Source organism: Neoarius graeffei, chromosome 19 (genome assembly GCF_027579695.1).
Source record: "Neoarius graeffei isolate fNeoGra1 chromosome 19, fNeoGra1.pri, whole genome shotgun sequence".
NCBI lineage: Eukaryota > Metazoa > Chordata > Actinopteri > Siluriformes > Ariidae > Neoarius > Neoarius graeffei.
Window position 1 is genome coordinate 12,093,554 of NC_083587.1, and position 144,179 is coordinate 12,237,732.

At 43.6% G+C, this 144,179-nt stretch overlaps 1 pseudogene; it reads left to right on the forward strand.

The window, feature by feature from the left end:
• Positions 1–10,652: 10,652 nt before the first annotated feature.
• LOC132867694 (zinc finger protein ZFP2-like) lies at positions 10,653–109,694 on the forward strand (annotated as a pseudogene).
• The last annotated feature ends 34,485 nt before the right edge of the window (positions 109,695–144,179 follow it).

The following is a 144,179-nucleotide window of genomic DNA, read 5'->3' on the forward strand; positions in this document are numbered from 1 at the left end:
TGAGCTTGCAGAACTTTTTCAGTCTCCTGATCTGTTTAGTGAGGCTGCTAATGTGGTTCACTCTAAACATTTGTTTACAGAGTACTGTAAATCAAATCTGGACCTGACTGAATCTGTGCAGTATATTCTGAGAGATTCTCTTGGGTCAAAAGTTGGAACATGTTCATATGTCCCCATAATTGACGTTTTGAAAAAATACTGTAGTCATAATTATATTTGGGAACATATACAGTTTCAAAATAACCAGTTGGTGAATAAGGATGTCTTAACTGACTATAGAGATGGTTTACTATTTAAGGAGCACCCATTTTTCAAAATTCATTCCGATGCCCTACGCTTACACTTTTATCAGGATGAATTTGAGGTCGTTAATCCTCTGGGTGCTAAACGTGGTAAACACAAACTTTCTGCTGTATATTACACCATTGGCAACCTTCATGGAAAATATCGCTCCCATGTCAAACATATACATCTTGCCATGTTATTTAAAGATTCTTTACGGAAAAGCGTTGATTTGGAGACCATTTTTAAACCACTTCTTAGGGATTTAACAACACTGTCGTCAGAAGGATTTACCATTCTTGTAAATGGTCAGGAGCACTTGATGCATGCTGCAGTAGCCACTGTATCAGGAGACAACTTATCAGCACACATGGTTGGTGGTTTCCGTATGACTTTTAACTCTGGGCGCATCTGCAGGTATTGCATGGCCACGTCATCAAGTAAAAATGATTATTTTAGTGAAAAGGACTTTACTCTTCGAACTTCAGATGTTCACAAGTACCATCTTGAGTCTATTAAGGAAAACCCAAGTAACTGTGCACTGTATGGGGTGCAAAGAAGTTGTCCGTTTGACTCCCTAGATTACTTTGACGTCACAACTTGTTTACCACCTGACATCATGCACGATGTGCTAGAGGGTGTTATACCATTAGTATTACGTCTTGTCATTTGCCAGGCACATCAAGCAAAACACGTTACCATACATGAGTTTAATGATGCCCTGAAACACATGTCAATAGGCCAAAATGATCGTTCGAACAGACGAGTAGCAGTTTCAGAAAGGATCCTTGGTCATTCTGCAATTACTGGATCAGCGTCACAAAAATGGTGCCTATTTAGACTTTTGCCATTCATCATTAGGGACCGAATTCCAACCGATTCCAGATATTGGCATATATACCTTCTACTACGTCAAATAACTGATATTGTAATGTCATTCACTGTCAACAGAGAAGACCTTTTGGTCCTTGATTTGCTTGTTCAGCAGTTTTTATCAGGATTAAGAGAGGAATTTGGAGATGTTTTGACACCAAAATGCCATTACCTGGTACACTATGCTAGACTAATGTCATTGTATGGGCCACTACGGTCCTTGTGGTGCATGAGATTCGAAAGCAATGTTGTTTTGGGAGATGTCTTATGCCTTTTTGCAAAATTGGAAGAGGAACTTGATCTTTCAGAACGACAACTACCCTAAGCACCCATCTAAATCAATAAAAGAATGGCTTCACCAGAATAGGATTGAGTGGGGTTTTGGAATGGCCCAGACAGAGTTCAGACCTAAATCCCATCAAACACCTGTCGGGTGATCTGAGGAGGACTGTGCACAGGAGATGCACTTGCAATCTGTCAGATTTGGAATGCTTTTGCAAAGAGGAGTGGACAATAGAAAAAAATAAGCTTGTTGAGACATGTGGGACCATCAGTTGTGATAGACAGCTGACATCACTGTTAGACAACAGCTAGAATTGATATTTTTTGTTAAGCACATAATTCTATATGTGTTCATACATAGTTTTGATGCCCTCCATGGGAATCTACAATGTATTGTAAATAGCCGTGAAAATAAAATGAATGCATTTATTTAGAAGGTGTGATCAAACTTTGGGCCTGTACTGAAAGTGCTTCAACTTGTCTGAAGTTTTTTCATTAATATTTTTGTTTGATGCTGAAGCTTTTTACACACATCTCATCTCATCTCATTATCTCTAGCCGCTTTATCCTGTTCTACAGGGTCGCAGGCAAGCTGGAGCCTATCCCAGCTGACTACGGGCGAAAGGCGGGGTACACCCTGGACAAGTCGCCAGGTCATCACAGGGCTGACACATAGACACAGACAACCATTCACACTCACATTCACACCTACGCTCAATTTAGAGTCACCAGTTAACCTAACCTGCATGTCTTTGGACTGTGGGGGAAACCGGAGCACCCGGAGGAAACCCACGCGGACACGGGGAGAACATGCAAACTCCACACAGAAAGGCCCTCGCCGGCCACGGGGCTCGAACCCAGAGCTTCTTGCTGTGAGGCGACAGTGCTAACCACTACACCACTGTGCCGCCTTACACACATGTAATTATTGTTTTTATTTTTTGGAAGAAAATGAAATTTGTTGTACAATTTCTATGAATATTAATGTGCAGTGTAAATGTCAAAGTTTTATTGTTTTTACATTTGAAAAAAAATAAACAAGATTTTTTAATTAAAAAATGTGTTAAGTTTGTATGTGCTGGCTTTTAAACATATTTATGTACATTGCTATGGGCAGATCATGTACCTTAAAGGTACAAATTAACTTGTCTCTGTGGTGGTACCATTGTGGTACAGATTTGTACCATTGTTAAAGGTACAGCATTTGTACCATCCACTAAAGGTACAAACTTGATCTTGAAGGTACAGATGAGGCACTTAAAGGTACAAAGCATGAAGGTACAAATATGTACCCCTTTTGAAAGGTACAGCTCTGTACCCTCTAAAGGTACTGCCACAGAGACAAGAGTTTGTACCTTTTAAGGTACGGATCTGTACCTTTTTTTCTGAGAGTATATATGCATATATGCATCCGTTTATGCAGATTCCGAACGGTTTTAGTTTGTCATAAGAATCGACATGCCAAATGAAATTGGGTCCTTTGGAAAAGTACTGTCTGCGCTGAAGTCTACGACGACGGCGTAGCGCAACACTCTCTGGGTCCAGTAATTGAAGGATAATCCGTACATCCTCTGTTTTTGCCTGAATGCCATGTTCCAGGCACTTTGCGTGCATCCAGCGGTACCCGTGGAGGCGACCTGGGCTATTTAGTTGGCTGATGATGAAATCTATAGTCGTTCCTAGGTCAGAAAAACTACGACGGCGAAGCCCATTCTCTCTCAGAACTCTCTTGAGGTGTCTCAGACTTATAATAAAGCCATGTTGGGATGCAAGTGCATCCAGGATTTCTGTGTATCTGAGTCCAATATTAAAATATAATAAAATAGCGTCTCGTATTTCCGGAGCTACCATGGTGAGCTACAGCCTGTGTGTACGTGTGTAGGCAACGAGATCAACGAAAACAAGGATATTGTGGGAATATTTTAATAAGTCGAGGGAACGACATAGGATATCATTCCCACGCCTTGGATATAAACCGAGGGAACGCGTTTTAAGACGTTCCCTCACTTTTTAATAACCCGTGCGCACGCCTTTATAACTCGAGTGCACGTATTAATATCTCGTCTTAATGAAAGCGAGGGAACGATTTGTAACCCGTCCCCTCACTTTTAACTACCCGAGCGCACGCCTTAACGCAAAGCGTGCGCACGGGTTATAACTCGTGCGCGCGCATTAATATCTTGTCCACACGCCTTATAAGTCGTTCCCACGCTTTGTTATTTTTTTATTCACCATGTCCCCTCTACGGCTCCGTAAAGCAACTAGACAAACAGATAAATAAAATACACAAAAATAGAACAAACAAAATGACGATAGAATAAATTAAATGAACGTCCGTGCAAAGTAGTTTTCCCACAATATTATCATTAATATCACTCAACAACATTATAAACTATATACAAAACAATTTGAACTATTAGGCAAACAGATAAAACTTGAATAAATAAAAGGCAAATGAATGCTTGCTTGCACGCGCACACACACCATTATGAATGATGTTTTTATATTTCATTTTCACCTGTTGCCAGGTGCGTTTGGCACTGCTGTTGCCTCTGAAATGTTCACAGGACATACACCAACTTAGTCAAAGGGACTGAACAGTCAGTCATCCTAATTCATGTGACTCTGTGCACATATCAGCTTAAGTAGGCTACTCCATGAATTTACCATACCAAATTTTATTCAGGATTTTTCGGACATTAAACAATGACTGGGGCCACATCGAAGGACCATTTTCTGTGACTTGTGATTGATCATGAAGCTTTCTCTCATCCTATACTTCTGTTCTGGAACATGTAGAGGGGAGAATGTACTTGCGCATTTACCCGATCGGCAATTCGTTGCCAACATGCTTGCCGCTCCTTATTGGCAGCCGCTGTGTTAGATTTTGCTCTTAATGTTGTTTTGAACTCCTCGTAGCTTTGCATTATGACAGCGCATTCTTCCTCCGTGAAGTACGGCGACCGTGCCATTGTGAACAGTGGTGATTTGCGCTGATAACCTCCCCTTTAACGTGAACGCGCATTAACCCTGATTAGGTTAAACCAGGTTCAACAAATCAACTTCATAACTGGCGTCGTAGTACCGTTTAACCCCAAACAAGATAACCAGGTTTTGTCAACCCCGGTTTAGCGGGGGAACCCTGGGTTACTTCTGGGTAGGTTAACCTCCGTTCGTAGTACAGGGCCCTGGTATGGGAATGCATCTTTGTTGTGTCACTCGATTTGCAAGTCACATGACCCTGAGTGAAATCCATAGGCTCTTGCTTTCATGAGTCCTTTTGCTGCCAGGTGTTGTGATGGGACAAGAAGTCTGATGACAGAGCAGAATATTCCAGGATTGACTCCTGGATTACTGAACTTAGCTCTCTCTTACCCCATCTAAGGTCCTGGGCCCGGTTGTATGTTAACTCCAACAAAGCACAAAGACTGAACTCTGAATCTGACCACAGCAGCCGCTGTTGAGCGTTAAAGCTATTCTTACCATAACAGCATTAACCACCACACCAACATGCTGCCTTAGAAATATACCTCCAGGCAGGGCCGTAACCAGGATTTTTCAAATACCGAGGTCAAACATTGCGATACATCTTATTTGCCCCCAAAAAATGTCCTAATATGGTGACTTTTCATACATTTTGGAAACGAGTCAAAATCACCCAACAAGATGAACATGTAGGTGAACATGTTTATTTTAACAATTTCAAAACTGCACGATCACAAAAGTCTTTTGTGTGTGTGTGTGTGTGCGTGAGTGAGTGAGTGAGTGAGTGAGAGAGTGAGTGAGTGAGTGAGTGAGTGAGAGTTTGAGTGAGTGATGGAGTGAGAGTGTGAGTGAGTGAGTGAGTGAGTGAGTGACAACGCAATCTAGCCGAGCCTGAATGGACTTCAATTGCTTTTTAAAAAATATATGCCCTTTTCAATAGCAAAATACTAGACGGTTATTGGACAAAACCGACTAAAACGCTACATTCGGAGACTGAGGCTACATCCACACGACAACGGCAACGAGATGTTATTTAAAAATATATCGCGTCCAAATGGGCAACGATCAGTAAAATATCAGGTCCATATGGCAACGCAACGCTTGCTGAAAACGATGCAATACACATGCCACACCTCTAGGGGCGCTGTAAGACGGTCCCTTCGGAGACACCAGAACAACCCATACGAAAAAGAACAGTAAAGAACTTATAAGAGTTTACCACTGTCTTAGTAGTAAATCCTTATAAGGATTTATAAATAAATATGCCATGTATGATTTACTCCTGAAAGTGGCCCATTTTGCATTTTCCTCATACAAATTTTTAATGAAAATCTAGTATGTATGAAGTGAACATTGTGCATGGTTTTTACAGATAATGTGTATGATGAATTACACCGTCTTTGTATGCTTCACGTAATGTTTGTAGTTTTAAATTATATTTTACAGTTTAAAATGTATATGCCTTTTATATCCATATAAAAGGCATATACATTTTAAACTGTAAAATATAATTTAAAACTACAAACATTACGTGAAGCATACAAAGACGGTGTAATTCATCATACATACCTTTTATATCCATATAAAAGGCATATACATTTTAAACTGTAAAATATAATTTAAAACTACAAACATTACGTGAAGCATACAAAGACGGTGTAATTCATCATACACATTATCTGTAAAAACCATGCACAATGTTCACTTCATACATACTAGATTTTCATAAAAAAAATTGTATGAGGAAAATGCAAAATGGGCCACTTTCAAATCAAATCAAATCAAGTTTATTTGTACAGCGCTTTTAACAATAAACATTGTCGCAAAGCAGCTTTACAGAATTTGAACGACTTAAAACATGAGCTAATTTTATCCCTAATCTATCCCCAATGAGCAAGCCTGTGGCGACGGTGGCAAGGAAAAACTCCCTCAGACGACATGAGGAAGAAACCTCGAGAGGAACCAGACTCAAAAGGGAACCCATCCTCATTTGGGCAACAACAGACAGCCTGACTATAATATTAACAGTTTTAACAGGTATAACCCTCAACTGTCCTCATGGGGCCGTCCTTCACAGGAGTGGGGCGATAAAACTCCGACCAGACACAGGGCACCAGGATGGATCAAGCAGGTCCGAGGGGCAGAAGAGGCCAGCATCTCAATCCCAGGATCAACATGTAACTCAGAGGGACAGATTGGGGGGGGGGGGGGGGAGAGAGAAAGAAAACATGTTGTTAGGTATGCCCTAAAAATGACAAGTATTAAATCTGTGTGGTAGGCTCGCAGAGACGAGAGTCTTTACATCAGGCATGACACACAATGGCATGTTAATATGGTAAAAAAAATATATCATGACCTGCTCTGGCTGGATGCTTGATTGGGTGATGGGAGCACACTCCTCAGCAATGATGAGATGCAGATGGGACCCTTAGGCCTGGCCAAGACAATTCAGTTACATTTCACCGGGTCTGGGACATGCGACAGAATGTCTGACGGCCGATTCCCTGCAGGCTACGATAGCCAGTCGAGGTCCCCACCGTCTCCACCAAAAGATTTCCTGTTGACTCCATGTAACTCAGAGGGACAGATTTGGAGTGGGGGGGGAGAGAAAGAAAACACAGGTGGTTAGGTATGCCCAATGTCACCTGAATAAGTAGGAACAGTATACATATTGCACCGAGTACAAGCAGGGACTCCGGCAACTAACTATGACAGCATAACTAAAAGGAGAGAGCCAGAAGGTAACACAGGCATGAGGGAGCCCCGGGACATAAAGCAGCCAGCCACTGCACCGTCAACAAACTCGAGTGAGCAAGCGAGTGGGGACTGACAGCATCCATACATCCCAGTTTACCAAAACACTCTATGTCTGAGGACCCTCCAGATCTACTCCTTTACCTCAAACACCATTAACAAAAGGCTTGACTAAACAGATATGTTTTTAGCCTAGACTTAAATGCTGAGACTGTGTCTGATTCCCGAACATTACTTGGAAGGCTGTTCCATAACAGTGGGGCTTTGTAAGAAAAGGCTCTGCCCCCTGATGTAGCCTTCACTATACGAGGTACCAGCAGATAGCCTGCACCTTTTGATCTAAGTAGGCGTGGCGGGTCATAGAGGAGCAGAAGTTCACTCAGGTACTGTGGTGCGAGACCATTCAGTGCTTTAAAGGTCAATAGTAGTATTTTATAATCAATACGAAATTTGATTGGGAGCCAATGCAGTGTGGATAAGACAGGCGTGATGTGGTCATATTTTCTAGTTCTAGTAAGGACTCTTGCTGCGGCATTTTGAACTAACTGGAGCTTGTTTATGCACTTATTGGAACATCCAGACAGTAAGGCATTACAATAATCCAACCTGGAGGTAACGAAAGCATGGACTAGTTTTTCTGCACTTTCAAGAGTAAATCATACATGGCATATATATTTATTTATAAATCCTTATAAGGATTTATCCTTATATTTATAAGGATTTACTACTAAGACAGTGGTAAACTCTTATAAGTTCTTTACTGTTCTTTTTCGTATGGGAATAGAAGAAGTAAGGACGCATGCGCATAAACTATTATGCGTGAGACTTCATATTAGCCACAAAGTCAGGAAAATCTGTTCGGAAAATTACATTATAATGACCAAATACAATGGAAAGTATTTTTCCAGTCTCACCTGTGAAAGGTAATCCCATGTGATCTCGTTTGGACGGTAAACCTGTTGGTACAGTTAAACGCAGCTAATCTTTATTCTCCGCTTTGACCTTTCCAATATGGCGGCGAGGATGACGTATGCGGAAGGCGGTGTCTTTAATGGTCCGGAATAAATTGAATACTACACGTTGATGGATTAATTTGTTGTTTCTCACCTGTGAAAGGTAATCCCATGTGATCTCGTTTGGACGGTAAACCTGTTGGTACAGATAAACGCAACTAATCTTTATTCTCCGCTTTGACCTTTCCAATATGGCGGCGAGGATGACGTACGCGGAAGGCGGCGTCTTTAATGGTCCGGAATAAATTGAATGATACATGTTGATGGATTAATTTGCTTTTTTGAGGAATGTATTCTAGGACTTAAACCATCATCTGAAGAGGTGAGATCGCTCTTTTTTCCCCCTAGTTTTGCTGGTGGGATTGACTCTGCCCTAAGGGCTATTCTCTCTCTCTCTCACTTTGCACCATTACACAATAAATATTCACAGTGAAAATATTTTGTAAGCGCGTTTCATGAACCAAGTTATAGGATTTGTTGACAACTCGCATCGCATCGCAATGAGATCATTGGCACTACTGGTGTTAAGAATCAGACCATTTCATAAATGAATATTTTGCTGTAGAGCTGCAGTGTTTGTACAATTGCATGTTTTTGTTTCACTATTACTGTCACTATTCTGCTTCTTGCATTACTACTGTGAACTAACACTGAACATAATAATAATAATATCCAAGCTCGTGTTTCACTCTCACTAGTGCTCTGTAAGGCTTTTTCCTGGTGATATTCGTTACACTTCTATCTGGCGTGAAGCACTCACAGTCATGTGGTTGTGACGTCATCGTAAACAAATCCGTTTTACTCATCCAGACGACTTCACAACGGCAACGTTGCCAGATCTTTCCACTCTGGAACCCGTTCTCAAAAAGATTGCGTTTTGGGCACCCAAAACGCTGGTGCCGTGTGGACGCCAGGTCTAAACGATAAGCAATTGTATCGGAGTCACCTGAATCCGTTGCCGTGTGGACAGGGCCTAAGCCTCACTGGAGATGGGAGTCAATAAGAGGGGCGGGACAAGACTTCCCGAGAGGAGGCTCATCTCCAGCTGGTGATTGGAGGAGGAGCTGTGAACGCGGCTGGGCTCTTCATGATTGACAGAAAGCAGTCAGAGGTGGTACATCATGCTGTAAATAAAATGTGAACATAAGTTTGCTACCTGTTTTCATTTCTGTTCGAAAATACAACCAATGATCAAAACAATAGTGTCTTGTGTTCACGTTAGCCTATAGTCTGGTAAGTTAGCAAAATAGCTCAAGTCTCGTCAGCACCCAATAACTTCATAAACAACAGGTCACGACTGTCCAGCCTTTTCTGATCTGAAACGCACCAAATCAAATCGAGAGAGAGAATAAAAGAGTTTGTGCCGCCTGGAAAACAAAAATCCTACCTAGCTAAGTGGCTTTGACTGTTGTTGCTTGAAATGCTAATTAAAATTGCACTGTTAATGATCATAAGCATTCCGGCACATAACTGTCAGTGACTGGCAAAATTAACTCACCTTCTTCCCTCTTTCTTTTTCTCTCACTTGTTCATCTTATGTCAATTTTCAGATTCCACGACTAATTGACAAACTGACTGGCTGCGGAGTCGGATCTTGATGAGAACACTTCTCAGCTCTTGTGTATCCCGTGGTGCTTAGCTGACTATCGCGAGGCTGCCTGATATGAAATGTTTCCAATGTCGGATATTTCAGCTTCGTTTAAAAATGATTATGTGGACTATTTTTAGACAAACAAATGGTGCAAGCTGAATTTAGAATTTTCCACCGATCAAAGTCAGAACGATTTTCATCATATATTAATTTCACATTTCTGAGTGAAAAAAAAAATACCGTGGGAAAAAAATGCCGAGGACATGACCTCGGTGTCCTCAATGGTAGTTACGGCCCTGCCTCCAGGGTATACTTTTATACATATACATACAGCATCCCTAATATATGTTTAAATATCACCTTGGACAGACACTGTTTGTAGACATCAACAAGATTTTGACAGAAAGCTGCTTGGGCATTGGTGCAATAGAAAAGCATTCACCCTATTATCTGGAAATTGTGAGTTCAAATACTGATATTGTCAAAAGTCAGGAAGGGAGGGGTGTCAAGCAACAAGTGTCTGTGAGCTCATATGTAGGGGAGTGTTATGCTACATGAGCAGCAGTTCAAATAGATGCTGGCTTTAGAGGAAGCCTTAGAGGAGTCTTTATTATTCTGCCCACTTTGTGCTTTGCACCAGTTCCACTGGAAGCAAACCAGCCACAGAGAATTTTAGCTTCTAGCAGAAAAAAAACAGCACAGAAAACCAAATGGGTCCAGGCATGTAATATTACACTTTTTAAAATTACATTTTAATTATTGTTAGAAGTGTATAAGGGTTGGGTTGGGATAGGCGTCCTCCACCCTGAAACTCCAGTCCAGGTGGTGGCGGTAACGCGTCCAGTAGCTGCTTCTCCAACCGCTAGAAAACACTGGAGAAGGAAAAAAAAAAAACCGTTGCTCGCCTGAATAGCTTTAGCCCCTCGATTTATAAAAATAAAAGCACGTTATTGTGTTTGGCTCTGAAGATTTAAAACCCTGAGGTAAGTTAAACTGAAGGTGTGTGGTCGAATTCCAATACATCTCCACTTTACTGTTTTAGTGAACTCCGTTCAGTCTGAAATAATGCCGTGTGCACTCTCGGTAGTGCACTCCTTATCCACTCAGGAGAGATCTGTAGTTTGGCTAACCTGTTTAGTTGTGTATTGAAAGTATTTAAATAATCTTCACTTAAAGTTAATTTCCATCACTATTATTATTATTTGCTAATTGCGACTTCCTTGCAATTCCAACTTTTATTTCTCGACTTAATTTCTTACAGACTTTTTTCCCCCTCGTTTTTATTTTTTTTTTTTTTATATAAGCCAATCAGGCAGCATCATCCCCTCTGCAGGATGTTAAGCCGGAAACTTTACACATTGAAAATGGATGAAATCATAGCGGACTATTTTAGGCATGTTTTCCCAAACCTGGAGATCTCGTTACTGGAAGAATCGTATGGTGTTGAGCTCTATTGGCCCTTTTCCACTACCCTTTTTCAGCTCACTTCAGCCCGACACGGCTCGCGTTTCGACTACCAAAAACCAGCACGGCTCAGCTCGCTTCAGCCCTGCTTAGCCCCTAAAACTCGCACTGTTTTGGGGTAGGGCTGAAGCGAGCCGAGTGAGGTTGGGGGCGTGAGCAGACACTCCCCTGTGCACTGATTGGTGAGGAGGAGTGTCCTTACACGCCCCGCGAGCGCGCTGGGATCTGTAAACACCGCAAACCCGGAAGAAGGAGAATTACGAGAATTTCTGAAGCCTTATGCGCCTCGCCTCATCTATACGCTCTTGCCAGTATCTGTCCGCGTTGTCGGTGACAACAAGCCACAGCACCAAGACCAGCAACACTAACGACTCCATGTTTATTGTTTACTATCCGGGTCATGAGACTACCGCTTAAAAGCTCACTGATGTCACTGTTTGCGCTGCTTAACGACATCACCTGACGTCCACCCACTTTCGCTAACTCCACCCAATGTGTCCACCCACTTCCAGCCAGCACGGTTCAGCGTGGTTGTAGTCGAAATGCAACTCCAACAGCCCCGCTCAGCTCGACTCAGCACGGCACGGCTCAGCCCGACTCAGCCGCGTTTGTAGTGGAAAAGCGGCATAAGCCTCTGATCCCTGAAGAGAGAGGGAGAACTGTGTCTAATGCCGCTTTTCCACTACCAACGCGGCTGAGTTGGGCTGAGCCGTGCCGTGCTGAGTCGAGCTGAGCGGGGCTGTTGGAGTTGCATTTCGACTACAACCGCGCTGAACCGTGCTGGCTGGAAGTGGGTGGACACATTGGGTGGAGTTAGCGAAAGTGGGTGGACGTCACGTGATGTCGTTAGGCGGCGCAAACAGTGATATCAGTGAGCTTTTAAGCGGTAGTCTCACGACCCGGATAGTAAACAATAAACATGGAGGACATGGAGTCGTTAGTGTTGCTGGTCTTGGTGCTGTGGCTTGTCACCGACAACAGATACTGGCAAGAGCGTATCGATGAGGCGAGGTGCATAAGGCTTCAGAAATTCTCGTAATTCGTAATTCTTCTTCTTCCGGGTTTATGGTGTTTACAGATCACAGCGTGCTCGTGGGGCGTGTGAGGACACTCCTCCTCACCAACCAGTGCACAGGGGAGTGTCTGCTCACGCCCCTAGCCCCACTCGGCTCGGTTTGGCTCACTTCAGCCCCACTCCAAAACCGTGCAAGTTTTGGGTGCTGAGCAGGGCTGAAGCAAGCTGAGTCGTGCTGTTCTGAGGTAGTCGAAACGTGAGCCGTGTCGGGCTGAAGTGAGCTGAAAAAGGGTAGTGGAAAAGGGCCATACCAGTTAGCTCTGGCAGCAATGAAACCTGTTACTTTAATGGCCCTTTTCCACTACCCTTTTTCAGCTCACTTCAGCCCGACACGGCTCACGTTTCGACTACCTCAGAACAGCACGACTCAGCTCGCTTCAGCCCTGCTCAGCCCCCAAAACTCGCACGGTTTTGGAGTGGGGCTGAAGCGAGCCAAACCGAGCCGAGTGGGGCTAGGGGCGTGAGGAGACACTCCCCTGTGCACTGATTGGTGAGGAGGAGTGTCCTCATATGCCCACACACGCCCCGCGAGCACGCTGGGATCTGTAAACCCGGAAGAAGAATAATTACGAATTACGAGACTTTCTGAAGCCTTATGCGCCACGCTTCATCTATACGCTCTTGCCAGTATCTGTTGGCGTTGTCGGTGACAACAAGCCACAGCACCAAGACCAGCAACACTAACGACTCCATGTCCTCCATGTTTATTGTTTACTATCCGGGTCGTGAGACTACCGCTTAAAAGATCACTGATGTCACTGTTTGCGCCGCTTAACGACATCACGTGACATCCACCCACTTTCGCTAACTCCACCCAATGTGTCCACCCACTTCCAGCCAGCACGGTTCAGTGCGGTTGTAGTCTAAATGCAACTCCAACAGCCCCACTCAGCTCGACTCAGCCCAACTCAGCCGTGTTGGTAGTGGAAAAGCGGCAAAACTCAAAGCTAAAGGCCCAACTCACAAAGCTCTGCGTCCTGTTTTTGCTCTGGTTTTATTCTTAAAGTTGTGACCAGAAGTGATTTGTATCTCCACTGCCTTGATACTTCTATCAGGATGTTGGTGTGCTCGCTGCTATTCTTCATCCGCCATGCTGTCTTCTGTTCACAAAAAAAGTTACGCCTCAAAGAAGTGTAGGTTGTTCACTGAGGGTCATCCTAATCGTGTCATAACTGATCATGATTTAGCTGAGTTCATGTGGAGAAAGAAAGATTGGAAAGCATTGTTATTACCTCTATCAAGGAGGTTGTGTTTTTGGTGCAGGTTTTTTGTCCAATAAATTGACTTGATTTGTAGAATGCTTTCAACAATAGCCATTGTTGCAAACAGGTTTGACAGAAAAATACAGATTTTAAATATATTACTTAATAAATGTATCCTTGATGAGCAAGTCTGAGGTGACAGTGGCAAGGAAAAACTCCTTGAGATGACCTCGAAAGGGAAACCATCTTTATTTGGATGATGACCGATTGCATTATTATAAATAACTCCCTTCTTTAAGTGTGTCCGATATGGTCAAAAAATGCAATTGTATAACCAGGAAACTCATTAGAGTTTTAACATGAAGTTTATTTTGTTGATGTTATCAACTGTTCATTGATGGAGACTTGAGTGCAAAACGGGTCATGATAACTGCAGTCCTAAATTATATATTTAGATTGTCCATATGGGGCCATCTTCCACAGGAGAGAAGTAACGAGAACCTCAGCTAGAAGTTAGCCTGGGAAATCCCATGCTGCTTTGCACAATCGTTCCGATCTGAAAAGACAGCATGGAAACTATGGTCTAAAGCAGGGGTCTTCAATCCTATCCGCAAAGGGCCGGTGTAGCTGCAGGGTTTCATTACAGCCAAATTGGAGGCTCACTTGATTGTTGACTGGAGACGAGGGTGAAATGATTAAACAAGTGAAATCAGGTGTAGCTCCTGCTTGGTTGGAATGAAAGCCTGCAGCCACACTGGCCCTTTGTGGATAGGATTGAAGACCCCTGGTCTAAAGGCTCGCCTGAGTTAGGGAGGCAGTCAGAGAGTGGGGAGGGGTGGAAAGACGGTGACGCGTACTACTCGACAAACGGAAGCTTGTAGTTTATTTGGGACTGTTTACAGATCACATTTAACATGGCGGCGAGCAATACTAACCAAACCAGCTTTCTCTTATATTTGTCTTGCACAAACGGCAGTAATCGTTCGGTGCCATTGTTTTCCTATTTTTGTTTTGCCTTCTCTTTCTCTTTCCTTCTCTTCTTCGCCTCTTCGTCTTCTTCGTCGCTCTAACCACGTCACCGGGTACAACTGCCATGATGGGCCATGGGCTACGTATACGCCAAATGATAGACATTCGCAATAGAGATGTCCCGATCCAGGTTTTTGCACTTCCGATCCGATACCGATACTGGCCGATACGATACCGGCCTATCCGAGCATGTATTAAAGTTCAAAGTTATTTACCTTCCTTACCTAGTTGTCAGACTCATGTTGAAAAGGGTTTTAGTACTCTTGAGAACAGCTAGCCAGCTGAATTAGGTGAGTTTGAATAATACACAATGGTTGATAACAAGAAACTGACCTGTTTATTCAGGGATAAACACAAAATAGACAGCATTATAAATAAAAAAACAGAAATGGCATCAGTGGTCAGTAAAAAGTGCAAATAAGACTGTAAACTGTATCAAAAAAGCAAAGCACATAAACAACCTTATCTGTATCTATAATATAGTCTATTAACTCAGCATCAGTACTCTTCTCTTGAACAAGTGTAAACCAAGGCTTTAAAAATCAGTGCAAATAATACTGTAAACTATTTAAAAACAAAAATGCCTTCTACTCCCCAATCTCCTCCACACTTTGTTGCTCCATTTTCATCTACACACTCCCTTCAACTGTTTGCCCTGACTGCAGTCCGAGCATGCTGGGGACTTAAGCATTTCAAGATGCTCAGGTGTCAGCCTGCTCCTGTGTTCATCAATGATGAGTGAGACTGTGCTAAAAAGCCTCTCACTCTCAACGCTGGTGCAAGGAGCACTGAGGAACTTGGCTGCTGTTGCTGCCAGGGTGGGTAGTCGAGCCTGATTGTCTCTCCAGTAGTGAAAAGGATTGCTTTTGCGCCCAAGTGGAGGCTCACTGAGGTAGCTCTCCAACTGAAACAGTGCCCCTGGGGTGATCTGCTGCTCCTCAGACGGACCTGCTGTGCAGCTCTCCTCCAGTATCTCGTCAAAGAAGCTGCCCAGGCTGCTGGTTGAGCTTCCAGCCTCCATTCCTGTTGTTTGTCTTGCTGTCTCAGCCTCAGCCACACCTTCTCCAGAGGGCATGGTTTTCAGTTCTTGGTCCATTTTCATCACCTCTACCTTTAGTGCTTCCTTTGCCTGATCCAGGTTGGTAGCATTGGTGAAGAACCTTAACATTTGGATAAAATGTAATAAAGATGTATCTATTATTTTATATTGTTTCAGCCAGTCTCCACATATTACTGTTCAATGACAACAAGTAACACACAAAATAGATCACAAATGATCAGCAAATGATCAACAGTGACCTTAATTTCCTCACCCATCAGATAACTGAAGAAAATTAAGAATAATAACAATAATAATAAATAATGATAAATATAATAATAATAATTACATTATATCTATTATATCTTATATCTAAAAAACAAAAGGCTACTGAAATACTGACAAAGAAATAAATGCCAGCTGTAGAGTAAAATATTTTTAATATTGTACTAAAGCTTATAGCATGCTCAAATAATTATAAAACACTTACTTGTCTTTATAGCGTGGATCTAGCATTGTTGCCACAGCATAGAGGGGTTCCTTTTCCACAAGGTAAAAACGTGTGTGAACCGCATCAAGTAATGTGGCCTTCATGGTTTGAATACCTCGGTGTTCTTCGCTCTCATTCTCCAGAAAGCGTGTCAGCACGTGGACAGATGGGATAACATCGGCTGCTGTGGCGGAAGCTGCACTGACCTCGGCTGTCAGCTCTTGGAAGGGTTTAAGGACTGTCGCCGTTTTCTCTAGCAGCGACCATTGGTTTCCATTTAACGTGGCTGGCAGATTGCTGTTACTATCCGATGCATAGGACTGCAGTGCCCGCTTACAATGCACCAGGCTGTCGATAATCATTTTCGTACTGCTCCATCTGGTCTTTACATCCTGTTGTAAACGCTTCGGTTCAATATTCAACTCGTCCTCAACATCTTCGAGTTCAGCGCAGGCCTTGGGGGAGTGTTTGAAGTGGGTCACTATTTTTCTCCCGTTGGCAATGGCATCGCTTACAGCTCGCTGTGCCAATAGACCTTGTTGGACAACGAGCTGTAAGGTGTGCGCAAAACATCCCAGGCTGGGCACCCCAAGCTGATCCATTGCCCTTTTCATATTGGCCGCGTTATCTCTTAGAATTATGTGGACCCTATTTTTGTCAATCTTCCAAGCTCGTAGCATATGTTCCATGGCATCTGTGATGGCATTCGCTGTGTGTGAGCCTCTAAACTCACGTGCATGTAAAACGGCGCTCTTTGGGGTGAAGTCCGGCCCAATCCAGTGTGCAGTTAAACTTAGTAGAGATAAAGGGCGGTGATCACAGCTCCATATGTCCGTTGTGAAACTAAGAGCATTTGTACTCTCTACTTGTTCGAGATAACATTGCCAAACATCTTTGTGAATCTGGGGGATAGTCTTCTCAAGGATGTAATGACGGCTGGGCATGTTGTACCGTGGTTCCAGGTGTTGGATGGTGCGTCTAAATCCCACTTTACTCACGAGTGATAATGGCTCGTCATCCAGAATGATTTCCTCGGCAATGACCCTTGTTATCCCCTGGGCTTTGGCACTGTTCAGTGCCAGTTTGTCACGCTGAGCAAAAGTTTCTGCTAGTGTTAGTTGTGTAGGACCTTTCTTTTTGTCTGCAGTTTTTTTTAAGATACTCTTTGTGTTCTTTATGGTGGTATTTTGCTAAATGCTTTATTAAGTTGGTTGTATTAAAACTTCTTACAGCTTTACCACCACGCCTGACTTTATTGTGGCATATGTTGCACTCCACCTCTTCGTCTTTGTCGTCCTTTAGGGTAAAATGATCCCACACAGCTGACATCTTTACCGTTAAACTACTGCTAAATTTACATCGCCGTGATAATGTAGAAGATGCCACTGAGGTAAATTGTAAGACGCTAATGCTGGTGCTGAAGGTGTGCTGGAAAATGCGGACCGGATTTTGGGGAAACCAGAGCAAAAAACTGGAATGGATTATCTAAATCGGTGCGCTGGAAAACCCGGAGCGGACTTTTTTTTAAAAATGGATCGGGAGTCTGGATCGGAATTTTTCCGCGCCTGCCGATCCGATCCCGATGCGCATTTTTTGCTGATATCGGCGGCCAATCCGATCCTAATATCGGATCGGGACAACCCTAATTCGCAACGTCCAATAAACGGCCGTTGACAATCGTAAACCACACCTCCCCTACGAGAAATTCAATAGGCGGATTCCAGACCATATTTCACTTGGGCCATTATTAAAAAAATTTCTGTTTCCGGTCCACCTGCCGGGTGAGTGCCGTTTGTGCGGGTGAAATTTTTTTTTTTAACGCCGGTTTTTCGACATATTTTTTTCGGGTTCGTAAATCTAAAATCGAACCTGACATTTCCGCATTCCCATGGCTTTCCACTAAGGGTCATACTAGCCAGCCATGACAAATAAGTAGCCGGGGGGGAGTAAACACAAAATAAACTCCTGTGCACGCAGTTCCCAGGGTTAAATGTATTTTCCACAGGCCATTTATTTATTCACTTTACTCAAATACAAAGTAAAATGGCAGTAAATCTTCTTTCTTTTCTTGCGTATTGCATCATGAGGCGTTCCTGGCTTGTAAATCTCTTATTTTCGGTGCATTACACATTCACGCAGCTGAGTGCGCGTGCACACCGCATGTCGGAGCGCGGATGAGTTACTCTCCCTTGATCAACGGTTCAGTTTGACATTATTGTCAGTCCGTTAGATAAACATTTAATTTTATTAAAATAGAAAATTTAATATTTAGAGCCTGTGGGCTACAAAAATAGTCATTAAAGTAGCCGACTGGACTTAATTGTGTGGCCGGCAGCCGGCGCTTGTGGAAAGCCCTGTCGAATCAGCTCTGCGCATGCGCCGTGCAGCACAAAAAAATGGCAGCCACCATGAAGGAAGGAGATCCGGAGCTTTCAAACATTTGCTGAAGTGTGAAATCGCAAAATGGTATTCTAGCGAACAACAAAATAGTAAAGATTCAGAAAAACAAATCATTCAGTGATCATTTTAATAGTGTAATTTCATCCGAACTAGGCCTAACGGTCGATTTAGAACTACAAAAAGTCCGTGTGTCGGACATTTTAAGTACCTTTGTAAAAGTTTTGCAAATGTTGCAGTCAGCATTTAAAATGCTAACTTAAAGTTTTTGTACAAGTTTCAGTTGATTAAACTGTCATATTGTATTAAATGTGTCTGCTTTTGTAATAAAAAAAAAGTACTGAAAGAAAAAGCAAACACAGCATTGCGATTTCTTATCCATCCATATAGAATAAAAATAAATAAATAAATCCCTCCCTCCCGACTGAAATTTTTTTTGCCCACCCTGTGGACAGGAAACGGATTTTTTTTTTTAAAGGATGGCCTTGTGATATGGTCTGGTGTTAACCAGACTAGCTAGAAGTAGGGCATCTGGATGGATCAGGCACTGTACATATGGGCCATCCTTTCAGGTGCAAAGTGATGAGAACTCCAGCTAGACGTAAGGCATCAGGATGGACCAGGCAGGTCCAAAGAGCAGGAGAGGTCCGCATCAGTGGTATCTCAGAAGTGACATGTAACTCGACAGAGAGAACAGATTGTTAGGTTTGCCCATTGTCACCTAATTGTTAAGAAAACGGTGTATATTGTATTCCGAGTGCAAGCAGGAAGTCTGGCAAGACCAACTATAACTGCAAAGCTAAAAGGGAGAGCCAGAAAGTAACACGGACATGAGGGAGCCCTGGGACATAAAGCAGCAGCCACTACACTGTCAACAAACCTGAATGAATGTGCGAGAGTGGTGGTGATGGGGGGAGACAGCATCCATACATCTCAGTTTACCAAAACAGACCTGCCCGGACCTGCTCGTGGTTTGGGTGGGCATAGACGAGTTCATTTGAGGGGGTTAATGGCAGTACAGACTAGGGCTGCACAATTAATCATAATAAAATCACGATCTCGATTCACACCTCTATGCAATCTCATTTCTAAATGTCAATGATTCTTCTGCAGTTTATTATATCAGCTGCATCAAAACAAGTGCTCCTGCTTTTCCAGAGGGAATCTCAAGCGCCCCCTAATTCTGCATCATCTTTGCTTTCTCCCTCAACCAATGACAATGCAGCTTTTCACCATGTGGTGCAGTGTAGCAGAAAGGTGGTAGTAGAGGAGCAGAGCGAATGAGTGTGAGAGAGAAGCAGAGAAAAGTTTATGGTAAGAGGAAATTTAAAAAAAAAAACTGAAATGAATCCAGAAGAAAACCCAGCTGATAATGGTGCGAACCAAGTGAACAATCCCACTGTGCTCATACCAAAAAAAGGTTCCATTCAGTGGTGTGGAAATATTTTGGATTTAGGCAAGACGATGATAGTCAATCTCAAATACGTTGTAAGCAGTGTTTTGAAATATCAATTTTTTTTCAAAGGGGGAGTACACCCCCTTTGAAAAGTAACATTTTAAACAATATCTCAATGAACACAAACACTTTCCAAAATGTTGACAAGAAAAAGTTTAATATAACATCTGTTTAACTTATTAACCTTACTTTCACATTATAATATAACTTAGATTGCACATTTTTTCAGTTTTACTCAAATTAGGGTGGTGCAAAAATGAGTACACCCCACAACAAAAACTACTACATCTAGTACTTTATATGGCCTCCATGATATTTAATGACGGCACCAAGTCTTCTGCATGGATTGAACAATTTGGCGACATTTTGCAACATCAATCTTTGAAAAACCATTCTTCAACAATGACCTCTTTTCATGACTGGATGCTGGATGGTGCTCAACTTCTCTCTTCAGAATTCCCCAAAGAAAATAAAATAATTTCTTTACACCACAAAGCTGAAGGCTATGAGAAGATCAGCAAAGCTTTACTTATCAGTCAGAATACTGTAGCAAAAGTGGTACAAAAATTTAAGAAAGATGGAACTGCTACCATCTCACATAGACATCCAGGTTGTCCACGGAAGTTAACACCTCGACAGGAGCGTCTTCTGATGAGAAGGTTTGAAGAAAATCGGCATGCAAGTTCACTGCAGTTATCTAAAGAAGTACAAAGCCAAACTGGGGTAACTATTTCCCATGACACAATATGGCGTACACTGCAGAGGAATGGCATACATGGATGCCGTCCATAAAAGAAGCTCTCCTAAAGCCCAGGGACAAAAAATCCTGCCTAGAGTTTGCCAGGGCCCATGCTGACAAATATGAAGACTACTGGGACTCTATACTCTGGAGTGATGAGACCAAGATAAATGTTTTTGGAACTGATGGCTTCAAAACTGTATGGTGTCGCAAAGGTGAGGAATACAAAGAAAAATGCATGGTGCCTACACTGAAACATGGTGGTGACAGTGTCCTTATGTGGGGCTGCATGAGTGCTGCTGGTGTCATTGATGGCATCATGAATTCACAGATGTATTGCTCTATACTGAAAGAGAAGATGCTACCATCACTCCGTGCCCTTGGTCGTCTTGCACTTTTCCAACATGACTAAACACACATCTAAGGCCACTGTTGGATTTCTGAAGAAGAACAGGATGAAAGTGATTTAGTGGCCAAGTATGTCTCCTGATCTGAACCCAATTGAACACCTATGGGGAATTCTGAAGAGACAAGTTGAGCATCACTCTCCATCCCGCATCCAGTCACTAAAAGAAGTCATTGTTAAAGAATGGAAAAAGATTGATGTTGCAAAATGTCGCCAGCTTGTTCATTCCATGCCTAGAAGACTTGGTGCGGTCATTAAAAATCATTGAGGCCATACAAAGTACTAGATGTAATAGTTTTTGTTGTGGGGTGTACTCATTTTTGCACCACCCTAATTTGAGTAAAACTGAAAAAATGTGTAATCTAAGTTTATATTATTAACTGTGGGCGGCACGGTGGTGTAGTGGTTACCATGGTTGCCTCACAGCAAGAAGGTTCTGGGTTCGAACCCAGTGGCCGGCAAGGGCCTTTCTGTGTGGAGTTTGCATTAGGGCTGTGCGATGTCCCCTTAATTGGCATCGACGATGTTTACAGTGCAAACATCGTGATGGACGATGATATCGTGGGCGGGGGGGATTTTAATACCACATTATTAAATATATTATTATTATTATTATTATTATTATTATTATTAAAAGTATTAGATACTCATCCGAGGCTTTGGCACGTAAAGGAAAAAAAAAGCGCTAGGTGATGTGGAATATTTGGCCTTGACAACGGATATGTGGTCCAGCTGCAACATGATGCCCTATATGTCAGCTACCGTACATTATGTGGACCGAGAGTGGGCAATGCAGTCCAAATGCCTGCAGACGAGTTTCATGCCAGAGACACATTCAGCGGACAATTTAGAAGACGCATTGCGCGAGACACTTGCCGAATGGAAAATAGAGGAGAAAAAGATCGCCTGCATAACAACGGGGCGAATATTGTCACAGCCATCAGGCAATTGAAATGGCCGTGGTTAAGTTGTTTTGGGCACAGTTTGAACCTGGCCATAACCAACTCGCTTGCGCAACAGAGGGCCAGTACAGACCGAGCGTTTGGAGTTTGCCGAGCAGTCAACACTGCGTTTGCGCACAGCTGGCTTCGGAGAAATGAGCTGCGCAAAGCGCAGGTGGAAATGAACCTCCCCGAGCACTCACTGATCACGGTAAGATATTAATCTGCTCTAACAATGAAAGACTAGTATTCAAATTATGAGAAGAAACTACACTTAAGCTATTACTCATTGTTTATTTACACCATATCAATTGAAGATGCGTTTCGGCCTTTAGTGCGCACTTGAACGCGCTAATTTTTCCAATTTATTAGTGTTTGAATTATTGCACCAGCTTTTAAAATCATGATTTAATATTGTTTTTTTTTAACTGTCTTTACATTTATCAGAATCACCTTCATTCTTCCATTTGGTTTGACATTATGGCTTAGAGTGGACCATTTTGTGTCTGAAAGTAGGCCTATTTACCAGATTAAAAAGTTATTTGACTTCTGCCGAAGTCTGCGCTTCACTGCCGTTTGATAAGGTGCAATATTTCCCGACTGAAGTCGTTAATAGTGGCTATTTGTTTGAACAACATGACAAATTTTACATTAAAAGTATAGTGTAGGCTAAAAAATGAAGTCGAAATTTATTATTAGTAGCATACTGTATTTGTGTAACCACGTTATGTTCACTAGCACGTCCTTGCACCATAGCCTACGTGAACAAGCGGTAATAGGATATTACTTTATAATGATTTATATAATTATGTATTTATATATATGTTATATAATATATTTATATATTAAACAAAACTAACTAACTAAACTAACAAAAAACTAACTTTTTAGGTTAAATAGGCCCAGATGATACCGTATATGCATGTTTATGACAGGAGGGGGCATGGTATCACGATGGTGGCTCTCCATCGTGATGGATGACCACCATCGTCGATGGACGATGGCATCGTCTATCGGCACAGCCCTAGTTTGCATGTTCTCCCAGTGTCTGCGTGGGTTTCCTCCAGGTGCTCTGGTTTCCCCCACACTCCAAAGACATGCAGTTAGGTTTATGGGACGGCCTTGGGCTGAGGTGCCCTTGAGCCAACTGCTCCCTGGGTGCTGTTAGCATGGCTGCCCACTGCTCTGGGTATGGGTGTGTGCTCATTGCTCACGTGCATGTGTGTGTTCACTGCTTCAGATGGGTTAAATGCAGAGAGGAAATTTTACAAGTGTGTGATGAATAAAGTTGTGCTTTCTTACTTTCACGTCATAAGTTAAACAGATGTTATATTAAACTTTGTCTTGTCAACATTTTGGAAATTGTTTGTGTTCATTGAGATATTGTTTAAAATGTTACTTTTCAAAGGGGGTGTACTCATTTACGCTGAGCACTGTATGCACATACATTATGGCTTGGAAACCACTACAGCTTGCGCCAATTACAGTGGCCCCCTTGTACTGCATGTCTTTGAACTGTGGGGAAAACCGGAGCACCCGGAGGAAACTCGCGCAGACACGGGGACAACATACACAGAGATTCAGATTGTTGGCGCGCCCGCATCTAAGACGCACTATTTCGAATAATGAACGCATTGTCTAGAGGGGCAGGGGCCAATATGGACACGAGCATTTTATACCCTATTTGGAACGTTTCGTGGCGTATCACAGACCCTCCAGGATTTAGTGATGTTGCAGCTTCAGCGCAAATTCAACCAATCCCCGCGAATTCAGGGCGGTGTTGCAATTATATCCAATCACCGCAACTTTCCCGCAAATTTGACCAATCGTTGGCGTCGTCTTGAGATGACGTCGACAAACTACCTTCCGCCTTACTTCCACTGTTGCCAGATTGGGCGTTGTCCCGCCCAGTTGGGGGATTTCAAGTGCATTTTGGCGGGTTTTGAACATATTTTGGGCTGGAAAACGTCAGCAGTATCTGGCAACACTGCTTCCTTCCGTGTTTCCGTTCAAGAGAAGCAGCATGTGCGAGTCAGTGTTTATATAGGCTTAAATTCTGTTACTGAAAGTGTGTTATGTTTACAGTGAAGGACTGTATGCACTTTACATTTTTTTTTTTTTTACTTAATACAAGAAATTAATGGATGCCAACATTTTTGCCAAAATGGTATTTTATTTTCCATTGTTTAGGCAGCTTCAGCATCATACTGTGAGATTCTGTTCAAAATTTTTTTTTTCTTCTATGAAGCCTGAGCCATTTATTTTATTAGTTTATAATTATTGTTTAATTTAGTCTTCAGGAGAGACTGCCTGCACACAGTACTAGTATTAATATATATATATATTTTTTTTTAATGAAAGCTGAGGCATTTATATTATATTTTAAGGTAACTTCATGTTGTGCTGTGAGGTTCTATGCACTTTAACTTTTGAACCAACAGGTGCATTTGGAGAAGTAAAGCCTATTTTTCTGCATTTTTGTAGTCCTGGTAATCTTTTATACTGGTAAAGTTGTTTATAGGACCATTTCTCAGTGTCTGTTTTTTTTAATCAATAGTTTTTCAGTAATAATTTAATATTTAACATATCACTCAATTTTAATCACAAAAAGAGAAAATCGCAACAATTTCTCGCAACTTTCACTTCCTCCCGCAATGTAATCGCAACAAAAACCTAAAAAACACCGCAACTTTCATCGCAATTTTTTGGAAAACCCCCGCAACATCAGACATTTTAGCCCGCAACAATCACAAAAAAGGCCCGTGAAATCCTGGGGGGACTGCTATTACTTGACTTCATGGTCTCAATATTGAAAATCTTGCACAGATATGCAACTTCCAACATAATTATCTGGATATTCAACAGATTTCAGCATCGGATGAATTTGTTTTGACCGCCGCCATTTTGAATATATGTCGGACCCGTTCGTGTATTTATGCCGCCCCGTTTGTAGCGTCCCAAGCGAGTAAAACCTGATCCAAGTCTTTCGCTAGGTGGCGTCTTACGGTCTATGTACGAATATTCGAAAGAGACAAGAAAACATGGATAAGAAAAAAAGAAAAATACATCTATTTTGTCATTCTTTGGCAGAGAGTACATTCACCTGAAAAAACTGATACCCCTGATACCCAAGATAATTAGTCATACTAGATTTACAACAACAACTACTGCAACATCAACCACTACTACTACTACTGCCACTACCACTGGTGACTACTACTACTATTACTACTACTACGACTACTACTATAGACCTACACCAAACTGAAAACAAGTTAATAAAATAAATTATAATTTACAAGGAGGAGATAATATAGATGTAATGTATAGTGGCCTGTGGTTGAATTCCAAAATATTGCCACTGATTAAACAATATCTCAATATATTTGGTTGAAGCACTGATTTTTGTCATCTGCATAGGAAGGCATTTGGATTGTCCTGGGGGCCCATCTTCACCAGCTGGACGGGCACGCTGGCTGCAGGGACGATAGCTGGAGCACCCGCAGACTGTTTCCAGCTCCGTATCACCTACGGGTCCTTGCCTAGGCTTTGAGCAGAGCCTGGAAGCACCAGCCCTGATCGACTGTCAGCGCAACGAGGGCGTGCTGCTGGTGCTGGAGGTTTTTGGTGAGCATTTGGAAGAGCTCTTTAAAGAAAAAGAAGAAGCCTTTATTTGTCACATGCACACTCAAGCACAGTGAAATTCATCCTCTGCATTTAACCCATCTGAAGCAGTGAACATGCCCACGCGCACACACACCCAGAGCAGTGGGCAGCCATACTACAGCGCCCAGGGATCAGTTTGTCAGGAGTGGCGAGCTGAGGTGAAGTGAGGACCCAAGAGCAGACTCAGAAAATAGGCAGTGTAAAGAGAACTTCTTTAATGAAGTAGATGGCAGAAAGGCAAAAGGTACAGTAGGGCTCAGGCAAAAATCGGTAATCAGAAAACAGGCCAGGAGGTTAAAAACACAGAGGAGCAGGTAGACACGATCAGGGACAAAAAACAGGACAGAAAAATCTTCACAAAAACTGATGAACACACGGACAAGGGAAATCCAGGTAGAGGTTGCAAAAGGCACAATTCAAAATAACAGGCAGGCAAAAAACAGGGACCAAAAAATGGACAGAAAAACTTGACAAAAAACAAGGAGAAATTCAGGCAGGGGGACTCAAGAGACCCAATACCAATGAGTTGTAGTGAGGTGAGGAAAGTCTACTAGAGACAGTCTGGCAAATGGAGTAGCTCTAAACAGTTCTTAAAAAGCCCTGGCTGATGGGAGAGGAGTGGTAGCAGGTGTGGGAGTGCCGCTTCAGGAAATGGCCTTCAGCAAGGCAGGACTGAATTTCTGTCCTGGAGCCGGCATGGAAGTCCCACAATCTAAGGCATGGGTGGACTGGGCCGGACTGTGACACAGTTAGGGGTTAGGTAGCTTGCTCAAGGGCACTTCAGCCCAAGGCTGCCCCATGTTAACCGAATTGCATGTCTGGTTTGGATCCCATGGTGATGTACATTCCTCAGTCCTGGGTTTCGGCACCAGAGTAACAACTTTTTAACTTTGGTAAAAACAGAGGAATGGGAAGCAGAGTTCAGAACAGGTTAGTTATTTTATTTTCATGCACTTTTCAGTGACAAACACACAGGCAATGGTGTCACAACTCTCTCATTCCTGACTGTCTGAAAGACACACCCAGAGACAGGTTAATAGACAGCCAGTAATTTGACACAGGTGCACCTCATCACGTTACCTGCTGGTTCAACCTGCCTCCTCACCTTTCACAGCCGACGCTCAATCACAATTGATAATTGCAGCATCCCAACAATTATGGAAAGCGTATATTTCATTGAAAATGGTACAAAGACAGCATATCAAATGTTGATATTGAGATTTTATTTATTTATAAAAATATCTGCTCATTTTGAGTTTGATGTCAGCATCACATATGTAAAAAAAAATTAACATCTTACAATATTGTTTGAAAGTCTAGAATAAGATTTTATTTTACAAAAAATAACATTTTCAGATATTGTTTTAACAATAAAAAGCTGTAAAAAATGATGGCATGCAAATAGCGGTGTTCTCGGGGTTGTTGAGACATGGAGAGCTGGGAATACCATCTTGCCAACAGTTCAGGTAGGAGTCCTTTGAGAGTAAATGCTTTTGGCTTTCGCAACATTCTGTTGTGTGGTTGGTGTTTTTTTTTTTTTTTTTTTCTTTTTTCCCTAAACTGTTCTTCCGTGTCAGGACTCTTTGGGGGGGGGGGAAAGAAGGTTTATTCCAACATGTAGCTAACGTTAGGCCACAAATCTGCACCATCACTCCAATCATTTCGAAGAATTTTGTATGGATCATAACCACTAATAAACTCTAATTTCTCCGTATATCTATCCTTTGCTTCTTTCTGACGAAGATTATCTAAGTAATACAGTAGTACAGCTTTTTTTTTTTTTTAGCTGTAGTTTTCTCAGGCAATAGACACCGGACATGTTCGCTTGGCTTCAGTATGTGAACAGTATGTAAGCAAAGTTTGCTTGTCCCCCAGGCATAGCCTAGCTACAGTTGCTAAGGTAAATGTGATGTCAGTGCAAGGGTGCTTGCCCGTGCACTGAAGTGTCATGGTACCAGTGCAACAGCAAACTGCTTGAGGGCGTTTGTTGTGGTTGGGGATTTCCCTGGGGTATTTCTGGTCTGCCGGAGTGCATCATGGCAGCAAACCAGTCCAAAACACTGATTTCCCTTCAACATATGGCCCAAACATCACAAGGTAGAAATCTGACGTGATTTTTTAGCAAGTGTTGGAGTAAAAAAATAGCGTGTTGGCAAATTTAGAGTGTGTGGGCATGAAATTAAAGCGCATCAGCCCTGAAACACAAAAGTGCTCTGGGAAGAACACTGCCACTGTGTTGCGTCATGTCTACTTTTAACAACACTCTCTGTAAACATTTGGGAAGATCTGATTGTTCTCATGAAGAGCAACTTAGCTAGTTATAAATGAGTCTGGTTTCTCGTGGTACAGCTGTTGGAGCAACTGCTTCGTTGATGCTCTGTTTTTATTTTATTTTAACTTGCATTTGTGGATGCAGTAATGCAGTGTTTTCACAGACGATGTTTTTTTCTGAAGTGTTCCTGAGCTCATACAGTGATTTACACAACAGACACATTTCTGCTTTTAATACAGTGTCGCCTGAAGATTACAGACATCCAATGTCAGTTTTCAGCCTTGTCTCTTGCATACAGAGATCTCCAGATTCTCTGAATCTTTTAATGATATTATGTACCATAGATGATGTGATCCCCAAATTCTTTGCAGTTTTACATTGAGGAACGTTATTCTTAAATTGTTGCACTGTTTGACCAGTCTTTCACAGAGCGGTGAACCCTGCCCCATCTTTACTTCTGAGAGACTCCGCCTCTCTGGGATGCTCTCTTAATACCCAATCATGTTACTGACCTGTTGCCAATTAACCAAATTGTTTTATTTATTTTTAAAAAATCTCCTTCTCACCCCCGGCGGGGGTGGGGGGTGGTGGTATCCATGTCATCCTCAAGCTCGGGTCCTCTACCAGAGGCCTGGGAGTTTGAGGGTTCTGCGCAGTATCTTCGATGTTCCTAGTACTGCGCTCTTCTGGACTGAGGCTTCAGATGTTGTTCCTGGGATTTGCTGGAGCCACTCTCCCAGTTTGGGGGTTACTGCCCCAAGTGCCCCCACTACCACGGGGACCACGCAACCCTTGACCTTCCACATCCGTTCCAGCTGCTCTTTCAACCCTTGATACTTCTCAAGTTTCTCATGTTCCTTCTTCCTGATGTTGGCGTCAGCTGGGATCGCCACATCTATCACCACCACCCTCTTCTGCTCTTTGTCCACCACCACTATGTCTGGTTGGTTAGCCAGGATCTCTTTGTCAGTCTGGAAGCTGAAGTCCCACAGAACCTTGGCCCTGTTGTTCTCAGCCACCTTCTGTGGTATGGCCCATTGGGACTTGGGTACTTCTATTCCATACTGGTTGCAGATGTTCCTGTATACTATCCCAGCCACTTGGTTGTGCCTCTCCATGTACACTGATCCAGCTAGCATCTTACACCCTGCTACTATGTGCTGGACTGTTTCAGGGGCTTCTTTGCACAGTCTGCATCTTGGGTCTGATCTACTCTGGTAGATCCTGGCCTCTATGGCTCTTGTGCTTATGGCCTGTTCTTGTGCTGCCATGATTAGTGCCTCTGTGCTGTCTGTCAGTCCTGCATTATCCAGCCACTGGTAGGATTTCTTGATATCAGCCACTTCCTCTATCTGACAGTGGTACATGCCATGTAGGGGTTTGTCCCTCCAGGTTGTCTGTTCCTCCTCCTCCTCTGCGCTCTCATCAGGGTTCTGCTGCCTGAGACATTCACTTAGCAGTTCATCCTTTGGGGCCATCTTTCTGATGTATTCTCGGATTTTCGATGTTTCATCCTGGACCATGGTCTTGACGCTCACTAGCCCTCGGCCTCCCTCTTTCCGCTTAGTGTATAGTCTCAGGGTGCTGGACTTGGGGTGGAACCCTCCATGCATGGTGAGGAGCTTTCTAGTCTTGATATCTGTGGCTTCTATCTTCTCCTTTGGCCAGTTTATGATACCAGCGGGGTATCTGATGACTGGTAGTGCATACATGTTGATGGCTCGGACCTTGTTCTTACCATTCAGCTGACTTTTCAGGACCTGCCTTACTCTCTGGAGGTATTTGGCTGTGGTTGACTTCCTTGTGGCCTCTTCGTGGTTTCCATTAGCCTGTGGGATGCCAAGGTACTTGTAGCTGTCTTGGATATCACCTATGTTGCCCTCTGGTAGGTCAATCCCCTCAGTCAGGATCATCTTGCCTCTCTTTGAGACCATCCGGCCACACTTGTCCAATCCGAATGACATCCCTATGTCATCGCTGTAGATCCGGGTGGTGTAGATCAGCGAGTCTATTTCTCGCTCGTTCCTGGCATACAGCTTGATGTCATCCATGTAGAGCAGGTGGCTGATTGTTGCCCCACTACGGAATCGGTACCCGTAGCCGCTCTTCGTGATGATCCGACTGAGGGGGTTCAGGCCTATGCAGAACAGCAGTGGTGATAGCGCATCTCCTTGGTATATGCCGCACTTTGATGTTGACTTGGGCAATGGGTTTTGAGTTGGCCAATTGAGTTCTGGATGAAGGTCCTTAGGTTCCTGTTGATCTTATACAGTTCCAGACATTCCAGTATCCATGTGTGTGGCATTGAGTCGTAGGCTTTCTTGTAGTCAATCCAGGCAGTGCACAGGTTGGTCTGTCTCTTCTTACAGTCTCGGGCGACTGTTCTATCGACCAGTAGCTGGTGCTTGGCTCCTCTGGTGTTACTGCCAGTCCCTTTCTGTGCCTCGCTCATGTATTGAGCCACATGCTTACTCATTTTTGCCACAATGATGCCTGACAGGGCCTTCCATGTTGTGCAGAGACAGGTAATTGGCTGGTAGTTGGATGGGATGGGTCCCTTCTGGGGGTCCTTCATGATTAGGACTGTCCTGCCTTGGGTTAGCCATTCTGGGTGGGTCTCATCCCTCAGCAGCTGGTTCATCTGTGCTGCTAGGCGTTCATGGAGTGCAGTTAGCTTCTTCAGCCAGTACGTATGGATCATATCGGGGCCTGGTGCTGTCCAGCTCTTCATCTTTGACACTCTTTCTTGGACGTCTGCCATTGAGATGGTTACTGGTTCTTGTTCTGGGAGGTTGCTGTGGTCAGCTCATCTACTATCACAACTAGAGATTAATGAAAAAAAAATTATATTTATATATATAATTTTTAAAAAATTTTTTTTTTTAAGCATTACACAACTTTTTCATTCTTTTGTTGCCCCGTCCCAACGTTTCTGAAATGTGTTGCTGACATCAAATTCAAAACCAACATATATTTTTCAAAAAACAGTTTCTCTGTTTCAACATTTGATATGTTGTCTTTGTACTATTTTCAATGAAATACAGGGTTTCCATGATTTGCAAATCTTCACATTGTTTGTTTTTATTTATGTTTTACACAGCATCACAAGTTTTTTTTTTTTTTTTTTTTTTTTTTTGGAACTGGGGTTTTAATTAGCTGAATTGACTAGGTAGACTTTTTTTGGCTACATATGTTAGTATAAAGAACTTCAAACATATTCAAAAGTTGGTTAAGTTTTTGTATGATGTCTGGATTATCATTATAAATAACTGTGATGCCTTGTCTACCAGTTAGATGAGGCTAATGCATATAGCTGAGGATGAAGCATATACAGTTAGGTCCATATATATTTGGACACTGACACAAATTTTGTTTTTTTACCTGTTTACTGAAACATATTCAAGTTATAGTTATATAATGGACATGGACATAAAGTCCAGACTTTCAGCTTTCATTTGAGGGTATCCACATTAAAATTGGATGAAGGGTTTAGGAGTTTCAGCTCCTTAACCTGTGCCACCCCATTTTTAAAGGGACCAAAAGTAATTGGACAATTGACTCAAAGGCTATTTCATGGGCAGGTGTGGGCAATTCCTTCGTTATGTCATTCTCAGTTAAGCAGATAAAAGGCCTGGTGTTGATTTGAGGTGTGGTGCTTGCATTTGGAAGATTTTGCTGTGAAGAAAACATGCGGTCAAAGGAGCTCTCCATGCAGGTGAAACAAGCCATCCTTAAGCTGCAAAAACAGAAAAAAACCATCTGAGAAATTGCTACAATATTAGGAGTGGCAAAATCTACAGTTTGGTACATCCTGAGAAAGAAAGAAAGCACTGGTGAACTCATCAATGCAAAAAGACCTGGACGCCCACAGAAGACAACAGTGGTGGATGATCGCAGAATAATTTCCATGGTGAAGAGAAACCCCTTCACAACAGCCCACCAAGTGAACAACACTCTCCAGGAGGTAGGCGTATCAATATCCAAATCTACCATAAAGAGAAGACTGCATGAAAGTAAATACAGAGGGTTCACTGCACGGTGCAAGCCACTCATAAGCCTCAAGAATAAAAAGGCTAGATTGGACTTTGCTAAAAAACATCTAAAAAAGCCAGCACAGTTCTGGAAGAACTTTTTTTGGACAGATGAAACCAAGATCAACCTCTACCAGAAAGATAGCAAGAAAAAAGTATGGTGAAGGCGTGGTACAGCTCATGATTCAAAGCATACCACATCATCTGTAAAACACGGCGGAGGCAGTGTGATGGCTTGGGCATGCATGGCTGCCAGTGGCACTGGGTCACTAGTGTTTATTGATGATGTGACACAGGATTTACAATTATTTAATTTGTCCAATTACTTTTGAGCCCCTGAAATGAAGGGATTGTGTTTAAAAAATACTTTAGTTCCTCACATTTTTATTCAATCATTTTGTTCAACCCACTGAATTAAAGCTGAAAGTCTGAACTTCAACTGCATCTGAATTGTTTTGTTCAAAATTCATTGTGGTAATGTACAGAACCAAAATTAGAAAAATGTTGTCTCTGTCCAAATATTTATGGACCTAACTGTAGCTTCATTTAAATGCGACATACTCGTTTGGTTTGATCCACATTTCCGTTTAACATAGTACATTAAACTCCTGATCCGTAATAATTCCATGAACAATAAGTCTCATGCAGCAGTACTACACTGATAATAGTGTTATAGTTAAATTATTACTTGTATGGTGGTAATTAAGGACAATTAAGTACATTGTTCTCCATGGGCCCTTTTAAAGTGGCGCACCGCCACGTTATAATTCTGGCCCGCCACCCTTCCCATGGCCAAAAAAAAAAACCTAACTTCATCATTATACACCAAATAAATCATAAAGTATTCGCTTTATTATAATTTTGTAACTATTTAACACGCAGAAGACCATTAATCTTTACCCCTTAAAGCAGTTGCTACAGCCACCCTTGTGTATGTATATACTGTTCACCCTGAGAACATATTTACAAGAAAAAAAAGTCTAAAGACAAGGTTTTAGACAAGTCATCATATGTCGTCATTATGGGATATACATGGGGTTGTCATATGTCGTCATTTAGGGATATACACGGGGTCGTCATATGTCGTCATTAAGGGGTAAAGAGTTAAACAAATGCATGCGGGGCTACCTGAAGTGGCCACGTGATTGCAGTAGAAAAACATCCAGCCGACTGCATACAGATATACGATGGCATTCTACAGTTCATACATGAAAATCCCTCAACTTTCGGCGAAATTCGCCGTTTTGAAACCAAAATTGGTGACTTACGTGAATCGTGTAGATCCGATGAGAAAAAAATTGGGGGGGGGGTTGATATTGACCCAAAGGGCAAGGAGGTCGCTTCGCACCCATAGACAGTTCGTGCCGGTTTGCGCCTCCTCCTCCTCCTGCTTTGATATTGATGCCATAGCGACGAGTACATCTCGCTGCGAAGGGCAAGCAGCATCATTTCGCGCCTCTTCTCTTGCTGACCAGAGCGTGCACACATCAGAGTGCAGACCAGACCACCGGAAGCTGGATTGAGTAATCGGACTGAATTTCCTACTTTTTTCAAACTTTTCTGATTGCTATCAAAACAAGCAAAACTTCCGGCTTGATTACGTCAGCATTCGAAAGAGGGCGCGCGCGTCTTTTGACAATCCCTGTGTCCGAAATTGCTCGCTACTTACTATATAGGGCACTGTATAGTGGAGACGCCATCAGGGATTAAAGTATTCCGGCCCCCTGCCGGATTTCCAGTGTGCAGCGCTTGACTGCGGGCAAAAAAATATATATATATATATATATATATATATATATATATATATATATATATATATATATATATATATATATATGAATGAGTGATTCCACGCTTATGGGTACTGAAATGGGGACATGAACTTATTTTTAAAAATTCACCTAAAACCATTTCTTTTTTTTACCATCAGGTCACAAAACATGTAATCTTTAATGAATGATATGTTAAAAGATAACTTTAATTTTCTGAGATGTAATAAAAACATATTTATATGCCAAAGTCAGAACGTAACAGAAGTGTTGTGGACATGTATATTCTCAATTTTAACAATGTAGAATTACTTTTTGAAACATAGGAAGGTGATGTTTTAGCAAATATTTAGCAAATAAACATGTGTAGTAGAATAAACATACACATTCTTTCAATAAGATTAACATGGTATATAGCTAGATTGTAATTAATTTGTAACAGACGCGAGATGGACAATCGTAACAGAAGTAATGTAACAGACATCATTTTGGAACTCATAGGCTTGACTTTGGCATATATCTTTTAACATATCATTCATTAAAGATTACATGTTTTGTGATCTGATGGTAAAAAAAGAAATGGTTTTAGGTGAATAAGTTCATGTCCCCATTTCAGTACCCATAAGCGTGGAATCACTCATATATATTATTATTATTATTATTATTATTATTATGAGGAAAAAAACGTTCGATAACCCCATGGCTTTCGAGTGTGTTTGTTCTCTGCCAATGATAGGAAAGAAGCGCAACTCTCCAGTTCTGAAACTAACAGTATTAGCCAATCAGAAGTAAAACGGGGCGGGTCTTAACACAACGTGCCTCAAGCAACTTCAGAGTATAGAGGGTGGCATTTCACGGAGTGGGGACGATGCAGTATATGAAGCCAGGGGAAAATACCCTTGCCATAGATAAAGGTCTGAAGAATAAATGGCGCTGGGCATGGCTGGAGGAGATTGGACGAGATGGCAAGCCATTTAGCAGTTGGTGTAGGAAGTTGAGGGAGCCAGGCGCTTGCTTCTGCATGCTGTGCTCCAAGAAGCTCATATATGCATCCAGCGGCAAAAAGGTTCTTCCTAGGCACGAGTCAGACCCTGCTCACAGAGCAGCTGTTCGCGCTGTCCCACACACGACGCGCTTACCAGGAGCAACAACAACATCTGATGTACCGGCATCCATAACTGACCGTGTGTGTGACTTGAAAATATGGGTGTGCGCATTTCTCGCAGAACACGACCTCTCCTTCACGCTCGCGCAACCCCTGGTCGATCTGTATAAAAAAAAAAAAATAGCGGAAGACAAAATTGCATTAAGTAAAATGTCCATTTCAAATCAGCTCGCCAGCTATTTTAACACTCATGGGGATAACACCTGAGTTCAAACGGCAAATTTCCACCAAACTAAAAAACAGCATGTTCTCCCTGAACGTCGATGAAGCCACCAATAACAACATGGACAAAGTCCTCAATGTCCTTGTTCGTTTTTTTGATGATGAGGAAAATGCCGTTAAAACGCAACACCTCGCCAGTCGAAAAATGAACATAGCCAATGCTGCAGCACTTGCCCAGGAATTAAAGGATGTGCTGCAGTCCTATGGTTTAGGGCTGCAGCAGGTGACCAGTATTTTACTGGACAATTGTGCATTAAAATGTAATGTACCCTAAATTAAATGGTTACAAAGATTTTATTTTTTCAATGCTAGACTGAATTTCACATACCCTTGTAACAGTTCAGCTTGTAATTGTAGGTCAATTTGTAACCTGTTAAGGACAAAGCTTAGCAGCAAAACTTGATATCAAAAGAAATCCTAGATGCTACTTGTAGCATATTTTGGTGAGGTGCACTTTTGCCATCTACTGGCCGTTTTTGGTATTGCATTTCCAAAAGTCAAACTTAAGGCCCTTTTCCGCTACCCTTTTTCAGCTCACTTCAGCCCGACATGGCTCGCGTTTCGACTACCAAAAACCAGCACGACTCCGCTCGCTTCAGCCCTGCTTAGCCCCTAAAACTCGCACCGTTTTGGAGTGGGGCTGAAGTGAGCCAAGCCGTGCCGAGTGAGGCTGGGGGCGTGAGCAGACACTCCCCTGTGCACTGATTGGTGAGGAGGAGTGTCCTCACATGCCCACACACGCCCCGCGAGCGCGCTGGGATCTGTAAACACCGCAAACCCGGAAGAAGAATAATTACGAATTACGAGAATTTCTGAAGCCTTATGTGCCTCGCCTCATCTATACGCTCTTGCCAGTATCTGTCCGCGTTGTCGGTGACAACAAGCCACAGCACCAAGACCAGCAACACTAAGGACTCCATGTCCTCCATATTTATTGTTTACTATCCGGGTCGTGAGACTACCGCTTAAAAGATCACTGATGTCACTGTTTGCGCTGCTTAACGACATCACCTGACGTCCACCCACTTTCGCTAACTCCACCCAGTGTGTCCACCCACTTCCAGCCAGCACGGTTCAGCGCGGTTGTAGTCGAAATGCAACTCCAACAGCCCCGCTCAGCCCGACTCAGCACGGCACGGCTCAGCCCGACTCAGCCGCGTTTGTAGTGGAAAAGCGGCATCAGTCTACAATCATTCATGCAATCTTTTTGACCCTGTGAATGTGTTCATGTCGCATATTACGACCCCTGCAAAAACATAATATATATATATATATATATATATATATATATATACATACATACAGTGGTGCTTGAAAGTTTGTGAACCCTTTAGAATTTTCTATATTTCTGCATAAATATGACATAAAACATCATCAGATTTTCACACAAGTCCTAAAAGTAGATAAAGAGAACCCAGTTAAACAAATGAGACAAAAATATTATACTTGGTCATTTATTTACTGAGGAAAATGATCCAATATTACATATCTGTGAGTGGCAAAAGTATGTGAACCTTTGCTTTCAGTATCTGATGTGATCCCCCGTGCAGCAATAACTGCAACTAAACGTTTCCGGTAACTGTTGATCAGTCCTGCACACCGGCTTGGAGGAATTTTAGCCCATTCTTCTGTACACAACAGCTTCAACTCTGGGATGTTGGTGGGTTTCCTCACATGAACTGCTCGCTTCAGGTCCTTCCACAACATTTTGATTGGATTAAGGTCAGGACTTTGACTTGGCCATTCCAAAACATAAACTTTATTCTTCTTTAACCATTCTTTGGTAGAACGACTTGTGTGCTTAGGGTCGTTGTCTTGCTGCATGACCCACCTTCTCTTGAGATTCAGTTCATGGACAGATGTCCTGACATTTTCCTTTAGACTTCGCTGGTATCATTCAGAATTCATTGTTCCATCAATGATGGCAAGCCGTTCTGGCCCAGATGCAGCAAAACAGGCCCAAACCATGACACTACCACCACCATGTTTCACAGATAGGATAAGGTTATTATGCTGGAATGCAGTGTTTTCCTTCCTCCAAACATAATGCTTCTCATTTAAACCAAAATTTCCATGTTGGTCTCATATGTCCACAAAACATCTTTCCAATAGCCTTCTGACTTGTCCACATGACCTTTAGCAAACTGCAGACGAGCAGCAATGTTCTTTTTGGAGAGCAGTGGCTTTCTCCTTGCAACCCTGCCATGCACACCATTGTTGTTCAGTGTTCTTCTGATGGTGGACTCATGAACATTAGCATTAGCCAATGGGAGAAAGGCCTTCAGTTGCTTAGAAGTTACCCTGGGGTCCTTTGTGACCTCACTGACTATTACATGCCTTGCTCTTGGAGTGATCTTTGCTGGTCGACCACTCCTGGGGAGGGTAACAATGGTCTTGAATTTCCTCCATTTGTACACAATCTGTCTGACTGTGGATTGGTGGAGTCCAAACTCTTTAGAGCTGGTTTTGTAAGCTTTTCCAGCCTAATGAGCATCAACAATAATTTTTCTGAGGTCCTCAGAAATCTCCTTTGTTCGTGCCATGATGCACTTCCACAAACATGTGTTGTGAAGATCAGACTTTGATAGATCCCTGTTCTTTAAATAAAACAGGGTGCCCACTCACACCTGATTGTCATCCCATTGATTGAAAACATCTGACTCTAATTTCACCTTCAAATTAACGGCTAATCCTAGAGGTTCACATACTTTTGCCACTCACAGATATGTAATATTGGATCATTTTCCTCAATAAATAAATGAACAAGTATAATATTTTTGTCTCATTTGTTTAACTGGGTTCTCTTTATCTACTTTTAGGACTCGTGTAAAAATCTGATGGTGTTTTAGGTCATATTTATGCAGAAATATAGAAAATTCTAAAGGGTTCACAAACTTTCAAGCACCACTGTATATGTGTGTGTGTGTGTGTGTATATATATATATATATATATATATATATATATATATATATATATATATATATATATATATATATATATATATCAGCTGCTGAGGACAGCAGTGGTGATAGCGCATCTCCTTGGTATATGTATATGCCGCACTTGATGTTGACTTGGGCAATGGGTTTTGAGTTGGCCTCTAGGGTTGTCTTTCACATTTCCATTGAGTTCTGGATGAAGGTCCTTAGGTTCCTGTTGATCTTATACAGTTCCAGACATTCCAGTATCCATGTGTGTGGCATTGAGTAGGCTTTCTTGTAGTCAATCCAGGTAGTGCACAGATTGGTCTCGGGCGACCAGTCTCGGGCGACTGTTCTATCGACCAGTAGCTGGTGCTTGGCCCTCTGGTGTTACTGCCAATTCCTTTCTGTGCCTTGCTCATGTACTGAGCCACATGCTTACTCATTTTTGCCGCAATGATGCCTGACAGGGCCTTCCATGTTGTGCAGAGACAGGTAGTTGGCCGGTAGTTGGATGGGATGGGTCCCTTCTGGGGGTCCTTCATGATTAGGACTGTCCTGCCTTGGGTGGGTCCCATGCCTCAGCAGCTGGTTCATCTGTGCTGCTAGGCGTTCATGGAGTGCAGTTAGCTTCTTCAGCCAGTACGTATGGATCATATCAGGGCCTGGTGCTGTCCAGCTCTTCATCTTTGACACTCTTTCTTGGACGTCTGCCATTGAGATGGTTACTGGTTCTTGTTCTGGGAGGTTGCTGTGGTCAGCTCTTAGGTCCACTAACCATTGGGCATCGGTGTTGTGTGATGCCTTTCTTTCCCATATGTCTTTCCAGTATTTTTCCACCTCAGCTCTTGGTGGGTCTGACCGGTTGTTGTTCCCCTGCCACTGAGAGTACACCTTGGCTGGTTCAGTGGAAAACAGCTTGTTTATTCTCCTGGCCTCTCCCTCCTTGGTGTATCTCTTCAACCGGGTGGCCAGAGCTGTTAGTCGCTGTTTGGCAGTTTCGAGTGCCTCTGGTATGGAGAGTGAATTGTACTTCCTGGGTGCCCCTTTATTCACCATGTTCCCTTTCTGTAGTTCAGCTAGCTGGCTAACTTCTCTCCGTGCTGCCTTTATCTTGGCCTCTAATCGTCTCTTCCATGGTGGATACTGTTTGTCCCGAGCCCACCTTGTGTCCAAGCATCTCCATGATTACTGTTGCTGTACTATGTATCAGCTTGTTGGTCTCAGTGATTGGTTCTTGTGGAGATTGTCTTCAGAGCAGCATTCACATCTACTAGTAGATCTTCTGAAGGTATTTGGCAACTCAGCTTCGGTATTCGTCGGGGGCTCCAGGTTTCCAGTTGGGTCACGATCTTCCTTCTCAGGTCAGCAGCTCTTGTGTTGTTTATAATAGCTGTTTATTTGTTAGCCTTGATTGTGGGTTTCGAAGTATCCAATGGTCCCACATTCGCTGCATGTATCCCCTCTCTCTGGGATTGCTTGTATAGTAGCATTCCAGCAAATCCGTATTTTCTGTCCTCGTCCATCGATGTCTTGTTCCAGTAGCCCATTTCTCATCAGTTTGCCCTGGTTCCCTAGCAACTGACGCAGACCTTGTTGACCCAGGCGACGTCTGAGCCGGTATGACTCTATCAGTTATATCTTCACTCATTCCTGAGGTAGGCTGATATATCATGAGGGGTCTTGCCTAAGGACTAGAGCTGGGAATCGATTCAAATTTCAAGAATCGATCCGATTCCGATTCTGAAGATTAAGAATCGATTCTTTTTTATTTTTTTTGGATTAAGAATCGATTCTTTTCAATTCTTTAAAATTCTATCCGATCCGATTCAGGTTAGTGTTCTTTAAAAAAAAATCTTTAATTTCATGACTATGTCGCAGTGGCGTGCAGCCAGGTTTTTTTTTTTTTCAGGGAAGCCAGAAATAAAGAACTATCTATTTTCTATTTTTGTTAACTACTTTTAACTTTTAAAACATTCAGGGGATGAACGAATGCATTGTGACTTCAAACAATATTGTTGCCAACCTACATACTCAGAATGGATGAGGAACGCAAAAATTTTAACAGCAAATCATAAGTATTTGTATTTACTGATGGCTGTAAGACTGGTTAAAATGGTAAGGGTCAATCCACCTCCAGCTGGGACACCAACCAATGCATTATTTGACAATAAGAATTCACCCAAAAGCTGTTGCAACCAAATGCATTATTTTTATTAATCAATATAAAAAAGACCTCTCAATCAATGTAACATGAAACATAAGAAACTGTAAATAAGAACATAAATAATCTGTAAATACAAAAGAACATAACATAAATAAGAACATAAGAGCCTGTAAACAAAGTATAACACTTTCACTTGACTGAATCTGATCTTTCACACGTTCCTTTACAGACTGATACATGTTGGGTATTACGTCTTCGGACAATCGTTTGCGACTCACCATAGCATAATGTGGTTCCACGACATTCATAAGCTGCCTGAAGCCCTCATTTTCAACAACGGAGTACGGCCGCATGTCTTTACAGACAAATTCCGCAATCGCCATGGTTATGCTATGAGATCGTGCTGAATTGGCTGGCAGTGCTAAACTTTCTTTCAGCTTCATTTGCTGTCCTGTTTGTCCTGTGGACGGCTTGATCCCCGGGTGATGTCGTTGCAAGTGCTTGTTCAAGTTCGTCGTATTTCCAAAATACTTCACTTCGATTTGACACAACTTGCAAACGGCATTGGTTTTGTCGAGCGCATCTGTGTCTTTTTCTTTTCGGAACCCGAAATATCTCCAGACTGGAGCCTTGAGAGACGGTGGTGTTTTCAGAAAGTTTTCGCTAACTCTATCACTACTCTCCGACGCCATGTTTGTTTGAGGTCATACACTGCGGGGTCACACACCGAGTGCGCCTGCGAGAATTCGATGACGTGACGGGGGTCACTGGGGGAAATGTTCGTGGTGGAAAAAATGTACTAAAAATTAAAATAAAAAAATCGATCTTTGAACGTACGAATCGATCCTAAGTAATTAATATGCGAATCGATCCAGAATCGGAAAATCGATTTTTTGAACACAGGCCTACTAAGGACCCTTACTGGATGATGATTCGAACCCCGATCTCCCGCGTCATAGTCAGTGAGCATTACCACTGTACTATCCAGCTGATAGCTGATATATTGGACAAGTGTGGCCGGATGGTCTCAAAGAGAGGCAAGATGGTCCGGACTGAGGGGATTGACCTACCAGAGGGCAACATAGGTGATATCCAAGACAGCTTCAAGTACCTTGGCATCCCACAGGCTAATGGAAACCATGAAGAGGCCACAAGGAAGTCAACCACAGCCAAATACCTCCAGAGAGTAAGGCAGGTCCTGAAAAGTCAGCTGAATGGTAAGAACAAGGTCCGAGCCATCAACATGTATGCACTACCAGTCATCAGATACCCCGCTGGTATCATAAACTAGCCAAAGGAGGAGATAGAAGCCACAGATATCAAGACTAGAAAGCTCCTCACCATGCATGGAGGGTTCCACCCCAAGTCCAGCACCCTGAGACTATACACTAAGCGGAAAGAGGGAGGCCGAGGGCTAGTGAGCATCAAGACCACGGTCCAGGATGAAACATCGAAAATCCGAGAATACATCAGAAAGATGGCCCCAAAGGATGAACTGCTAAGTGAATGTCTCAGTCAGCAGAACCCTGATGAGAGTGCAGAGGAGGAGGAGGAACAGACAACCTGGAGGGACAAACCCCTACATGGCATGTACCACCGTCAGATAGAGGAAGTGGCTGATATCAAGAAATCCTACCAGTGGCTGGATAATGCAGGACTGACAGACAGCACAGAGGCACTAATCATGGCAGCACAAGAACAGGCCATAAGCACAAGAGCCATAGAGGCCAGGATCTACCAGAGTAGATCAGACCCAAGATGCAGACTGTGCAAAGAAGCCCCTGAAACAGTCCAGCACATAGTAGCAGGGTGTAAGATGCTAGCTGGATCAGCGTACATGGAGAGGCACAACCAAGTGGCTGGGATAGTATACAGGAACATCTGCAACCAGTATGGAATAGAAGTACCCAAGTCCCAATGGGCCATACCACAGAAGGTGGCTGAGAACAACAGGGCCAAGGTTCTGTGGGACTTCAGCTTCCAGACTGACAAAGAGATCCTGGCTAACCAACCAGACATAGTGGTGGTGGACAAAGAGCAGAAGAGGGTGGTGGTGATAGATGTGGCGATCCCAGCTGACGCCAACATCAGGAAGAAGGAACATGAGAAACTTGAGAAGTATCAAGGGTTGAAAGAGCAGCTGGAATGGATGTGGAAGGTCAAGGGCTGCGTGGTCCCCGTGGTAGTGGGGGCACTTGGGGCAGTAACCCCCAAACTGGGAGAGTGGCTCCAGCAAATCCCAGGAACAACATCTGAAGCCTCAGTCCAGAAGAGCGCAGTCCTAGGAACATCGAAGATACTGCGCAGAACCCTCAAACTCCCAGGCCTCTGGTAGAGGACCCGAGCTTGAGGATGACATGGATACCACCCCCCCGCCGGGGGTGAGAAGGAGATTATATTATTATATATATGCCTATCTTGTGTGCCAACTCTTCCAACCGACCGGCCATATGGTGAATAGAGTCGCTTGCATGAGTCTAAAAAGTTCAGGCTCAGGATTTTTTTTTTTTTTGCTTTAATCCCTGCGCCACTTTGTAGTGCTGTCCGTGCTGAAAGAAATCAAATTAAAAGTCTCAAATTTGATTTAATAAAAGAGAGCAGCAAAGAAGAAAGTATTCAGCCTTGATTTAAAAAGAACTGAAAGCTGCAGGTACTTCCATATCTCGGCAGGCTGAGTGGTATGCTGGGGCACCTCTTGCCAGCAGACCAGGATATCCAGAGGGAACTTGTGCGGTTCAGTGTGACCTGACCATCCCCAGCTTCAAGGAGGGAGAGAGCATCGTGGAGTGGTGGGGTCATGTCTTCGACAAACCAGACAAGTATCCCTCCCTGGGTGCACTGGTTAAGTGTTGCCTCTCCATCTTTCATGGACCTAGAGTCGAGTCCTCATTTAGTCTGATGAATGATGTAATTGATCAAAGGAGTGGCAACATGAATGTGGAAACATTTAATGCAATACAGACGGTCAAGTACACGCTGATGTCCAGGGGGAAGACAGCTATGCAGCTCTTTAGAAGGGAGGACGTGAAGTTTGGGGAAGTGGACAGAACATTGTGCAAGAACATTAACTCTGCAGCAGCCACATACAAACACCAGCAGAGGGTGAACAAGGAGGAAATACAGCAGCAGCAGAGCAAGTATGGCTCTCAAGCAACTTGCAGTGCTCAGCAGGCCAAGAAACAGACTGCTGAAGGAGAGAAGTGGGCAAGGCTGAAACGTGGCAACTCGACGAAAGCGGGCCATGGAGACACTGGTGGTCCAGGCAAATAAAAGGAAAAAATGATCACTATTCCTTGTGTGTTCTCCACTTTCTTCGTTCTATTATTCACATTTTTTCCAGGGCATAATTTCACTATAACTACATGTATTTGAACTTGTATTTGTACTGTATGTCCTTGTGCAAATGTCAGTACAGTATACTTAGTAAGGAGGCTATAATATTTATTCTGGGGGAGGACCCCCCCAAACAAAATAAAACAACACCAGAGGCCATGTCACCACTCGCGCACCCTTCTCACCTTTTTCACCCCTGACCCGTTTTCATGCCTGTACAGTTAAAACGATTGAAATTCACACTAGTGCTGGGCGATATGGAAAAAAACATATATCACGATATGGATTACTTTATATCACGATAACGATATCGTTATCGTGATATAAAGTAATCCATATCGTGATATATGTTTTTTTCCATATCGCCCAGCACTAGTGTGAATTTCAATCGTTTTAACTGTAGAATGCCATCGTTATGGTATATCACGATATACCACAATTAAGTATGTTTTCAGTTCTTCTCTTTATTTTGAACCTTCACAAATGAGAAATGTGTATTTACATTGCTGCATGTAAATGTATCAAATGAAAACGGGTACACTACAGTAGTACACAGTGAGGTACAGTAGCCTTCACTTTTTTTCAAAATAATAGTTATACAGTACAGTGAGGTACAGTAGCCTTCACATTTTTTTCCCCAAAATCAGTTATACACTACAGTACAGTGAGGTACAGTAGCCTTCACATAGTTATTTAAACTTAACTGTCAAAATAAACTCACTTTTTTTTAAAGTGCACAAGCTTCAAGTTTCTGAGACGAAAAAAAAACATTTTTGCACAAAAGTTCAGCTATAAAAAAAAGATTATTTTTCACCTCCTGAAATCTTTAACCTTGTAGTGCAAAGTTTGAAAACCAATATAAAGTGTAAACATCAGGGTTGACCAGAACTCTGTTTAAAGCATTAACCATGAATAAAAGTGCAAACATAAAGGATACTTTGTAGAGGTAGACATGGACATATTTCTGTCAGAATTTATAGGTTGAGTGCAAGGAAGACAAGTTGGTCAACTGTGTTTGGCTTAAGACATGACCTCTTACATGTGATGTTCCCACTCGCACTGAACCCCCTTTCAGATGAAGAATTAGTGGCGGGAATGCAGAGATACTTTTTGGCAAGCCTGGCCACCAATGGGAAGTTCAGCTCATGCTGCTTCCACCATTCTAGTGGGTCTGTCTCTGAGTCAGGCCCAGGTGCCTGGAGATACATGGAGACCTCCAGTTCAATGGATGCCCTGTTGGGTTGGGAGTGGGTGCTGGCTTGAACTGCCTTCTTAAAGTAACTACCTAAACTTTGCTTTTTCTTTGTGGAATGGGGATGCTCCGGATCATCTTGAGCAGCTTGGGGTGAACTGGAGGCTGCTGCTGTTTGTTCACTTTCTGGTGCCGTGGCTCCCTCCACCATGCCCACCAGCTCTGCTACAGCTCTTGTCTTGATGAACTCCACCCTCTTTTCCTTCATGTAGGCCGTCTTAAATCGTGGACAAGTGTCACCATATCGAGGTTATCAGTAGTAGGGTCATCATACTTTTCATTGAGGTACTTGAGAACACCCTCTTTGACAGCTTGTGTGAGCTCTGTGTCCCCATCCTTCCGGCTAAGGATTTCGTTGAATAGGTGCAGTACTGTCTTCAGAAAAGACACGCTGACATACTTGTCCCCCGACAAAGCGTCAGTGAACTTGAACAGTGGACCCAGTGCTTTGTTCAAGGACTCCAGCAATGCCATGTCTTGCCAGCTTGGCACCAGATGTCTTGCCTAAGTCAAATAACAAAAAGATGGGATACTTTAATGAGGTGAATCTAGGCTGCAAACATAATCAGAATCCACAATGAAAAGAATCAATGTGCAATGTCCAGTGGCCATGTCTCATCTTCTTGTCTGCAAGGAGGACGTGAGAAAGGGCTTTCTCCTGCTCTACGAACCTCGCTATCATCTGCTGGCACGAGCCCCATCTTGTGGGGGTTTCAGTGATGAGCTGATGCTGAGGCAAGCCCAGCGCTGCTTGTGCCTTGGCCAAGTCACGTTTTCTTTTCCATGAGTTGGAGAAGGCACTCACCACCTTTTTACAGACTCCCACTGCTCTTTCCACAGCCTGCTTTGTAGATGCTGGTGTGAGATCTTTTAGAGCATTCTCTGTTGAAATAAAACGAAAAATGTGATGTAATAACATTTGACAGCAATTTTATTTTTTATCGTCATGCATCACTTAAATGATTTATGGATTGATTTAATAATTAGATAGTGTGGGCAGTATGTATTACAATTCATTGTGTACCATGACAGGCAAAATAATAAATAAAATGGAAAGAATAACTTGTTCAATAATGTTTTGCACATGGCCTGATCAAACAACACAGGATAACCAAACTAATTTCAATTCACTAATATTTTTGTTGCTACTATAATATGCCCATTGCAATATTACACTAAGCCATATTTAGATTGTTTTACACTTACCAATGGCTAGCTGTAGACGGTGACCAAAGCATTGTAATCGTTCCCACTCATTCAGTTCCATTACAGAGATGTTTGTGGCGTTATCTGTGGTGACAGACAAGATGGCATTCTTGCAATCCCCATGACTCCAGGGCATCTCTCAGACCTAAATAGCTGAATACGTAATTATGGGTCATTCAGAATTACTACAGTAGACAGAAGACAATATAATAAAACACCAATATGCTAATTGTTTTACTAAAGAGATACCTATAAATAATTATGGACCCGTTGCAGGCACGTGACTATTATCACGTGACGAGACAACGTGGGTTGTTGTTGTTGGAACCCATAGACGTGCAATAGACCTCTATGGAGGGAAAACTAATAGGAATTTCGAAATAACACACTTGTATGTTACATATATATATTTATACATACATAGTGTATTCTTATTTTAAGCACATTAGTAAAAAGATAATTAGCAACAGAATAAATATGTAGCAATGTCATATTGTTAGGACTAGGACTGTTTTGGCCTCTAGAGGCCGCTGTTATTTCCTTTTCATGTCGTGTTTATTTTGGCCTCTAGAGGCCGCCACTGTTCCTGTGTTTTGTGTTTGTGTTAATTGCCTAATTATCTTCACCTGTGTCCTTAATTAGTTTGTCTATTTATACCCCTGAGTTCAGTCCTCTTGTCACGGAGTCTTTGTGCTGTTATGTTTATCTCCAGTTTCCTTTGTACTGTGTTTTTTGATCTTCTTAGCTTTTGTATTTTTGCACTTTGCTTTTCTTTTGGATTATACTCTTTGGGTTTTTTTTGTCTTTTGTTTTGCCTTGTATATAGTGTATATAGTTTAAATAAACCTTTTGATTCTTTTTCTACTTCCGCCTCACGCCTCTGCATTTGAGTCATCCCCCTGGTGGCCTAGTGGGGGTTTGCTGGATTATCACACCAACGAACCAGGTTCGAATCCCAGCAAAACCCTAACAGAAAGACTCCGTCATGACCGACTCAGCAGAGGCTGCTTCAACTGTCTACCCGGCCAACCTTCAGGGAATTATGGCAGCTTTGACACGCTTCGGAGCGACCATGGACGCTCATGGACGTACGCTCACCAGCCAACGTGAGGCCCTCGCTCGCCACGAGGAACTGCTTCAGCAAATTGGGAAAACCCTGGCACAGCTGACATCTCTGCCTGCATCTCCTGCTCCTGATCCAGTTCCTGCTCCTGATCCAGCTCCCACTCCTGCTCCAGTGCCTCCTGCAATGCTGCCTTCTTCACCTCGCGAACCCAGCCTTCCTACACCACAGAGGTATGACGGCAAGCACAGTGAGTGCCGAGAGTTCCTTACCCAGTGTCAACTCACCTTTGAGCTTCAGCCTACCACCTACACTACGGATCGCCGCAAGATTGCCTTTGTGATCACCTTATTAGCTGGTAAGGCGCGAGCCTGGGCTACTGCTATCTGGCAAAGACAGGGACCTGAGTGCTTTGATTTCCAGCTGTTTTCTGAAGAGATGCTTCGGGTCTTCGATCAGGCAGACATCAGTACCGACGCAGCCCGAAAGCTCATGTCCATCCGGCAAGGAGGAAGCGTCGCAGATTACGCCATCTCGTTCCGAACACTCGCAGCAGTAAGTGGATGGAACGAGACTGCCCTGGTGTCAGCCTTCCACCATGGTCTGTCTGACCCCATCAAGGACGGTCTGGCCTCTATTGGATGCCCAAGTGACCTCGAAACCCTCATCTCACATGCTATTCGTCTGGACAACAGGATGAGAGAACGCCACCAAGCCTTGAGCCCCCCCAGCCTCCCTACCTCTACCTGGAGACCATCTACCTCCTTCAGTGACTGTCCAGAACCCATGCAAGTGGGTCGTACTCGCCTCTCCGCATCTGAGAGGGAGCGCAGAAGGAGGGACAAGTGCTGCATCTACTGTGGCAAGCCTGGTCACTTCCGAGCATCATGTCCCGAACTCTTGGGAAAAGGACCGCCCCGTCCAGCCGAGGGAGGGTTGTGACGGGGCCTACCCTCTCTCCCGGACTCCCTGGCCAAGGAATCTACATCCCGGTCTCCATCTCCTGGGGTGAGTCTGTCCACTCTTGTCAAGCTTTGATAGACTCAGGGGCGGCTGGGAACTTTATGGATATTCACTTCGCCCAAAGCATCAATATTCCGACTGCACCTCTTGAAGTCCCACTGTCTGTGTCTGCCCTCGATGGCCAAGCGTTAGGTGATGGAAGAGTCACCCAAGTTACTTCTCCAGTTTTCCTCCAGTCTCAAGGTCACAAGGAAGAAATATCCCTGCACCTGATTCCTTCACCTGAGTTCCCAGTTATTCTAGGCCTTCCTTGGCTTACTCGCCACAACCCTCGCATAGACTGGGTAACAAGCCAGGTTGTGGAATGGGGCCCTGCATGCCATGCCTCTTGTCTGCTCTCTAGCTCTCCTGTGTCTCCTGCCGAGCCCCCTGATCTCACCGAGTTATCTCAAGTTCCCACAGAGTACTGGGATCTCAAGGAGGTATTCAGCAAGAGCAGGGCCGCCGTTCTTCCTCTGCACCGGGCCTACGACTGTGCCATCGACTTGCTCCCTGGGACTACCCCTCCTCGTGGCAGACTGTTTTCACTCTCTCAGCCAGAACGCAAGGCCATGGAGGAATACCTCAAAGATGCCCTGGTCTCTGGGTTTATTCGACCCTCCACTTCACCTGCTGGAGCCGGCTTCTTCTTTGTCGGCAAGAAGGATGGGGGGCTCCGACCATGTATTGATTACAGGGGCCTGAATAAGATCACTGTGCGCAACCGATATCCCCTTCCGCTGATGTCCACAGCTTTCGACCTGCTCCAAGGCGCCACCGTCTTCACCAAGTTGGACCTACGGAACGCATACCACCTCATCCGTATCCGACAGGGAGACGAGTGGAAGACTGCCTTTAACACCCCGTCTGGGCACTACGAATACCAGGTGATGCCCTTCGGACTCACCAACGCACCAGCTGTTTTTCAGGCCCTAATCAACGACGTCTTAAGGGACATGATTAATCTATACGTTTTTGTCTACCTCGACGACATCCTTATCTTTTCCAAGACCGTGCAGGAGCACCGCCACCATGTCCGCCAGGTTCTCCAGAGGCTGCTACAGAACAATCTGTTCGCCAAGGCCCAGAAATGCGAATTTCATGTTCCCGAGGTCTCCTTTCTGGGATTTATTGTACGGACAGGCCAACTCCAAATGGACCCTGCCAAGACCCTGGCCGTCCGGGATTGGCCTACTCCCAAGTCCGTTAAGGAGGTTCAGCGGTTCTTAGGATTCGCTAACTTCTACCGCAAGTTCATCAGGAACTTCAGTTCTGTGGCAGCACCCATGTCAGACCTCACCAAAGGGACAGGTGGATCTTATGGCTGGTCTCCTCAGGCAGAAAAGGCGTTCAAAGACCTCAAGGACCGCTTCTGCACGGCACCCATTCTGGTTCTCCCGGACACCTCCCAACCATTCATCGTGGAGGTGGACGCCTCGGACAGTGGTGTCGGCGCGGTGCTCTCTCAACGTTCGGAAGGAAAGCTGCACCCCTGCGCTTACTTCTCCCACCGTCTGAGTCCTGCTGAGTCCCGGTACGATGTGGGGGATCGAGAACTGCTAGCGGTCAAACTGGCCCTTGAGGAGTGGAGGCACTGGCTGGAGGGAGCACAACATCCATTCCTGGTTTGGACTGACCACAAGAACCTGGAGTACCTCCAGCAAGCCAAGAGACTGAACCCTCGACAGGCTAGGTGGGCCCTGTTTTTCAGTCGGTTTGACTTCACCCTCTCATACCGCCCCGGCTCCAAGAACACCAAACCTGACGCACTGTCCAGACTGTTCTCTGCCACTAACAGGGAGAATGAAGTCGGGCCTATTATCCCTGTGTCCCGGATTGTGGCCCCTGTCCGCTGGGGTATTGAGGAGGCTGTCCGACGAGCCCAACGCCAGGACCCCGGTCCTGGGACGGGGCCACCAGGCCTCTTGTACGTCCCACATCAAGCCCGGGCCAAGGTTCTCCAGTGGGGTCACTCTTCCCCTCTCACCGCCCACCCGGGAGCTCGGAGGACCCTGGACTTCCTGAAAAGACGCTTCTGGTGGCCTAACATGGAGAAGGAAGTAAGGTCATTTGTCCTGTCCTGTGAGGTTTGCACCAGAACCAAGAACCCACGACAGCGTCCCCAGGGTCTCCTGCATCCTCTGACCATTCCCCGGCGTCCCTGGTCCCACGTGGCAGTCGACTTTATCACGGGTCTCCCTGAGTCACAAGGTAACACGGTCATTTTGGTCTTAGTTGACAGATTCTCCAAGGCCTGCCGCTTCATACCACTGTGCAAACTCCCCTCTGCTCTTGAAACTGCGAAACTTTTGTTTAATCATGTCTTCCGAGTCTTTGGTCTTCCACAGGACATCGTCTCAGACCGAGGGCCCCAGTTCTCCTCCCGAGTGTGGCACGGGTTCTGCAAGGTCATCGGAGCCACTGCCAGCCTCTCCTCTGGGTTTCACCCACAGTCCAATGGTCAGACGGAGAGGCTCAACCAGGACCTGGAAACCACCCTGCGAGGCCTGGCTATGGATAACCCGACATCGTGGAGCACCTGGCTGCCATGGGCGGAGTACGCCCACAACACCCTGCAGTCATCGGCCACCAAGCTGTCGCCATTCCAGTGCCAATTCGGGTTCCAGCCACCTCTGTTCCCGGACCAGGAGGAGGACGCGGGGGTGCCCTCGGTCAACCAATATGTGAGACGGTGTCGCAAGACCTGGAGCAAGGTCAGGAAGACCCTCATACAGACCTCCAGAACCAACCAGACTCAGGCCAACCGCCATAGAAGACCTGCACACGCTTTCCGCCCTGGGCAGCGTGTTTGGCTGTCCACTAAGGACCTTCCACTGCGGGTGGAGAACCGCAAGCTTGCTCCTCGCTACATTGGCCCCTTCAAGGTGGTGCGCAGGGTGAACCCTGTCTCCTACCGGCTCCAGTTGCCCCGGACTCTGAGGATCAACCCCACTTTCCATGTTTCCCTGTTACGGCCCGTACTGACGTCTACGTATGCCCCTGCCCCTAGGAACCCCCCACCCCCCCGCATCTTCCAGGGGCAGACTGTGTTCACTGTGAATCGCCTGCTTGACTCCCGCCGGGTCCGCGGCGGGTTGCAATATCTGGTGGACTGGGAGGGCTATGGTCCTGAGGAGCGCTGCTGGGTTCCTGCTCGGGATGTCCTTGATAAAGAACTATGTCGGGACTTCCATTCGGCCCATCCGGATCGCCCTGGGAACGTCAGGAGACGCTCCTAGAGGGGGGGGTCCTGTTAGGACTAGGACTGTTTTGGCCTCTAGAGGCTGCTGTTATTTCCTTTTCATGTCGTGTTTATTTTGGCCTCTAGAGGCCGCCACTGTTCCTGTGTTTTGTGTTTGTGTTAATTGCCTAATTATCTTCACCTGTGTCCTTAATTAGTTTGTCTATTTATACCCCTGAGTTCAGTCCTCTTGTCACGGAGTCTTTGTGCTGTTATGTTTATCTCCAGTTTCCTTTGTACTGTGTTTTTTGATCTTCTTAGCTTTTGTATTTTTGCACTTTGCTTTTCTTTTGGATTATACTCTTTGGGTTTTTTTTGTCTTTTGTTTTGCCTTGTATATAGTGTATATAGTTTAAATAAACCTTTTGATTCTTTTTCTACTTCCACCTCACGCCTCTGCATTTGAGTCATCCCCCTGGTGGCCTAGTGGGGGTTTGCTGGATTATCACACCAACGAACCAGGTTCGAATCCCAGCAAAACCCTAACACATATTTATTCTGGGGTTAACATGACTCCTGTGTGATCGTCTGGGAAGTACGCAGTCTGTAAACAGCGAGCGCAGAGGGTCCAGTCTCTCCTGATGAAATGTATGGTTATGCTCATGAAGGGCTGCATAGCTCTGCTCGTCCACAGGTCCATAGTCAAGGTATAATGCACCACACTGCAAACCTCTTTCTCCACTTCAGCCCGGCATGCGTCATATAAGCGAGGCAACTCGACTTTACCGACTTTACAACTCGACTTTACCAATCAAATTTCGTATTGATTATAAAATACTACTATTGACCTTTAAAGCACTAAATGGTCTCGCACCACAGTACCTGAGTGAACTTCTGCTCCTCTATGACCCGCCACGCCTACTTAGATCAAAAGGTGCAGGCTATCTGCTGGTACCTCGTATAGTGAAGGCTACATCAGGGGGCAGAGCCTTTTCTTACAAAGCCCCACAGTTATGGAACAGCCTTCCAAGTAATGTTCGGGAATCAGACACAGTCTCAGCATTTAAGTCTAGGCTGAAAACACATCTGTTTAGTCAAGCCTTTTGTTAATGGTGTTTATGAGGTAAAGGAGTAGATCTGGAGGGTCCTCAGACATAGTGTTTTGGTAAACTGGGATGTATGGATGCTGTCAGTCCCCACTCGCTTGCTCACTCGAGTTTGTTGACGGTATAGTGGCTGGCTGCTTTATGTCCCGGGGCTCCCTCATGCCTGTTACCTTCTGGCTCTCTCCTTTTAGTTATGCTGTCATAGTTAGTTGCCGGAGTCCCTGCTTGTACTCGGTGCAATATGTATACTGCTCCTATTTATTCAGGTGACATTGGGCATACCTAACAACCTGTGTTTTCTTTCCCTCCCCCCCACCCCAAATCTGTCCCTCTGAGTTACATGGAGTCAACAGGAAATCTTTTGGTGGAGAGGGTGGAGACCTCGACTGGCTATCGTAGCCTGCAGGGAATCGGCTGTCAGACATTCTGTCGCATGTCCCAGACCCGGTGAAATGTAACTGAATTGTCTTGGCCAGCCCTAAGGGTCCCATCTGCATCTCATCATTACTGAGGAGTGTGCTCCCATCACCCAATCAAGCATCCAGCCAGAGCAGGTCATGATATTTTTTACCATATTAACATGCCATTGTTGTGTGTTATGCCTGATGTAAAGACACTCGTCTCTGCGAGCCTACCACACAGATTTAATACTTGTCATTTTTAGGGCATACCTAACAACCTGTGTTTTCTTTCTCTCTCTCTTCCCCCCCCCCCCAATCTGTCCCTCTGAGTTACATGTTGATCCTGGGATTGAGATGCTGGCCTCTTCTGCCCCTCGGACCTGCTTGATCCATCCTGGTGCCCTGTGTCTGGTCGGAGTTTTATCGCACCGCTCCTGTGAAGGACGGCCCCATGAGGACAGTTGAGGGTTATACCTGTTAAAACTGTTAATATTATAGTCAGGCTGTCTGTTGTTGCCCAAATGAGGATGGGTTCCCTTTTGAGTCTGGTTCCTCTCGAGGTTTCTTCCTCATGTCGTCTGAGGGAGTTTTTCCTTGCCACCGTCGCCACAGGCTTGCTCATTGGGGATAGATTAGGGATAAAATTAGCTCATGTTTTAAGTCGTTCAAATTCTGTAAAGCTGCTTTGCGACAATGTTTATTGTTAAAAGCGCTATACAAATAAACTTGATTTGATTTACTGAAGTGCTTACGACTGGGCATAACGTACCTTGGATCAAGTACTTTGACGAGGTCTCGAAAGCTGTCCTTCTCAACTACATACACTGGAGCCATGCCTTTACAAATGTAATGCAAGATGGCACCTGTGATTTGTTTGTGGCGCTGAGATGTCTTTTCATATGGCGTGCATTGGGTGAGAGACTGCTTTATCTTCGGCTGGCTGTATTTCTTTTCGGAACTTGCCACCGCTGTTTCACCCCTTTGTTTAGATCGGATTTGTTGGATTCTTATGTATTCTTGTTCGTGGACCTTCTTTAACTGATAGAAGAGGTTGGATGTGTTCGCATCTGGCGCGGGGATAGTTTTGTTGCAAAGTTTACATATGACCTCTTTTTGCTCCGTGTCGGTGGTCTTGAATCCAAATTGCAGCCAAATCACAGAGGTGCCCCCTCTTTTCGGCACAAGTGGTTCTTGTAACTGTGCAGCTGTCTCGGTCTGTAAATCATCTTCCTGTTGCGCTTCCATCGTCCATTCTTCAGCTAGAGAAATTCCAAAACGAAAAGGGCTCTGCTTCAGCAATCATGTCGCAAACGTATGTCGCAAACCCGCGTGAGACTCAAAGAACATAAAGCAGCGTCGTGTCGCAAAACCACGTTTCTTTACTAAGAATCTTTTTATTCTTTATTTTCAGTTATATAAACTTAGAGCATGCATAGTGACAACACTAAATTATATTAAATTATATTAAATTAGATATTTGCTGTAATAATGGATAAAATTAGTTTATCACGATAGAAACGTTAGAAGAGAAAGGGCACGATAGACACTTTTCTATCGTCCCCACGATATGTATTGTCATATCGCCCAGCCCTAATTCACACGAGTATTTGGCAGCAGAGAACTTGCAGTAGCTGGAAGAGGTAAATTTGCTCTTTATTGAATCAATAATTTCAGACTAACGTGACCAAATATTGTTCAATTTCATGGACAGGAACAATTTATGAAAAACAATAATGTTATCATTAAATTTCAAAGTGACAAAAATATCCAGTCAAATTTCTCATGAAATTGTGTATGCAAATTTAATTACTTCCGATTAATTGAAAAAGCAAAACACAGTTTTGAGCAAAGGCATGTCCATGAAATTTTTTTATGGAGATTATCGCTGTCGTATGTATTTGCATGGAAGTTCATTTATTTTTCACACAGAAAAAAAAATTTAATTTTAGAAAATATTTACGTGTAAACATATGCTATGTCATACTCGTTTCGCTCAATACAATACGGATTCTGCATTTTGTAATTACCACAGCTTTTGGATTGCAGCATGTGTAGGAGGTTCACTGTTCATTGCAAGAATAAAATGTTTATTACATTAAAATAATGTAATTTTAGAACATGATTTGGCATAGGATCAATAAATAATTATCAACTGCTCCAGAAATAATCAAGAATGTATGTTTATATTTGAAACTGACAGCATATTTACAGCTTTTCAGCGATATTGTGATGCGTGAAAATTTGCTCCTTATTTTTAGCGTTAAGGTGCTCGAGGTTAGACAGTACACATCAAAAAAAAATCTCTCTGTCAACCTCTAGCTGGCTGGAGCATTGTTGTGTAAACTGTAAAAAAAAAAAAAAAAGTGGATTTCAATCAAGTGAGATCTGAAAATGGATTTGCACCAATGGCTGGTGAAAAAGGGGGAGAAAAGGGTTAATGAAGAGGCTGCATCAAATCCACCTAAACAGAAGGCAGTCAGTACTTGTGATGGAAGCCCATCAGGAGACAGGCGCATCAGTCTCAACTGAAATGTCACTGTTATGAGTCTCACATTGACAATAAAGATATGTACAGTAAGAGTGTTCTGTTTTGTTTTGTAAAATGATTTTAACAATGATTTAGCATTTCCTATACATTTATTGGCCAGCTTCACTGTCAAAAGAGCCCCAAGTCCATCAGCTTTGCCTCCCTGGCCCTGCACCGGGGCTCCACCACCCCTGCCACCAACTTTTATTTTTGAAAAGTGGAGAACCCTGAAATAACTACATAAGATCAAAAGAAAACATTACTATAAGATTGTTTTAATATATGTGGTCATATATGAACAATAAGGATCAAAGTACAGGTCATTTTCAGCAAACACATAATAAGCATATTTAATTTGACAACTTTTAAATCATGGACTGTCTCTGAGTTAGTGTACTTGTGGGTCTGAAATGTAACTGAATAAGTCAACATTTTTCCACACTGTGAGCATTGATATGGCTTGTCTCCTGTGTGAATGCGCTGGTATATTTGGAGATGGCTCTGCATCGTAAAATTCTTCCCACAGTGTGAGCAGTAATATATGGCTTCTCTCCTTTTTGAACACGCTAGTGTATTTGGAGACTGCTCTGATGAGAGATACTTTTTCCACACTGTGAGCAGTGATGCGTGTTGGAGCCAGTATTTACCCTTTGTGTTTGTGTGCGCGCGCGCACCTTCTACTGGCCTGGAGTGTATTGTGTTGGGGGGGGGGGGGGGGGGGGTGTTAGACCAACAATTTTTTTTCTACCCCCTCCAAAATATGGAGATGATCTATCTAAGTATGGAAATACCAATATTTGGCCAACTGAAAAATGCTAACCCCCCTGTACATACCCTCTGAAGTTAATAACCCCTCCAAATAGTCAAAAACTGCCTTTTTCACTAATATAAGCATTCCTTAACGGAAATAACTCTTAAATATAACATCAAAAATCACAGTAATAACATTTATTTCTCACAAAAAGAGTTGTTTAAGGCACTGGAAATGTTTCAGATACAACAGATAAGGCTAAGTGGCAGAAATTGTGTCTGAAATGTCCATTTTGACAATCGGTAGAGAATTACATAGTTTGCACTGATTTGTCAGTGATTTAAACTTGTTTGTCTAGAATAGCATCCATTGCATCCAGAATAACCTCTGCATTGGAAATGATGTTGTTCAGATATAGTTTCAGATTGACTGCATATGAATTAAGGGGGAGCTTCCTGTGGTCCTTCATTAGGTGAAACAGATCACTTGTCTTAGGCAGGGAAAGAGATGTGTCTCGGACATAACGCACCTCCAAGTAGAGACGTCCTATCTTGGTATCCTTATCTATATCAGTTGCAGCTAGGTACTCATCACTTAAAACTTGCTGAAAAAGAGCAGAATTACCAAATGTTTAATTTACTTGAATGTAAGGTTACTTACCACTAAGCTTATTACCTTAAAATAATGATCATCTGCACTGAAAATGTTGTAGTTGTACCTAGTGGGCATACCTGAAGAGGTTCGCATTCATCGATAACTTTAAAACACATTAAAAAAAGCAGCATTCTAATATCAAACAGCACTGTAGTGTATTTTGTCATATTATAAGAATGGAAACTTTCAGGGGGTTAGCAAGGTTCAATTTTATAAAATTTGACATTTTCCCACATAGATGGACCATCTCCATATTTCTAGGGGGGTAAAACATGGAAAAGTCAAAATTCTTAAAATAACAACACCCCCCCCCCCCCCCCCCCAATTGTGTACAGGGGAACGATAAATACCTAGCTAGGAAAGGACCAGGTGTGGCTGATTTGGAGGCAACAGCTTCTTGTGTCTGTCTCCTGCTATGCTCCAGTTTACCATCTTGTAGGGGTGTAATGGTACATGTATTCGTACCGCACTGTTTCGGTATAGGACTTTCGGTATGGTGCAGATGTGTACCGAATGCAATTTTTAACAGTAATTAACATAATTTAACTGTAATACATATGTTGTTAGCATGAAGAACTTCACCCGTATTGAATTCATGTCCAGGTTTTTGTGTTACACCTAGATAATCATTATAAATAACCGCAACGCCTCCTCCTCTACCAGTTAGACGAGGCTGGTGTATGTAACTGTAACCAGGATGACTAGTTGCATTTAATGCTGTACACTCATTTGTTTTCAGCCAATGTTTCTGTCAAGCAGTACATTAAACTCCTGATCAGTGATACGTTCATTAACAATTAGCGCTTCAGATATAAGAGGTCTAATATTTAATCATTCTACGTTTAGATCAAAGGTGCTGGCAGTGGCTGTACAGTCAGTATGCAGTCCCCCCAGGATTTTGCGGGCCTTTTTTGTGATTGTTGCGAGCTAAAATGTCTGATGTTGCGGGGGGGTTTCCAAAAAATTGCGATGAAAGTTGCAGTGTTTTTTTTTTTTGTTTGTTTGTTTTTGTTTTTGTTGCGATTACATTGTGGGAGGAAGTGAAAGTTGCGAGAAATTGCTGCGATTTTCTCTTTTTGTGATTAAAATTGAGTGATATGTTAAATATTAAGTTATTACTGAAAAACTATTGATTAATAAAACAGACACTGAGAAATGGTCCTATAAACATCTTTACCAATATAAAAAATTACCAGGACTACAAAAATGCAGAAAAATAGGTTTTACTTATCCAAATGCACCTGTTGGTTCAAAAGTTAAAGTACAGAGAACCTCACAGCACAACATGAAGTTACCTTAAAATATAATATAAATGCCTCAGCTTTCATGTAAGAAAAAAAAAAACTATTAATACTAGTACTGTGTGCAGGCAGTCTCTCCTGAAGACTAAATTAAACAATAATTATAAACTAATAAAATAAATGGCTCAGGCTTCATAGAAGAAAAAAAAAACAATTTGAACAGAATCTCACAGTATGATGCTGAAGCTGCCTAAACAATGGAAAATAAAATACCATTTTGGCAAAAATGTTGGCATCCATTAATTTCTTGTATTAAGTAAAAAAATAATGTAAAGTGCACACAGTCCTTCACTGTAAACATAACACACTTTCAGTAACAGAATTTAAGCCTACATAAACACTGACTTGCACACAGTGTTGCCAGATACTGCTGACGTTTTCCAGCCCAAAATATGTTCAAAACCCGCCAAAATGCACTCAAAACCGCCCAGTCTGGCAACACTGCTTGCTAGTTTGTCAACGTCACCTCAAGATGACACCAACGATTGGTCAAATTTTGTTGCGGTGATTGGATATAATTGCAACACCGCCCTGAATTCGTGGGGATTGGTTGAATTTGCGTTGAAGTTGCAAATCGCAAAATCCTGGAGGGTCTGAGTAGTATGATCTAATTTTATATTAATTATATTTATATTAATTAGATTACGAGAACAAACTTTGAGTATTTCTCCTTTTTTGTATAGCTCGGGGAACAGACACAGTCTCGACATAGTGGAACCTGAGTGATGGCTCTGTGCAGCTAGCAGGCAGTCCGTTTAGTCTGTTTATCTGATCCCTGTCCTTGGCTCTGGATTGTCACAAATTAACTAGGCCTGTTCTGAGACTATGAGCGATGCTGTGAGAAATGAGAGCAGCACCTTCCTGAGTGGGCTGGATACCGTCCTGCCCTAACAAATTTGTTGTTTGATCTTTAGCTGTGTGAAGACATGAACACAGAGACATCCAAAGATGGAGGGACGTCAGAAGTCCGTGTGAAGAAAGAGGAGACGCTGGAGCTGAACATCTCCAACGATGGAGACTACCTTGACAACCCACCTGAATGTCTTTCCATTAGCATGGAAGATCATGACAATAAAGACTACCTCTGTAAGACATCAGCCCTCTCTGGTGCTCAGTAACACTCACTGTTTATTCTACCCTACACACTAACTGGTGCACTTAAAGTCCAATACAGTACATTTGGGATGTAGCCTCAGTCTCTGATTATTTAATCAACAAACTATGACAAAATTAAATTGAATTTGATATTTTTATTGATGGTGTGAACTTTATCTATAGCGAGTCTAATATGGTAGCAAGGAGTGAGAGAAACTAAGTAATTTTATTATTTATAATTTTTATTTCCTTAAAATACATTTGTCATTATAAAGAGATGATGTTAACCTGAACCAAAAAAGTGTGGAATATCACACCATGGGTCATGCTGTTATATAAAAATCTATGGCGGGTGATTTTATTTTCATATAACAGAACAGCCCAAAGTGTATTAGTCCCCTCCATACCACAGTGATTTGCCAACAGTTAAAATTTTTAATTTATTAATGAATGACAGACCGCATGTTTTATTTGTTTCTGTTTACATTTAATATTACAGAATGTCTGTCATTCTCTCCAGCCACTCCTGTGTTTTGTTCTGAGACAAAAAAAAAATGCAAGTTCTTGTGTGACTGAGAAAACCAGAAAGCACAAACTCCTCTGTCCTGAAGACTCCCCATATCATGGGAAACTTACTGACTGATATCTGGGTCTCCTTCAGTAAATATTAAATAAACGTGTCCTAATGTCTTCACCACATTAGAAGATTATAGTTTTTTTTCCCCACCCATTTTCTCCCCAATGTTGTCACCTGCTAGTACCCACCCACCAGCCAGGTCTCTCTAACCATGTGAGTGAAGACTAACACATGCTTCCCCCCCAGACATGTGAAGCCATCAACCTCCTCTTTTACAAATGCAGCTCATGCTCCATCAAAGGGTAGCAAAACACACCCAGAGGAAAGTGCTACAGTGGGGCAAAAAAGTATTTAGTCAGTCACCAATTGTGCAAGTTCTCCCACTTAAAAAGATGAGAAAGGCCCGTAATTTTCATCATAGGTATACCTCAACTATGAGAGACAAAATGAGGAAAAAAAATCCATAAAAATCTCACTGTCTGATTTTTAAAGAATTTATTTGCAAATTATGGTGGAAAATAAGTATTTGGTCAATAACAAAAGTTAATCTCAATACTTTGTTATATACCCTTTGTTGGCAATGACCGAGGTCAAACGTTTTCTGTAATTCTTCACAAGGTTTTCACACACTGTTGCTGGTATTTTGGCCCATTCCTCCATGCAGATCTCCTCTAGAGCAGTGATGTTTTGGGGCTGTCACTGGGCAACATGGACTTTCAACTCCCTCCAAAGATTTTCTATGGGGTTGAGATCTGGAGACTGGCTAGGCCACTCCAGGACCTTGAAATGCTTCTTACGAAGCCACTCCTTCGTTGCCCGGGCGGTGTGTTTGGGATCATTGTCATGCTGAAAGACCCAGCCACGTTTCATCTTCAATCACTTGCTGATGGAAGGAGGTTTTCACTCAAAATCTCACGATACATGGCCCTATTCATTCTTTCCTTTACACGGATCAGTCGTCCTGGTCCCTTTGCAGAAAAACAGCCCCAAAGCATGATGTTTCCACCCCCATGCTTCACAGTAGGTATGGTGTTCTTTGGATGCAACTCAGCATCCTTCCTCCTCCAAACACGACAAGTTGAGTTTTTACCAAAAAGTTCTATTTTGGTTTCATCTGACCATATGACATCCTCTTCTGGATCATCCAAATGCTCTCTAGCAAACGTCAGACGGGCCTGGACATGTACTGACTTAAGCAGGGGGACACATCTGGCACTGCAGGATTTGAGTCCTTGGCGGCGTAGTGTGTTACTGATTGTAGCCTTTGTTACTTTGGTCCCAGCTCTCTGCAGGTCATTCACTAGGTCCCCCTGTGTGGTTCTGGGATTTTTGCTCACCGTTCTTGTGATCATTTTGACCCCACGGGGTGAGATCTTGCGTGGAGCCCCAGATCGAGGGAGATTATCAGTGGTCTTGTATGTCTTCCATTTTCTAATAATTGCTCCCACAATTGATTTCTTTACACCAAGCTGCTTACCTATTGCAGATTCAGTCTTCCCAGCCTGGTGCAGGTCTACAATTTTGTTTCTGGTGTCCTTTGACAGCTCTTTGGTCTTGGCCATAGTGGAGTTTGGAGTGTGACTGTTTGAGGTTGTGGACATGTGTCTTTTATACTGATAACAAGTTTAAACAGGTGCCATTAATACAGGTAACGAGTGGAGGACAGAGGAGCCTCTTAAAGAAGTTGTTACAGGTCTGTGAGAGCCAGAAATCTTGCTTGTTTGTAGGTGACCAAATACTTATTTTACTGAGGAATTTACCAAATAATTCATTAAAAATCCTACAATGTGATTTCCTGGATTCTTTCCCCCCATTCTGTCTCTCATATTTGAAGTGTACCTATGATAAAAATTACAGGCCTCTCTCATCTTTTTAAGTGGGAGAACTTGCACAATTGGTGGCTGACTAAATACTTTTTTGCCCCACTGTATGTGCTCTCTGTGCTCTCTTCTCCACATGCATGAGCTCGCAGAAGACCCCAATTGGCTGTGATTAATACAGGAAAGAGAGAACGCCCCTTTAGTATTCCTCTGGAATGGGATGTTCAATAAGCACATAGGGATGTAATGGACAGGTGTCCAAATATCTGTATACGGATTTAGGGGCATCACAGGTTCTGGATTTGATTGTGAGCTCAGGTTGCTGTCTGTGTGAAGTTTTGCAAGTTTTCCCCGTCTGCATGGGTTTCCTCTGGGTCCACTGGTTTCTTCTTAAACAAATTGGTTATGCTTAAATTGCCACGAGATATGATTTTTTTTGTAATTAAATATGAATCCAAATGTATGGCATTGGAAAAAATGCCTAGATCTAGAAATGGCAGAATTGTCAGCAAGCTCAAATTGAGATGTGCATGAGACTTTTTACTTATTTTTTAATTCTATGTGCATAGTTATTTTTGTTTGTACCTGCATGTAATTTCCTGACAAATTTAGGAAATTCTGCTTCCCAAAAGATAAGGAAACAAGTAGCCAAATTTAAAACAACCCTGACCAGGTCCTAAGGATGCTGTAAATATATCACACAGTGCCACACTCATGTTAATGAACATTGTTTTATTTTGCACTGCAAGATTGAAATCTGACCACTTGTTTACTCCCACAAGGAAGTAAAAAATTTTATACTCCTGTACCTCATGTCCTGTGAGATCTCAATCCTGATGGACACCTCTAGTCTCAACCAGATGCTCAATGAACCTTACTGGCAAGCTTTCTTCAGATAATCTTTGTAACATACTAATGTACTGTATATGGTCTTAGATACACACACACATTATACATACATTTGGGCCTCATTTCTTCCTATTGTGTTTTCTCTACGCCCAGACTGTGAAGTTTGCAAATCCTTCTTCTTCAACAAATGTGAGGTTCATGGACTGCCCCTCTTCATCTCAGATACTCCTGTTCCCATGGGAGTCTCTGACCGAGCCAGACAAACTCTTCCTCCTGGGCTAGAAATCAAGAAGTCCAGTATTCCTGACGCAGGCCTGGGAGTGTTTAATAAAGGGGAGACGATTCCAGTAGGTGCACACTTTGGACCCTACCAGGGAGAGCTGGTAAACCGAGAGGAAGCCAGGAAAAGTGGAGACTCCTGGGTTGTAAGTTTCTCGCAAATTTATTATAAAGACTGTATATTTGTAAGTAACAACAAGGTGAAGGTAGCTCCAATTAATATCAATTTCTTCTTGCCAAAGATATGTGGAGTAGGGGTTTAAATCACAAGTTCCTACATCGATTCTTTTAGCCAGTGTGGTGGAAATTCACCTGTTAGTAATAGAAATACTAGTAACATCTGAAATAATGCTCAAGCAAATATTTATTTATTGTATAATTTTAAAATAATTATTCATGAAGAATCACATAATCACAAGCCCAGGTAGTCATTAACATGGTTCCACCCATAACTACTTATAAGCATGGTCAGCTTCCTCTATTACACAAGATATTATTCATCATCATAGTTTCCATCAACATTACATAATAGCTGCATTTGGGAAAACAGACTGAGAAAAACTGTACCAAGTTTTCCTTGACTCTGCTGCATCCACGGCAACATGGTAGCTTCACACAACCACACACACACACACACACACACACACACAAAAATAACTTATGCATTCACACCTTACAACTTCTTTGTAATGTTAATGACTACCTGGGCTTGTGATTATGTGATTCTTCATGAAGTTAATATAAAACTTACCACGCCAACAGGCCAATGATTTTTTGATGCCACAAAATTTGCCACACTGCGAGTTGATTTGATGCTGGGGTATGCAGTTGGTATGACATTTTACACAATCTGTTTCATTTACATTAATTCACACATGCAAACAAATATAATTTGAACATCAGTTCAGTGAGGATTGATTAGATTTGTACAGTATATACCTGGTGTGCTATGTGCCTTATTGTGGGGAAGACGTTCCAGCTGAGCCCTCTCAGACAAGGGAAGAAAGGTGTGAGAGGCACAGAAGGACTATTGGGGAGATTGTAAAACAGACATTCAGCCAGAGTCTGATGTTGGACCTTTTACTTTAACTGAAGCTGATTTGATGTTTGAGTGACCTTGCTGAGGAACAGTGTTCAGACATCACATTAGACCCATGTTTTAAGAAGACATGTGAGGGTACAGTCTTTGCTCTTGCACTGGGAAAGGAGGTGTACTTGCTGCAGAATAGCCTTCTGTACAGACAGAGTGAAGAGGTTTGCAGCTTGTGGTCCCACAGAAGTGCAGGAAGGAAGTGCTTGAGCTTGGTCACATTGTACCATGGGCAGGTCACTTGACTTACATGAAGTCTTTGCAGAGAATCAGTAAGTGGTTTTATTGGCCAGGGCTTTATGAAGATGTGAAGAGTTTCTGTCCTGTCCTCAGTGTCAGCTGTCAGGTGGTAAATGTTTTAATCATGCCTGTTTGATTCCCTTATACACCCTGTATACACTCCATTTGAGAGAATTAGGGTGGACATAGTTGGACCTTTGGAGAGGAGTAGATCAAGAAATAGGTTTGTCTTGGTCATTTGCAACTATGCTACAAGATACCCTGAAGCCTTTCCTTTTAGAGAAATCACAGCCAGACATTTAGCCACTGCCATGCTCCAGCTCTTCTCTAGAGTTGGTATACCCAATGAGGTGCTAACAGACCAAGGCCCCAACTTTATGAGCAAGACCCTAAAGCAAGTTTATTTAATATCCTTTTTATTGTCATTGCACAATGTACAATAATTCTATTTCTCTAGTGGATCATATAAAAAGACATAAAAACATAAATGGGTCATAAAAAAGACATAAGATTATTATTATTATTATTATTATTATTATTATTAATAGTAATAAAACACCATAAGACTAAAGGTGAGGTAAAAGCCATAAATGGGGGACAATTACAAGAACAGTAAATAAAGTGCATATTTCACAGGACTGATCATATTGCATATCCAAAGACATATTGCACACTCCAAAAGATCAGTTCTTAGAGTTTAGTTCTCTAATAGCACTTGGATAAAAACTGTTCTTAAGTTTGGAGGTGTGAGTTTTTAAGGACCTGAAACACCTCCCAGAGGGCAACAGAATGGAAAGATGGTAACCAGTGTGTTTCTAATGATGTTGGTTGTGCGGCGGAAGCACCATGTCCTGTAGTGTTTGTAATGGAGTTCCAGTGATTTTCTGTGCTGCTGTGATTACTCTCTGCAGGGCCTTCTTGTCAGCTGCTGTGCAGCTCACAAACCACACCAGCATCCCATAGGTGAGAATGTTTTCAATAGAACAGCAATAGAATGAAAGAAGCCACTGATGTGATATGTCCAGCCTTTTCAATGTCTGAAGGAAATACAGACGCTGCTGTGCTTTCTTCACCAGGGCAGTCATATTTGTAGACCATGTGAGGTCTTGTGATGTATGTGCCCAGAAATTTAAATGAGGACACACTCAACTGCATCACCCCTAATGTACAGAAGAGCAGGGCCTTCACATTGTCTCCTGAAATCAATGATCTCCTTGGTTTTGTAGATGTTGAGTGCCAGGTTGTTCATGGAGCACCACTGTTAGTCTGCGGACCTCGTCCCTGTATGCAGATACACAGCGGCTGACAAGAAAAAGCTTCAGAGGGTGATAAGGTCAGCTGAGAAGACAATTGGCTATCCTCTGCCCTCCCTAGATGACATCGCTAACTCTTGATGCCTCTCCAGAACTAGGAAGATCATTCGCGACCACCTCCATCCCAGACACCACCTGCTCAGCCATTGTCAATTATCACCATTGTGTATCAGACCAACTACAGTAGTGTCATCTGCAAATTTAATAATAGTATTTGTGCTATAGGTTGGTATGCAGTCGTGTATAAAGGGAAAACAGGAGAGGACTCAGTATGCACCCTTGCGGGGCCCCAGTATTGATTGTCAGAGAGGAGGAGTGATAAGTCCCCATCCTGACAACCTGAGAACGGTTGGTTTAAAAAGTCTCTGATCCAGCTGCACATGTGCTGATTCATGCCCAGGTCCAGCAGTTTGTTCTCCATTCTGCTGGGTATGATGAGATAAGATAGCCTTTATTGTCATTGCACAATCACCCATACAATGAAATTGACTTGCCACAACTGAAGTTGTATGAAAAACACATTAAAAACAAAAACATACATAAAAGCGAGAACACAAAAAAACATAACGAACACATAATAACAAAATATTGGTCATGTCATGAAAATGGAACAAATAAATAAGATCAAGGTAGTTAAGTTATTGCACTTCATAAAAATAGCAAAGAACATTTTAGCAACCCGTGTGTATTAAGTGTCCTCACAGCCCATGGAAAGAAGCTGTTTTTCAGTCTGTTTTTTCTCCTCTTTATGCTCCTGTACCTTGTTCCAGAGGGAAGCAGGCTGAGCAGGTGGTGTCTGGGATGGAGGTGGTCGCGAATGATCTTCCTAGTTCTGGTGAGGCATCAAGAGTTAGCGATGTCATCTAGGGAGTGCAGAGGATAGCCAATTGTCTTTTCAGCTGACCTTATCACCCTCTGCAGCTTTTTCTTGTCAGCCGCTGTGGAGCCAGCATACCACACCGTGATGGAGAAAGCCAGCACACTCTCGATGGTGGAGCGGTAAAAGGTCACCAACAGTCTCTCCTCCAGTCTGTTCCTTCTGAGGACTCTCAGGAAGTGGATTCGCTGTTGGCCCTTCCTCACCATGGCTGTTGTGTTAGCTGACCAGGCGAGGTCCTCAACCAGGAGAGGTCCTCAATTTAAAGGTGCGGACCCTCTCCATGCAGTCTCCATTGATGTAGAGGGGAGTGGGGTCAGCTTTGTGCCTCCTGAAGTCCATGACTACCTCCTTTGTTTTTTTGGTGTTGAGAGCCAGGTTGTTTTTGGCACATCACTCTGCCAGCTGTTGCACCTCGTCCCTGTAGGCCGACTCGTCCTCTCCAATTATGAGCCCCACCTAAGTGGTGTCATCTGCAAATTTAATTATTGTGTTGGTGGGGTGGGTGGGAGTACAGTTGTGGCAGCGGGGGCATGGCCAAGCAGCAATCTGTAAATGGAGGGTGGGGTCGGGGAAAGTAAGTGGCTAAGTCATTCCACCTGCTGTCAATTAATATATATATGTGTGTGTGTGTGTGTGTGTGTGTGTGCTTGTTAATCAGCTCCAGTTCGTCCATCTTATTGCCGAGGGATCTGGCATTTGTGAGGTAGATGCTGGGCAGAGCAGGCTTGAATGGAGCTCACCTTAGCCTAGTTAGCATGCCAGCTCAGCAGACCCACTTCTGTGTCCTTTCCCTGCGCTGCCTCCTTCATCTGCGTCTCAGTATAGTGATCCACAGGGATCCTGGCGGTTGTATGATCCCCTGCGAGATCTGGTTGCATTGAAAGTTCACAGTAAAGTCTAATGCACTACATGCTGTTCCAATCTTTAAAAGATATTCTCAGCTGTGTGTGGTTTTGCTGACTGACACACAAACAAACAACAACATAACAGAAATCCACCAGAGCAAAGCCGCTGTGTACGTGCATGCCACCATCTTGCAAGAAGGCAAGATGGGAATTAAAAGAATCAGAACTACTCCATACCACCCATAGACAGATGGCCTTGTTGAGTGATTTAACCAGACCCTGGTGAACATGCTCTGAAAGTTTGTGTCAGACACTGGAAAGGACTGGGACCAGTGGTTACCCTACCTGTTGTTTGTATACAAGGAGGTTCCACAGGCCTCACCAGGCTTCTCACCCTTTGAGCTCCTGTACACACATCAGGTTCAAGGCCTACTGAATGTCTTGAAAGAGACTTGGGAAGGGGAGACCTCAGGAAGGACTAACATCATGTTCTACAGCACTCGGCATAAATGAGTACACTCCCTTTGAAAAGTAACATTTTAAACAATATCTCAATGAACACCATTTTCAAAATGTTGACAAGACAAAGTTTAATATAACATCTGTTTAACTTATAATGTGAAAGTAAGGTTAATAATATAAACTTGGATTACACATTTTTTCAGTTTTACTCAAATTAGGGTGGTGCAAAAATGAGTACACCCCACAACAAAAACTACATCTAGTACTTTGTATGGCCTCAATGATTTTTAATGACAGCACCAAGTCTTCTAGGCATGGAATGAACAAGTAGGTGACATTTTGCAACATCAATCTTTTTCCATTCTTCAACAATTACCTCTTTTAGTGACTGGATGCTGGATGGAGAGTGGTGCTCAACTTGTCTCTTCAGAATTCCCCATAGGTGTTCGATTGTTTTCAGATCAGGAGACATACTTGGCCACTGAATCACTTTCACCCTGTTGTTCTTCAGAAATCCAACAGTGCCCTTAGATGTGTGTTTAGTCATGTTGGAAAAGTGCATGATGACCAAGGGCACAGAGTGATGGTACATCTGTGAATTCATGATGCCATCAATGAAATGCAGCTCCCCGACACCAGCAGCACTCATGCAGCCCCACATAAGGACACTGCCACCACCATGTTTCACTGTCGGCACCATGCATTTTTCTTTGTATTCCTCACCTTTGCGACACCATACAGTTTTGAAGCCATCAGTTCCAAAAACATTTATCTTAGTCTCATCACTCCAGTCCCCCAGTAGTCTTCATATTTGTCAGCGTGGGCCCTGGCAAACTCTAGGTGGGCTTTTTTGTGCCTGGGCTTTAGGAGAGGCTTCTTTCATGGACGGCATCCATGCATGCCATTCCTCTGCAGTGTATTGTGTCACAAGAAATATTCACCCCAGTTTGGCTTTCTCCTTCTTTAGATAACTGTAGTGAACTTGCATGCCGATTTTCTTCAACCCTTCTCATCAGAAGACGCTCCTGTCGAGGTGTTAACTTCCATGAATGACCTGGACGTCTCTGTGAGATGGTTGCAGTTCCATCTTTCTTAAACTTTTGTACCACTTTTGCAACAGTATTCTGACTGACAAGTCAAGGTTTGCTGATCTTCTTGTAGCCTTCACCTTTGTGGTGTAAAGAAATTATTTTCTTTGGGGAATTCTGAAGAGACAAGTTGAGTATCACTCTCCATCCAGCATCCAGTCACTAAAAGAGGTCATTGTTGAAGAATGGAAAAAGATTGATGTTGCAAAATGTCACCAACTTGTTCATTCCATGCCCAGAAGACTTGGTGCTGTCATTAAAAATCATGGAGGCCATACAAAGTACAAGATGTAGTAGTTTTTGTTGTGGGGGTGTACTTGTTTTTGCACCACCCTAATTTGAGTAAAACTGAAAAAAATGTGTAATCTAAGTTATATTATTAACCTTACTTTCACATTATAAGTTAAACAGATGTTATATTAAACTTGTCAACATTTTGGAAATTTTGTGTTCATTTAGATATTGTTTAAAATGTTAATTTTCAAAGGGAGTGTACTTATTTACGCTGAGCACTGTATGTGCTGAAGATGAAGGAGAAGCTCTCTAGTGCAGCAGCCATGGTACAGGAGAACTTTCGCGAGGCCCAAGAGAAACAGAGGGCCTAGGATAACTGTTCAGCCTGTAGACGTGTGTTCCAGCCTGATGATCAGATCCTGCTGTTGTTGCCCAACAAGCTGCTGGGGAAATGGCAGGGGCCCTACGCAGTGTCCAGGAAGATGGGACCAGTGATGTATGAGATCCAGATGCCAGATCATCGCAAGAAACACCAGGTGTTCCATGTTAACATGTTGAAGAGGTGGAACGAGAGGCCTGAGCCAGCAGTGTCGACATCTGCCTTGCTGATCCAAGTGGTTGAGGAAGAGCAGGAGTCCAGTGAGGAATACGTGCCTGGCCATGAGGAGAAGAGAAAGCTGGAATGGAATAAGCTGGAACTGAGCCTTCTGCCAGAGGGTTGACAACATGAGCTCTGCAGCATCCTGCCTGACGACCTCTTTGGGGAGCGGCCTGGAAGGACGGCACTGGTGGCGCGTTGCATTGTACTGAATACCCGACAGCCCATCCAACAGCCGTGCTACAGGGTGTCTGAGCACCTGTTGCTAGTCCTGAAGAACAAGTTGGACATGATGCAGGAGCTGGGGGTGATTGAGCCCTCCTATAGTGAATGCAGTAGCCCCCTTGTCCTCATCCCGAAGAAGGACGGCAGCCTGATATTCTGCCGGGACTTTAGGAAGGTCAACACCCAGGCAAAGTTTGACCCTTACCCTATACCAAGGGTTCGTGACTTGGTGGAGCTTCTGGGAAAGGCTAAGTTCCTTAGCACATTGGATTTATGTAAGGACTATTGGCAGGTGCCTCTTGCAGAGGACGGTAAAGAGCTGACAGCTTTTAGGATGCCTTTTGGGCACTTTCAGTTCACCGTGCTACCATTTGGGTTGCACGGAGCACTTACAATGTCCCAGAGGTTATGGACAGAGTCATCAGGGGGACAGAGGACTTTTTACTGCGGTCTACCTGGATGATCTTGTTCTCTACAGCTCCAGGTGGATGGAGCATTAGCAACACTTGCAACAGATCCTCTCCTTGATTAAGGAGACAAGCTTAACCATCTACCAGAACAAGTGCACCTTAGCTAAGGAAGAGACTGCATACCTTGGCTATGTGTTGGGCCGAGGTGTCCTTCAACCCCAAGTGGAGAAGGTGGAGGCCATTATGTCTGCAGACTGGCCCACCACTAATAAACAGGTGTGCTCCTTAGGGCTGGTGGGTTGGTACAGGCAGTTTATTCTGAACTTTTCAAAGAAAGCTGTTGCACTGACTGAGCTGACTCGTAAAAACAAGGTTGAATGGACTGAAGGGTGCAAGAAAGTTTTTAAGACTTTGAAGGACTCTATGCCAAGAGCCTTTGCTTCTCAGCTTGGATTTTGAGGAGCCATTTACTGTTCAGATAGATGCCTCTGAGAGGGGCTTGGGGCGGTCCTCTTGCAAGGGGACCATGGACAACTACAACCAGTGGCTTACATTAGTCACAAGCTCCTGCAGAAGGAGTGAAATTACTCTATAGTGCAGAAAAAAATGTTTGGCAATTAAGTGGGCTTTGGACTCCTTTAAATGTTATTTGTTGGGAAGAAAGTTTGTACTAGAGATGGACCCAAGAGCATTGTCCTGGTTGTGATGTACGAGAGACTCTAAGGTGGTTCTTGGCTATACAACCATTTGGCTTTGAGGTACTGCATCACTCAGGAAGAATGAACTGTACAGCTGACTTCCTGTCTCGGATGCAAAAAGGGGCATCTCCAGAAAGGGGAGGGGAATACCATGGAGTGAACCGTGACACTTACGAGTTGCGCACCTAGCATGCAGTCAGTCATCTGCCAGAACTTTAACATTCAAGCTGACTTGCTGCTAGCATCGTTGGTATTCTTCACGCTACATTGTCACTACTGTTTGCATTGTTTCATACTGGTTTACTGGTCATTTTGTCATTTATCATTAATTGCTGTAACTTCGTTGCCATTATAACAATGTGTTATGTGGGGAAAGGCCTACCGGCATTTTAATCAACCAGTTTGTTTTTCATTCCTCTTTCATAGTATTATATTAAAATACATTCACCACTCATCTTTATTAAGTCTGTCTGGCTCTCACAAATGTAATGATACATACTAGCTGTTAAAAACATTCTCATTTATTTGTTAAAATAAATTACTCGTGCTGTAAACAGTTCATTCATGTTCATTCCAGTGTCCACTTCCTGGTTCCGGGGGGAAACCGAAGGGCCATAACATTCATTGTAAATAGACGTGTTTGACTGGGAACTGAGGAAATGGTCCATTTTTAGAAGGGGTATTTTCCCCTTCTAAAAAAAGCCATATTTTACATATTTACAGCCATTACAACATTTAGCATATTACAGCCATTTCTGTAACTGTACAGAAATGTTTTGTATGAATAAAATTTTTCTTGTTTTCTTATTTGATTCATTATTTTGTGAGAATTTTGTTGACATTGAGTTCATTGATTATTGTGAATGGTGTAAGCCAGTTTGGAGGGGTTACAGCTAGCTTTAGGCTGTATTTAAGCCTCATAGCCTCACTAAGGTATGTCTGTAAGCTGGTGAAAAGTTTGTGCAAGGTCCTTTAGCAGCATAGCCTAGCAACTTTATGGCTATTTTTGTTTTGTATAGTTTTTATTTTGCCTTTTTTTGCTGACATTTTTGTTATTGCACTGTTTATATTTGCACCTTTTCAAGAAAAATTATTTAAAAAAAGACATTTAAAAAAAGGTCCACTTTGATTGGAAAACGGTTTCTGCCTCTTTTATTGACTCCTCCACCAATCATCTTACCACAGGACTGTTAATGTTTAAGCTTGGAGAGGATTAGGGGCTGGAGAGCATTCGGGACTAAAGAGCAATGACCCACCATGACAGAGAATCCAGCCATAATTGATCACTTCTGGCCAAAATTTTGATAGGCATGCATCTTGTAGTAAAATAAAATGACTTCACCTCAATCCATGAGATGTACAGACCACAAAATATTACATGGGAAGCTGAGATCTTTGTCTCACGACACACTCGCCACGTTAGATCACTACCCATCACCATGCTTGCTCAGGTATGTTGCATCATCACGGTCACCTACTTTTACATTTTGACTTGAGAGAGAGAGTTCTTCCATAGCCACCCTAACCTGCAAAAGAACAGGGAGATGTTCCAGTAACAGTTTAAAAAAATTAATTAATTAATTAATTAATTAATTTTAAAAAAAAAACTGCACAGGCAAAATAATAGTGTTTCCCACAGGATTTTGTGAAACTATGGTCAGTGAATCTCGCTTTGCAGGGTCTGGGGGCAGGCTCCCCTGTAAGAAAATTTTGTACACTTTTAAAGTGCATATCCTGGATCAATTTCTTTCTTTTTTTTTTTTTTAAGATGAAAGTATGTCCCTTCACACACTCATCCAGAAGGGTAATTTTGCAGAAGGCCATCTGTCTACAGCAGAAAAAAATAAAATAAAACGCATCTGGAAAAATCCCAAGGGAGTCTGGAGCCAGATTTGTGATGTCACCTGTGGAACCGCCAGCAGGCTGCGAGAGCTTGCACGGTTTCAGTGCACAGCCTGTGTAGACCAAGTTTAGCAGCTCGCAATTTTGCATTGAAATATGGAATTGTCACCTGAGCGCAATGTCATTTCATCTTTGGATGAAGAATATAATGAGATGTCAGAATTATTTCTTACCCTGGCAACAGTCAACATGTGAATTGTCGATTTTCTTGCTCTTTTTCTCGGCTCTGCTTGGTCCTCGGCTTTTTCCGGATGCCTCGCACGAAGCGCTCCCATTTCTCTCTCATTTTCCGGTCTTTTGGAAAACGATGAGTACTAATCCCATCAAGATTGGTGTTGCTACACCCTCCTATGATACATCTGTTAACCATTTGAATAATTACACGATAACGTTGAAGAAATTTGCAGAAAACCACCAGGTTGTTTTCTCATAAACAAACCATCGCTGATGTAGGATTCAGAAGGAGGCATCCTGCACGTGACGTCACGAAAATCAATGTTTGCCGGGAAATCCAAATGCCAAGTTTTTTCAGAGGCAGACGAATTCGCCTCAAATGGCTTGATTTCAACTGAATTTTTCTGGTATTGCGCAAGGTAAAAAAAAACTGCAGAGAATGCAGAATGTGACAGATATTTGACCAAAGTTTAATATAAAATAGGAGAATCACATTGATCTTGCTCCTGAATTTACCCATGATATTTACTTTAAAGTTAAATGTATCAAACTGGTGCACTTTGAGGGCAAAATTAAAAGTTTAGATTTATGAAGAACTTGCTTGAAATAATTTTGTGCATGAGTAAACATCTCATCTCATTATCTCTAGCCGCTTTATCCTGTTCTACAGGGTCGCAGGCAAGCTGGAGCCTATCCCAGCTGACTACAGGCGAAAAGCAGGGTACACCCTGGACAAGTCGCCCGGTCATCACAGGGCTGACACACAGACACAGACAACCATTCACACCTATGGTCAATTTAGAGTCACCAGTTAACCTAACCTGCATGTCTTTGGACTGTGAGGGAAACTGGAGCACCCGGAGGAAACCCACGCAGACACGGGGAGAACATGCAAACTCCACACAGAAAGGGCCTCGCCGGCCACGGGGCTCGAACTCGGACCTTCTTGCTGTGAGGCGACAGCGCTAACCACTACACCATCATGCCGCCCTAATTTAAACATAAACACCCTAATTGTATAGGTATGAATAATGATGCCACACTAAAAAGGTCACACCCACAAAGCATGATAAAGGAGTTTAACAGTTCATAAACAGTCAAAAAACAAAACAAAAACTGGAGCATGCATTTCAGCCCTCAAAGAAATGAAGCAGAAGTGGTTACTTGTGTTCCACTTGTTGATGTGTTTATTTTTTAGAAAATATGAAATATTGATTAGAGAACACACAATAATTTAATTTTAGCCAAAAATAGACCTATTTTGAACTTTGGTTAGAGCATGCTGTGAGAACTCTTTACTTCTGGACAATGACAAACTGGAGACAGGCACTACAATTCCAGGTGCACTTTTATTATTGTCACTTTTCAGTGACTACTAAGCTGTGAACACACACACACATGTTAGGGAACATGGCACACTCTCTCATTCGTTACTGGCCATCTGAAAGACACACAAAGACAAATATTAATAAATAGCCAGTAATGAGACACAGGTGTCACTCGTGACATGTTACCTGCTGGTTCAAACCGACTCCTCACCCTTCACAGCCGACATTTGACCACGCCCTTGCTGCCACACATGCACTTGTATTTTGAATGACACATATATGCTACCGGACATGTTAGCAGTTTCCTGACTCAGAAACAAACTAAAGCTCTAGAAATTCAACAGTGTGTTGTTTTTAAAATAAGGAGATGAGATTCAGATACGTTGATGTTAACGTTCCCTAACTAAGCTAAAGTTTGAGGAATGCTAATTATCAATGCTAACTTCTGCATTGATGTTTTCTGTTTGCTGTCTTAAATTGAAAACCATAAAATTGTGTTTGGACTATGGAACAAAATACATGTGCATCAATGAGAATGGGGATGAGAGTGTAGTGAAGATTCAAGGAGAAGATGTAAAGAAAGTTGGTGAATTCAAGTTCCTGGGGTCAACTGTGCAGGAAAATGGGGACTGCGATAGTGAGGTGAGAGAGAGAGTGCAGGCAGGGTGGAGTAGTTGGAGAAGGATTTTGGGAGTCATTTGTGATAGGAAAGTCCCAGCAAAAGTGAAAGGTAAGCTGTATAAGACAGTAGTGAGACCAGCTGTGATGTATGGATTGGAGACAGGAGGCAAAGTTGGAGGTGGCGGAGTTGAGGATGTTAAGGCTTGCGATGGGAGTCACAAGGTTGGACAGGATAAGGAACGAGCACATCAGAGGGACAGCACATGTGGAGAGCTTGGGAATTAAGCTAAGAGAGAGGAGACTGAGATGGTATGGGCACATCCTGAGAAGAGATGCAGAGCATGTTGGAAGGAGAATGTTGAGAATGGAGCTGCCAGGCCCACAAAAATGAGGAAGGCCAAAGAGGAGATGCATGGATGTGGTGAGAGAGGACATGAAAGTGTCAGGTGTGGTAGAGAAGGATATGGAAGACAGGGAGCAATGGGGAAGAAAGATTCGCTGTGGCGACCCCTAATTGGGAGCAGCCAAAAGAAGAAAATTGTGTTTGGACTAATGCATGACTGTAGTGAATACTGTAAAATTAATGTTATCAGTCTCAAATCACATGGTGTTGTGTTCTGAAAATGTTTCGGCCACCACAGTCTAGGTACAGTCGTGGTCAGAAGTTTACATACAGTGACATGAATGTCATCTTGGATATGAATGTCATGGCAATATTGGGCTTTCAGTGATTTTCTCTAAACTGTTCGTTTTCTGTGGTGAAATGATTGTACAACATATTTCTTTAATAGGAAAAAAACATTAATTTGGTGCAGAAGTTTTAATTTCTTTTGGGTTTTCTGAAATCAACACACAGGGTCCAATATTTACATACACTCACTTAGGTTATTAATTCAGAGCTGCTGAGACTTCCATACTGTCTCTTATCTTGCCAAGGCCTCTTACAGTAGTGCTTGAAAGTTTGTGAACCCTTGAAAATTTTCTATATTTCTGCATAAATATGACCTAAAACATCAGATTTTCACACAAGTCCTAAAAGTAGATAAAGAGAACCCAGTTAAACAAATGAGACAAAAATATTATACTTGGTCATGTATTTATTGAGGAAAATGATCCAATATTACATATCTGTGAATGGCAAAAGTATGTGAACCTTTGCTTTCAGTATCTGGTGTGACCCCCTTTGTGCAGCAATAACTGCAACTAAACATTTCCGGTAACTGTTGATCAGTCTTGCACACCAGCTTGGAGAAATTTTAGCCCATTCCTTCATTGAGCAGCTTCAACTCTGGGATGTTGGTGGGTTTCCTCACGTGAACTGCTCACTTCAGGTCCTTCCACAACATTTCGATTGGATTAAGGTCAGGACTTTGACTTGGCCATTCCAAAACATTAACTTTATTCTTCTTTAACTATTCTTTGGTAGAACAACTTGTGTGCTTAGGCTCGTTGTCTTGCTGCATGACCCACCTTTTCTTGAGATTCAGTTCATGGACAGATGTCCTGACATTTTCCTTTAGAATTCACTGTTATAATTCAGCATTCATTGTTCCATCAATGATGGCAAGCCGTCCTGGTCCAGATGCAGCAAAACAGGCCCAAACCATGATATTACCACCACCATGTTACACAGATGGGATAAGGTTTTTATGCTGGAATGCAGTGTTTTCCTTTCTCCAAACATAACGCTTCTCATTGAAACCAGAAAGTTCTATTTTGGTCTCATCCATCCATAAAACATTTTTCCAATAGCCTTCTGGCTTGTCCACATGATCTTTAGCAAGCTGCAGACGAGCAGCAATGTTCTTTTTGGAGAGCAGTGACTTTCTCATTGCAACCCTGCCATGCACACCATTGTTGTTCAGTGTTCTCCTGATGGTGGACTCATGAACATTAGCCAATGTGGGAGAGGCCTTCAGTTGCTGAGAAGTTACTCTGGGGTCCTTTGTGACCTCACCGACTATTACACGCTTTGCTCTTGGAGTGATCTTTCTTGGCCGACCACTCCTGGGGAGAGTAACAATGGTCTTGAATTTCTTCCATTTGTACATAATCTGTCTGACTGTGGATTAGTGGAGTCCAAACTCTTTAGAGATGGTTTTGTAACCTTTTCCAGCCTGATGAGCATCAACAATGCTTTTTCTGAGGTCCTCAGAAATCTCCTTTGTTCGTGCCATGATACACTTCCACAAACGTGTTGTGAGGATCAGACTTTGATAGATCCCTGTTCTTTAAATAAAACAGGGTGCCTGTTACACCCTGAAAAAGGGGGAATCTCAATAAAGACGCTGGACACAGTGCTTCTTCTCTGTTAGCTTCACTGAGAATATCTCATCTCGTATGAAAATATTTACATAATCACAGTAATTTTGCTTCATTTGAATATTAACCTTTTTTTTCTTTTCACAGGTAAACACACTGGTAAGTATCATAATAACATTTCTCTTATTTTGCTACAGGTCACAATTAATCAGGTAAGTATATTGTCATTTATTAAATTGTCTTACAGGTTAATTTCAATCAGGTGAGTACTCAGGTAAGTATATTCCCATTTCTTTTTCTTTCCCTCTCTTTTTCTCTGTTAGCTTCATTGAGAATGGAGCAAAGTGCGTGTGAAAGCCCCCTTCTGCCCCTGCAGACTTGACCAATCGATCTCAGACACCAGGACTGAATTAGTAGATTGCAGAATCACTGATATTTTTCATCTTTGTTCATCCTTTTAACCTCTTTTACAGGACCGGAATGTTTACATAAAAAAATGTGTATATAGTTGTAAGCGACCCTACGTGTGGGTGGAGCACAGAGGACGGCAGGACAGAGATCAGGTTTTATAAATGGCTTTATTGCCACACTTTTCAGTATCACAATAACATTCACCGACGCACAGCCGGCGTCTGGTTCAGGGCTGAGCTCCTTCTGCTCTCGCTCTCCCTCCTGATATAGGGCGCAGTCACTGGGAAGACACACAAACAGGTTAATTGCTCTCAGGTGACGTGATTCTGCCACTTACCTTCCCTGACTCCGCCCTCCTGTCACAGACCGGCGCTTGACCACGCCCCCGCTGCCACATACCCCCACCGCCCGACTCAGGCCGGGCGGCCGTCCGGCCTGCAGCCGACTCCCCCCCCCCCCTTGACGGGAGAGGAAGTCCGCCACGACCATCTGCGCCCCCGGCCTGTGGACCACCTTGAAATTAAAGGGTTGGAGCGCCAGATACCAACGGGTGATCCGCGCGTTGGCATCTTTCATGCGGTGGAGCCACTGGAGGGGCGCGTGGTCCGAACAGAGGGTGAAAGGGCGCCCCAGCAGGTAGTACCGGAGGGCAAGAACCGCCCACTTGATGGCCAGACACTCTTTCTCTATGGTGCTGTAGCGCCCCTCACGCACCGACAGCTTCCTGCTGATATACAGGACAGGGCGGTCCTCCCCCTCCACCTCCTGGGACAAAACCGCCCCCAGCCCTCTGTCCGACGCATCGGTCTGCAACATAAAAGGGAGAGAAAAGTCAGGGGAGTGTAGAAGTGGCCCCCCACACAGTGCAGCCTTTACCTCTGAGAAAGCCCGCTGGCACTGCTCCGTCCACTGGACCGGATCTGGTGCCCCCTTTTTAGTGAGATCAGTCAGCGGGCTGGTGACGTCCGAATAATTAGGTATAAACCTGCGATAATAGCCAGCCAGCCCCAGGAACTGTCTCACCCCCTTTTTGGTCTTGGGCCTCGGGCAGGCCGCAATTGCTGCCGTCTTATTAATTTGGGGACGCACCTGCCCGTTGCCCAAGTGGAAGCCCAGATACCGTACTTCCACCCGCCCAATCGCACACTTCTTTGGGTTGGCTGTGAGCCCTGCTCGCCTCAGCGACCTAAGGACGGCCCTCAGATGTTCGAGGTGCCGCTGCCAGTCATTGCTATAGATGATTATGTCATCTAAATATGCTGCCGCATATGTGGCGTGAGGGCGGAGGACTCTGTCCATCAGCCGCTGAAACGTTGCGGGGGCCCCAAACAGCCCAAACGGAAGGGTGACGAATTGGTGTAAACCAAACGGTGTGGAAAAGGCCGTTTTTTCTCGGGATAGTGGAGTCAAGGGGATCTGCCAATATCCCTTCGTTAAATCCAGTGTCGAATAAAAGCGAGCAGTGCCGAGTCGATCGAGCAACTCATCAATACGAGGCATTGGGTACGCGTCGAATTTAGACACCGCGTTGACTTTTCTATAGTCCACACAGAACCGGACCGACCCGTCGGCCTTGGGTACCAAGACCACCGGGCTGCTCCAGTCACTGTAGGACTCCTCGACGATGCCCATTTCGAGCATGGTCTGAAGTTCTTCCCGAACCACCTTTTTTTTGTGTTCAGGTAGCCTGTAAGGGCGGCTACGCACTACCACCCCCGGGGGCGTCTCTATGTGGTGCTCTATGAGGTTAGTGCGACCGGGCAGGGGCGAGAACACATCCGAAAACTCGGTCTGCAACTGGGCGACCTCCGTGAGTTGGGTCGGGGAGAGGTGGTCTCCACAGGGGACCGGAGAGGTACGTGATGCCAATGTCCCTTTTTGAACCTCCGGCCCCAGCTCCGCCTTCTCTGGAACTACCGACACCAACGCCACGGGGACCTCCTCGTTCCAGAGTTTAAGCAGGTTGAGGTGGTAAATCTGTAACGCCCCACCCCTGTCCGTTCGCCTCACCTCATAGTCGACGTCCCCGACTCGCCGTGTGACCTCAAAGGGTCCTTGCCACTTGGCGATCAATTTGGAGCTCGACGTGGGCAACAGTACGAGTACCTTATCTCCCGGAGTGAACTCTCTAAGGCGCGTACCCTTGTTGTACAGGCGGGCTTGCCGTTCCTGGGCCTGCCGCAAATTCTCCTGAGTTAGGTGGGTGAGCGTGTGGAGTTTTGCGCGCAGGTCCATAACGTACTGAATTTCGTTCTTACTTTGTGAAGGTCCCTCCTCCCAATTTTCCCGCAGCACGTCCAGGATGCCGCGCGGCTTACGCCCATATAATAATTCAAACGGGGAGAACCCCGTGGAGGCTTGGGGGACCTCTCGCACTGAGAACAGCAAGGGTTCGAGCCACTTATCCCAGTTACGTGCGTCCTCACTTACGAATTTTTTAATAATATTTTTGAGGGTGCGGTTGAATCGTTCCACTAAACCGTCCGTTTGTGGGTGATACACGCTGGTGCGGATCGGCTTAATCCCCAATAACCCATACAGTTCGCGCAGTGTTCGTGACATAAACGTAGTGCCTTGATCAGTCAGAATCTCTTTCGGGATTCCAACTCGGGAGATGACGCGGAAGAGTGCCTCTGCAATACTGTGTGCTGAGATATTGCGCAGAGGCACTGCTTCCGGGTATCGCGTTGCATAGTCCACCAGAACTAATATAAAGCGGTACCCTCGTGCTGACCGATCTAATGGCCCGACGAGATCCATCCCAATTCTCTCAAACGGGGTCTCGATTAACGGTAGAGGGCGCAAAGGCGCTTTTGGAATGGCCGCTGGGTTTACTAACTGGCATTCGCGGCATGCCGTACACCACCTACGGACATCGCCGCGAATCCCCGGCCAATAGAAACGGGCCATTATTCGGGCTAGTGTTTTATCCTGCCCTAAGTGTCCAGCCATGGGATTAAAGTGAGCCGCCTGGAATACCAATTCCCGGCGGCTCTTCGGAATTTAAAGCTGCGTGACTCGCTCTTTCGTTTGAGTGTCCTGCGTCACTCGGTATAATCTATCCTTCATAATCGCGAAGTAGGGGAAGGACGCGGTGGCGTTCGGCTGGAGCGTTTGACCATCGATTACTCTCACTTGGTCAAACGCATGCCGCAGAGTCTCGTCTCGCGACTGCTCTAATGGGAAATCCGCGAGGGATTCCCCAATAGAGAGAGGAGGAGCCGGCGGCTCCTCACTCTGACGCGAAGATGACGTAGACGGCTCTGTGACAGCTGCTCCCGCCAAAGCGACACCGGGACCTCCCCCTGTCAAATGGCAGGACCCACTCTCGACTAGGCGTGTCATTAACCCCCGAAATCCCGGCCAATCAGTCCCCAAAATTAGAGAGTGGGTAAGGCGAGGATTAACCGCCGCCTTTACTATGAATTTTTCCCCTCTGAAAATAATGTGGACCGACACCAAAGGGTAGCTGTGAACATCCCCGTGCACACATAACACCTTCACCCCTTGTGCTCCCCCCAATGCCTCGTTTTGAACCAGGCTTTGGCGAATTGAGGTCTGATTACAACCAGAATCCACCAACGCCTGATATGTAGCCCCTTGGATACTCACCGGTATGCGATACGCTCCGGCCCGATCGAGGGCGGCCTCTGGCGCGTCGGGGATCCGAACCACCGCGCCCACTTCCATTGCCGTGCACTGCTGTTGAAGGTGGCCCGGTTCCCCGCAGCGCCAGCAAACCGGCCCGGGCTTTCCCTCTGCACCGGTGATCTGGGGCTCACTCACCTGAGGTGGGGGAGAGACAGACACAGAAGGGAGAAACGGGAGGGCACCGCGGGTGCGGCGGGCCGGCTGGGGGGGTGCCGGCCCCCGCCTCCGCGGAGGGGGAATGGGGCGAGGACAGGACCCAGGAGGAGGGGGAGAGAGAAGAGGAGAGAAGAGATGCCATCTGCTGTCCTGCCGCCGGGACAGCCGCCAGATGATCCTCCGCCAGCTCGACTGCCTGATCCAGCGACGCCGGGCGGTGGCACTGGACCCACTCCGCGGTTCCGGCTGGTAAGCGGGCGATGAACTGTTCCAGTACCACCTGGTCGACGATTCCCTCGGCGTCGCGATCGTTGGCCCTCAGCCACCGCCAGCAGGCGTCCCGGAGCTGCTGGCCGAACGCGAACGGCCGGCCGACTTCCTCCAGTCGCAGCGCGCGGAAGCGCTGGCGCTGTTGCTCCGGTGTGCGCCCCACGCGCTGGAGGACGGCCCGGCGGAGGTCCGCGAAGGCCAGCCGGCGGTCGGCGGGGAGCTGTAGCGCGGCCAGCTGTGCCTCTCCCGTGAGCAGGGGGAGGAGGTGCGCCGCGCGCTGCTCCATCGGCCACCCCGAGGCTTCGGCGACCTGTTCAAACAACGTGATGAACGCCTCGGGGTCGTCCTGCGGGCCCATCTTGGTGACAATGAGGGGAGACGGGCCCGCGGCCGGAGCGCTGGTGGACCCCGCCGACGCGAGGAGATGCCGGAACGCCTCGCGATCTTCCTGCTGGGCCAGCACCAGGGCTTCGAAGCGCTGCTCCTGCTCCTTTCGGAGCGTGACGAGTGCCTGGTGCTGGCTTTGCTGAGCCGTGGCGAGGGCGTGGACCAGATCGGCGAACGGGGAGGATTCCATGGGGCTGCTGGTTTGGTGCTCCACTGTCCCGGGTTTCGGCACCACTGTAAGCGACCCTACGTGTGGGTGGAGCACAGAGGACGGCAGGACAGAGATCAGGTTTTATAAATGGCTTTATTGCCACACTTTTCAGTATCACAATAACATTCACCGACGCACAGCCGGCGTCTGGTTCAGGGCTGAGCTCCTTCTGCTCTCGCTCTCCCTCCTGATATAGGGCGCAGTCACTGGGAAGACACACAAACAGGTTAATTGCTCTCAGGTGACGTGATTCTGCCACTTACCTTCCCTGACTCCGCCCTCCTGTCACAGACCGGCGCTTGACCACGCCCCCGCTGCCACAATAGTTATGAATTGTAACTTACTTATTTACTCAATTAATTAATGAATTCTCTTTTGTTCATGTTTTTAAGAAATGAATTATTTTAGCTGGATCAAAATCAACCTATCACATGCCCACTCACACCTGATTGAAAACACCTGAAACTAATTTCACCTTCAAATTAACTGCTAATCCTAGAGGTTCACATACTTTTGCCACTCACAGATATGTAATATTGGATAATTTTCCTCAATAAATAAATTAGCACGTATAATATTTTTGTCTCATTTGTTTAACTGGGTTCTCTTTATCTACTTTGTGTGAAAATCTGATGATGTTTTCGGTCATGTTTATGCAGAAATATAGAAAATTCTCAAGGGTTCACAAACTTTCAAGCACCACTGTAACTTCCTGTTAGTGATTATGATTGACTACAGCTGGTAGCTTCTCTGTGCCTTCATAAAAAGGGTTTGTTTACAGCACTCATTGGATTGACCAACAGTAAAATGGGAAAGTCCAAGGAGCTCAGTGCAGATCTGAGAAAGAAGATCGCAGGTGTACACAACTCAGGAATGTCTCTTAGAGCTATTTCTATACAACTGCAGATCCCAAGATCGGTTCAAACAATTGTATATAAGTTATTGGAAGGCGTAGTCACTTTGCCAAGCCACTTTGCTTCAAGAAAACCCAAACTGTCACCCTCAGCTAAAAGGAAGTTGGTTTGGATGGTCAGGAACAACCCAGGAACCACCATGTCACAGCCTTGCCATGAACTGGAAGCTGATGGATCACTGTCTACAGTTCAGTGAGTTTTATATCACCATGGACTAAGAGGCTGCTATTCAAGGAATAACACCCTGCTCCAAAATTGACACCTTCAAACTTAACTAAAGTTTGCAACTGACCACATGGACAAAGAAAAAGCCTTCTGGAGGAAAGCTGTATGGTCACATGAGACAAAGATTGAGTTGTTTGGCCACAATGACCAGGCTGGTGGTGGTAGTAGCAACATCATGCTCTGAGGCTGTTTTACTGCCAGTGGAAGTGGTTCATTGCGCAAAGTGAATGGAATAATGAAGGAGGAGGATTACCTTAGAATTCTCCAGCATAACCTCAAACCATTGGAAACTTGAACATGATTGGGAGTCACAACAGTTCAATGAACCCAAACATGCATCAGAGCTGGTTGTGGAGGATAAAGCAGGCTAACATTTAAACTTAAAACAAGCCCTGACCGGCACGGTGGTGTAGTGGTTAGCGCTGTCGCCTCACAGCAAGAAGGTCCTGGGTTCGAGCCCCGGGGCCGGCGAGGGCCTTTCTGTGCGGAGTTTGCATGTTCTCCCCGTGTCCGCGTGGGTTTCCTCCGGGTGCTCCGGTTTCCCCCACAGTCCAAAGACATGCAGGTTAGGTTAACTGGTGACTCTAAATTGACCGTAGGTGTGAATGTGAGTGTGAATGGTTGTCTGTGTCTATGTGTCAGCCCTGTGATGACCTGGCGACTTGTCCGGGGTGTACCCTGCCTTTCGCCCATAGTCAGCTGGGATAGGCTCCAGCTTGCCTGCGACCCTGTAGAAGGATAAAGCGGCTAGAGATAATGTGATGTGATGTGACAAGCCCTGACTTCAACCCTATTGAAAATATATGGCCTGTGTTAGTCAATTAGTCAAGTCCATGCCAAGGGGAAAAAAAATAACTTAACTCTACCAATTCTACCATGAAGAGTCGTGAAATATCCAACCAGAATTATGCCAGAAGCTTGTTCATGGTAAACAAAAAATGTTTGGTCAAAGTCAATCTTGCGAAGAAACAAATATTAGGTGTGCTGTATGTAAAATTTTGACCCTGTATGTATACTTTTGACCCTGTGTTGATTTCAGAAAACCCAAAGAAAATTGTGCTCTGAATTCTCTGCCTTTTTTCTTCTTTTTTAAAGATGTATGCTGTATAATCATTTTGCCACAGAATAAGAACAGTTCAGAGAAATAATTGAAAGCCCAAATATTGCTGACATTCATATCGTTCATATCATGACATTTTGTCACTGTATGTAAACTTGTGACCACAACTGTAACTAATGGGAAACACTGTAATGAGCCTCATGTTTTTAATACATTATACAATGGCCTGTCTGATTTACAGTGCCTTGAAAAAGTATTCATACCCCTTAAACTTTTTCACGTTTTTCCACCTTACAACCATGAACTTAAAATATTTTTATTGAGATTTTATGTGATAGACCAACACAGAGTAGCACATAAATTTGAAGTGAAACGAAAATGATAAATGGTCTTCAAAATTTTAAACAAATAAAAATCTGAAAAATGTGATGTGCATTAGTATTCAGCCCCCCTGCATCAATACTTTGTAGAGACACCTTTTGCCGTAATTACAGCTGCAAGTCTTTTGTGGTATGTCTCTACCAGCTTTGCACATCTAGACGCTGAAATTTTTGCCCATTCTTCTTTGCAAAATAGCTCAAGCTCAGCCAGATTGAATGGAGAGCGTCTGTGAATGGCAATTTTCAAGTCTTGCCACAGATGCTCAATGGGATTTAGGTCTGGACTTTGACTGGGCCATTCCAACACATGAATATTCTTTGATCTAAACCATTCCATTGTAGCTCTGGCTGTATGTTTAGGGTCATTGTCTTGCTGGAAGGTGAATCTCCTTCCCAGTCTCAAGTCTTTTGCAGTCTCCAACAGGTTTTCTTCCAGGATTGCCCTGTATTTAGCTCCATCCATCTTCCCATCAACTCTGACCAGTTTCCCTGTCCCTGCTGAAGAAAAGCATTCCCATAGCATGATGCATGCTGTTTCACAGTGGGGATGGTGTGTGCAGGGTGATGAGCAGTGTTAGTTTTCCGCCACACATAGCGCTTTGCATTTAGGCCAAAAAGTTCAACTTTGGTCTCATCTGACCAAAGCACCTTCTTCCACATGTTTGCTGTGTCCCCTACATGGCTTCTGGCAAACTGCAAATGGAACTTCTTATGCCTGTCTTTCAACAATGGCTTTCTTCTTGCCACTCTTCCAAAAAGGCCAGATTTGTAGAGTGTATGATTCATAGTTGTCCTGTGCACAGATTCTCCCACCTGAGCTGTGGATTTCTGCAGCTCCTCCAGAGTGATCATGGGCCTCTTGGCTGCTTCTCTGACCAGTGCTGTCCTTGCTCGCTCCGTCAGTTTAGGTGGACGGCCATGTCTTGGTAGGTTTGCAGTTGTGCCATACTTTTTCCATTTTTGAATGATTGATTGAACAGTGCTTCTTGAGATGTTCAGAGCTTGGGATATTTTTTTATAACCTAACACTGCTTTAAACTTCTCTAGAACTTTATCCCTGACCTGTCTGGTGAGTTCTTTGGTCTTCATGATGCTGTTTGTTCTTCAGTGTTCTCTAACAAACCACTGAGGCCTTCACAGAACAAGTGCATTTATGCTGAGAGTAAATTACACACAGTAGGACTCTATTAACTAATTAGATGACTTCTGAAGGCAATTGATTGCACTGGATTGTATTTAGAGGTATCAGAGTACAGGGGGCTGAATACTAATGCACACCACATTTTTCAGATTTTTATTTGTTTAAAATTTTGAAGACCATTTATCATTTTCGTTTCACTTCATAATTATGTGCTACTCTCTGCTGGTCTATCACATAAAATCTCAATAAAAAACTTTTAAGTTTGTGGTTGTAAGGTGGAAAATGTGAAAAAGTTCAAGGGGTATGAATACTTTTTCAAGTCACTGTACCTATCTGTTTAATAATTATGGCAGTCTGCTGTAGTGCACTGTGGGTCAAATCTTGCTAATGACCTTAAAGCCCATCATAATGTGTGTGACATTCTTCATAATCAATAATCAACCTTAATTTGGTGTGCCTCAGCCCCAACAAGCTTGAAAACCTCTGGTACATATGAGAGTCAATTATGGTTGGGCAAGTTACAGCAGTTTTAAATGAACATGCAGCCTAGCCTATAGCTGTTTTAATGTCCGCATTGAGCTCTTCATTCTGCTCCTCGAAAATAGCATTGCGGGTCAGTTAAGGATGCTAGTGCCCAAACTACTTTTTTCTTTCAGCTGCTCCCATTAGGGGTGGCCACAGCAGATCTGTTCCGCATATTTGATTTGGCATAGGTTTTACACCGGATGCCCTTCTTGACACAACCCTCCCCAAACTAGCCAGGCTTAGGACCAGCACTAAGTATATACTAGCTTGTGCAACCCCAGTGGCTGGATAGTTTACCTAATCTGCATGTCTTTGAACTGTGGAGGGGAACCAGAGCACCTGGAGGAAAATGCTGATGCCCAAACAGTATGTTGATTTTTTTTTTTTAATAAATCTCCCACTGTCCGAAATGTCCGAAGGGGGATTGTCATGGTGATGTCCATCCTTCCATCTGGGAAGGATACTCACCTTCTGAAATCAACTCCTCTCTCAATTTTTGGAGGAATTTCACGGAACTTGACAGGATTCTTTGTATATGTCGGTAATATGCATATTGCAATTTCATTCAATTCCATCGCATTTTACCAGAGTTATGACATAGTTGCCAGTGGGGGATATTGTGCTCTCAGAGCACTCTTGTTTACATTTGAAAGCCTATGCCTCCGAATTTCTGCTTTTTTTTCCTAAATATTTTGGCCCCTCCTTTAATTTTTTATCTTTTCTTGTCCATGGCTTTTGTTTCATTGCTGCGCACTACTTTTGCATTAGTTTAGAATGTTAATGTCCATTAGCTAACATGGTTGTGATTTGACCAGTGAGAACATGCACACAGCATGCTGTCATGTGAACCTGAAATGACCAGCCCACAGAGAGGGCCAGTAAAAAGACAGCAAAGCAAAATCTCTGGTGATTATGCCCTGGTGAATAAAGATGAGCCAAAACAGCTGGTCTGTCCATACAGGCATCCTAACGTATTTCTTGAGGGAATTTTCCAGCCAGGAGAAATATCCTTTAGCAAAATCCATTCCAGTATGTTGTCTTTCCTCTTTTTTCAGGTTCCTGACCATAGTTAGGAAGCAGAAGTGAATCTGGTTTGGTAGGCTCACTCGCTTACCTACTCGCATGGCTTTCATAATGCTCCTAGATTCTAACAGATATATGCATCAGGACACAGATACACATGGCATTGGTCTGAACAAAGTAACATCTTCATTTGAAAATAGCGGTCATCACCATTACAGTCGTGGCTAACTCCACATAACCTGCATAGCAAAAGAAAAAACAGACACATACTGGGGGGTCATCCCATAATACTCCTCCTGCAATAGCCCCTCTTAAAACATTTTACAAGTACCATGCAACTGTGTGAGAAAATTATGACCTAAAACTTTGACTAGAATTAGACTAAAATGAAAATTGAGTTCCAGTTCTTAAATCTTGATGAAAACGAAACAAAAAAATTAATAAATAAAATAAAAAGACTAAAATGAAACTACAATTTTCAGTACAAGATGAAATCTCAATTTAAAATTCTTTAAATTCAAAATTAACACTGCAATACTGAACTAAACCAACATTACCTACTGGACATTTATGGCAAATAACAAGTACTTGTACAAATCCAAAATATTTTCTATAAAACCAATTTAGTGGCAGAACTGACTTTATAGTTGTGCGGGGTTTTTTTTGTTTTTTGTTTTTTTTTAAGCTGTCTGTTTAGAGACCAAAACACAATGGGCAGATATTTATCAGAGAGGTCTGATTCACAGCACAGCTTTGCCATGTCAGATGTAAAGCTTTTTATGAGAAACCTTTCCTTTGCTTAAATTCTGATAAAGCCTTGCCTGCATTTTCCTGTAGTTACTAAATTAATCTCCGAGCTTGTTGGCTGTTTTGTGAATCTAAAGATACAGTCAAGAACCTTTAATTCAACCTTCATGAGCCTTAATGTAATATTGGCACGAGCCATCGGTCTCATTTCTGTATCCCTCATCTAAAGATATAGATAGATTGATTGAGTGAAGAAAATGTAAATGTGGTATTTTTCTACAGATATACAGGAGCATGCAGTGTGAAAAATACATCGACACCAAAAGAGAGATGCATGTGAATTGGATGAGGTGAGAAATACACCAGTTGTTGGATCTTTTTAGTGATTTGATTTTACAGCTCAGAATTAAGAACTTTATAAAGAAGAACTTTATCTTCTTGCTGTCACTAGTATCTCTGCTATGCTTTCTCTAAGTTTGTAACGCTGATCTGATTTTTACCTTTTCTGGAATCTTGCCTCATTCTTTTAGGTATGTGAATTGTGCCCATAATAATAAAGAACAGAATCTTGTGGCATTTCAGTATCGAGGGGGAATTCTGTATCGTTGCTGTCGACCCATTAACCCAGGACAGGAGCTCTTGGTGTGGTATGAAGAGGAGGGCACCAAAGAACTCAGTCCTGCACCTACAGGAACAACCAGACAGAAAGGTGTTACTATAGTCAAAGAGATTATAGAGGTTATTTTCTGCATCATCTAGTGACCTATTTCTTAGCCTAATATTGTTTCTGGGATGAATACTGTTGTACAGTGGAGTCTACAATAACCAGAGCACTCCCCCAGAGAACTCATTTTGGCCAGTTCCACCAACCAGGTAGGACTTCTCTATCATATGACAATGACCAACCAGAGAGGGTGAAGTCTGTCTGCTCCCTCTGAGACACGTGAAGTCAGCCCACTACATCTCGTGCTATTGCGAATCCTTTGTAAAGTCTTGCTTTTCTCCATAAGAGTGCTAATTAATTGACATTTCTCATGAGTACAACTTAATACTGATGACAGAAGAAAAATAACCAAACATCTTCCATTCAACACACTGAATAAACTCAGTGCTGGTTATTCTAACGTTGATTGTATTTGTGTTTCGAGCCATTTCCTGATGAGGATCATGTTCTGCCTTTAACCAAAATTTGCAAAACTCAAATGGAACAGAAAGGTCATGATGACAGTGGGCACCAAGCAAACACAGGGAAACTTCTTTTTTTCAAAGCAAGAAAAAAAGGATTGTCGCATAAACTAATGGATTTAAAAAAAAATTGTAATGACTATTTGAAAATCATAACCCATTTCTAGGGCTACTTGTTTGAAACTGAATACATAGTAAACCACAAAATACTGCTGTATTTTTATTCATCATGCACAATTTAACCAGGAGTAGTGTAAAATGCATGCCCTCCCCATCATCTTCCCTGTCTTCGGGAGATTGCCACATTCTAATCCTGAAGATGCCACAGTCATCTGCGGTCGGGAGCTCAAGAGAGAAAAATTGGCTAGGCTCTCTGGGAGGGAGGGGTGACATGCTCTCTCTCTCTCCTCTGTTAATTACACTAGTGAGTCACGGGTGTCTGTGAGCTCATGCACATTCAGATGGAAGTGAGTGGATTGGGCTTTCCTCTGAGTGTGTTACACCACCCACTGACATTGTATGAGTAAAAGATGCGGTCAACTGGTGTTACTTGACTCGGTGGAAGCACATGGTAGCCTTAGCCCTCCCTGGTTGAGGGTTGTTGTGTGATACGGAAGAGTAGCCTGATGGGTGGGAATTGGCCATGGCTAAATTAGGGAGAAAATCAGGGTAAATAAACACATGCCCTATCACAACAAACACACAATATAGGACAATGCTTTCAGACCTCCCCATATTACAGAAACACATGGGAGGGAGGGAGAAAACATTTTTTATAATATCTTCAGTGCAATATAACCAGCTGGCTGGATAGAAGTTAGTTGAACACGCACATGCAGCATGCCTGAAAAGTTGTTAATTGGCTAATACAGTTGTCCGTCAAACCCATCAAGCATTATACAAATCAATTAGAACACATTTGCTTTATTTCAGGAGCACGTGATACAATATTTATATTATCAACCAATTTAATAAGCAATAACGTTATTTTTAGTATTAAATTCAATAATTCCACAAGAGTCATGCCATACAGAAAGAATCTTTAATTTTATTTATTTTTAACTCCTTAAACTCTTGCAGCTCGAAAATTTCAACATATTCAGGGACAAGTAAGTGGTTGCTTTCTTACTACAAACCACACCATGGCATTCTTTGCATACTACAGTAAGGAAATTCCTGTAGAGGCTTTGCACCATCACATGACCCCCATAGCAATGGTAACTACACCACCATGACAGGAGGCATGCTTGTAGTGCTTCATTCAGATGAGTTAGTTGTTATTGATCAGTATGGGAAGATTTTGCTGTGTTTTTGGATGTGTAAATCATTCTGAATGAAACAAAAGACATCAGATTTTTTTAATTTACCAAAAGTAATTCATCATCGGGGGGAAAAAACGAGAAAGATTTGAAAACGTAGAAGGGAAAAATGGCTCGCAAACATACGAAGTGCAGTGAGGTGCTCAGTCTTATACAGAGAGTTGAACATGAGCATAAGAGACAAAGTCTAGCAAGGTGCTTATTCTTATACAGTGACGTGAACATAGGCATAAAGCTACAGTCACACTGCAACTCGCAATGCTTTGCGATGGGTTATCAATGAAAAATAGGTGTTTTGGTGATGATGCTTGGCGATATACAGGCAAACTAAAAGTTGTGGTCACGCAGCAGGCGAACTCTTGACTGTCATGCCTACACACACTCAAGCAGCTGCGCTCGCTCACAGGACCCATTCGTTATGGGAAACATCTGATGCTGATTTGAGAACAATCGGCAAACCCATATAAGAACACAGTCTTTTTGAATTTTTTTTTCTTAAAGGAACAGTCCACCGTACTTCCATAATGAAATATGTTCTTCTCTGAATTGAGACGAGCTGATCCGTACCTCTCCGAGCTTTGCGCGACCTCCCAGTCAGTCAGACGTGCTGTTACTCCTGTTAGCAATGTAGCTAGGCTCAGCATGGCCAATGGTATTTTTTGGGGCTGTAGTTAGATGCGACCAAACTCTTCCACGTTTTTCCTCTTTACATAGGTTTATATGACCAGTGACATGAAACAAAGTTCAGTTACACAAATTGAAACATGGCGATTTTCTATGCTATGGAAAGTCCGCACTATAATGACAGGCGTACTAACACCTTCTGCGCGCTTCGACAGAGCATTGATACCTTCACTCCTGTTTTCCCCCTCTCCCCCGCCCCCGTCACGTTGGTTGTATTGACGGAAGTTGGGGGGGCGGGGGAGAGAAAAAAAAACAGGAGTGAAGGTATCAATGCGCTGTCGAAGCGCGCAGAAGGTGTTAGTACGCCTGTCATTATAGTGCGGACTTTCCATAGCATAGAAAATCGCCACGTTTCAATTTGTGTAACTGAACTTTGTTTCATGTCACTGGTCATATAAACCTATGTAAACAGGAAAAACGTGGAAGAGTTTGGTCGCATCTAACTACAGCCCCAAAAAATGCCATTGGCCATGCTGAGCCTAGCTACATTGCTAACAGGAGTAACAGCGCGTTTGACTGACTGGGAGGTCGCACAAAGCTCGGAGAGGTACGGATCAGCTCGTCTCAATTCAGAGAAGAACATATTTCATTATGGAAGTACGGTGGACTGTTCCTTTAAATCACTGTCATGATTCAAGCTATGTTTATGACTCAGCTTTTGGTTTTGCTTGTGTTATATTTTTGCAAATATCATGCTTGCTAATAAACACTCTTCCTGCACTTAGATCTGTCTACCACCGCATACTTGCAAAGTTTCTGTGAAAACAGCATGCTGATTGCAGTAAAATCAGCATCGGGAATTTCCCATAATGATCAGGTCCCAAGTGCGCGCACAACGTGCTCCGAAGGACCCCCGAATGTAATGCCGCTTTTCCACTACAAACGCGGCTGAGCCGTGCCGTGCCGTGCCGAGTCGAGCTGAGTCGAGCTGAGCGGGGCTGTTGGAGTTGCATTTCGACTACAACCGCGCTGAACCGTGCTGGCTGGAAGTGGGTGGACACATTGGGTGGAGTTAGCGAAAGTGGGTGGACGTCAGGTGATGTCGTTAAGCAGCGCAAACAGTGACATCAGTGACAGTGGCGGAACAAGTCAGAGCCGGGCCGGGGGCGGGGCAAATGACCGGGCCCTTTATTAAAGCTTATCATAACATCATTTTAGGCTACAAAATGTCCGCAACTGCGGTGTTTACCAATTTCAACACTACCGGGTGCAACTATATGTTATTTAGTACATCATGTCCTTCAAACGAACATGTAACTCAGAAACAAAAAACATTAGGATACTGTACATGGCTCATAATAAAACATCAATAGCCTATACTGTGCACATTATTTGAAGGGCATACGAATGAGCGCTCAGAGGTTGCAACGGTGACAGGAAGAGTCAGAAATAAAAGGAGGGCGGTGCAAACCTCACTGAATGCACTGTGTTTACCAATTTCAACACTACGGGGTGCAACTATGTTATTTTGTACATTAAGTCCTTCAAACGAACATGTAACTCAGAAACAAAAAAACATTCGGCGACATACTGTACATGGCTCATAATAAAACACCAATAGCCTACTGCGCGCATTATTTGAAGGGCATACGACGAGCCTTGCGCTCCGCGAACTCGTCCACGATGCTCTGTATGTCACTGATTCAGTGATCTTTTCAGCGGTAGTCTCACGACCCGAATAGTAAACAATAAACATGGAGGACATGGAGTCGTTAGTGTTGCTGGTCTTGGTGCTGTGGCTTGTTGTCACCTACAACGCCAACAGATACTGGCAAGAGCGTATAGATGAGGCGAGGCGCGTAAGGCTTCAGAAATTCTCGTAATTCGTAATTCTTCTCCTTCCGGGTTTGCGGTGTTTACAGATCCCAGCGCGCTCGCGGGGCGTGTGTGGGCATGTGAGGACACTCCTCCTCACCAATCAGTGCACAGGGGAGTGTCTGCTCACGCCCCCAACCTCACTCGGCACGGCTTGGCTCGCTTCAGCCCCACTCCAAAACGGTGCGAGTTTTAGGGGCTAAGCAGGGCTGAAACGAGCTGAGTCGTGCTGGTTTTTGGTAGTCGAAACGCGAGCCGTGTCGGGCTGAAGCGAGCTGAAGTGAGCTGAAAAAGGGTAGTGGAAAAGGGCCATAAATGCACTTTTAAAGTCTCAGTGAAAGTTAGGCAATGACAAGCCTCTGTGTTGACGCTTATGTTCACTTCACTGTATAAGAATGAGCACCTTGCTGCAGTTTTGAAATAATTAATTTTTATTTTTGGAATTCTTACCTTTGTGGAAATGAAGTGAGCATATGATAGTATTTTTGACCTCTCCATTTGACAAGTTGGATGACGTGCGGAAGATGGCGCCAGTGTGTGAGGCGTGCCATCAGCTGCTCCGAATGCTGTGTGTGTTTTTGTTGCTTGTAGCACTTGTTGTACATGATGTTGACTCTCTGCTGGTGTATGATCGCCAAACGTTGCTGGATCTGAGAGTCTTTGCTAAGGATCTGGCCAACTTGGATCGTCATGGACAGCAGGCACTGCCATTCTTTCTGTGGGACATCCCGGCATACCTCTGCCGCATGTCAGCGCCACTCCCTCGGCGAAAACGCCGCCGCTGGGGTAAGCGTGGCGGTTGCCTGGTGAGGCTGAGGGCCGGGTTGGTGCGTCATGACTGCGTTGGTTATGGAGCGATGCCTCGCCTTTGTGTCTCTCAACGTTGGTTGGACCCTGTCGCTCTCTGCCTGGTATCGGTAACCGGCTCGGATGATTTGTTCCTCCCCCGTGGTCCCTGCCCTCCTTGTCCGCGCTGGCGCGGAGTGGATCCGGGAAGCCTGCGGCCTCTCCGCCGGGACCTACTGTCAGCTGCTCGTCCAGACCCTCCAGCTCCCGCCAGGTTTGGCTTGGTTAATGCAAGATCGCTTGCGAACAAAACATTCGTCCCGAAGGATTTCTTCACATCTCGTGATCTGGACTTTCTCTTTGTCACTGATACTTGGCTGAGTGTTGGTGAGTCCAGTGCCTTCACAGAACTTTTACCTGCCGAGTGCCGCTATTTTAATTCTCCGCGGATGTCTGGTTGAGGAGGAGGAATTGCAACTATTTTTAAAAGCGATTTTAAATGTAAACAGATATCGCTGTTATCGGCTTTTGCCAGCTTTGAATTAAGTTTGTTTGAGCTGGGAAGTTCTCACACAGTGCTGTGTGCTGTGGTTTATCGGCCTCCCAAATACAACAGAGACTTTTTAACTGACTTCTGTGTTCTTGGCTGATATTATGCTGAAATATGATAGGGTCCTGATTGTCGGTGATTTTAATATCCATGTGTGTTGTCCAGAAAACCCCCTTGCGAGGGATTTTTTAAATATAATTGACTCTTTTAATCTTGTACAGTCTGTACCGGGCCCGACACATGTACAGGGACACACACTTGATCTTGTATTATTATATGGTTTGCCTGTTTTTAACTTGGAGGTCTGTGAAGCGTTTTTCTCTGATCATATGCCTGTTGTTTTTGAAGCCGCTGTGTGCTGTAACCCAGTTAAAACTCGCGCTCCTGCTCATAAATGCCGGGTTATTAACCCTTCCACTGCGGCTCGCTTTTCATCCGCCTTCAGTCAAAACTGTCACTCCTGATCCTGTGTGCAATGATACAGAGGCTCTTAGCGCACAGTTTCTTGACACTTGTCAAATTGCTATGGACTTTGCTGCCCCATTAAAGAGCAGGCAGCGTAAAGTTAAATCTGAGCCTTGGTTGAATGAAACAACTCGCGCGGCCAGACAGGATCGGAGAGCCGAGCATAAATGGAAAAAGGATAAACTGGAAGTGTCTTTTCAAATGTTGAGGGATTGTTGGCGTTGTTATCAGTCCTCTGTGAAAGAGGCTAAAAGAAAATATTTTTCTGATATTATTGTTTTAAACTGTCACAAACCTCGTGTGCTGTTTAAAGTGATTAACTCTGCTCTGAATGCACCACAGACTGTGGGAATTGAGCCCTCCCCTTCTGTGTGTGAAAGCTTTTTGCAATTCTTTACTGCTAAAGTCACCTCTACTAGAGCACTTATTTCACTTCCTGATTATGACCCCTCAGTGTTTGTACCCTGTTCTGCTACTTTTGATTCATTTGAACCAGTTACCCTGCGGTTTGTGCAGGAGACTATGGGACATTTAAAGCCATCAGGCTCACCCAGTGACCCTGTTCCTCCTCAACTTTTTAAGGAGGTTTTCCTCACTGCGGGGCCATATTTACACAGCATCATTAACAGCAGTCTATCCTCAGGAGTGGTTCCTGTACATTTCAAACATGCAGTTGTGCAGCCACTGATTAAAAAACCTGGACTGGATCCTGCTGTTATGGCTAATTTTAGGCCAATTTCTAAACTGTCCTCCTTTTCAAAAATATTAGAGAAGATTGTCTACTCTCAGCTCATGGACTTTTTAAATGAACAAAATGTTCTTGAAATTTTCCAATCTGGTTTTAAAACATTGCATAGCACAGAATCAGCGCTTTTAAGGGTTTTTAATGACGTCTTTTTAGCTATTGACTCTGGTCACTGTGTAATCCTTGTGCTCCTAGACTTAACTGCTGCTTTTGACACGGTGGACCATGACCATGATTGATCGTTTGGAGCAGTGGGTGGGCATCAGGGGCTCGGCATTGGAATGGTTCAGGTCTTACCTGTCTCACTGGACATTTTGTGTCAGCCTTGGTGACTGTGTCCTCCACTGCTCCTCTCTCATGTGGGGTCCCACAGAGTTCAGTGCTGGGCCCTCTTCTATTTTCTTTGTATCTTCTTCCACTTGGTTCCATTCTCAGGAAGCATGGCATTCTTTTCCACTGTTATGCTGATGACACTCAGATTTATGTGCCCCTAAAAAAGGCTGATTCATACTCCCTTAAGCCATTGTTAAATTGTTTAGAGGATGTCAAGGCTTGGATGTCTCTAAACTTTTTAAATTTTAATGAAAAAAAGACTGAAGTGATGGTCTTTGGTGGCACCTCTGTGACTCCCTCAGTCAATCTGGGTTCCTTGGCACAATATGCCAAACCTATAGTTAATGATTTGGGGGTAAAAGTGGACGGGGACCTTAAGTTTGATAGCCAGATTAAAGCAGTAGTGAAAGGAAGCTATTTTCAGTTGCTGCAGTTGGCAAAAATAAAACCTTTTTTACCCAGACAGCATTTTAAAACAGTAATTCATGCCTTTGTGACCACTCAGCTAGATTACTGCAATGCACTTTATATGGGGGTCAGTGGGTCATCCATTGCACATCTTCAACTAATACAAAATGCAGCTGCACGTCTTTTAACTGGCACAAGGAAATTTGAGCACATTTTACCGATTTTAGCTTTGCTCCACTGGCTACCCATTCATTTTAGAATTCATTTTAAAATTCTTTTATTTGTTTTTAAATCTTTAAATGGTCTTGCTCCATCATACCTCTCTGAGCTGCTATACCCCTATACACCCAGCCAAGCTCTCAGGTCAGCTGATCAGCTGCTCCTGAGAGTTCCCAAGACTAGGCTGAAGCTCAGAGGGGACCGGGCTTTTTCGGTTGCAGCTCCAAAATTATGGGATGCATTGCCACTGCACATTAGACAGGTCTCCTCACTGTCTAATTTTAAAACTCTTCTTAAAATGCACCTTTTTTCTTTGGCTTTTAACACCGTGTAGGTTGTTGATTTTATGTACACAGATATTTTATTTGGAGTGGACAGCCTATTTAATTATTTATTTTTTATTGGTGTATTTTATTTTTATATGGTGTTATTTTATTGTATAGTTTTATTGTGTTTATTGTACAGCACTTTGGAAACCTTTGTGTTTATTTAAACTGTGCTTTATAAATAAGATTGGATTGGATTGGATTGGATTGGATTGGATTGGATTGGATTGGACACAGAGTTCCGCCCAATGTTTGTGCACCGTTTTTCCCTTTTACATTTACAACCCTAGTCATGAAAGTGTTCCGGAATTTCCCAGAATTCCGGGTTTTTAGATTTTCCGCCGGATTTTTTCTGCTAATGACCCGGAAATCCGGATATTTGGCAAAACTCTTAAATCTCTAGTTTTCCGAATGGAGAAATTTATTTTTCGGATTTTTCGCATTCCTAGACGCGGCGTAATACTTCGCATCGTCCTTACATGGGCGCAGTCCTTAAATAGCCCAAACATAGTTCATTGATTAAAGACAGGTGTTTTGTTCCTGCCGTGCGTGCCGGAGCTCGTTAGCGTGCGCTTTCAGGTGCACATGCTAAGGCGTGCAGAACTGACACCATTCTGCGCAAGCGCAACACAATCGCACTAGAAAGCATCTTCAAGCTGCCAGTGTAGCTGCAGTCTTTTTAGTTGTGAATTACGAGTATTTTCTCATGTTAATAATTCGCCATGTCAAAACAAGCAAAACTTTCCTCCTTCTTTCGACATGAAGAGAGGTAAGCAATTTATTATATATATATTTTTTCCCCATCAAAGTTGCATTTTGTGGCTTCGAAGCTAAGTTTTAGTGCTGTTTCTAGAACACATCATCAAGAAAACGTGGAAGAAACAGCAATAATGGAAGAGCCGGTTTCTAAGCTGCCTAAAACTAGCAATGGTTTTGTTACATAATGTACTCAGGCTGCCAGTCAGTGTGTGACACACACACCCTACGCCCCTGATTTATATGAGAAATTTGGTATTCATTGGTGTGTTTAAATTTACAGACAATACGAACTAATGTAAACAATTGGCTTCAACTCGCATAAATATGAATTAGAAATTTTTAGTTCACTTTAGCTTATGCAAACGCACAACTCTACTAAAATATTGATAAACGAGGCTCAATGTCCCCAACATTGAAAATTGAAAGCTTTAGAAACTCTAACAGACCTTTACTTTTTAACAGTACTGTTTTGGGATTTTGCTGAGTTTAACTTCAACTGTCTGATTTTTTTTCAAAGTAATTAACTGTGTAGCCAGGAAAATCACTGCATTTTCTAAATGCACTCCTGAAAATTACTCATGAACTAGGGGAATTAAATTTGATATTTTTGACATGGGGCGGCACGGTGGTGTAGTGGTTAGCGCTGTCGCCTCACAGCAAGAAGGTCCGGGTTCGAGCCCGGTGGCCGGCGAGGGTGTGGAGTTTGCATGTTCTCCCCGTGTCCGTGTGGGTTTCCTCCGGGTGCTCCGGTTTCCCCCACAGTCCAAAGACATGCAGGTTAGGTTAACTGGTGACTCTAAATTGACCGTAGGTGTGAGCGTGAATGGTTGTCTGCGTCTATGTGTCAGCCCTGTGATGACCTGGTGACTTGTCCAGGGTGTACCCTGCCTTTTGCCCGTAGTCAGCTGGGATAGGCTCCAGCTTGCCTGCAACCCTGTAGAATAGGATAAAGCGGCTAGAGATAATGAGATTTTTGACATGTTAATCATTAATGTACATGAAAGAAAAGGCTTAAATAAAAGTTATAACTTGTTTTAGTGAAAATAAGTACTAAAATGCACTAGAATGCAGGGTTTTGTGTGTTATGTTATTAAAATATTTTCGGGGGACGTTGGCCCCCCCCCTTCAGTTTTTTTTCCTTTGCTCCACTTTCATCCTACAACCCCGATTCCAAAAAAGTTGGGACAAAGTACAAATTGTAAATAAAAACGCAATGCAATAATTTACAAATCTCAAAAACTGATATTGTATTCACAGTAGAACATAGACAACATATCAAATGTCGAAAGTGAGACATTTTTGAAATTTCATGCCAAATATTGGCTCATTTGAAATTTCATGACAGCAACACATCTCAAAAAGGTTGGGACGGGGCAATAAGAGGCTGGAAAAGTTAAAGGTACAAAAAAGGAACAGCTGGAAGACCAAATTGCAACTCATTAGGTCAATTGGCAATAGGTCATTAACATGACTGGGTATAAAAAGAGCATCTTGGAGTGGCAGCGGCTCTCAGAAGTAAAGATGGGAAGAGGATCACCAATCCCCCTAATTCTGCGCTGACAAATAGTGGAGCAATATCAGAAAGGAGTTCGACAGTGTAAAATTGCAAAGAGTTTGAACATATCATCATCTACAGTGCATAATATCATCAAAAGATTCAGAGAATCTGGAAGGATCTCTGTGCGTAAGGGTCAATGCCGGAAAACTATACTGGGTGCCCGTGATCTTCTGGCCCTTAGACGGCACTGCATCACATACTGTACAGGCATGCTTCTGTATTGGAAATCACAAAATGGGCTCAGGAATATTTCCAGAGAGCATTGTGTGTGAACACAATTCACTGTGCCATCCGCCGTTGCCAGCTAAAACTCTATAGTTCAAAGAAGAAGCCGTATCTAAACATGCTCCAGAAGCGCAGACGTCTTCTCTGGGCCAAGGCTCATTTAAAATGGACTGTGGCAAAATGGAAAACTGTTCTGTGGTCAGACGAATCAAAATTTGAAGTTCTTTATGGAAATCAGGGATGCCGTGTCATTCGGATGAAAGAGGAGGACGATGACCCAAGTTGTTATCAGCGCTCAGTTCAGAAGCCTGCATCTCTGATGGTATGGGGTTGCATTAGTGCGTGTGGCATGAGCAGCTTACACATCTGGAAAGACACCATCAATGCTGAAAGGTATATCCAGGTTCTAGAGCAACATATGCTCCCATCCAGACGACGTCTCTTTCAGGGAAGACCTTGCGTTTTCCAACATGACAATGCCAAACCGCATACTGCATCAATTACAGCATCATGGCTGCATAGAATAAGGGTCTGGGTACTGAACTGGCCAGCCTGCAGTCCAGATCTTTCACCCATAGAAAACATTTGGTGCATCATAAAACGGACGATACGACAAAAAAAAACTAAGACAGTTGAGCGACTAGAATCCTACATTATGCAAGAATGGGTTAACATTCCTATCCCTAAACTTGAGCAACTTGTCTCCTCAGTCCCCAGACGTTTACAGACTGTTGTAAAGAGAAAAGGGGATGTCTCACAGTGGTAAACATGGCCTTGTCCCAACTTTTTTGAGATGTGGTGTTGTCATGAAATTTAAAATCACCTAATTTTTCTCTTTAAATGATCCATTTTCTCAGTTTAAACATTTGATGTGTCATCTATGTTCTATTCTGAATAAAATATGGAATTTTGAAACTTCCACATCATTGCATTCCGTTTTTATTTACAATTTGTACTTTGTCCCAACTTTTTTGGAATCGGGGTTGTAGAAATCTCTCTATTTTGTTTCCCCTGATGAAAAATTACTTTTGGTAAATTAAAACATTTGATGTCTGTTTCATTCAGAACAATTTGCACATACAAAAACACAGCAAAACCTTCCCATACTGATCAATAACAACTAACTCATCTGAATGAAGCACTACAAGCATGCCTACTGTCATGGCGGTGTAGGTACCATTGCTATGGGGGTCATGTGATGGTGCAAAACCTCTATACTGTTGCAGACTGATTTGAATGCCATTTGAACCGTTGCAGTGTGTCCCTTTTTTTATATTCCTGCAATTCTGTATGGCTATTCTTATGTCTTAATTTATGGATACTGGCTTTCTTTCTTTCACCATTTAAATTAATATGAATCAAGTGGGTTTCACAAAATCCCACAAAATTTAATTTCATTAAATGTGTGTTTAATTGAAATCAATAAGCATTTTAAATATGACAATCCATATGTAAAAATAAAGACTTTCTTGTGTAAATGCTTTGAGACAAATCTATTCATAACCAGATGGATAAATAAGGCCCATGTTTCAGAACCTTGAATCCTCGGGCTGAGTCTCCTTATTAATCCTGGACGAGATGTAAATAAGGCTTGGCTTGCCATTACCTAGACTTAACATTATACAGTGCCTTGCAAAAGTATTCATACCCCTTCAACTTTTTCACATTTTTCCACCTTACAACCACGAACCTAAAAGTTTTTTATTGAGATTTTATGTGATAGACCAACACAGAGTAGCACATAATTGTGAAGTGAAATGAAAATAATAAATGGTCTTCAAAATTTTAAACAAAAATCTGAAAAATGTGATTGGCATTAGTATTCAGCCCTCCTGCGTCAATACTTTGTAGAGCCACCTTTTGCTGCAATTACAGCTGCAAGTCTTTTGTGGTATGGTATGTCTCTACCAGCTTTGCATATCTAGACACTGAAATTTTTGCCCATTTCTTCTTTGCAAAATAGCTCAAGCTCAGCCAGATCGGATGGAGAGCGTCTGTGAACAGCAATTTTCAAGCCTTGCCACAGATGCTCAGTGGGATTTAGGTCTGGACTTTGACTGGGCCATTCTAACACATGAATATTCTTTGATCTAAACCATTCCATTGTAGCTCTGGCTGTATGTTTAGGGTCATTGTCTTGCTGGAAGGTGAATCTCCTTCCCAGTCTCAAGTCTTTTGCAGCCTCCAACAAGTTTTCTTCCAGGATTGCCCTGTATTTAGCTCCATCCATCTTCCCATCAACTCTGACTAGCTTCCCTGTCCCTGCTGAAGAAAAGCATCCCCATAGCATGATGCTGCCACCACCATGTTTCACAGTGGAGATGGTGTGTGCAGGGTGATGAGCAGTGTTAGTTTTCCGCCACACATAGCGCTTTGTGTTTTGGCCAAAAAGTTCACCTTTGGTCTCGTCTGACCAAAGCACCTTCTTCCACATGTTTGCTGTGTCCCCTACATGGCTTCTTATGCCTGTCTTTCAACAATGGCTTCCTTCTTGCCACTCTTCCAAAAAGGTGAGATTTGTGAAGTGTACGACTTATAGTTGTCCTGTGCACAGATTCTCCCACCTGAGCTGTGGATTTCTGCAGCTCCTCCAGAGTGATCATGGGCCTCTTGGCTGCTTCTCTGACCAGTGCTCTCCTTGCTCGCTCCGTCAGTTTACGTGGATGGCCATGTCTTGGTAGGTTTGAAGTTGTGCCATACTTTTTTCCATTTTTGAATGATGGATTGAACAGTGCTTCCTGAGATGTTCAGAGCTTGGGATATTTTTTTATAACCTAACCCTGCTTTAAAAGAGGCGAAGTGGCCAAGTGGTTAGAGTGCTTGACCACTAAGCGAACGGTCCCCGGTTCGAGCCTCATCTCGGACGGTGATCTGGGGCTCGCCTCCTGTCCACCCAGCAGTGAATGGGGACCTGGTGGAAACACTGGGGGAAGTCAAAAGGCGGTGAGGAAAGGAACTGGCCACCCTACCTCACTATGCTGTGGCCTAGACAGAGTATGCTCTCTAACAGGCACTCTCCCCAACGTACGGAAAACTTATATGGGACTGACTTCTTCTTCCTGCTTTAAACTTCTCCAGAACTTTATCCCTGACCTGTCTGGTGAGTTCTTTGGTCTTCATGATGCTGTTTGTTCTTCAGTGTTCTCTAACAAACCACTGAGGTCTTCACAGAACAAGTGTATTTATGCTGAGAGTAAATTACACACAGTAGCAGGGGCACAGATAGGATATTTGAACTGGGGGGGACTGAGCTGTCAGCAAATGATTCCATTTTGTATGTGTATGTATGTATGTATGTATGTATATATATATATATATATATATATATATATATATATATATATATATATGCAGTGGTAACGCTCACTGACTACGACGCAGGAGATCGGGGTTTGAACCCCGGTCGGGGCAAAACATCATCCAGTAAGGGTCCTTAGGCAAAACCCCTCATGATATATCAGCCTACCTCAGGAATGAGTGAAGACATAACTGATAGAGTCATACCGGCTCAGACGTCGCTCGGGTCAACAAGGTCTGCGTCAGTTGCTAGGGAACCAGGGCAAACTGATGAGAAATGGGCTACTGGAACAAGACATCGATGGACGAGGACAGAAAATACGGATTTGCTGGAATGCTACTATACAAGCAATCCCAGAGAGAGGGGATACATGCAGCAAATGTGGGACCATTGGATACTTCGAAACCCACAATCAAGGCTAACAAAGAAACAGCTATTAGCCCAGTGTTCCAACATCCATAATCGAAATCTACTATCACAACTAGAGATTAATGAAATACAACAACAATGCTACGGCAAGGGGGAGCCAGGAAGACAGGTCAGCGGGGAGATGTCATCATCCCCACAACCAGAGATTGGGTACCAAGCCCCAACAGCTAACAGCCTCAACACAAGAGCTGCTGACCTGAGAAGGAAGATCATGACCCAACTGGAAACCTGGAGCCCCCGACGAATACCGATGCTGAGTTGCCAAGTACCTTCAGAAGATCTACTAGTAGATGTGAATGCTGCTCTGAAGACAATCTCCACAAGAACCATCACTGAGACCAACAAGCTGATACACAGTACAGCAACAGTAATCATGGAGATGCTTGGACACAAGGTGGGCTTGGGACATAACAAACAGTATCCACCATGGAAGAGACGATTAGAGGCCAAGATAAAGGCAGCACGGAGAGAAGTTAGCCAGCTAGCTGAACTACAGAAAGGGAACATGGTGAATAAAGGGGCACCCAGGAAGTACAACTCACTCTCCATACCAGAGGCACTCGAAACTGCCAAACAGCGACTAACAGCTCTGGCCACCCGGTTGAAGAGATACACCAAGGAGGGAGAGGCCAGGAGAATAAACAAGCTGTTCTCCACTGAACCAGCCAAGGTGTACTCTCAGTGGCAGGGGAACAACAACCGGTCAGACCCACCAAGAGCTGAGGTGGAAAAATACTGGAAAGACATATGGGAAAGAAAGGCATCACACAACACCGAGGCCCAATGGTTAGTGGACCTAAGAGCTGACCACAGCAACCTCCCAGAACAAGAACCAGTAACCATCTCAATGGCAGATGTCCAAGAAAGAGTGTCAAAGATGAAGAGCTGGACAGCACCAGGCCCCGATATGATCCATACGTACTGGCTGAAGAAGCTAACTGCACTCCATGAACGCCTAGCAGCACAGATGAACCAGCTGCTGAGGGATGGAACCCACCCAGAATGGCTAACCCAAGGCAGGACAGTCCTAATCATGAAGGACCCCCAGAAGGGACCCATCCCATCCAACTACCGGCCAACTACCTGTCTCTGCACAACATGGAAGGCCCTGTCAGGCATCATTGCGGCAAAAATGAGTAAGCATGTGGCTCAATACATGAGTGAGGCACAGAAAGGAATTGGCAGTAACACCAGAGGAGCCAAGCACCAGCTACTGGTCGATAGAACAGTTGCCCGAGACTGTAAGAAGAGACAGACCAACCTGTGCACTGCCTGGATTGACTACAAGAAAGCCTATGACTCAATGCCACACACATGGATACTGGAATGTCTGGAACTGTATAAGATCAACAGGAACCTAAGGACCTTCATCCAGAACTCAATGGAAATGTGGAAAACAACCCTAGAGGCCAACTCAAAACCCATTGCCCAAGTCAACATCAAGTGCGGCATATACCAAGGAGATGCGCTATCACCACTGCTGTTCTGCATAGGCCTGAACCCCCTCAGTCGGATCATCACGAAGAGCGGCTACGGGTACCGATTCCGTAGTGGGGCAACAATCAGCCACCTGCTCTACATGGATGACATCAAGCTGTATGCCAGGAACGAGCGAGAAATAGACTCGCTGATCCACACCACCCGGATCTACAGCGATGACATAGGGATGTCATTCGGATTGGACAAGTGTGGCCGGATGGTCTCAAAGAGAGGCAAGATGATCCTGACTGAGGGGATTGACCTACCAGAGGGCAACATAGGTGATATCCAAGACAGCTACAAGTACCTTGGCATCCCACAGGCTAATGTAAACCATGAAGAGGCCACAAGGAAGTCAACCACAGCCAAATACCTCCAGAGAGTAAGGCAGGTCCTAAAAAGTCAGCTGAATGGTAAGAACAAGGTCCGAGCCATCAACATGTACGCACTACCAGTCATCAGATACCCCGCTGGTATCATAAACTGGCCAAAGGAGGAAGTGGCTGATATCAAGAAATCCTACCAGTGGCTGGATAATGCAGGACTGACAGACAGCACAGAGGCACTAATCATGGCAGCGCAAGAACAGGCCATAAGCACAAGAGCCATAGAGGCCAGGATCTACCAGAGTAGATCAGACCCAAGATGCAGACTGTGCAAAGAAGCCCCTGAAACAGTCCAGCACATAGTAGCAGGGTGTAAGATGCTAGCTGGATCAGCGTACATGGAGAGGCACAACCAAGTGGCTGGGATAGTATACAGGAACATCTGCAACCAGTATGGAATAGAAGTACCCAAGTCCCAATGGGCCATACCACAGAAGGTGGCTGAGAACAACAGGGCCAAGGTTCTGTGGGACTTCAGCTTCCAGACTGACAAACAGATCCTGGCTAACCAACTGGACATAGTGGTGGTGGACAAAGAGCAGAAGAGGGTGGTGGTGATAGATGTGGCGATCCCAGCTGACGCCAACATCAGGAAGAAGGAACATGAGAAACTTGAGAAGTATCAAGGGTTGAAAGAGCAGCTGGAACGGATGTGGAAGGTCAAGGGTTGCGTGGTCCCCGTGATAGTGGGGGCACTTGGGGCAGTAACCCCCAAACTGGGAGAGTGGCTCCAGCAAATCCCAGGAACAACATCTGAAGCCTCAGTCCAGAAGAGCGCAGTCCTAGGAACATTGAAGATACCGCGCAGAACCCTCAAACTCCCAGGCCTCTGGTAGAGGACCCGAGCTTGAGGATGACATGGATACCACCCCCCCGCCGGGGGTGAGAAGGAGATTTTTTTTTTTTGTATGTGTGTGTATGTGTGTATATATATATATATATATATATATATATATATACTACCGTTCAAAAGTTTTGGGTCACTTTGAAATGTCCTTATTTTTGAAAGAAAAGCACTGTTCTTTTCAATGAAGATCACTTTAAACTAATCAGAAATACACTCTATACATTGCTAATGTGGTAAATGACTATTCTAGCTGCAAATGTCTGGTTTTTGGTGCAATATCTCCATAGGTGTATAGAGGCCCATTTCCAGCAACTATCACTCCAGTGTTCTAATGGTACAATGTGTTTGTTCATTGCCTCAGAAGGCTAATGGATGATTAGAAAGCCCTTGTGCAATCATGTTACCACAGCTGAAAACAGTTTAGCTCTTTAGAGAAGCTATAAAACTGACCTTCCTTTGAGCAGATTGAGTTTCTGGAGCATCACATTTGTGGGGTCGATTAAATGCTCAAAATGGCCAGAAAAATGTCTTGACTATATTTTCTATTCATTTTACAACTTATGGTGGTAAATAAAAGTGTGACTTTTTTCATGGAAAACACAAAATTGTCTGGGTGACCCCAAACTTTTGAACGGTAGTGTGTATACATGTTATTTCACCTCCCTCACTGCCATCACCAGGAACTACCTGCAGGCCAGGACAATGATAACATTTTAACATAGCCTATGGAAATCCAAAGTTTACACATTATCATCACGCACAGAAATTGCAAAACTGCAAAACTAGTTTTAAAACCGCTAAGTTCCAACTGTTAAACATAGCGAGAGGCTGGGCTATGTGTGTGTGTGTGTACAGTGTAAACCAGTGCATCCTGACTTTCTAACTATGCCTGAGCGGCAGTCAGTTAACAACTCTTCACAAAGTTTCCTTATGAAACAATATGCTCGCTGAAATTATGCCAGGGAACGCCAGATTAAACATTAAAACTGCCTTCTGAGCACTGTATCTACAGGCTACCACCGAAAGAAGGAGGCTACCAGAAAGGCATCTCTACTCCGTACGATTTTACTTTCACTACGACATTACTTTGAACAGACTATCAAAAAATTGCAAGGTGATATGATAAAGTAAGGCACAGTTTACTTAGTCGTTTTTTTTTTTTTAAACGATGCAATCGTTTTCTGCCTTTTGGCACCCTTCATCATGCCGTGTTGGGGTCCTGAACTAGGAGGAGCTGTCCCCGATATGCCTGTCAAACTTGTGGGTAACCATAGCAACCAAGCTCGAGCTCGCAACCTGTGCAGTCTGCGCAGTTGCAACTATGTATATACTGCTGTGCACCTCAATAAACCGAATGGTAATTAGTCTTTTGATTTTTCCGTGAGGTTTGCCTTATGCAAAGAAAGACAGCATAGACGTTTTTGTCCTCCCTATAAGTGGGGGGGACCGAACGAGGTGAATTTAAATCTGGGTGGGTCGAATCCCCCCCGTCCCCCCCTCTATCTGCGCCTGTGCACAGTAGGACTCTATTAACTAATTAGATGACTTCTGAAGGCAATTGATTGCACTGGATTGTATTTAGAGGTATCAGAGTACAGGGGGCTGAATACTAACGCACACCACCTTTTTCAGATTTTTATTTGTTTAAAATTTTGAAGACCATTTATCATTTTTGTTTCACTTCACAATTATGTGCTACTCTGTGTTGGTCTATCACATAAAATCTCAATAAAAAACTTAAGTTCGTGGTTGTAAGGTGGAAAAATGTGAAAAAGTTCAAGGGGTATGAATACTTTTTCAAGTCACTGTAACAACATAATGTCATATGTTTCCAAGGCACTGTCTCAAACAGAAACCAACTACTCCCCCTTAGTCAGTCTGACCCATGGGGCTATGACCAGTGCTGTGCCTAGCTGTTGTACCAGCACCTTATTGGATCTACAAGTATTCCTAGCTAGAGGCTGCTGTATCTTTGTCCTCAAACTTTTTTTTTCTCCTCAGTCTTCATGTAGAATCTTGAAAGTTTGAGGTTCAGTAAAAATGCTCCCTTACATTAGGTTACTGTGGTTAGATTTTATAATCTTGTTGCATTTCATGTAAAATTTCTGATACTTTTGTCCTTTCACTTCCCCAGAAGTAAAGAACACTTTGCTGCAAGTCTTTTCCTGTTCCACATGTCCTCGTTCCTGTGCATCTCAAATTTACCTTGACCAGTGCATCCAGAGATGCCACAATGAAGAGTATGAGAGACTTCAGGAATCAAGAGAGATTAAATATGAACTTCAAATCCCCTCCAAATGCTCCAGTAGTCAGCCAACATCAACTGATACTCTCAGTTCTGACACTTCTCATAATGATGTAGAGAAGGAAATTCACCACAGCTCAGACTGTGGAAAGAGTTTTGGTCATCAGAATGCACTCAAATGGAACCAGTGCAGTCACAAAGGAGTAAAGCCACATGACTGCTCACAGTGTGGGAAGAATTTTACTGAACAGAGTGCTCTCCAACGACACCAGCACATTAACACAGGAGAGAAGCCATATCACTGCTCACAGTGTGGAAAGAGTTTTACTCGTCAGAGTCATCTCCAAAAACACCAGCGCATTCACACAGGAGAGAAGCCGCATCACTGCTCACAATGTGGAAAGAGTTTTACTCTTCAAATTTATCTCCAAAAACATCAGCGCATTCACACAGGAGTGAAGCCGTATCACTGTTCACAGTGTGGAAAAAGTTTTACTCTTCAGAGTGCTCTCCATCAACACCAGCGCATTCACACAGGAGTGAAGCCGTATCACTGCTCACAGTGTGGAAAAAGTTTTACTTGTCATAGTAATCTCCAAAAACACCAGCGCATTCACACAGGAGAGAAGCCGTATCACTGCTTACAGTGTGGGAAGAGTTTTACTCATGATACTACTCTCAAAAAACACCAGCGCATTCACACAGGAGAGAAGCCGTATCACTGCTCACAGTGTGGAAAGAGTTTTACTCATGATACTACTCTCAAAACACACCAGCGCATTCACACAGGAGAGAAGCCGTTTCACTGCTCACGGTGCGGAAAGAGTTTTACTCATCAGAGTGATCTCCAAACACACCAGCGCATTCACACAGGAGAGAAACCATATCACTGCTCACAGTGTGGGAAGAGTTTTACTCATCAGAGTAATCTCCAACAACACCAGCACATTCACACAGGAGTGAAGCCGTATCACTGCTCACAGTGTGGAAAGAGTTTTACTCGTCAGAGTGCTCTCCAAACACACCAGCGTATTCACACAGGAGAGAAGCCGTATCACTGCTCACAGTGTGGGAAGAGTTTTACTCATCAGAGTCATCTCCAACAACACCAGCGCATTCACACAGGAGAAAAGCCGTATCACTGCTCACAGTGTGGAAAGAGTTTTACTCAGCAGAGTACTCTCAAAACACACCAGCGCATTCACACAGGAGAGAAACCATTTCACTGCTCACGGGTGCAGAAAGAATTTTACTCATCAGAGTGATCTCCAAACACACCAGCGCATTCACACAGGAAAGAAGCCGTATCACTGCTCACAGTGTGGGAAGAGTTTTACTCATCAGACTACTCTCCAAACACACCAGCGCATTCACACAGGAGAGAAGCCGTATCACTGCTCAGTGTGGGAAGAGTTTTACTTATTGAGTTACATTTAAAACCCACAAGTGCAATAACCCCGCGACCTTGCATGATTTAAAGTTGTCAAATTAAATGTTTTTTATTCATGCTTTTGCTGAAAGTGTCCTGTACTTTGATCCTAATTGTTCATATTAAAGGACTACATATTTTAAAACAATCTTAATGATTTTTAAACAAGACTATTAATGTTTTCTTTTGATCTTATGTAGTTATTATGTAGTCATTAATTACCACCATATAAATAATGATTCAACTGTAACTATTATCAGTGTAGTACTGTAGCATGAGACTAATTGTTCATAGAATTATTACGGATCAGGAGTTTAATGTACTATATTTAACGGAAATGTGGATCAAACCAAATGAGTATGTCACATTTAAATGAAGCTATATGCTTCATCCTCAGCTATATGTATCAGCTTCATCTAACTGGTAGTGGATAAGGCATCATAGTTATTTGTTATGATAATCTAGACATCATACAAAAACCTGAACAAAATTTCAATATGTTTCTTTTTATTAACATACATAGCAAAAAAATAAGTCTACCCAGTCAATTCAGCTAATTATCATTCACAGATCTGTGGTCTGTGTTCTGAATTTCTTTCTGAATTTGCGGCTTTCATCTCAAACCTGGTTGTTTCTTTGGACAAAAAATTATTGTCGACTTTAACCCTTTGGTGACTGACCCCTTGAAAATGGTTCCTCCAGGAACCATGACATTTCAGTTGTCAAGACAACGGAAAAACTAAAATACAAATACAAGAGCATTTTGTTTTGTGCACAAGAGCATTGTGACGTATCTTTCTGTTTTTGTATTTTAGTTTTTCCGTTGTCTTGACAACTGAAACGTCATCGTTCCTGGAGGAACCATTTTCAAGGGGTCAGTCACCAAAGGGTTAATATTCACTTCAATAACCCTGAAGGCCCTCTGAAAACAGTGTTTGTGTCCATTTTAGATTCATTAGGGTTTAATCAGAACATCATAGGACCGACCCATAATGGTGGTCACACTCTTGATCTAATACTTGTATTAAATATAGAAAATATAGTCTGACTTCCACATCATCTGAGGTAGTGTCAGACTCTCATCTGATTCAAAATATCACATCTCATCTCATTATCCCTAGCCGCTTTATCCTGTTCTACAGGGTCGCAGGCAAGCTGGAGCCCATCCCAGCTGACTATGGGCGAAAGGCAGGGTACACCCTGGACAAGCCGCCAGGTCATCAGTGATTCAAAATATGTCTGAGCAATAATATTCTGTATGCACCTTGCCACACCATTGCATCAAAATTACATTTACACCAACTACTGCATGAAGATTTATCAGAAGTTTCCCCTAGTTATCAGCTTGTTTGGATCACCATCAGACTCCACAGAACTTTATCAGCTTTGAGTCAATATTCTGCGATACTTTAGATGATGTCGCTCCATCTCATTCTCATCTCATTATCTCTAGCCGCTTTATCCTTCTACAGGGTCGCAGGCAAGCTGGAGCCTATCCCAGCTGACTACGGGCGAAAGGCGGGGTACACCCTGGACAAGTCGCCAGGTCATCACAGGGCTGACACATAGACACAGACAACCATTCACACTCACATTCACACCTACGGTCAATTTAGAGTCACCAGTTAACCTAACCTGCATGTCTTTGGACTGTGGGGGAAACCGGAGCACCCGGAGGAAACCCACGCGGACACGGGGAGAACATGCAAACTCCACACAGAAAGGCCCTCGCCGGCCCCGGGGCTCGAACCCAGGACCTTCTTGCTGTGAGGCAACAGCGCTAACCACTACACCACCGTGCCGCCCGATGTCGCTCCACTTAAAAGAAAATAATTCAAGAGGAAAAAAAATTTGCACCCTGGTATAATGATCACACATGCAGCTTAAAACAAAGTTAGAAAATGGTGTCAAAGAAAGTTGATAGTATTCCAATTAGCATGGAAGGAGAGCCTCTTGAACTATATAGACAAGCTCTTAATGCAGTAGATCAGTGTTTCTTTCTCTATTCTAATACAGTGGTGCTTGAAAGTTTGTGAACCCTTTAGAATTTTCTATATTTCTGCATAAATATGACCTAAAACAACATCAAGTCCTAAAAGTAGATAAAGAGAACCCAGTGAAACAAATGAGACAAAAATATTATACTTGGTCATTTATTTATTGAGGAAAATGATCCAATATTAAGGCCCGGTCCCACTGCACTTACGGATGCAAAGAGGATGTAAAATGTAAAAAAATCTTTGCCATCCGTTGGAAAACGCTATGCATCCGTTGTGTACTCATTGCATACGTGCTTCATACGCTCTATCCATCGAGCATCCGTCCACTGTGATTTCATCCGCGCAAAAAGTTTTGAGCTGCACAAAACTTTTAGAACGGATGAACTTTCCGCCGTGTACGATGTAAATCCGCAACATATACGAGCAACAAACGTTCTATGTCCGTTATCATCCGTTAAACGTCTGCTGTATCCTCTCTGCATCCTCTGGGCATCCTCGCAACTCATATCCGCTGCAGCTGAATATGGAAAGAGGGAGGAAAGATAAGGTACATGAAACGTCTATTCATCATTAGTAGCACGGAAATAGAAAGGATGTAAGCGTATGCATCTCGTATATAAAGTATTCAAAACGGACAAAGCGTTTATATCTGGGATGTATCTCATATATTTAGGATGTCTGGAGTATGTCTAGAGTATGTAGAAGGACACCTAGCGGACAATCGATATTTTGTATAAAAAGGGGGAGTAGCCTTCTTCAAAAACGAGATGTAGTAGAGATGTATCGATGTAGCCACCAGCACGTCTTTCCGCTTTATGCTGACGGTGTGCGTGCTGCATCCCTTTATATCCGCGGAGCAGACGCAATTCATACCCCCCGCATGCGCAGTGAACGGTCTGCATCTGATATACATCTGCGCAACATCCCCTTTGTTTCCGTTAGGCATACGTGATGCATCCCCTTCATCCGCTATGCATCCGCTCTTTCTGCTATGCGTCCGCTTCTCAGTTATCACCGGTAACCCCTTCAGAGCTGTCATCCACTTCCATCCGCTTTCATCCGCTAGGCTTCCTATGAACATGCGTTTAACATCCCCGCTATATACTACCCATGTCCGTTCTTTTCCGTTCTGTTTTCGCAAATTTTCGCCAATTTTGTCCATTTCTGGAGCGGATGAAAACGGATAGAGCCACCCCCGAAATTTTGCTCGTCCACTGTGTCCTTTTTGCATATGTTTTGTGTCCATTGGCCAGTGGGACCGGGCCTTTACATATCTGGGAGTGGCAAAAGTATGTGAACCTCAAGGATTGGCAGTTAATTTGAAGGTGAAATTAGAGTCAGGTGTTTTCAATCAATGGGATGACAATCAGGTGTGAGTGGGCACCCTGTTTTATTTAAAGAACAGGGATCTATCAAAGTCTGATCTTCATAACACATGTTTGTTGAAGTGTATCATGGCATGAACAAAAGGAGATTTCTGAGGATCTCAGAAAAAGTGTTGTTGATGCTCATCAGGCTGGAAAAGGTTACAAAACCATCTCTAAAGAGTTTGGACTCCACCAATCCACAGTCAGACAGATTGTGTACAAATGGAGGAAATTCAAGACCATTATTACCCTCCCCAGGAGTGGTCGACCAACAAAGATCACTCCAAGAAGCAAAGTGCGTAACAGTCGGTGAGGTCACAAAGGACCCCAGGGTAACTTCTAAGCAACTGAAGGCCTCCCTCACATTAGCTAATGTTAAGGTTCATGAGTCCAACATCAGGAGAACACTGAACAACAATGGTGTGCACGGCAGAATTGCAAGGAGAAAGCCACTGCTCTCCAAAAAGAACATTGCTGCTCGTCTGCAGTTTGCAAAAGAACACATGGACAAGCCAGAAGGCTACTGGAAAGATGTTTTGTGGACGGATCAGACCAAAATAGAACTTTTTGGTTTAAATGAGAAGCGTTATGTTTGGAGAAAGGACTGCATTCCAGCATGCCATCTGTGAAACATGGTGGTGGTAGTATCATGGTTTGGGCCTGTTTTGCTGCATCTGGGCCAGGACGGCTTGCCATCATTGATGGAACAATGAATTCTGAATTATACCAGTAAATTCTAAAGGAAAATGTCAGGACATCTGTCCATGAACTGAATCTCAAGAGAAGGTGGGTCATGCAGCAAGACAACGACCCTAAGCACACAAGTCATTCGACCAAAGAATGGTTAAAGAAGAATAAAGTTAATGTTTTGGAATGGCCAAGTCAAAGTCCTGATCTTAATCCAATCGAAATATTGTGGAAGGACCTGAAGCAAGCAGTTCATGTGAGGAAACCCACCAACATCCCAGAGTTGAAGCTGTTCTGTACGGAGGAATGGGCTAAAATTCCTCCAAGCCGGTGTGCAGGACTGATCAACAGTTACCGCAAATGTTTAGTTGCAGTTATTGCTGCGCAAGGGGGTCACACCAGATACTGAAAGCAAAGGTTCACATACTTTTGCTACTCACAGATATGTAATATTGGATCATTTTCCTCAATAAATAAATGACCAAGTATAATATTTTTGTCTCATTTGTTTAACTGGGTTCTCTTTATCTACTTTTAGGACTTGTGTGAAAATCTGATGATGTTTTAGGTCATATTTATGCAGAAATATAGAAAATTCTAAAGGGTTCACAAACTTTCAAGCACCACTGTAGACTATAACAAAAATAATCCTAGATTCTTATACTTTGGCAATATGAACTAGGAATAAGACCACCACAGACACATGCACACCTTCAATATGTAGTAGCAATGACCATGATTTTTTCCCCCAATAGCAAAATTGAAAATATCAGGCAAAAATATCAATTTAAAGCCAGGCAATTTGATAAGTATCCATGGAGAGAACACTGTAACCACATCAGAGCAATGCTTCATCTTTTACTCCCCTTTGAGAGTCTGAACTAATTTCACTTATTTCCTCATCAAAATCTTCAACTTGTGTACTAGATCTCTTCCGGTACCAACATGATTCTTCAAACAGAACACTAGAAGCAATCAAAACTCTTCTAAAAATATATTTTTTCTTTTAGCAGTGGCAATGTACCCAAATCCTTTAAACTAGCAGTTATCAAACCCTTGATTAAAAAACCTGACCTCAACCCCTGTCAGCTGTCCAATTATAGGCCAATACCAAACCTCTGCTTTATCTCTGAGATCCTAGAAAAAGCTGTCGCACAGCAGTTATGCTCATATCTACATAGGAATAACATCCATGAAATGTATCAGTCAGGATTTAGACATCATCATAGCACAGAGACAGCTCTGGTTAAAGTAGTAAACGGCCTACTGTTGGCATCTGTTCAGGGCTGTGTCTCACTGCTTGTATTGCTTGACCTTAGTGCAGCCTTTGACACCACTGATCATTCCATTCTCCTGGATAGACTAGAAAATGTGGGAGTTAAGGGAACAGCCCTCTCCTGGCTCAGGTCTTATTTAATTGACCACTATCAGTTTGTTGATGTAAATGGCAATTTTCCTTTGCATACTAAGGTAAAGTTTGGTGTTCCACATGGTTCCGTCTTAGGCCCATTGCTTTTTTCTTTCTATATGTTACCTCTGGGTAATATTATTTGTAAGCATGGTATTAGTTTCCACTGTTATGCTGATGACACACAGTTGTATGTTTCTGCAAAGCCAGATGAGAGACACCAGCTTAATAAAATTGAGGAATGTGTCAAGTTTATTTTTATAGCACTTTTAACAATATACAGGTGCTGGTCATAGAATATCATGAAAAAGTTGATTTCAGTAATTCCATTCAAAAAGTGAAACTTGTATATTATATTCATTCATTACACAAAGACTGATATATTTCAAATGTTTATTTCTTTTAATGTTGATTATAATTGACAACTAATGAAAATCCTAAATTCAGTATCTCAGAAAATTAGAATATTACTTAAGACCAGAAAAATACTTTGTTGAAAACTCGTTTCAGATGTGCTTATACAGTTAAACATGACCAGTATGATGAAAATGTGTGAAATCCTTGAAAACATGAAAATCCATGCTTAGGAAGTTGTTACTTGACAAATATGCTTGAATGCACTCATTTCCCACGAAATCAATGTTCGTTGTCCAACTTTTGCTTTAGGCGCTGAAACGGCTGTACAGAAGGACTGAAGGCACTCCTGCGCTAGGAAAGCTGTTTTAATGCACTCTGTGACAAAGTGTGTTTTCCCACCCTGAACAACTGCTTTTCAGAGTACTTTGTTGAAAACTCGTTTCAATTGAAACGAGTTTTCAACAAAGTACTCTGAAAAGCAGTTGTAATTTAAAAAATGTCATTGTTAGTTGTATATATAGAGCTCCAGACTCTATACAAAAAAGAGATTTCAAAATACTACATCACATAAATTCTTCTTTTATACCAAAAAGCAAACAAGCTGCATTTGATAATGAAGTAAACAGTGTAAATTGGAATGAGTTACTGTCTACTGAAGACTTGAGGCATGGCTGTGACTTATTTACAGCAACTATTAATTCCATAAGAGTATACCTCAGAAGCTCGGAAAAAAAAAAACAGGACTAAAGTTGATTTACCCTGGTTTAATGAAACCCTATGGAAGTTGATGAAGAGTAGAGACTCTGCATTAAGGAAAGCCATTAAGACAAGAAGAGATACAGATATGTTGATTTACAAAGGTGTGAGAAATAAAGTTATTAGAGAACTGCGATTTGCTAAATCAAAATTTTATCTCCAAGTAATGAATGAGGCAAAAGGAAATAGCAAAGAAATCTGGAAGAATATTAATCACCTCACAGGGAAGGAACAAATTTCTCTGGGGGGCTTCAGTTAAAAGTTCAGGGTAAGCTAGTTGAGGATGATAGGATGACTGATTCAAGAAAAAAAGAATTAAAAATAAAGGCAGTAGTAGTACTGCCTCTATTTTTAATTCTTTTTTTCTTGAATCAGTACAGGAGCTTGATAAACATTTTAAAAAGATGGATCTGAAGAATACTGTCCACATTAACAGGTTAGGACAGGTTTTTGATCTTGATATAGTAGATGAAGGGAAAGTTCACAAAATAATTTGCTCCCTTAGAAATTCAAAGTGCAGAGATGCCTTTCATCTAGACACAATGCTTATTAAAAAGCATGTTGATAGTCTAAACCCCCCCCCCATTGCTCATTTAATTAATCTCTCAATTATTCAAAGTCTTTTCCCCTCAAATTGGAAACATGCCATTGTGACTCCTGTATATAAATCTAGTGATCAGTATGAAGCCAGTAATTAAAGACCTATAAGTATACTGCCTGTATTATCAAAGGTGGCTGAGAAGGTTGTCATTGAACAGCTGACAACATTTCTTAACTCAAGCAACCCAAGTTTACACAGCATGCAGTTCGGCTTCAGAAAAAATGATTCCACTGAAACTGCAGTCTTGCACCTCATAGAACAAGTAAAATCTAAGCTGGACAAAGGCGGGATTGTTGGTGCTGTATTTTTAGATCTACGGAAAACATTTGATACAGTTAATCATCTCATCTCATCTCATTATCTCTAGCCGCTTTATCCTTCTACAGGGTCGCAGGCAAGCTGGAGCCTATCCCAGCTGACTACGGGCGAAAGGCGGGGTACACCCTGGACAAGTCGCCAGGTCATCACAGGGCTGACACATAGACACAGACAACCATTCACACTCACATTCACACCTACGGTCAATTTAGAGTCACCAGTCAACCTAACCTGCATGTCTTTGGACTGTGGGGGAAACCGGAGCACCCGGAGGAAACCCACGCGGACACGGGGAGAACATGCAAACTCCACACAGAAAGGCCCTCGCCGGCCCCGGGGCTCGAGCCCAAGACCTTCTTGCTGTGAGGCGACAGCGCTAACCACTACACCACCGTGCCACCCACAGTTAATCATGATGTACTCATTTCTAAACTTGCAAAACTTAACTTCTCAACTAATACACTGGCATGGATGTCCTCATATCTATCCAATAGAATGCAATGTGTTAAAGTAAAAAATGTGTGTTCCAGTTACCTTGAGTGTAAAATGGGCGTGCCTCAAGGTTCAGTGTTAGGCCCACTACTGTTCAGTCTATATATCAACGACCTACCTCAGAATTGTCATGGCGTGGATATACAGATGTATGCTGATGATACAGTAAGGAAGCTGCGCATGCGTGACCATCATCATATCATCATCATCAATTCTAAAACTCTCTGTGTGTGTACACATACTGGATGAATCTTGGTTTCCCTCATGTGGCCACATTTGGAAACTTGGCTCATATCATTTTCAGTAAATAACTTTGTTCAAATAATGAAGTGATTTATTAAATTAAATGTAGGCTCCCAATCAAATTTCACACTGATTATAAGATACCACAGCTGAACCAGAAAGCACTGAATGGTCTTGCACCACAGGACCTGAGTGAACTTCTGGTCCTTTATGACCCACCAAGCCTACTTGCAGTGGATGTAAAAAAGTATACACACCCTCTTAAAATGATAGGTTTTTCTGATGTAAAAAAATGAGACCACAATCCATAATTTTTAAAACACTTTTCCCACCTTTAATGTGACCTATAACCTGTACAATTAAATTGAAAAAAAAAATCTGTTAAGGGGAAAAACATTAAACAGAAAAAACATACAATAAGCTGGTTGTGTTAGTGTACACACCCTGAAACTAATACTTTGTTTGAAGCACCTTTTGATTTAATTACAGCATTCAGTCTTTTTGGGTTCACACCTGCCATCAATTAAAATGACTCTGATTAACCCCAAATAAAGTTCAGACATTTACTCAGTTGCATCCTCCAGCAAAAGCCATGGTTCGCAGAGAGCTTACAAAGCATCATAGGGATCTCATTGTTGAAAGATATCAATCAGGAGAAGGATACAAAAAAAATTCCATGGCATTAGATATACCATGGAGCACAGTGAAGGCAGTCATCAAGAAGTGGAGAAAATATGGGACAACAGTGACATTACTGAGAACTGGACATCCATCCAAAATTGATGAAAAGACAAGATTAAAACTGGTCAGGGAGGCTGCCAAGAGGCCTACAGCAACACTGAAGGAGCTGCAGGAATTTATGGCAAGTACTGGTTGTGTACTACATGTGACACCAAGCTCCCATATTCTCCATATGTCTGGACTGTGAGGTAGGGTCAAAGAAGTGGAGTTTGCATTGGGTGCATGTGCATTCTGTGTGACATACTTCCTGGTTTCTGAGTTGTTTGCAATGAGTCTTTTTTTCCACGAGTGTTGGCATTAATCACTGATCTTTTTTTTTTCATTTTCTCTACAAATAATTTTCTAGTATTCTTTTCATTTTTTTATTGTACTTTCACTTTTGCTTTCCTTTTTCCAAAATTTAATTTTTTTCAGAAGAATGCCAAGACCGGAAGCTTTCTTTTTTCTCCTCCTGTGTAAAGACCACAAGTGGAGGCCATCCACATCAGATCTGATTTAATATCAACAGATCCTCAATTAAGGTATGTGAATCCTTTCATCATGGCACATCTTCAGCCTGTTCAGTGTGCTGAGTGCAAGATGTTGAGTCATTCTTCCTCCGTCGCTAGTGATAGCTTTATTTGTGATACAGTGGTGCTTGAAAGTTTGTGAACCCTTTAGAATTTTCTATATTTCTGCATAAATATGACCTAAAACATCATCAGATTTTCACACAAGTCCTAAAAGTAGATAAAGAGAACCCAGTTAAACAAATAAGACAAAAATATTATACTTGGTCATTTATTTATTGAGGAAAATGATCCAATATTACATATCTGTGAGTGGCAAAAGTATGTGAACCTTTGCTTTCAGTATCTGGTGTGACCCCCTTGTGCAGCAATAACTGCAAGTAAACATTTGCGGTAACTGTTGATCAGTCCTGCACACCGGCTTGGAGGAATTTTAGCCCATTCCTCCGTACAGAACAGCTTCAACTCTGGGATGTTGGTGGGTTTCCTCACATGAACTGCTCGCTTCAGGTCCTTCCACAACATTTCCATTGGATTAAGGTCAGGACTTTGACTTGGCCATTCCAAAACGTTAACTTTATTCTTCTTTAACCATTCTTTGGAAGAACGACTTGTGTGCTTAGGGTTGTTGTCTTGCTGCATGACCCACCTTCTCTTGAGATTCAGTTAATGGACAGATGTCCTGACATTTTCCTTTAGAATTTACTGGTATAATTCAGAATTCATTGTTCCATCAATGATGGCAAGCTGTCCTGGCCCAGATGCAGCAAAACAGGCCCAAACCATGATACTACCACCACCATGATTCACAGATGGGATAAGGTTCTTATGCTGGAATGCAGTGTTTTCCTTTCTCCAAACATAACGCTTCTCATTTAAACCAAAAAGTTCTATTTTGGTCTCATCCGTCCACAAAATATTTTTCCAATAGCCTTCTGGCTTGTCCACGTGCTCTTTAGCAAACTGCAGATGAGCAGCAATGTTCTTTTTGGAGAGCAGTGGCTTTCTCCTTGCAACCCTGCCATGCACACCATTGTTGTTCAGTGTTGTCCTGATGGTGGACTCATGAACATCAACATTAGCCAATTTGAGAGAGGCCTTCAGTTGCTTAGAAGTTACCCTGGGGTCCTTTGTGACCTCGGCGACTATTACACACCTTGCTCTTGGAGTGATCTTTGTTGGTCGACCACTCCTGGGGAGGGTAACAATGATCTTGAATTTCCTCCATTTGTACACAATCTGTCTGACTGTGGATTGGTGGAGTCCAAACTCTTTAGAGATGGTTTTGTAACCTTTTCCAGCCTGATGAGCATCAACAACACTTTTTCTGAGGTCCTCAGAAATCTCCTTTGTTCGTGCCATGATACACTTCCACAAACATGTGTTGTGAAGATCAGACTTTGATAGATCCCTGTTCTTTAAATAAAACAGGGTGCCCACTCACACCTGATTGTCATCCCATTGATTGAAAACACCTGACTCTAATTTCACCTTCAAATTAACTGCTAATTCTAGAGGTTCACATACTTTTGCCACTCACAGATATGTAATATTGGATCATTTTCCTCAATAAATAAATGACCAAGTATAATATTTTTGTCTCATTTGTTTAACTGGGTTCTCTTTATCTACTTTTAGGACTTGTGTGAAAATCTGATGATATTTTAGATCATATTTATGCAGAAATATAGAAAATTCTAAAGGGTTCACAAACTTTCAAGCACCACTGTAAATGCAGATTAGTTAGCTTTCTGACAGAGAAGATTGCAGCTTTGGAGGTGCATATCCAGACTTTAGAGAGGGCTAGTGAGAATGAGAACAGTGGAGTTTCTGCAGGGGAAAGTCTGGATGCCCTAGGTGGAGTTAGTAATCCCCCAACTCTGGCATTAGAGCCCTCACAGTGGGGCAAATAGGTGATGACTCGGCAGCATAAGTGTAGAGCCAAAGCTACAGCTGAGGCTCGCCCACGGGAGCGCCACTCCTCTCGGCTTCACGTGTCAAACAGGTTTGCCATCCTCAGTGATGCACCCGCTGAGAAACCTGAAAGAGCTCTGGTTATAGGGGACTCTATCATATTGCACATGAAACTAGCTAGGCCTTTAGGGGCACCAGCAGCTTTAGTCAGGTGTATACTGGGAGCCAGGGCACTGGTAATCTTAGGGTCCTAGGCAAGCACAGGTTCTCAAAGATAGTTATCCATGTAGGAGCTAATGATATATGCCTTCATCAGTCTGAGGTTACTAAGAGTAACTTTGTAGAGGTGTTTAAATTAGCGAAGGCGATGTCCAATGCTGTAGTATGCTCTGGCCCCATCCCAATGCGGTGTGGTGATATAGCTTGCAGCAGGTTATGGTCGTTGAACTGCTGGTTGTCCAGGTGGTGCTCTGAAAACAGTGTGGGCTTTATAGATAATTGGACTAATTTTGAGGGCACTGCTGGCCTGTTAGGGCGGGACGGTATCCATCCGGTGCTGCTCTCATTTCTTGCAGCATAGCTCATAGTCTCAGAACAGGTCTAGTTAACTTCTGACAATCCATAGCCAAGGCCAGGGAGCAGACAAACGGGCTAAATTGACTGTCTGCTAGCTGCACAGAGTCGTCACTCAGGGTCCACTACATTGAGACTGTGTCTGTTCCCCGAGCTAAACAAAAAGTAGAAATACTCAGAGAGTTTGTTCCAGTAACCAAATCAATATAAAATTAGATCATACTGACTGTACAGCCGCTGCCAGCATCTTTGATCTAAAGGTGGGGCTATTACATATTAGATCTCTTACATCTAAAGCACTAATTGTTAATGAACTTATTACTGATCAGGAGTTTAATGTACTATGTTTAACAGAAACATGGATTAAGCCAAATTAATATATAGCATTAAATGAAGCTAGTCCTCCTGGATACAGTTATATACACCAGCCTCGTCTAACTGGCAGAGGAGGAGGTGTCACGGTTATTTATAATGATTATCTTGGTGTAACACAAAAACCTGGTTATACATTTAATACATTTGAAGTTCTTCATATTAATATAATGTATGTAGCCTCGAAAAATAAGTCTAGCCAATTAATTCCATTACTTACTATTTACAGGCCCCCGGGGCCATATTCTGAGTTTCTTTCTGAATTTGCAGATTTTATTTCAGACCTAGTTATTTCCTTAGACAAAGCTTTAGTTGTCAGAGATTTTAATATTCACTTCGAACATGAGTTATGAATTCTCTGTAGTTTTAGAAATTTTAATCGGACTCCAATTTTGTGAATGAAACTCACAATGGTGCCCTTATCTAAAAGAAGAAAACTCTCCACATTTATTGTCTCATCTGAAACACACACACACACACACACACACACACACACACACACACATAACAAAAGTTGTATGTTGTAGGTCTCATAACGGCACAAATAAGACAGCTAACCCACTCCATCCCAGCCCTTATCCACAATCAAATCTCATCTCATCTCATTATCTCTTGCCGCTTTATCCTTCTACAGGGTCGCAGGCAAGCTGGAGCCTATCCCAGCTGACTATGGGCGAAAGGCGGGGTACACCCTGGACAAGTCGCCAGGTCATCACAGGGCTGACACATAGACACAGACAACCATTCACACTCACATTCACACCTACGGTCAATTTAGAGTCACCAGTTAACCTAACCTGCATGTCTTTGGACTGTGGGGGAAACCGGAGCACCCGGAGGAAACCCATGCGGACACGGGGAGAACATGCAAACTCCGCACAGAAAGGCCCTCGCCGGCCCCGGGGCTCGAACCCAGGACCTTCTTGCTGTGAGGCGACAGCGCTAACCACTACACCACCGTGCCGCCCCACAATCAAATTTCAATCAAATTTCGTATTGATTATAAAATACTACTATTGACCTTTAAAGCACTAAATGGTCTCGCACCACAGTACCTGAGTGAACTTCTGCTCCTCTATGACCCGCCACGCCTACTTAGATCAAAAGGTGCAGGCTATCTGCTGGTACCTCGTATAGTGAAGGCTACATCAGGGGGCAGAGCCTTTTCTTACAAAGCCCCACAGTTATGGAACAGCCTTCCAAGTAATGTTCGGGAATCAGACACAGTCTCAGCATTTAAGTCTAGGCTGAAAACATATCTGTTTAGTCAAGCCTTTTGTTAATGGTGTTTATGAGGTAAAGGAGTAGATCTGGAGGGTCCTCAGATATAGTGTTTTGGTAAACTGTGATGTATGGATGCTGTCAGTCCCCACTCGCTTGCTCACTCGAGTTTGTTGACGGTGTAGTGGCTGGCTGCTTTATGTCCCGGGGCTCCCTCATGCCTGTGTTACCTTCTGGCTCTCTCCTTTTAGTTATGCTGTCATAGTTAGTTGCCGGAGTCCCTGCTTGTACTCGGTGCAATATGTATACTGCTCCAACTTATTCAGGTGACATTGGGCATACCTAACAACCTGTGTTTTCTTTCCCTCCCCCCCACCCCAAATCTGTCCCTCTGAGTTACATGGAGTCAACAGGAAATCTTTTGGTGGAGAGGGTGGAGACCTCGACTGGCTATCGTAGCCTGCAGGGAATCGGCCGTCAGACATTCTGTCGCATGTCCCAGACCCGGTGAAATGTAACTGAATTGTCTTGGCCAGCCCTAAGGGTCCCATCTGCATCTCATCATTGCTGAGGAGTGTGCTCCCATCACCCAATCAAGCATCCAGCCAGAGCAGGTCATGATATTTTTTACCATATTAACATGCCATTGTTGTGTGTTATGCCTGATGTAAAGACTCTCGTCTCTGCGAGCCTACCACACAGATTTAATACTTGTCATTTTTAGGGCATACCTAACAACCTGTGTTTTCTTTCTCTGTCTCTTCCCCCCCCCCAATCTGTCCCTCTGAGTTACATGTTGATCCTGGGATTGAGATGCTGGCCTCTTCTGCCCCTTGGACCTGCTTGATCCATCCTGGTGCCCTGTGTCTGGTCGGAGTTTTATCGCACCGCTCCTGTGAAGGACGGCCCCATGAGGACAGTTGAGGGTTATACCTGTTAAAACTGTTAATATTATAGTCAGGCTGTCTGTTGTTGCCCAAATGAGGATGGGTTCCCTTTTGAGTCTGGTTCCTCTCGAGGTTTCTTCCTCATGTCGTCTGAGGGAGTTTTTCCTTGCCACCATCGCCACAGGCTTGCTCATTGGGGATAGATTAGGGATGTTGAAACAAGAAAAAATGTCTGCACACTTAGATCCTTTAGTTCATTTAATTGCCAAGCTTTCGGTCAGAGACCTTCCTCAGGGCACAAACAGACCTTTGATGTAGAAAGTCTCTACACAAATATTTCTCACGAACGAGGTATTATAGCACTTGAATATTATCTGCGGAACCGCTCGGAGGATGAGAACCCCCCCAAATACCTTCATCTGTGATCTGGCATCATCTATCCTCAGACTAAATTTATTTTCCTTCCACCAAGGAGAGTATTACCTCCAAGTTAAAGGCACAAGTATGGGGAGTAACTTTGCCCCCAGCTATGCAAATTTGTATGTGGGATCTTTTGAACAACAGTTTATTTTTAATGAGGACAGAAATCCGTTTTATAGTAACATCATCAGATATTTTAGATATTTAGATGATGTTCTTTGTGTTTTTAAAGGGTCTCAAAATGAGCTGAATGAATTTATCACACACTTGAACAAAATGAGCCCTGACCTGAAATTCACTGTGGAGTTTGACTCTAAACGTGTGCATTTCTTAGATATGTGGATCAGACTAGAAGATGGGAAACTGACCACAACCCTCTACCATAAGGAAACGGACCGCAACTCTTTTTTGTTGGCAAGCAGCTCACATCCTAGTGCCCTAAAAAACGGACTGCCCAAGAGTCAGTTCTACAGACTCAGAAGGATCTGTCACTCCACTGAAGAATATGAGGAGAATGCATTAGAAATGAAACAAAGATTTTTGGCTAGGGGTTATCCCATGAAGACTGTTGAGGAGGCATATAATATTGCCCTGTCCACGCCACGGTTACATCTTCTGAAAAAAAGTGTTAAAAAAGATAAGTTTTCAGTTTCTTGCATTACTACTTTTACTCCTAAATCCTACATAATTAAAAACACAGTCATGAAATATTGGCATTTAATATGTGACGATCCTTCACTCCAGGGTAAATTTAATGACCCCCTGTTGTTTGTCTCCAGACGGGGTCCCAACCTCAGGAATAAGCTTGTTAAAGCATGTATAAGATCTGCTCCTGCTCAAACACTCTTAGCACCCCTGAGGGATGGTAACTACCCCTGTGGCAACTGTGCCCAATGTAACAGTACACATAAGACTCATACTTTTAAACACCCCAGGTCTGGTAAAAGTTATAATGTGAAGGGTTTTATTACATGCAATACAAAGAATGTTGTTTATTTGTTAAGATGTCCCTGTGATAAGGTCTATGTGGGAAAAACTACACGTAGCTTAAAACAAAGGATCAGCGAACATAAGAGTTCGATTAGACGGGCTGATCTTAATTACCCTGTGGCTTGTCACTTTGTAGAGTGTGCCCACCCTGTTTCTTCCCTACGGTTTCAGGGAATTGAGCAAGTTAAATTGTTAAGGGGTGGGAACATTGATAAAGTGCTATGTCAAAGGGAATTGTTTTGGATCCATACATTAGATGCCCTACAACCCAAAGGGTTAAATGTAGACTTTGACATGAGTGTTATGTTATGATTGGAGGTATACTATTTGTTAAGTCTTGAAACTGCAGTTTGTGAAGTTTTTGCTGATGTTTATGCAGTTATCTTGAACTTACATTTGCTTATATGTGTGTATGTACTCAAGTTTGTATGTAAAAAGATGTATGTTTTTGTGGTGGGTAATTTTATTGGTGCATTTGGGATCAATTTAATGCCAGCTACCTTGGGTAGAGGAAACATGAAACTAGGAAGAACAGAAAAACTACAACTCCCACACTTGGACTACAACTCATCTGTGCAGGTGTGACTGAGCACCTTAATGAATCTTAACTGATTAGTTTGTTGTATGCTCCATCTGTTTGTGCCCTGAGGAAGGTCTCTGACCGAAAGCTTGGCAATTAAATGAACTAAAGGATCTAAGTGTGCAGACATTTTTTCTTGTTTCAACAGTCTTTTGGTTTTGTTTGGCACCTTTTTATCGTGAGTGCCGTGTGATCCGTTTAAATGCAGGATAGATTAGGGATAAAATTAGCTCATGTTTTAAGTCGTTCAAATTCTGTAAAGCTGCTTTGCGACAATGTTTATTGTTAAAAGTGCTATACAAATAAACTTGATTTGATTTGATCCACAGACACATAATACACATTATATTGTGCATTATTATTATTATTATTATTATTATTATTATTGTCTGGTGGGTTTTTTTTTTTTTGTGATATATATGCCTTGCATATCTTGGACCAGGAATTCTAAAATTAGTACAACTACTACTACACTATTATTATGGTCATTAAAGTGACCACTGCTAATAGTCATAAGGTTTGTGTGTATAGAGGAAATGACGCAAAATGCGCTCATCAGTGAAAAGCTGTGGTGTTCTGTTTCTTTTTGAATGTGTTCTACTGCATGACCGTTGTTCTTAGGCCTGAGGCCCACCCACACCGGTTCTCAACTCGGTCCTGTAGAGAGTGTATAAACGATGTGTGCGCTGCGCAGCAGTGTTGCCAACTTGGCGACTCTCTCGCTAAATCTGGCGACTTTACAAATCCTCTTGGTGACTTTTTTTTGTCAAAAGCGACTAGCAACAAATCTAGCGACTTTTATATGTGGATTCTTCACCGTCAGGCTGTGGCTGGATAGCAAGCTGGACTGGACTTGCAACACCAATCACTTATACAGGAAGGGACAGAGCAGGCTATACTTCCTTAGGAGGCTGCAGTCCTTTAACATCTGCAGGAAACTCCTGTGGATGTTCTATCAGTCTGTGGTCTCCAGTGCCCTGTTTTACACCGTGGTGTGCTGGGGGGGGGCAGTGCATCCAAGAAGGACACATCCAGGCTGGACAAACTGATCAGGTGGGCCGGCTCTGTGGTCGGCGTGAAGCTGGACTCTCTGGTGACGGTGGCAGAGAAGAGGTCTATGGACAAACTATTGAACATCATGGACGATGCCAGTCACCCTCTGCACACCGTCATCAGCAACCAGAGGAGCCTGTTCAGTGACAGAATGCTCCTTCCCAAGTGCATTGTCCCTCATGCCATCAGACTGTACAACTCCTCTCTGGGGGGGAGGAGGGGTAACAGGAGGACAGAGGACGGGAAAGAGCAGTAGCCTAGCCTAACAATAAGCAATACTGGACAATGTGCAATATAATGTGCAATATAAAGTGCAATATTTCTCCCGCTGCCCCCCTTTTTCCTTTTTTTTCTCCTCTCTCTCCCCCCTTCCTCTCTTCCTCATATCTTATTCTTTTTTATATTTGTATATGTAAATACTTAATTTATTTGAATTTATCTAGAAGTTTTTCTCTATTTCTTTTCTCTGTTTATCTGTAATGATGCTGCTGGAATCTTAATTTCCCTGAGGGAACCCTCCCAAAGGGATCAATAACATTTTATCTAATCTCATCTAATCTAATCTTTTACTGGTGTTATTGGAGACTTTTCTGGTGTTTTGGAGACTCTGACGTGAAAGCACGTATATTTCTGCAGGTGCTGCTGTGAGCCCCTCCGCCGCCCCACAGCACTCACAGGCAGTCAGTGTCACAGCGGCCTCGCGCAGCGCAGCAGTCCCAGCTGCAGTCAGAGCGGAGAGGAATGGTGGGGGCGGGGCTCTCCTCTCCTCTCCGCTCCACTCCAGACTTCTAATAAATTGCGCATCCTTTGCAAAGCCGCCGCTATTCCTGCCCTGGCTTAGAGAGCGGGATGTAAATGTTTCTCCACTGTCACACTAAAATAAATCACTGCATTTTACTCACACAGCCTCAGTCACTTACACACCCCATCCACTGTGTGTGCGCCTCTGACATAAGCTAAACATCTAGCTAGCTAGCTCATCATGTCTCAGTCTAAACTGTACACTCAGAAATACAGAAAGGAGTGCGAATCAAGCCCTGAATTCAAAGGCTGGTTGAAACAGTTTATTGGGGATGATACACGACCACACTGCCTGTATTGTAAGGCTGATTTCTACGCCAAACTTTGTGACATGAAAAAACACATGGCAACTCAAAAACATACTCAAAATAAGTCATTCAGGGTTTTTGGTTGGCCCAGGTGGTGATGATCTTTATGTTGCTGACATCCTCCATGCATTTATTGATGTAGGCTGACACAGACATGGCATCCTCATCTATGTTGGTTTGATCATTATAAGTGGCAGCTTCCTTGAACATGTCCCAGTCAGTGCACTCAAAGCAGTCCTATAGTGCCTCCATAGCCCCCTCAGACCACACCCTCACCTACCTCACTGTAGATTTCCCCTCTGATCAACAGGGGCTTATATATAAGGATCAGCATAATGGATAAGAAAGAAAGCACAACTTTATTAATCACACACACTTGTGAAAATCCTCTCTGCATTTAACCCATTTGAAGCAGTGAACACACACACACATGCACACAGGTGAGCAATGAGCACACATGCATACCAGAGCAGTGGGCAGCCATGCTAACAGTGCCCAGGGAGCAGTTGGGAATTAGGTGCCTCACTCAAGGGCACCTCAGCCCAAGGCCACCCCATATTAACCTAACCACATGTCTTTGAACTGTGGGGGAAACTAGCGCACCTGGAGGAAACCCACACAGACACGGGGATAACATGCAAACTCTGCACAGAAAGGCCCCTGCCAGCTGCTGGGCTCGAACCCAGAACCTTCTGGCAACCATGCTAACCACTTACACCACCGTACCACCCAATAAATGGTCAGAAGAGCCAAGGTGGAGGCGAGGAGCTGCTTTGAATGCATCCTTCATGTTGGTGTAGGCCATGTCTAATGTGTTTGCTCCCCTGGTTGAACAATCCACAAGCTGGTGAAAATGAAGGAGGACTGTCTTCATGTTGGCCTGGTTAAAATCCCCAGCCACAATGAAAAAGCCCTCAGTGTGAGCGGATTGCAACTCACCGATAGTCCGGTAGAGAACACTCATCGCCTCCTTTGTGTTAGTGCTGGGGGTCACGTACACAGCAGTGATGGAAACTAAAGTAAACTCCCTGGGCAGATAGAATGGTCTACAATTTACAGTTAGAAGCTCAATGTCTGGTGAGCAATGGCTCGAGACAAACTTAGCATTTTTACACCAACTGTTATTGATATAAATACACAAACCACCCCCTCAGGATTTACCGCTTAGTGCACAGGTACTGTCGGCACGAAACGTAGCTAGCCCCTCGATGCTAACAACATTGTCCAGGATTGAAGAGTTAAGCCAGGTCTCTGTCAGAATTATAGCACAGCAGTTCCTCAACTCTCGTTTTGATGTTAATTCCAGCTGCAGATGATCCATTTTGTTCTCCAGGGAACGAACATTAGCGAGGAAGACAGATGGAAGCGGCATTTTATAAGGGTTAGCTTTTAGCTTAGCTGTTAGCCCCCCCCCCGACAACCGCGCTTCCGCCTTCGGTCACACCGCCTCCACTTACTCCTCCGTCGGCTTGTGCTGCTAGAGGAGTCCGTTGCACCGTAGGCCCCTGGGTCTTGCTGGCGTAGCACTCCGAGGCTATGCAAACACTTCCAAGTAGTTGTGTCTACGAAGCCGAAATCACTGGATGATTGTAATTCCAGCAAGTGCTGACGACTACATATAAACTTACTGAGAGTTATTACTGACTTACTAGGCGGTGTATTTTGATAGCTGTAAAAGGCCTCGACCTTAAAACCAGTTCCTGCTGTGACGTCACACACTCAGGGATGGCTGGCTCAGCGGGGTAGCTCGAATGGCAACTTTGTGGTCGATTTTAACTCTCAAAAATATATACATTTTTAAATTCCCATTTATGCAGCATACAAGAGCCAAGGGTGAAGATACGATCCACTCAGAAATTTATTTAAAAATAAAGGAGATACGCAAACTCCTTTAATCCAATGGAAATGTTGTGGAAGGACCTGAAGCGAGCAGTTCATGTGAGGAAACTCACCAACATCCCAGAGTTAAAGCTGTTCTGTACAGAGGAATGAGCTAAAATTCCTCCAAGCTGGTATGCAGTAATGATCAACAGTTACCGGAAACATTTAGTTGCAGTTATTGATGCACGGGGGGTGTCACACCAGATACTGAAAGCAAAGGTTCACATACTTTTGCCACTCACAGATATGTAATATCCTCATGTCTAGGGATGCACCGATACCACTTTTTTACAAACCGATACGAGCACGAGTACTTTTGTATGTGTACTTGCTGATACCGAGTACCGATATTTCTTAGATTGGGTTTCCATGAAAAAGCAAATAATTTGGAGGCAGGTTTTATTTTCCTCTTCAGCAGATTATGACAAGCCTATTATAAGGCTAAAATACAAAAAAGTATTAACAGAAGGCTATTCCAAGCCAAAAATAAACAGATCATTCTGACTTTTAACAAAAAAGCCTTCAATAAGTCAGTCAATGTCATCACATTAGACAAATTGTAAATACAACCAGAAAAGGAAAATATGTGCTGCATAGGCCTAGTTAACACAGCCAACTAAACAAAAAGCGAGCACATCTATTACTCAGTTAGCACATTTCAAAGCAAAGTATCAAAACAGTCTCCTGCTTTCAAGCAAACAATCACTTTACATGTGACACTATTTCTGTGTTTTAGTTAAAGATATGAACACAATGTTGTCAAATGACTATCACCACACAGTTTTGCAGCCTCTGTACTAGGCTGTATTTTTGGGTAAAGTGAGAGGCAGATTTTTTTTGATGAACAGAATCATCTCTGCATGATCAGGTGATAGTCTGTTTCTGCTTTCATTCACAATATGAGACACTGAGCTAAACAGCCGTTCACCGTCAACGCTGCTGCACGGTGCTGAGAGGTATCTGCATGCCATTTTGGCCAGAGAAGGGAACCGCACTTTATTAACCTCCCAGTATTGCAGAGGTTTGTCCTCACGGGCCAACGGGGCCTCTCCAAGGTATGTCTCTAATTGTGCAGTAAAACCTACAGCGGCTGGGGTCAGTGCTGCTGATGCTTGCTCATTACCAATTTCATCAAATATACTGTCTAAACTGCTGCTGGCCTGTTCCCTGCGTGGCTTTCTGGTAGGTGGCTCATGCTGGTTGTGATCCTCCTGCTTGTCATCCTCTGCAGTCAGCCTCTTCAGCTCAATCATCAGCATCTCCTTGGCATTTGCAGCAGTGTTGGTGTTTGAAAAAACACACATTTATACCTAAACAAACAAAATATAGTCAATATGTGACCGTTTGCCAATTCCACAACAAATCACATCCAAGTTGCATGGAATCCTATTAAGCGTTCATCTCTCGCTCACTTACACACTCAAACACACACGCACACTGGCCTACCTCGGCTCGAGTAAAGTTGCTAGGCTGTAGAGAGGATTTCCTTCCACATTGGCAAATCGCATCTTGACAGCTGCAGCTAACGTTCCCTTCATAGTTTTGATGCCGTGGTCCTCCTCGGTCTTTTGAGATAGAAATCTTAGCAGCACAGTGATCCAGGAATCACGTCTGCTGCCATAGCATCCGAAGAGCTAACTTTGCGCGTCAACTCCTCAAATGGACCCATAACAGATGCCGTCTTCTCCAACAGTGTCCACTGGTTAGCCGTGAGATTGTCAGGGAGATCGTATTCAGACGTATATATTCCAAGCACCCATTTCTGTTCGACCAGGGACTGTGCTATTCCAGCGAGTTTGTACATCTTGCTGGAGACGCTTTGTGGGCTGACTGATCTGTAACTGGATGTCTTCGAGGCGGGAGTAGGCTAAAGCTGAATGTTTGAAATGCCCAACTATTCTGCGACCCACTGCCACAGCATCCGCGACACTTCTGTGTGACAGGAGGCCCTCGTGAACCACCAGCTGAAGAGTGTGAGCAGTACATGACAGGCTAGGAAGTCCAGCATCAGCCATAGCCTTAATCATATTTTTTACGTCATCTCTGAGCACAACGTGGACGGAACTTTTTGAGATGCCCCAGATCTGTAGCATGTCTTCGAATACATTAGCTATTGCTTGGCTAGTGTGAGAGCCCCGAAATGGCTTAGCTTGTAAAGTGATGTGGTGAAACGTAAATGCATCATCTATCCACTGAGCTGTTAAACTGAGGAAAGACATTGGGCAGACACTACTATCCATATATCAGTTGTGAAACTTAATGCCGCAACATCATGCACCAGGGACCGAACATGTTTTTTCACGGCATCATACACCTTTGGCAACATTACATCTGTTATGTAGGGGCGACTGGGAATTTCATATCGTGGTTCTAACACACAAAGAAAACGGCGAAATCCAGCATTATCAACTGCCGAAAGTGGCTGGTCATCAAGTGCTATAAAGTGAGTAAGAGCCTCTGTTATTTTTATGGCCCGTGAGCTGTCTTTTGACATTTTCTCTCGCTTTTGAAAGACTTGCGGTAAGGTTGGTTGCTGCGGTCTTTCACTAGCATTAACAAACTCTGTGTGCTTAGCACTGTGGTGCGTCTTCAGATGTTTAATCAAATTGCTAGTGTTAAACGATGTACTTTCCTTTCCGCCCCTCGACACCGCAGCAGTACAGATCTTACAATCTGCCTTACTCCTGTCATCGTCTTTTATCTTAAAGTATTCCCAAATTGCTGACATTGCTTACTCTTCTCACTGAAAAACATGGTCCATGGTCTGATACTTTCAGTTTCACACTAGCTTGCAAACAGAATCTCCGAAGCCAAGTTTCCAGCTCGTTGTCTCCCCCAGAGATCGAAGTCACGCAGGACAATCACATCCGCCTAATTTTGATGTGGTGAAATAGGCCTAGTCCACTGTTGAGTGGTATTGGTGCATGATATCGGCAATTTATGTACGAATACGAGTATTTTAATGAAGTATCGGCCTGATACCCGATACTGGTATCGGTGCATCCCTACTCATGTCGTCTGAGGGAGTTTTTCCTTGCCACTGTCACCACAGGCTTGCTCATTGGGGATAGACTAGGGATAAAATTAGCTCATGTTTTAAGTCGTTCAAATTCTGTAAAGCTGCTTTGCGACAATGTTTATTGTTAAAACCGCTATACAAATAAACTTGACTTGACGGATCATTTCTCAATAAATAAATGATCAAGTATAATATTTTTGTCTCATTTGTTTAACTGGGTTCCATACATGTCAATCTTTAGTTACCCATAACTAGAGCTGGGCGATATGGCCTAAAAAAAAATCAATCTTTGATTTTTTTCACAAAAAATCCAATTTTCGATTTTAATCGATTTTTCCCCCTACTAAAAATCAAACTACAGATGATAAAGAAATGGTTCAAAACAAGTTTTACCTTTATTTTGTTTTCACTTAAATTTCCCAATTGGGGTTAAAGTGCAACCAGAAACCAAAAAGAAGTAAAAAAAACAAGCTTGTAGATGAGATGGCAGACCATGCCATTGTAAATAGTGAGAACATACAGTAACTTTTAGAAAGCTTTCTCCAACATAGCTTAGTTTCAAACTGGCACTGACACAATGCACCCTCAAACTTTAAAAAAAAATAAAATAAATAAATAAATAAATAATTTGCCCCCTCAAAAAAAAAATTATATATGTTATTTGCCAGCTGGGAGGTCTGTATTGTGAAATACCGTGAGCGAAGTCTTGAAAGTACTGACCAAGGCCCTCATTCAAGGCCGAGGTCACAGTATTTCATGATACGGACTGACCTTAAGCTGGTAAATAATATCTCATCTCATCTCATTATCTCTAGCCGCTTTATCCTGTTGTACAGGGTCGCAGGCAAGCTGGAACCTATCCCAGCTGACTATGGGCGAAAGGCGGGGTACACCCTGGACAAGTCGCCAGGTCATCACAGGGCTGGTAAATAATATACTTATTTTTTTCCTTTACCAAATTCTAACAGAAAACGAGAGCGCCCGAAAGGGAAAACCGAGCCGAGCCGCCATTTTGAATCCTCATTCACGGCTGTAATGCAAATTGCTTCCTCCTCGGTATACAAGTGCACTTCCATGGCAGGAAAAAAAAAACCCTACATTTAGCTGCCTATGTCGTCCCCTATTTATACAAATAGGAGTCATTCAGGATTCAGCCATGTTTTTGCTCGGTGTTAGCAAATTAAAGGTTTTTAGCTTGCTCCTGAAATGTTTTATTTTATTTCTTCTTCCTCAAGGTAGTAAAACTCGCTTTCGCTGTGAACACTGTCGTTATTGCTATCCATGCTGCAAAATTAATGCTATTCTCCTGAGAAATGCTGGCAAAAATTTATAAGATTTTTGATACTATAAATAAATCTTATTAAAAAAAAGATAACTGTTGACAAAAAAAAATGCTATTATGTTTGTTGTTGTTGTGAACGAGCAAGTCGCCAGAGGTCCGTAACCAGAGTCTGTACCGTAGGATACGGACCAGCTCGCCAGCCAATCAGAGCACAGGATTTGGACCACGAAAAAAATATAAATAAATAATAAATAAAATTGTGTCCTTTTCGATAAAACTAACAAATTAGGAAAGAAAAATCCCGACTTTTCCATCGTATGTATGGGCACCATGTCTTTTGCAATAAACATCGCGATAGCATCTGTGATTGCCTTCCACCGCGCCCCATTCTTATCATAAGGCACACAGTTTGAAAATGTGTCCGGGACGGTTGCTTGCTTTACTTTGGATGGTGTGCTCGTGCTGCGGCTGTGTTCATTCCGCTGGGAGCAGCACTTCTCCCACTCCGCTGGAGGCTTCTGTTTAAAGGAATACTCCGGAGTGAAATGCTTTTTAGGGCTATTTTTGCATGATTGGGAGTGCATACTTTGAGTTGGTAGCACAATCACGTCAATCGGTTGTGTTTTGAGAAAGTTGGTTTTTTTTGTGATTTAAACCGAAAGCGCTAACACGGCAGTGTGAGGGGCATGTCATTTCGCCAATACAAAACGCTGTTTTTAAAACCATTGCCAAGGTCCAAACAACATTACAGTTCAGTGGAAGTGAGTACAGGGTTCCTATACACAAACCGAAGTGTCCCTGGCTCAGTAAGTGTATGGACAGATCGTCTAGAAGACTGAATACAAAACATGTACCTTCCCGAAAGTAGTTGTTCTCCAGTCGCCATCTTCAGGGGACAACCCGTAAAAGTCGAGTGCCGAGTGCAGAGCTAAGTCCTCTGGAAATGCACAATTTCGTAGCATTTTATGGAAACACAATCTAGTGCAGGGGTGGGCAATTATTTTTTCCATGGGGCCACATGAGAAACAGAAAATTGTGGAGGACCGGACCAAAAGGCTGAACTAAATTCTGCATAATATTAATTGCATTTCTTTATATAAAGCAGTAAATAACATTGTTTTTACAAGCTGCTAAGACTGGTAAGAGTATGGAAAAACTGAGGTTGCCTTACAAAAAATGTCATTTATTCAATCAAATTTCCCAAAACAATGGTTAACAAAATGTGAACGTTTATACCATTTTTTTCAGTCACATTCACCCCAAAACACAATAAAGACATCACAATATTGTCTTTCTACTCCAAATATCAAGCAAGATGCATCATATTATAATAATGATGCCCACATTTGTAGTCTAATCACCTCATTTGGTGTTTTTCAGTTTTTTATTTGTTCAGTGAGAGAAATCTAGTCTCTGTTGGTCTTTAACGAGTGCATCAAAGTCAGGTTGAATATCTGAGGTGGAGATGCGAAGCACAGCTGACAAATGATCATCGGTGAGAGAGGATCTATACCTGGATTTGTTAAACTTCATCACTGAAAATGTTTGTTCACATATGTAGGTAGAGCCAAAGAGAACAAACTTCTTCTGAGCATGTCTCCTCGGTGTAGGTATCAGATCTACAGATCGGCTCGGGCTCCGGCGCCTGCTGGTGACGTCACACTATGTGATTGGCTGGACCATTTGAAGGATGACGTACAAGTTTGTGGTTGGTCTGGACAAATTACGGAAGTAGTTATCGCGGGATTAGGTTTCGTGGGATTTCATGTTATGTTCATGTCGCGCGCATTGCATTTTTGTTGAACACAACTTCAAAATAAAAGCAATGCACATTCAGTCCATGCATGAGGTAAAATTAGAAAATACGTTTATTTTGTAATTTCTAATTAACCTTACGTGGGCCGGTCAGAATGAACCAAAGGGCTGGATGCAGCCCGCGGGCCGTAAAATGCCCAGGTCTGGTCTAGGGTTTAGTTCGAAATTAAAAGGAAACTGCATGCAACAACATTATAGTCCAAGCGGGTTGGAATTTTGAATGGGAGGTCATGTGATGCTACGAAATTGTGCATTTCCAGAGGATTTAGCTCTGCACTTGGCACTCGACTTTTACAGACTGTCCCCTGAAGATGGCATCTGGAGAACAACTACTTTCGGGAAGGTACACGTTTTGTATTCAGTCTTCTAGACGATCTGTCCATACACTTACAGAGCCAGAGACACTTCGGTTTGTGTGTAGGAACCCTGTACTCACTTCCACTGAGCTGTAATGTTGTTTGGACCTTGGCAATGGTTTTAAAAACAGCGTTTTGTATTGGCGAAATGACATGCCCCTCACACTGCCATGTTAGCGCTTTCGGTTTAAATCACCAAAAAAACCAACTTTCTCAAAACACAACCGATTGACGTGATTGTGCTACCAACTAAACGTATGCACTCCCAATCATGCAAAAATAGCCCTAAAAAGCATTTCACTCTGGTGTATTCCTTTAAGGGGTTGGAATAAATTCATCGTGCTGTTTCCTTTAGAAGCAACCGTTTTCAAACACGCCTTACAACAAGGACTTTGTTTGGTCTGCGTCCAACGCCACAAAACCGAACCAATTCCAGATCACGGAGGAAGTTACTCCTTTCTTGGGCACAAGTTGCGGCTTTCCCCCCAATCGCTGCCATGTTGTTTGTGTGTGTCTATGGCAAGCGTGCAGGAGGAGGGCTATAGTGTCAATGCCCGATCCGTCCCTGCTGCCCGATCCATCCTGCACATCTGCAGAGGGGAGGTCGGTGGCGGAAGTTAAAACTGAGAGAAAACCGATTTTCATAAAAACACATCGTCCTTAACTGTAAATTTGAATTAATCGATAAAATCGATTTATCGCCCAGCTCTACCCATACCCTTACAAAATCTGTACTTTTCCCTTACATACACCCATGAGCCCTTATACACGAGAAAAAAAATCCAATATATAATCCAAAGCACCGATTGTTTCATTCCACATTATACATTCCTGTTGTAATAGGCATATTTATCACACTGCATCAAGTTAAAGGGATCAAATAACCATGTACTGAATAAAAATAAATTTTAGATCCCAGACAAAACAACTGAATTAAAAAGAACTATATGTACAGTCAAGTAAACAATTATCTACTAAAGAGAATGACTGAACTATAAACTTAATTATTTAATATATATTGTATCAGTAATACCAGAATTATTGATGTAAATTTTGCAAATAAAATGTATTAATATTAAATAGTTCATAAAAATTACACAAAGTTCTATTTGACAAGTGTTGACATCACCTACAATATTACATTCCACCAAAGAAAATTACTTGAAATATAACAGCAGTACTAAGTAGGTATGTTAATTAAAATAGTAGGTTACATGTATTAATTCTATATAAATCATGTCAAACAGTAAATGAAGGTTAGTAATAGTTCCATTTGAGAAAAAAGTGTTGACACCGCAAGCAGTGTTAGATCCAACTAAAGATGACTGAATCACATCAAGTATATTATGTAAACAAGGATAAGTGAAAATATTAATAAATTATGAAGTTAAATTGAAAAACTTCCCAGTAATTTATAACAAGAATTTAAATCTTATTCATTTTTGGAGTGTTCTTTTTTGTACAAAGATGTTGCAGATTTGGCACTAGCTAGATCACCACTGCTTGGGTAGCAGTTGTAGCTCCTCGTCACAGTTCATTTTAATTTGCAAATATGCAGTTAATGTGTCTGGAGACATATTTTTTCTGTACTCAGTATGAATTTTCCTAACCAATGAAAAGCCCTCTCACTATCTACATTGCTATGTGGGAGGCACAGCAAAGCAGTAAAAAGTTGTTTCAGCACTGGAAACCTGGCAACACCCAGAGCAGTTTTTACATCGAAGACCTTTCCCCAATATACATCTATTATTTTACTGGTCAATAAAAGAAAATCAGAGCACGGTAAACATGCAGATGGTGTTAAATTGCTTCCATCCCCTACTACACATTTTAGAAACAGGTTACCAACGGTCATTACCACCATTACACTTCATTCAATACTTTTCCAGTTTGCTGACGACTGATGGTAGTAACAGGTGTTGATCATCTGTATCTACATATAATGTCTATCAGCAATTAAAATGTTTAGGGAAGCAAAACCAGAAATCGCCGGGTAACTACAGTTGCCGTTGTATAAATGGCGACTCCCACTATCGCCTCCCTAAATTATCATGATAATGGAAGAAGCTTTCCTACATGCAAACAGTAAAAACTTTATATTAAAAAAAAAAACAATTGCTTACTTGTGCAGTCTTTGAGTCAGGAAACATTTTTTTCGCTAACTGCGAAAAATGGTCTGACACAGTCCGGGGGGGGGGGATGTTGTGTTCCACGAGAAATTGGCAGAACATAACTTCTGCAGCTGTCATAGAAGTCTGGGCAGTCTGAGACGATGTACTTAAATGACCAAGAAAACCACATGCAACTATAAAACCACATAAATCGAAAATAGTCCCGTTTCATTGGGCATGCGTGTTTGAAAAAATAAATGATGGATGCTAAGAAAATACTCTCGGAGTAACGGAAAAAATCTCTGATATAAAATGCAATTTTCCCGTATGAAAATCAGTGTACGCCGTTGTGGCAGTGGGGGCGTGGTCAAGCGCTGATCTGTGACAGGAGGGCGGAGTCAGGGAAGGTAAGTGGCAGAATCACTACACCTGACGGCAATTAACCTGTGTTTGTGTGTCTTCCCAGTGACCGTGCCCTATTTAAGGAGGGAGAGCGAGAGCAGAGGGGCTCATCCCTGGACGAGACGCTGGTGTGCGTGTCTCGGAGAGTTTGAAATATATATTGTTGTACTGAAAAGTGTGGCAATAAAGCCTCTGTTTACACTTGATCTCTGTCCTGCCGTCCTCTGTGCTCCACCCACACGTATTGAGCCTTACAGTGGTGCCGAAACCCGGGATCCAGAGTGGAGCACCAACCGATCAGCCCCATGGAGTCCTCCCCGTTCGCCGACCTGGTCCACGCCCTCGCCACAGCCCAGCAAAGCCAGCACCAGGCGCTTGTCACCCTCCGGAAGAAACAAGAGCAGCGCTTCGAAACCCTGGTGCTGGCCCAGCAGGAAGACTGCGAGGCGTTCCGGCACCTCCTCGCGTCGGCAGGGTCCACCAGCACTCTGGCCGCGGGCCCGTCTCCCCTCACCGTCACCAAGATGGGCCCGCAGGATGATCCCAAGGCATTTATCATGCTATTCGAACAGGTCGCCGAAGCCTCGGGGTGGCCGATGGAGCGGCGCGCCTCCTCCCCCTCCTAACGGGAGAGGCGCAGCTGGCCACGCTACATCTCCCCGCCGACCGCCGGCTGGCCTACACGGACCTCCGCCGGGCCGTCCTCCAGCGTGTGGGGTGCACTCCAGAGCAACAGCGCCAGCGCTTCTGCGCTTGGAGGAAGTCGGCCGGCCGTTCGCGTTCGGCCAGAAGCTCTGGGACGCCTGCTGGCAGTGGTTGAGGGCCGACGACCGCGACGCCGAGGGGATCATCGACCAAGTGGTGCTGGAACAGTTCATCGCTCGCCTGCCCGCAGGAACCACGGAGTGGGTCTAGTGCCACCGCCTGGCGTCACTGGATGAGGCAGTCAAGCTGGCGGAGGATCATTTGGCGGCTGTTCCGGCGGCAGGACAGCAGACGGCATTTACTCTTCTCTCCCTCTCTCTCTCCCTCCTTCTGTGTCCCATCCTCGCCCCATTCCCCCACCGCGGAGCCGGGGGCCGGCGACACCCCAGCCAGCCCGCAGCACCCGTGGTGCCCTCCCATTTCTCCCTTCTGTGTCTGTCTCTCCCCCCCTCAGGTGAGTGAGCCCCAGAACACCGGTGCAGAGGGAAAGCCCGGGCCGGTTTGCTGGCACTGCGGGGAGCCAGGCCACCTTCAACAACAGTGCACGGCAATGGAAGTGGGCGCGGTGGTTCGGATCCCCGATGCACCAGAGGCCGCCCTCGAACGGGCCGGAGCGTATCGCATATCAGTGAGTATCCAAGGGGCTACATATCAGGCATTGGTGGATTCGGGTTGTAATCAGACCTCAATTCGCCAAAGCCTGGTGCAAAACGAGGTATTGGGGGGAGCACAGGGGGTGAAGGTGTTGTGTGTGCACGGGGATGTTCACAGCTACCCTTTGGTGTCGGTCCACATTTTTTTCAGAGGGGAAAAATTTATAGTGAAGGCGGCAGTTAATCCTCGCCTTACCCACTCCTTGATTTTGGGGACTGATTGGCCAGGATTTCGGGGGTTAATGACACACTTAGTAAAGAGCGAGTCACGCAGCTTTTGATTCCGAAGAGCCGCCGGGAATTGGTATTCCAGGTGGCTCACTTTAATCCCATGGCTGGACACTTAGGGCAGGATAAGACACTAGCCCAAATAATGGCCCGATTCTATTGGCCGGGGATTCGCGGCGATGTTCGTAGGTGGTGTACGGCATGCCGCAAATGCCAGTTAGTGAATCCAGCGGCCATTCCAAAAGCGCCTTTGCGCCCTCTTCCATTGATCGAGACCCTGTTTGAGAGAATTGGGATGGATCTCATCGGGCCATTAGATCGGTCAGCACGAGGGTACTGCTTTATATTAGTTCTGGTGGACTATGCAACGCGATACCCGGAAGCAGTGCCTCTGCGCAATATCTCAGCACGCAGTATTGCAGAGGCACTCTTCCGCGTTATCTCCTGAGTCGGAATCCCGAAAGAGATTCTGACTGATCAAGGCACTACATTCATGTCACGGACACTGCGCGAACTGTATAGGTTATTGGGGAATAAGCCGATCCGCACCAGTGTGTATCACCCACAAACGGACGGTTTAGTGGAACGGTTCAATCGCACCCTCAAAAATATCATTAAAAATTTGTAAGTGAGGACACACGTGATTGGGATAAGTGGCTTGAGCCCTTGTTGTTCTCAGTGCGAGAGGTTCCCCAAGCCTCCATGGGGTTCTCCCCGTTCTAATTATTATATGGGCATAAGCCGCGCGGCGTCCTAGACGTGCTGCGGGAAAATTGGGAGGAGGGACCTTCACAAAGCAAGAATGAAATTCAGTACGTTATGGACCTGCACGCAAAACTCCACACGCTCACCCACCTAACTCAGGAGAATTTGCGGCAGGCCCAGGAACGGCAAGCCCGCCTGTACAACAAGGGTACGCGCCTTAGGGAGTTCACCCAGGGAGATAAAGTACTCGTACTGTTGCCCACTTTGAGCTCCAAATTGATCGCCAAGTGGCAAGGGCCCTTTGAGGTCACACGGCGAGTTGGGGACGTCGACTATGAGGTGAGGCGAACGGACAGGGGTGGGGCACTACAAATTTACCACCTCAACCTGCTCAAACTCTGGAATGAGGAGGTCCCCGTGGCGTTGGTGTCGGTGGTTCCGGAGAAGGCGGAGCTGGGACCGGAGGTTCAAAAAAAGGCATTGGCATCACGCACCTCTCCGGTCCCCTGTGGAGACCACCTCTCCCCGACCCATCTCACGGAGGTTGCCCAGTTACAGACCGAGTTTTTGGATGTGTTCTCGCCCCTGCCCGGTCGCACCAACCTCATAGAGCACCACACAGAGACGCCCCCGGGGGTAGTAGTGCGTAGCCGCCTTTACAGGTTACCCGAACACAAAAAAAAGGTGGTTCGGGAAGAACTTGAGACCATGCTCGAAATGGGCATCATCGAGGAGTCCCACAGTGACTGGAGCAGCCCAGTGGTCTTGGTACCCAAGGCCGACGGGTCGGTCCGGTTCTGTGTGGACTACAGAAAAGTCAACGCGGTGTCTAAATTCGATGAGTACCCGATGCCTCGTATTGATGAGTTGCTCGATCGACTCGGCACTGCTCGCTTTTATTCGATACTGGATTTGACGAAGGGATATTGGCAGATCCCCTTGACTCCACTATCCCGAGAGAAAACGGCCTTTTCCACACCGTTTGGTTTACACCAATTCGTCACCCTTCCGTTTGGGCTGTTTGGGGCGCCTGCTACGTTTCAGCGGCTGATGGACAAAGTCCTCCACCCTCACACCACTTATGCAGCCGCCTACCTAGATGATATCATCATCTATAGTAATGACTGGCAGAGGCACCTTGAACATCTGAGCGCTGTCCTTAGGTCGCTGAGATGAGCTGGGCTCACAGCCAACCCAAAGAAGTGTGCGATTGGGCGGGTGGAAGTACGGTATCTGGGCTTCCACTTGGGCAACGGGCAAGTGCGTCCCCAAATTAATAAGACGGCAGCGATTGCAGCCTGCCCGAGGCCCAAGACCAAAAAGGGGGTGAGACAGTTCCTGGGGCTGGCTGGCTATTACCGTAGGTTTATACCTAATTATTCGGACGTCACCAGCCCACTGACTGATCTCACTAAAAAGGGGGCACCAGATCCGGTCCAGTGGACGGAGCAATGCCAGCGGGCTTTTTCTGAAGTGACGGCTGCACTGTGTGGGGGGCCACTTTTACACTCCCCTGACTTCTCTCTCCCCTTTGTGTTACAGACCGATGCATCGGACAGAGGGCTGGGGGTGGTTTTGTCCCAGGAGGGGGAGGGGGAGGACCGCCCTGTCCTGTACATTAGCAGGAAGCTGTCAGTGCATGAGGGGCGCTACAGCACGATCGAGAAAGAGTGTCTGCCAATCAAGTGGGCGGTCCTCGCCCTCCGTTACTACCTGCTGGGGCACCCTTTCACCCTCTGTTCGGACCACGCTCCCCTCCAGTGGCTCCACCGCATGAAAGATGCCAACATGCGGATCACCCATTGGTATCTGGCACTCCAACCCTTCAATTTCAAGGTGGTCCACAGGCCGGGGGTGCAGATGGTCATGGCGGACTTCCTCTCCCATCAAGGGGGGGGGGAGTCGGCTGCAGGCCGGACAGCCGCCCGGCCTGAGTCGGGCGGTGGGGGTATGTGGCAGCGGGGGTGTGGTCAAGCGCGGGTCTGTGACAGGAGGGCGGAGTCAGGGAAGGTAAGTGGCAGAATCACTACACCTGATGGCAATTAACCTGTGTTTGTTTGTCTTCCCAGTGACCGTGCCCTATTTAAGGAGGGAGAGCGAGAGCAGAGGGGCTCATCCCTGGATGAGATGCTGGTGTGCGTGTCTCGGAGTGTTTGAAATATATATTGTTGTACTGAAAAGTGTGGCAATAAAGCCTCTGTTTACACTTGATCTCTGTCCTGCCGTCCTCTGTGCTCCACCCACACGTATTGAGCCTTACAGCCATATTAGCCAAAAACTTGCATTTTCCCATAAAAATAAATACAGGGAAACTGTATAACTTGACATGTATGGGGTTCTCTTTATCTACTTTTAGGACTTGTGTGAAAATATGATGTTTTAGGAAGAAATATAGAAAATTCTAAAGGGTTCACAAACTTTCAACACCACTGTATAATGATCACACATGCAGCTTAAAACATAAAATTAGAAAATGATGTCAAACAAAGTTGACAGTATTCCAATTAACATGGAAGGAGAGGGTTTTGAACTATATAGACAAGCTTTTAATGCTGATAGATCAATGTTTCTCTCTACCGTAATAGAAGATAAACATAATCCTAGCTTATGATGTAATACTTTTGCAAAATTAACTCCAAAAAAAAGACCACAACAGACGCATGCACACCTTCAATATGTAGTAGTGAAGAGTTCATTAATTTTTTTTCAATAGCACTATTGAAAATATCAAGCAAAAATATCAACCTAGACAATTTGATAAGTATTCATGTAGAGAACAATATAACTACATAAGAGCAATGATTCATGTTTTACTCCCCTTAGGGAGTTTGAAC